This window comes from Myodes glareolus, chromosome 9 (assembly GCF_982192425.1).
Source record: "Myodes glareolus chromosome 9, mMyoGla1.1, whole genome shotgun sequence".
Lineage (NCBI taxonomy): Eukaryota > Metazoa > Chordata > Mammalia > Rodentia > Cricetidae > Myodes > Myodes glareolus.
In genome coordinates this window covers 62,699,140-62,821,035 of record NC_142034.1, presented here as the reverse complement: position 1 = coordinate 62,821,035, position 121,896 = coordinate 62,699,140, and the positions used below count along the sequence as shown (strand labels likewise).

The 121,896-nt window shown below is 47.0% G+C and overlaps 4 protein-coding genes across 14 annotated transcripts; 2 read left to right on the top strand and 2 right to left on the bottom strand.

Moving 5' to 3' along the window:
- Positions 1-5,109: 5,109 nt before the first annotated feature.
- On the top strand, positions 5,110-8,181 carry Mfap4 (microfibril associated protein 4). 3 transcript variants are annotated; one of them, XM_087910536.1, is made up of 6 exons: positions 5,111-5,242; positions 5,483-5,564; positions 5,742-5,917; positions 6,501-6,597; positions 6,670-6,852; positions 7,226-8,181. In XM_087910536.1, the coding sequence occupies exons 1-6, from the start codon at positions 5,237-5,239 to the stop codon at positions 7,471-7,473; spliced, it is 792 nt and encodes a 263-aa protein (XP_087766662.1). In that variant the 5' UTR covers positions 5,111-5,236; the 3' UTR covers positions 7,474-8,181. The 3 variants fall into 3 exon arrangements, with proteins under 3 accessions (XP_048304122.1, XP_087766662.1, XP_048304124.1); XM_048448167.3 differs by having other exon boundaries at positions 5,115-5,242; positions 5,763-5,917; XM_048448165.3 differs by having other exon boundaries at positions 5,110-5,242; positions 5,763-5,917; positions 6,501-6,852.
- A 114-nt stretch (positions 8,182-8,295) lies between these two features.
- Positions 8,296-13,587, bottom strand: Mapk7 (mitogen-activated protein kinase 7). Of its 5 annotated transcripts, none has more exons than XM_048448162.3 (7): positions 13,487-13,587; positions 12,954-13,260; positions 12,215-12,380; positions 10,081-11,159; positions 9,304-9,977; positions 8,855-8,988; positions 8,296-8,746 (listed from the first exon to the last, which is right to left on the bottom strand). In XM_048448162.3, exons 2-7 carry the CDS (start codon positions 13,183-13,185, stop codon positions 8,593-8,595), a joined length of 2,439 nt encoding a protein of 812 aa, XP_048304119.2. In that variant the 5' UTR covers positions 13,186-13,260; positions 13,487-13,587; the 3' UTR covers positions 8,296-8,592. The 5 variants fall into 5 exon arrangements, with proteins under 5 accessions (XP_048304119.2, XP_048304117.2, XP_048304115.2 ...); XM_048448160.3 differs by having other exon boundaries at positions 13,411-13,567; XM_048448158.3 differs by having other exon boundaries at positions 13,392-13,564.
- A 14,398-nt stretch (positions 13,588-27,985) lies between these two features.
- B9d1 (B9 domain containing 1) lies at positions 27,986-35,939 on the top strand. Its single transcript, XM_048448168.2, has 7 exons — positions 27,986-28,128; positions 29,203-29,271; positions 31,050-31,161; positions 32,524-32,620; positions 32,945-33,007; positions 35,392-35,459; positions 35,658-35,939. The coding sequence occupies exons 1-7, from the start codon at positions 28,066-28,068 to the stop codon at positions 35,798-35,800; spliced, it is 615 nt and encodes a 204-aa protein (XP_048304125.1). The 5' UTR covers positions 27,986-28,065; the 3' UTR covers positions 35,801-35,939.
- Positions 35,940-41,491: 5,552 nt separating this feature from the next.
- Epn2 (epsin 2) lies at positions 41,492-109,723 on the bottom strand. Of its 5 annotated transcripts, none has more exons than XM_048448169.3 (11): positions 109,580-109,723; positions 72,212-72,972; positions 70,263-70,433; positions 60,840-60,952; positions 60,146-60,181; positions 59,122-59,232; positions 58,148-58,322; positions 47,175-47,339; positions 46,631-46,717; positions 45,825-46,040; positions 41,492-43,977 (listed from the first exon to the last, which is right to left on the bottom strand). In XM_048448169.3, the coding sequence occupies exons 2-11, from the start codon at positions 72,804-72,806 to the stop codon at positions 43,688-43,690; spliced, it is 1,959 nt and encodes a 652-aa protein (XP_048304126.3). In that variant the 5' UTR covers positions 72,807-72,972; positions 109,580-109,723; the 3' UTR covers positions 41,492-43,687. The 5 variants fall into 5 exon arrangements, with proteins under 5 accessions (XP_048304126.3, XP_048304127.3, XP_048304128.3 ...); XM_048448170.3 differs by lacking the exon at positions 109,580-109,723 and adding an exon at positions 108,424-108,701; XM_048448171.3 differs by lacking the exon at positions 60,146-60,181.
- Between the last annotated feature and the right edge of the window lie 12,173 nt (positions 109,724-121,896).

The window sequence follows — 121,896 nt, the reverse complement described above, 5'->3', positions numbered from 1 at the left end:
GTTTGGTTCCAAGTTGGTGGACTGTTTAGGAGGATTAGGAAGTGTGGCCTTGTTGGAGCAGGTGTGCTATTAGGGTGGGTTTTGAGGTTTCAAAAGCCCATGCCAGCCCCCTCCTCACTTTCTCTGTCTGTCTGCTGCCTGAAGATCTGGATGTAAGCTCCCAGCCACTACTTCATTGCCATGCCTGCCTGCTGTCACAGTCTCCATCATGATGGACATGGACTAACCTTCGTACTGGCTGGTTTTGTGTGTCAACTTGACTTGAGCTAGAGTCATCCGAAAGGAAGGACCCTCATGAGGTTCAGAAAAGGCTTCCATGAGATCCAGCTATAAAGCATTTTCTCAATTAGTGATCAATGTGGGAGGGCCCAGCCCACTGTGGGTGGTGCCATCCCTGGGCTGGTGGTCCTGAGTTTTATAAGAAAGCAAACTGAGCAAGCCAATAATCAGCTCTCCTCCATGACCTCTGCACCAGCTCCTGCCTCCAGGTTCCAGCCTTGCTTGAGTTCCTGCTCTGACATCCTCCAAGAGTGGACTATGATCTGGAAATATAAAGCAAATAAGCTGGTTTTGGTCGTGGTGTTTTGGTGCAGCAGTGGAAATCCTAAAACAAATTGGTGCAAGCGTAGTAGGGGTATTACCAACATGGTGACAGACCTGGACATGTTTTGGGGAGGGTTGTGGAAGAACTCTCGAACTTCGTGGGCTAGAATAACCACTGAGTGTGGAGAGCGCTTTGGAATGTCTTATGGGAACTGGGAAGACAATGATGTTGAGAGCAGTGTGGAAGATGGAGCCTGGCTTGTGACGTTTCAGAAGGAAGTTTAAAGATTTCCAGGGCCATTTGCTATTTTGAATTAAGATCCTGTGGTTCTGGTCAGCTGAAGAACCAGCTGTGATTAACAAGACACTAGAACTGCCAAAGTGAAACTTTGCTTTGCTGGGACGCTTGATGGTCGGCTGGAGCTAAGAAATCAGCGGTGATTAAGAGCCCACCAGCATCACTGAGGTGAAACCTTATGGGACATGTTTCCTGAGAGCACAGAGAAGCTGTGTTCCAGAGGTGGCTGAGGTTGTGCCTTGTGCCAGCAATTGGATCTGGTAATGTGCGAGAGTCACCCAAGTGGTACTGGTTTTGAAGGCATGAGGCTTGGCACTGTGAGAGGTCAGGCGAGGCCATTGGTGAAGGTGCAGCTTCAGTGGCAGTTGAAGGCCCAGGACTGAATGGGTCATGCAAAGGAGTTGAGGCTTGGCACTACGAAGAGATCATATGAGAGGCTATTGGTGAAAGTGTAGCCCAGTTGCAGCAGAAGAACCCAGCATTTTGGAGATGCCAGTACCGTACTAAGATACCTTCTGAAACTGTAAACAAGTTCCCAATTAAATGTTTTCTGTTATAATTTTGTGTTGGTCAGGGCGTTTCATCATGCAATAGTAACCTAACTAGAATATACACTAAGCAGGCAACACAGTGATGTCCAAATTACACAGCCTTTGATGAGCTGGAGTAATTTTTTTTTCCGAGACAGGGTTTCTATGTAGTTTTGGATCCTGTCCTGGAACTAGCTCTTGTAGACCAGGCTGGTCTCGAACTCACAAAGTTGCCTCTACCTCCTGAATGCTGGGATTAAAAGCATGCACCACCACCACCCAGCTGGAATAATTTTTTGGACATTTCTTTTTTGATTTGTTTCTAATTGAGAGGTGTAGTGGTTAACTCCTTTATTCTTATTATTTTGATATATGTAGGTGTTTTGCCTGCATGTTTATCTGTGCTCCATTGTGTGTGCCTGGTGCCCACGGAGGCCAGAGAGAGAGCATCAGAATCCCTGGAACAGGAGTTACAGTCGGGAGCTGCCATATGGGTGCAGGGAATTGAACCTGGGTCCTCTGGAAGAGCAGCTAGTGCTCTTAATCGCTGAGTTAGCTCTCCAGTTCCATTTCATGTTTTGTTTGTTTTTCTTTTTTTCTTTTTTGTTTTGTTTTTTGAGACCGGGTTTCTCTGTGTAGCCCTAGCTGTCCTGGAACTCACCTTGTAGACCAGGCTAACCTCAAACTCACAAAGATCTGTGTGCCTCTGCCTCCCGAGTTCTGGGATTAAAGGCCTGGACCATCATCACACCCAGTTCCATTTCATGTTTTTATTTCAAAGATTTTACTAGTTGAAAGTTTTATACATTCATACAATATGTATTGACCATGCCTACCCACTGCATCCTCGCTTCCGCTCTCCTCTGTGTGCCCCGACCGTCTCCCAACTTCATGTCATCTTTGTTTTTTAAGCTGTCGTTAGTAATCACTGAGTCCAGTTAGTGCTGCACATGTGGGCATGGACTTGGGACATCTCCTGCGGCATGTGTAGCCTGCCAGTGGCTGGTAGCTCTTCAGGCAGTATCTTCAGAGGAAGGGTACCGACTCCTCGTATGTGCTTTCAAACTTCTTTCCGAGGCACTAAACTAATGCCTAGAGCTAATGCTTAGCATCTGTGTGGAAGGACACCTGCCAGCGGAGAGCCTGCCTGGACACCACGAGTGCACATCATCTTCAGAAAAAATCTACAGATTTCTTAAAAAGATGAAATTGTGGTGACTCGTTTCCTTGTTTCTGATCCTACGTTATAATCTCAAAAGTCACTCTCAACTTCGGACATGCTTTTTTTTTTGTTATGATGACTTTCCCCCCTCCCCCCATTATTTTATTCCTGTAGCTTTGTGCTAATATTGCTAGATATTAGGATTAGATACAGCTGTCTTACAGGAACAACCCAGAGTCTTAAACCAGATGAAAGTTTCTCTTCCACATAAGGATTAGGGTAGGGCAGTGCAGGCCTGGCCTCCACCCACTCCACAATAGACTATGCTTCTATTGCCCACCCCCACCCTGGCCATGAGGCCCCAGTCCCATGTCCGAGGCAGCAGTCATTGTCTTCAGAGAAGCAGAAAGAAAAATGGACAGCCACTTATCTTCCTTTTGCATCTTATTGGCCAAAATTCAGGCATGTGACCTCACCCAGCCACAAGGGAGACTGGACAGGGAGCCAGCTAAGAATCTGGACTAACATAAGAATGACTAGCGCGGAGTGGCCAACTCTGTCTTCCACAGACAAGGGTGAAAACTGTTGAATACGACCCACTCATCTGAGAACAATCATGATGTTTATGATGATGATGAGCTAATCTGGGCTAAATCATTACTACAGTGCACCAGATAGTGTTCCTGGGAGGCCACCGGTTCAGCTTCAGCTCCTGCACTGAACCTGACTTCAGTTAACTGCAGGCGGCTCAGAAACCAATTACCCAACTAAGCTGTAACCAATTAAGCAGTCTGCACACACTTGTTTCCTATAAGGGCTGTCAGAGCCTATTGTTCCTGGGAGTTGTCTGAGTCTGCCTTGGACTGCCCAGTTCACAAATCACTTTCATGTTGCTTTGTTCTGTTTTGTTTACAATCACTCAAATAAACTTGAGTGTAATTGGGTTAAGACGTCTTCACTTGACAAGTAGGTGTGGGCACTGTTCCTGGAATTTGCTTTGTGGTACTTGAACCCTTACGCCTCCACGGAGTAGATATGATCGTCTTCATTCCATGGAGGAAGAAACTGAGGCACAGAGGAATCTGCCCAAGTCATCCCAACTTCCCAGATGGTGGCACATGGGTTTCAACACTTGGCAGCTAGCTCTGGAAGCCCCAGGGCTCAACACAACCACATAGAGAGAGGTCTCCAGCTAGCAGCCACACACCTTGTCAAGCAGGCCCCACGGAACTCTTTCTGGGTCCAGGAGAGGACCTAAGTCAGAGCTATCTGTTTGCTCTGGACGTCTCACATGCTTGCCTGTCTAATTTGTGTCCTTTTGAGGCATCAGTTTCGTTTCTGGTTCATTGTCCAAAACATGTTGGCCACTCCAGGGGCTGATTTTGCATCCCTGACAGCCAACAAATTGTATAACACAAATGCTCAAAAAACACGTCCTTTGTAAATACACATGTATGGGCTTTGTGGTGGGTGCTGAGTGTGCAAAAATGGGAGACATGGATGTCACCCACTAGCACTCATGGTGAGAAGAAAGACTGGTGGGCGCCAAAGGGAGCAACCCAGGCAAAGGGCCAGGAACCTGCTAGCCAGAAGTCTGGGTAGCTAGACATAGCTTGAGTCTCAAGCAGCAAGATCTTGAAGGGAGGCTGAGACAGACTGAAAGCTCCTTTCATGTCCCAGGGGGGAATGTTGGCCTCAGCCTTGAAGCAATGGAGGGCTAAACAGGAATGCAGACCAGGCACCTGGGACAACAGCATGCAGGGGATGGAAGAAAAGACAGACCAACAGGAGAGGCTGCGTGGTAAGGATGGCAGGAGGAACACAGAAACCAGGCATGCTGGGGGCATGGGCTCAGGCAGGACAGAAAAGAAGAAACTGGCTGAGCGGGCAGCCCCAAGAACAGATGGTCTTGGAAGAGAGGAGGGGCAGAGCTGGAAGAAACAAAAGCAATCCAGATGGGCCAGGGAACTGTGGGAGAGGGGAGGGTGGGAGTATAGACACCCAGCAGGGGAGGGGGCCAGAAAGGAGTTGGAGAGGGCCCTGGCTCCAGTTGAGGCAGACAGAACTGCTGGCCGCCTGCAGCTTTGTGCTCATGGCTCAGAAATGTCCCAGGCTTGCCAAAAGACTGCCTGGCCCCTGTTGGCCCCTGCTGGCCCCTGTTGGCCCCTGTTGGTCCTGTCTCCTACCAGGCCAGGCAGCTCCCACATCAGGAACTTTGGAGCTGCCTACCCTACCTAGCCTTCCCAAGTAGGGACCCCTCTCTCTTGGGCCCAAGGACACCTTGACCCCTACCCACCCCCAAATGACTGCTTAAACAGACTAGACAGGAATGGGGGAGAAGCAGACATCTGCAGAGGGCCTATCAGGAAGCAGGGGGTGGGCAGAGGCTAGCTGGGCTTGCCAAGGGGCCCACAAGTCCAGCAGGGAGGGAGGCAGAATGGGGTCTAGAGAGCAATCGCAGCTGTTAAGGAGTTAATGTCTGGTCCACACTGCTTCCCTGACAGCCCTAATGAGACCCAGGTGGTCCCCTGGCCCCTGACAGTGTAAGTTGATGCTGGGGGCTGGCTATTGGGGTTGGGGAGGGGAGGCATTCTGCAGTTCCAGGGGCGGAGCTGGGTCTGTGGGCTCAGACCCAACACATAACTGTGGGCGGTTGCAGTCTGGGGCCCCAGACAGCCTGCCTCTCTGAACTGAGCTGACAGCATGAAGGTACTGGTCTGAGGGATCAGGACCATTGTGGAGACAAGCCACTTGCCAGAGAGTAGGCCGAAGAGCATAGCAGGGATCTCTCGGAACTTAAGCTCTGGGGATACCGAGCATTTCCCAGACAGCAGAGAAGGAAAAAGTAGACAAGAGGGCACGGTGTCAGCAGGGCGGGGGAAGCGTGGGGGGAGCTGGAAGGTGTCTGACCCGTGCTGGGGGCTACACTCAGTCGTCTCCCTCCACCAGGCTCTCCCAGCTCTGCCATTGCTGCTGCTGCTGCTCTCTACGCCTCCCTGTGCCCCCCAGGCCTCCGGGATCCGGGGAGATGGTGAGTAGACCCATTCATGTGAGCCATTGTAAGCCAGGCTCTGCAGGACTGTTCCCTCCTCTACAAATTGGCAGTGGCCCCTAGAGAAATCTTGATTTCTCATGACAAGGTCCCTTAGCCCTGGAGAAAAACAGGGGCCCTGAGGTGTCCTTTATGTCTTAGTCTTTCTCCTTGCTGTCCCCACACTGTCCCTCTCAGCTCTGGAGAAGGCCTGCCTTCCGCAACCCCTGGACTGTGATGATATCTACGCTCAGGGCTACCAGACAGATGGTGTGTACCTCATCTACCCATCTGGCCCCAGTGTGCCAGTGCCTGTCTTTTGTGACATGACAACTGAGGGTGGCAAGTGGACGGTAAGTAGGCAAAGGGGCCTCCGCCAGGCGTGGTTCAGGCAGCGGCATGATCCTGAGCGTCACCTCTGCAAACTGGGCTCCTCATCTTTATGGGGACTGGAAGCAGGGCTGCTAACACTTCCGTGCTTGAGGGTTAATGCATGCTGTCCTCACAGTGGTCCTGTTAGGTGGGTACCTTTCCCAAATGAGGAGCTGCGGACCTAGAGAAGTGGCGTTGTTTGGCTTGGGCCATACAGTGCCAGAGCTCACAGCCATGTATTCTAGATCCCCCTACTCCCTTTTTACCATGCCATGCTAGTTTGGTGTTTTGCCACTAAGCTGTCCCTGGCCCCCAACTCCCCCTTATATCTTTTCCCCTTCCTGTCTCTCAGTGGACAAGAGACCAGACAGGGACCCCTTTTCAGCAGATGGTCAGGGAGAGGCCAGGAGTCAGTGTGTTTTGCTCCAGCAGCTCCCCAATACTCACTCAAGTCCTTACTAAACTGGCAATGCCAGGCCTGGTGGGCAGGGCAGGGCAGGACAGGGCAGAGTCCGTGGGGGTACTGAATCTCCATCATCCAGTCCCTTGTCCTCTTGCCTCTAGGTTTTCCAGAAAAGATTCAACGGCTCAGTGAGTTTCTTTCGGGGCTGGAACGACTACAAGCTGGGCTTTGGCCGCGCTGACGGGGAGTACTGGCTGGGTAAGGTGGGGCCACGGGGTAGGGGCTGCCCCTCAGCCAAGTCTTTGCTGACCAGCCGCTCCCCTTCCCTAGGGCTGCAGAACCTGCACCTCCTGACACTGAAGCAGAAGTACGAGCTGCGAGTGGACTTGGAAGATTTTGAGAACAACACAGCCTATGCCAAGTATATTGACTTCTCCATCTCCCCCAACGCAGTCAGTGCTGAGGAGGACGGCTATACCCTCTACGTGGCTGGCTTTGAGGATGGCGGGGCAGGTACCTCTATCAGCTTCTTCAGGGGCAGGGGCAGTGGCAGCGGGAGAGGGAGCAAATAACATAGGAATCGCCCTGCCCCATTGGTTCCTTAATGCCCCTCCTTCAACCCTTCTGGGCTCTCTCCAGACCAACTCCAGTCACCTGAACCAGAGCCCTAGGGAACGCTGGCCGCCCTGGCCCTGCTCCAGGTGGCCCTGCTCCAGGCAGCTCTGCAGAACAGCTGTTTCTCTTTGTGGCTCAGGGAGGGTGCCTCCATCCCAGCAGGATGCCACATGATGCTGTCCCTCAGTGTCATTCATCAACTGCTGTCACTCACAGTCTGCCAGCACAGGCTCTGCTCCTGGCCTCAGCAGCTCTTTCTCCCTCCTGCCAGGTGACTCCCTGTCCTACCACAGTGGCCAGAAGTTCTCCACCTTCGACAGAGACCAGGACCTCTTCGTGCAGAACTGTGCAGCCCTCTCCTCAGGAGCCTTCTGGTTCAGAAGCTGCCATTTTGCCAATCTCAATGGCTTCTACTTGGGTGGCTCCCACCTCTCTTATGCCAACGGTATCAACTGGGCCCAGTGGAAAGGCTTCTACTACTCCCTCAAGCGCACTGAGATGAAAATTCGTCGGGCCTGAGGGGCTGGCCCAGGCAGGCCCTATCTCTCCCCTGGAAGTCCCAAGTCTCCACGCTGCACCCATAAGACACTGCTTCTGCTGCTTTCTGAGCACCAGCAATGCCCTGACAAATCCCTGTCCCATGTCTGGGGTAGCCATTCCTAAGCCAGGCCCTGCTGCCTTCCTGAGGCTAGGCTGTCAGCAGCCCAGCAGGCCTTTCTGTGGCCCAGCCATTCCAGCCTCGTCTAGCAGAACTCTACAAAAACTCCAAGTTGCTCCTACTCCTTCCAGACAGCTGAAAGCCATAAGCTACCTGCTGGCTGCCAGTGTTCACACTCCTTCGCACTCCACCTCAGGCCGTCTCCTTATCGCAGACCCACCTGTTAGAGGCTACTCTAGACAGAGTAATGCAGCACATATGGCACTCGCCAGCCAGCGCTCCCACTACCCCACTTCCTGCTCTCGGTCTCCCCCTCTCCAACTTACTCCCTTATAGTGAGCACCATGGAGCCCAAACCTACTTGCTTCCTAGTTCTTCAAAGTTCGATGCCAAATCAATATTCACCACAGCAACAACTCACCGACCCTGAAGTAGCCACTGGCAAGATGGCATGTTAACTAGGTCCCCTGCTTGCCCAGCGATTGTCATGAAAGGTGGCAAAGAACAATCTGTGGGACTGGGAGTGGGTGGGAAGTGGAGGTCTCAATAAACCTTCAGGAGCTGATGGACTCGCTTTGTGGACAAACATTTACTTGACCCCAAATAATACGGGCACCTGGCTCTTCTTTATATACCTACTGCTGGTATTCTTATCCCAACTCCAGAAATGACACACAGTCAGGTTAAAGGAAACCTTGTATTTCACAGACCTTATTTTGATGGCAAAACAAATGCATATTACAACAATAAAAATACAATACTGAAGAAGACTGCTCAGGGGGGAGTAGAGTCTCCCAATCCTGTTATGGCTCGGTGGTGGCTCAGATGGCTGCTTAAGGCTGAAAGGTGGGTCTGAGATGAACCTGCAGAGTAACTCAAGCTGAGCCTCACCTGCCAGTGCCAAGGCTGCAGGTCTCTGGATTGCATCCCTGGACCTTGAAGCTGGGTCTCTCCTGGCAGCAAGGCACAAGCTGTGGGTGTCAGGGCTCCTGGAGGTCAGGCAGGTCGGCCAGCAGCATTGGGGAATCCATCTGGATCTCTCGCTGTAGAGACTCGATGTCAGCGGGGTTCATGCCGTGGCCCTCAAGCCAGTCAGCAAGGAGGGAGGCTGAGAGTGAAGCTGAGTCTGCCTGGCTGCAAGGAAAAGGAATTAAGATGGGTGCTCTCAGCCAGAGCCAGCTGGGCAGCCATCCAAGGACCCTGCCATAGCCCCGTTCCAGGAGCTCAGTCCAACCATCTTACCCATCCTGTGGCCCATCAGCCACACCCATATCGAACGATTGGTTTAAAAATTCCTCCAGGTCAAAGCCAACACCATAGCCAGCCCCACTGCCCTTTGGAGTGCCTGAGAACACAGGAGGCAGGGGGTCCTCCACCTGCAGGGACAATAACAGATTATAACACAGGTGCCAGGAAGGACAAATTAAGGTCAGCAGGGCACAGTTTGCTATTACTAACCACTCTAACCAGATATTCTAGAACATGAATGCTATCTCGAAATAAAGTACTAGTGCAAGGGAATGGAGCCGTCTCCAAGCCAGACACTTTCCAAGCAAAGTCTGTATCTCCCACACTCTCTTCATGAGCAATGGGCAGGCTGCCTTTGTTACATCATTTCACCCAAAATGGACAACCCAAACCCACCTGCCAGGACCCAGATCAAGGTATCCTGGGCCTTTGTCTCTCCTCACCTGAGACTTGGACAGTTGCTGGGTCACCAGGTTGACATCAGGTGACTCTGATGTAGAAGGCTGAGGGGCTCCCCCAGGATCTGGAGGTGGTGGGCCAGATGGGAAGTAAGGCATAACTTCTGGGGCATTGGAGCCAGGCAACCCACCAGTTGGCACAAGTGACTGAGAGGCCAGAAGGCTTGTGGAAGGGGCAGTTTGGAGTGGGGCAGGGACAGGTCCAGGAGGGCCAGAAGGCTGGGGAGCGTGGCCAGGGGGTGGGCAAACGGGCTGGGAGGCAGGACCAGGAATAGAGCCTGCAGGCTGTAGAGGAGGACCAGTGGACTGGGATACAGGGCCAGTGGGAGGATTCGTGGATTGGGCAGGGGATGGCACTGGGACTGGGGCTGGGGCTGGGGCTGGGGCTGGGGTTGGGGCAGGAGGCCGAGCCATGCGAGTCCACCGCTCTAGAAGACTCCGGTCATTGTCACTAAGCACCAGTCCAGCCAGAGGGTCAGTAGAGGGGCCCCCCAAGGCACCAGCTCCCCTTTCCTTGCGCTCCCGCTCTTGTCGTCGCTTCTCCCGCTCCTTGGCTCTCTCTTGCCGCCTTCTACGCTTCTCTTCTCGCTCTCGCTGGCGTTCCTGAGCTGTCACAGGCTTTCGAGGTTCAGGTGCCTCCAAGGGTGCACTGGGGCCATCTGCAGGGCAGTTGGACAAGGGAAAGGTAAGGGCTTACAATCCCGTCCAAGGGTCTTTGTCTACCACTCCACTCCCCAGCCAGCTGCTAGCCCCACGAAGTACCTCTGAGCCGGCTCCTCAGGGACTTGAGCAGGGCAGCTTTGAGGGCTGCTTTGGTATTGTCAGAGATGGCACCCTCTTTTTTTGGTGGGGCAAGCTCACTGGCTGGGGGTGCAGGCTGCAGAGTCAGATCAACAGTGTCAGGCGCAGGGCCAGAGCATGGTGGTGGTGCTGGAGGAGGTGACTCCATGGCACAGTCTCCACTGGGAGCCCAGGGACTGGGCATCTCAACATCTGGACACACAGGTTCACTAGCCACAGGCTGCAGAGAAGGCTGGAAGCGGATCTGTTGGCGGATGCCCTCCCGTCGGGCATGGAAGTCCTCAATCTCAGCCACAATGGCCTCCTTAATGCGTTCCCTGGTAAGGGCTTCACGGTCAAAAGCAAAGTCAAAAGGTGGGGCACAATCAGGCTCATCATCAGGGTCGTGGTACTTAGCCAGGAAGGGGTGACGAAGGGCAGCAGCAGCTGAGATCCGGGCACTGGGTTCAAATCGCAACATGCGGCCCAGCAATGAGAGGGCCTGGCGGTCAGCACCTGGGTATACCGTTTCCCAGGGCACAGGCTGCCGTGGTGGCAGGCTCTGGATATAGGCCCGCACCCTTTCAGCCCCCACAGCCTGAATCACAGCTGGCGATGGGGTTCCCAACACCATCATGATCAGCTGTAACTGGTGCACATAGTTTTTGCCGGGGAAGAGCTGTCGCCGAGCCAGCATCTCCCCAAAGATGCAGCCCACAGACCAGAGGTCAATAGCCTGTGTGTACTCATGCAGGGAAAGCATGAGTTCAGGGGCACGGTACCAGCGAGTGGCCACGTACTCAGTCATGAAGTACTGGTGTTCGGCAGGGGAGGTACACAGGCCACGGGCCATTCCGAAGTCACCAATCTTGAGCTCGCAGTTCTCATTCACCAGAAGGTTGGAGGGTTTAAGGTCACGGTGGATGACTTGGGCAGAGTGCATGTACTTGAGGCCCCGAAGCAGCTGGTACAAGAAGTAGCGCACGTGCTCCAGTGTGAGTGGCTGTGAGGAGTGGATGATCTGGTGAAGGTCGCTCTCCATGAGGTCCAGTACCACATAGCTGGAAATGGCGAGACAGGTGTGAACTGGCCTCTTCACACTACAAACAAGCCCCATCCTCACCTGCCCTCCCAGTTCTAGAGATTATGACCTTACGTTGAAACCCCAAAGGATTAGCAGCATGGTATGAAAGAATGGCATCAGGTTCCAGACTTTTCTACAGCTTTTTAGAAAAGATTTTTAAAATTTCATGTATGTTTCTCTGCATGTATACATGTATACTAGATAAGCAATTGATGCCCGCAGAGGCCAAAAGAGGGAGTCTGAGTCCCTGGAACTGGAGTTACAAATGTCTGTGAGCCTCCATGCAGACACTGGGAACTGAACCCAGGTCTTCTGCAAGAGAAGCAACTGCTCTTAACCACTGAGCCAATGCTCCAGCCTCAACTTATCCACTACTTTTTGCCAGATCATTTTCTCCATGGACCTAATTTCCCTGTTAGGTTTCTTTTAAGAAGGTGTTTAATTATACCAGGCTTGGCCAGCACAGTTAGTTTCGGAGTTATTGTTTGCCAGCAGTTACTGGGAGCTGTGGATGAAATCGTGAAAGTCTGTCAATTTTCTATTTTTAAGAAAGTATTTTGTGATCAATTAGTTATGTCTGCCATCAGAACAGGAAGGTGTCATGACACTACAAGGTCCTGTGTCGGCTACCTTATAAAATTTGGACCTGTTCTGTTTCTCTCACTCTCCTGTTGTTTGGCTTTGCTTTGTCATTTGAGATAGGGTCTCATTTAGTCCAGGCTAGCCTTGAACTTACAATACAGCCAAAGCTGGCATGCACAAATAAAGAACTATAGATCCTCTCTCTTTTTTTCCCCAGTACAGAAGAGTCAACCTAAAACCTCAAAGATGCTCATCAGTCTCATACTGCGCTAAATCCCCAGCCCTTGCACTCTTCTTGAGAAACAAGAATTGTCCCTACTAATGTCATACAGGAAGACTGGCCCTGGAATCATGGGACTTCTCCCAGCCTGTCTCACATTAGGTTCAGCGGCCCTTCCAGACTTCTAACCTGGTCCCGACAGTGTCTCACTACCCCATCCCACTCCTTACACAGATTTGAACTCTCCATAGGGCACAGTTGGCCTCAGGATGTCCTTGATGGCGATGATATTGTCGTGCTTGAAGTGTTTGAGGATCTTCAGTTCCCTGAGGGTCCGTTTGGCATTGGTCACCACGTCAAAAGCATTGGGTATCTTCTTGATGGCCACCTGCTGGCCTGAAGAGCAGGGAAAAGGCACATATATACCAGGAGGTACCCTGCAGCAGCTGCAGGCCCCTTCCGGCACTGCCCTTCTAGAACTCAAAGAACAACAGGTACATCTCTACTATGTGCAAGACCCTGTGTGTAACATCAAATTTTAACATCACAACTACACAGGAGGCAGGTACTAACAGCTCACACACGAAGGAGGCACTGCTAGTTAGTGTGGTCTTGACTGTACCACCTGAGCTCCCTTTCCCGCCTCACCATATTCTCTCCATCCCAGATCTTCCCCGTTCCTCAACCAAGCCACTGTGCCAATCTCTGGCTCTCAAAGATAGTTTTCTGGACACCAAGGGGCACCTCTCTATTCTGGCTTACAGGGATCTCATTTTCCTAAGGAGAACGATGCTGACTGGGAGATGCTGGGTTCTTGGGAAGGGTACCTAACGGGGAGCTGGCACCTAGTCAGTAAGTGGTGAGTGGAACCAGAATCCCCGGCGCAGCTGATCCTCCCGGGACCGTGCGGGTTCCTCACCGCCTCTGGAAAGCAGTCCACACATGCTGGGCCTCAGGAAGCCAGCTCACCCGTGAGGCGGCGGCGCGCCGAGGACACCACCCCATAGGCCCCATTGCCTATGGTCTCGATGATCTCGTACTCGTCCCCCACGTCAAAGGTCACGTCGAAGGAGCGGGCTTTGAGCAGGGCCAGGTTCTTGGCCACGACAGAAGCCGTGGTGTGGACGGGCTCTGTCTTCACCCGCCCAGGGGGCTCCCCAGAGCCGTCTTCGCCGTCCTCTTCCTTCAGCGGTTCAGCCATGGTGTGAGTGGAGTCGCGGGTGAGAAGACCGCCCCGAGGGCCTCAGTTTCCCCTCTGTGGGCTAGGAGGCAGGACCTGCGCAGCAGGCGAGAGGGGTCGGCTGGCGCGGCGAACCCAGTGGCCGGGAGTAGGGGCTCAAGGGGGCGCGGCGCGGCCCCGGAAGAAAGGGAGGGGCGGGGCCCTGGGGCTCCCGGGACCGCACTCACCGACCCACCGGCACCTCACCGCCACGCCTCTACGGGGACTGAGGGTTCCCGGGTCTTGCCAACCCAGCGACGAGTGTTCCTCTGGACTCGCTTACTTATCAAGGACCGCAGCCATCACCTCAGCCTCGCGCGCGCCGGGCCAGACCACCCCGCCGGCCGCCCCAGGACCACGCTCCTCCAGTCGCTGGCCAATCGTTGAGCGGTCCCCACGGAGATCCCACCCCTTCATTTTATTCTATCCAATCAGGATCCACCGGACGAGGAAGCCGCGCCCTTGTCTTGCACGCACGCGCGCGCGCGCGTTCTCAGCTGTCCAGCTCGCGGCGGGAGACGCCCAAGGGGTGATGCGCGCACCTCGGCGGTGCGTGCGCAGCCCCGCAACGCTCTGACGCATGCGTGCCAGCAGCCTCAGGCGCTGGGAGAAGGGAGGGCAAAGCCCCACCAGGTTCGTCTGTACGTCAGGGCGTACTGTCTCCACACGCCCGAAGGGGCGGAGATATGATGAAGGGGTGCTGTTACCTAGGCAACAGGCTCCGCACACCCCCATCTTTCCTTTGGGCTCCTCTTCCTTCTTAGACTCATCTTCTAGAGGATTTGCATTGTACTCTTCTGGCGCCGGAAGTTCTGGTCATCTGGTCTCTAAGTAGTGACCACAGAGACCCAAATCCTCGATATTCTAGAGCGCCGCTGACCCAGGCTCCAGTCCGTGGCCTGGATGCACACGCCCCCTGGACCGCGACAGAACCAGCACCGTATTGTTTATTTCCACGCCATCCCACGTCTCCATTAGGAGACGGCCAAAGTGAACGCTGTTAACCGAGAGTTGGAAACGTTCTCGGTAGGCAGTTCTAGTGGGGCCCACTCCAGAGAGGTCAGGGTTTCCCAAAGAGACCAGAAAAATGTGGAGGGAGAAACTGGGATGAAATTCAGTAAAGTGTGAGTGCCCGCTTGACATTTATTACGCAGTCTCAACTGAAAGCTGAAGGTTGGGTCCCGGCCAGAAATGAATTTTGGTAAGCATACGCAGGTGTTTATGTTGTCCTGCCTTTTGTACTTTGTATCAAAATACATGCAGAAAGTTTCAGTACATTTTCATTAACTTAATACACCCATGTGTTCCATTTATTTTATTTTATTTTTAAAGCTAAGCTTTGTGGCTCACGCCCTTAGTCCCAGCCCTGGAGAGGTAGAGGCTGGCGAAATCTCGAGTTCAGGACTAGCCTGGTCTATAACTGAGTTTTCCAGGTCAGCCATGGCTTACATGGTGAACCTCTGTCTCAAAACAGTTAATAAGCCCCTTTCGTTTCTAGGACAGATTTGGGGGGTTTATGACTGTTGTTAACTCATTGTCCATACTTAGGGGTTCAAGAGCTTCATTACGACATGTACCTCAAAATATAAAAGTAGTGATTATATTTTGTTTTACAACTCCCATTCATGTTGAGGAGGGAGCTGGAGAGACAGTTCCGTCGGTAAGGTGCTGTGTTCTGATCCTCAGCACCCATATAACAAGCCCAGCATAGCTGCCCTAGCATAACGCTCAGTTCTAGGGGGACTACCAGAGGCTCTCTACACAGTGTAGCCAAACTGGTGAGCTCCGGGTTCAGGAAGAGACCCTATTTCAGAAATTAGGTGGCAGGCGATAGAGGAATGCACCCAGTGTCAACCTCTGGCCTCTGCATATACATGCATTGGTATGCACACACATATGAGAAAAATAAATAGCAATAGAAAAAAACTATTAGGTATGTTGGGTAAGCTCCAGGACAAATACACATCTAGGAGGTGTATAGACATGTAATCATAGACGCTAGCTATAGATTTACTTCTAATTTTCTTGACAGGCCAAATGCTTTTAAAAGATTTTCATAGATCATTAATTAGTAAATTGTATTTGTAAAAAATGGGCATGCTGTCCCTGAGGTTCTTTGGTGGCCTTTTCCCAGGTAATGAGGCAGACAACCTTTCTGCCTCTGAAGCATGCGCAATACAAGTCAGACAGAGCCCTAAGCAGAATCCCAGCAGTTCTGCTCTCTATATACCTAGAACTGAAGGCCTATGTCTGTGCAGAAACCAGCACACAGGCCTTATGAATATTCATTCACAATACCAAAATATTAGAAACTCAAATGCCAATCAACTGATGAGCAGACAAAAAGGAAAAAGAAGAAGAAAAATTATGTAGAAATATTTTTTAAAGCTGAATATAGTGGCACACGCCTTTAATCCCAACTTGGGGAGCAGAGGCAGATATGGATCTCTGTGAGTTTGAGGTCAGTCTGATCAACAGAGTGAGTTCCAAGCTAGGTGAAACCCTGCCTCAAAAATACTAAAGTAACTAAAATAATTGGCGTATTAATACATAATACACTGCGGACAGACCTTTAAAACATGGTGCTAAGTGAAAAAGAGCAGGTACATGACTTTTTTTTTTCCTATGCAAGACTTCTCTATGTAGCCCTGGCTGTCCTGGAACTCACTCGAGACCAGGCTGATCTTGAACTCTGGGATTAAAGGCGTGCGCCACCACGACTTGGCTACGTGTCTCCATTTTCACAGCATCTCCAGAGTAGGCAAATCCACAGAATCACCGTTCAGGGTTGCCCAGGGCCTGGGAAAGAAGGTGGAGAGTATGCAGATGGGTTACTTTAGGGAGCTGATGTACCTTTTATCTTAAATTCAGCATGTTCAGCGGAGACCCTACAGTTTGACTTTGGTTGAAACGTCCTTCTGTTCAAGCAGTGCTGCAGTGATTAGATGAGCAGGTCGTCCCTGTGCACCCCACACAGATCTGCAGGAGAGATGCCCTGAAGCGGCAGTGCTGAGAGAGGACTGGAGCTCTTGTTTTACTGGAGAGCGCCAGATTCTTAGCCTCAGGAGCCATCCTGGTACAGACATCACTGGGAGTGTGGGAGAGTAACTCAGGCAGTGGTTTTCCGGTTGAAAATGATTTGCCTGTGTTTCGGATGGGGAGTTTCCCTTCCTACAGTCTGATCTGTCACTGCCTGCCCAGCATTCCACACAGCAGCGATGGGCTGCAACCCCACCACTGATGGATGCGGTTTCTTCAGTTCACCACTGCCTCCACCACCCGCACCTCCAAGCCCAGGCTCAGTGAATACTGTCACTTTGGTGCTTGAACCTCCGTGTTCTGCATCTTATAAAAGCCAGGAAAAGGAACTGGCTGAGAGGATTATGGTTTTTAAAACCATAATTTTTAAAACAAAAGTCAGCCCAAGCATATTGGGAGTGGGTAATGAAGATTATAAATGTAGCAATATACAAAGCTCACCTCTCTTGGCTTCCGTTTCCTGGTTGGCCAGTGGGGCATTTAGTTCAGAATTCCCAGCTTAGGCTGCAGGAAGTCACTGGGAAGTCTGTGTAGGAAAATGGCCCTTTTGAGCTGTGGTTCTGAAATATGCTTCTGGCCGGCAAACAGCTTGGGGGCGTGTGGTAAGGAGAGGCTGGAGGCAATGGAGAAGGAGGAGGAGGGCTTAATGACAGGCCCTCCCCAGTGGGGTGTGGACGGGGTAGGTAGGAAAGTGCAAGTTCAGAGAATGGCACCATGGAAAACGTACCTGGGGAGTGAAGTTCCTACTTAGGTGACTGACACGGAAATGTTCCCCGAGACACATTCTCAGCAAGAGGAACCCACTGGGGTGCCAATGAGCAATAAACTTCATAGTAGAGGTTCAAGGTTGCTTGCCATCTCTCTGGTAGTGAATCCAATTTACTCCCAGCCTTGCCCTGCCAGCTTTTCTGATACTTGAGACCAGGGTGCTTCCTGACTGGACACTTAGCTGCAGCGGCTCCCAGTGGGAGATAGCCTGCAACCCTGGAGATTGCTGTTCTTCCAATGCTCTGCCCTTCTGTCAGTGTGTCACATCTAGAACATGCCCTGACACAGGAATGAAAGTGTTTCTCAAACAGAATTAATGTAAAGTCTCAAAATCAAGAATAGACACTGTGGACAGAAACACGGTGTATGAATTTTGAGAGAGGGCAGTGGAGGGAATATGAATCACTACCCCCGCCCCCAGGGAGAAATGGGACCTTTTAGAGTTAAAGTTGGAATTATGATGGTTTAATGAGAATAACCCTTACAGGCTCATAAATTTGAATTCTTGGTCCCTAAGTTGGTGGACTGTTTAGGAGGAATCTGGAGGTGTGGCCTTGTTAGAGGAGGTGTGTCACAGCGTGGGCTTTGAAGTTTTAAAGTCCATGCCATTCCCAGTTCTGTCTGTCTGTCTGTCCGTCTCTCTCTCTGCCTTTGTTTGTGGCTCGAGATGTGAGCTCTCAGCTGCTGCTCCCAGCACCATGCCTACATCCTGCACCATGCTACCCACCGGGATTCCCGATTGTGGACTCTAACTCTGCAATCATGATCTACAAATTAATGCTTTCTTTTATAACTTGTGTTGGCCATGGTGTTTTTATCACAACAGTAGAAAGGGAACCAGACACTTGTCTTCTGGGCCATTGTGAGGAGTCTCTTGAGTAGAGTTCAAGGAGATAGCTCCAATCTTAAGGATAGGATTGACAACACTGTTTGTCCTTCCTGAGACTGAGCATTTAAGACAAGGCTCCAGGGGCCATTGATCTCTATTTTCATAAGACAGTACAAGTCATGGGAGACATCTTTTTCTTATCCACAAATCTGAACCACTTGTTAAAGATTTAAGTCTTACTGTAACACGCATTTAGAAATGTTGTTTCCACCTGGGCCTACCAAATGCCAGGATACAGGGTTGGCATGTGTGTCTTCAGTTTGTATCTGTCTCCCTTTCTTTGAGCTCGCTTGCCTGCTTACCTTTACAGAAAAGCTGAAACCTCAGAGATAAATGGTTGTTCCAAATGTATTGTCAAAGAGGAACTAAATCTAAATTATATTTATAATTAAATAAATACACAGGGATCATCTGTAAGCTGTAAGTTGGCTCTGTAGGCGTTTAAGCAGATCAAACAGATTTTTTTTTTTTTTTCAAGACAGGGTTTCTCTGTGGCTTTGGAGCCTGTCCTGGAACTAGCTCTTGTAGACCAGGCTGGCCGATCAAACAGATTTTAAAATGATTTTTTCTTCTAGTCCCAAACCTTTAGAGTTAAATCTTACCTAGGATTGGCTAAGAAAATAACTTTTAAAAAACCTGTTTTTCAAAAAAAAGACGGACTAGCAGTCAAAATCATCTTTAAGACGTTTATACTTACACACATACACCTTAAGTTGGCATGCTAAGTGTGATGGGTAATGTTGATTGTCAACTGACAGGACCTACCATCGCTTAAGAGACAGCCTCCAGTTGCAATAAGGGATTATCTAGATTAAATTAGCCTCTGACCATCTATGAAGGATTGTCTAGGTTAGATTCATTGAAAAGGAAAAATTCACCCCCAAAAAGGCAACAGCATTTCCTGGGCTTGGGTCCCAGCTGGGCTGCACATAAAGGAGAACGTTTGCTGATTCTGCATGTTCATCATTCCCTGCTTCCTGCCTATGGATACAGTGTGACTAACTGCTTCCTGCCTGTGGGTACAGTGTGACTAACTGCTTCCTGCCTATGGATACAGTGTGACTAACTGCTTCCTGCCTGTGGATACAGTGTGACTAACTGCTTCCTGCCTGTGGGTACAGTGTGACTAACTGCTTCCTGCCTGTGGGTACAGTGTGACTAACTGCTTCCTGCCTGTGGGTACAGTGTGACTAACTGCTTCCTGCCTGTGGGTACAGTGTGACTAACTGCTTCCTGCCTGTGGGTACAGTGTGACTAACTGCTTCCTGCCTGTGGGTACAGTGTGACTAACTGCTTCCTGCCTGTGGGTACAGTGTGACTAACTGCTTCCTGCCTGTGGGTACAGTGTGACTAACTGCTTCCTGCCTGTGGGTACAGTGTGACTAACTGCTTCCTGCCTTTGGGTACAGTGTGACTAACTGCTTCCTGCCTGTGGGTACAGTGTGACTAACTGCTTCCTGCCTGTGGGTACAGTGTGACTAACTGCTTCCTGCCTGTGGGTACAGTGTGACTAACTGCTTCCTGCCTTTGGGTACAGTGTGACTAACTGCTTCCTGCCTGTGGGTACAGTGTGACTAACTGCTTCCAGCCCCTGCCAGGGACCTGCTACTATGATGGCATAAGTCCTTGAGGTTGCTTTGCTTCAGGACTTTTGTTGCAGCAACAAGGAAAGTAGCTAAAACAAGTAACTACACAATAAGTCAAAAATGAAACTAACAAACCAAATACCAGAAAACAAAACAAAAACGTAAATAGAATGACTGAAATAAAAGTGGATACCTTAAAACCAAATGCTCAGAAACCAAAACAGTATCAAAATAAGATCTTCAGTCAGATAAAAAGGAACCAGGGGGATCCAAGAGATGATGTAGCAGTTAAGAGCATTGGCTGCTCTTCCAGAGGACTGGAGTTCTGTTCCCAGCTCACAGATGCCTGTAACTCCAGCTTCAGGGGATCTGACATCCTCTTCTTGCTTCCATGAGTGTTCAAACATACACTAACCCCTCTACATGCATACACACACACACACACACACACACACACACACACACACACACCATTTAGTAGTGGCACACACCTTTAATCTCAGCACTAGGGAGACAGAGGCAGGCAGATCTCTATGAGTTCGAGGCCAGCCTGGTCTACAGAGCGGGTTCCAGGACAGCCAAAGGTACAGAGAAACCTTGTCTCAACCAATATATATATCATCAAGCCACCAACCAAACCCTGGAGGTGTCTGAGCCCCAAAAAGAATTCACCACCACTACCACTCAAGAAGACAGTAACCAATGCTTGGGCACAGGGGTTCTGTGCTTGCACCTGGTGCTGATCCAGCTGACTTTTCCAGTGATCCAGGGATCCTTTGGTATGAAACACAGCTCTTACCTCAGAATAAGAGTTTATTCTAGAACCAAATGTGAGTGAGCACGGCCCAGGCCCAGATGTAGGTTACCCAAATACTGTGTTCTAATGTAACACTTCGCTGAAGTTTTTATAGCAATGTAAATATCTGATATGCGACCCCCGTTAAAGGGCTGTTTGACTCCCCAAAAGGGATCAAATCCCACAGGTTGAGCAGAGAAGTCTCTGCTGTCGACTTCCGGAGTCTTCTAATAATACTCTTAACCTTTGGGTCAGTGGACCGTGAATGGTTGTTAAGTTTCAAGGCTAGCCTGAGATAATGGCTCAGGACCTACCTCCCAGCTCTCCATAAGCACAGACATTCTAACCCATCACCCAGCCTGTAGAATCTTTATACAGTGCACTTTAGTTCACAACAGGTTAGGGAGAAGAGTTTAGGACCAAAAGAACCACCACCCACTATGACCCAGCCATAAAGGCAAGGCCTGAACTGTAAACCTCTTAGCTGTGCTTTGGCCAGTCCCCACCCTATCAGCCTCTCTCTTAACTGGCTACATAAATGTCCTGTTGCCTGTCATGTGGGAAAGAACCAGTCAAGACTGAAAATGGGACCTTGGTCTAAATTCTGACTCCAGCTGCAATTCAAACAATGCGAATGATGGAGAGCAGCGTCTCAGGCCTTAGAGGTGGTGTGAGGGAGGGGCTATCCAGGACTGCGGTTCTCCCACCCTGCACCTGAGAGGGTCAGCTGGGACTGCATCTGGCTGCAAACAGAACCCACCAACCATGACTTACACAGTAGATTGGAAGATTGTCATAAGACTGGGCCCAAAATGATGTTGCATGCCTTCCAATACTCAGGAGGCAGAGGCAGGAGGATCTCGTAAGTTTGAGGCCAGTCTGGTCTATACAGCAAGTCTGACTACATAGTAATATCTCTAAATAAAAATAAAGTACAAACAGAAAGAGAGCAGAAGAGAGAAGAGAAGTCCACGGCTGATCACAAAACGGCTCGGCAATAGAGGCGTTTGCCCACAGGCCTGGATTCTAGCCTCAGATCCCATAAGGTGGCAAGGGAGAACCAATTTCCAAGTTGTTCTCTGATTTCCACATGTGAAATGCATATGTCTGTACTCATATACACATAACATTCATTAAAAAATAAATAACTTTGATGGAACTATATAAAGATAAGAAAAAGGTGAAGGACTTTGCTGGCCCAGCTGCTCTGGTAGAGTGCCCCAGTTGTCAAATGGGGTCCTGTGAGATTACAATGGCCTTGCTCAGGTGTTATCAGTCAGCCCAGAAAGGAATGTCTGTGGGACAGTCTGTCTCCCCTTGGACAAACAATTTTGGGAAAAGACACTGCAGACTCAAAGGTAGCCCCACACGGCTGCAGCAATCTCCTCATTTCCAAGTCCTTCCCCTAGCCCTATAAAGGGTCCCACCCCGCTTTCTTCCTATGCAGGCATCCCTTTTCCTTCGGGAGAGTGTCCAGTGATATTTGAAATCAACAGTTCTGTCTGTTGAGATAAGAATCAGGCCTCCGGTACTCAACTTCATATGGAAAAGCAAAAAACTCAGGATAGTCCAAACAATCCTGTACAATAAAAGAACTTCTGGAGGCATCACAATCCCTGACTTCAAACTCTACTACAGAGCTACAGTACTGAAAACAGTTTGGTACTGGCATAAGAAAAGACAGGAAGACCAATGGAACCGAATAGAAGACCCGGATATCAATCAATCCACACTCCACACATTTTCGAACACCTGATCTTTGATAAAGAAGCAAAATATACATATATATATATATATATATATATTCAAATGGAAAAAGAGCGAGCATATTTAACAAGCAGTGCTGGCATAACTGGATATCAACATGTAGAAGAATGAAAATAGACCCATATCTATCACCATGCACAAAACTCAAGTCCAAATGGATCAAAGACCTCAACATAAAGTCAGCCACACTGAACCTCATAGAAGAGAAAGTGGGAAGTACACTTGAACGCATTGGCACAGGGAACCACTTCCTAAATAGAACCCCAGCAGCACAGACACTGAGAGAAACAATTAATAAATGGGACCTCCTGAAACTGAAAAGCTTCTGTAAAGCAAAGGACACAGTCAACAAGATAAACAACAGCCTACAGAATGGGAAAAGATCTTCACTAACTCCACATCAGACAGAGGTCTGATCTCCAAAATATACAAAGAACTCAAGAAATTGGACACCAAAAGAACACATAATCCAATTAAAAAAATAGAGTACAGACCTAAACAGAGAATTCTCAACAGAGAAATCTAAAATGGCTGAAAGACACTTAAGGAAATGTTCAACATCCTTAGTCATCAGAAAAATCCAAATCAAAACAACTCTGAGATTTCATCTTACACCTGTAAGAATGGTCAAGATCAAAAACACTGATGACAACTTATGCTGGAGAGGTTGTGGGGAAAAGGGAACACTTCTGCATTGCTGGTGAGAATGCAAGCTGGTACAACCCTTTGGATGTCAGTGTGGCGATTTCTCAGAAAATTAGGAAACAACCTTCCTCAAGACCCAGTAATACCACTTTTGGGTATATATCCAAAGGATGTTCAATTGTGCCACAAGGACATGTGTTCAACTATGTTCTTAGCAGCTTTGTTTGTCATAGCCAGAACCTGGAAACAACCTAAATGCCCCTTGACTGAAGAATGAATAAGGAAAATGTGGTACATTTACACAATAAAGTACTACACAGCAGAAAAAAATAATGACATCTTGAATTTTGAATTTTGCAGGAAAATGGATGGAGCTAGAAAACATTATTTTGAGTGAGATAACCCAGACACAGAAAGACAATTATCACATGTACTCAGTCATAGATGGTTTTTAAACATAAAGCAAAGAAAGCCAGCCTACAGACCACAATCCCAGAGAATTTAGACAACAATGAGGACACTAAGAGAGACGTACATAGATCTAATCTACATGGGAAGTAGAAAGTATAAAAAGACAAGATCTCCTGAGTAAATTGAGAACATGGAGACCTTGGGGGAGGATTGAAGGGGTGAGGGGAGAGGCAGGGAGGGGAGCAGAGAAAAATGTAGAGCTCAATAAATATCAATTAAAAAATGTATTAAAAAAATAAAGCCACGTAAAGATGGAAAAAAAAAAGAATCAGATCTCCCCAGGCGGTGGTGGCACACATCTTTAATCCCAGCACTCAGGAGGCAGAGGCAGGTGGATCTCTGTGAGTTCGAGGCCAGCCTGGTCTACAAGAACTAGTTCCAGGACAGGCTCCAAAGCTACAGAGAAACCTTGTCTCGAACCTCCCCCAACAAAAAGAATCTGGTCTCTCTCCTCCTGTCTCTTTACCCTGCCTCAGAAATCTAACACAATTAATAGAGCTTGTCAGGGACTAAGGCTCTCTTCCCACTTTGCTGTCACCCCCCCCCCCCCAATTTTGCCTATCTGAACACATGGCTGCTGCATTCTTGACACCATGTTCACACTCCTGCCGAATGCAGGCGCAAGGAGAGGAGAACCACCTCTGTTGTCACACAAGCAAATGCCTCCTGGGGCGCTCTGAGCAGATCTCAGAATTGTGCCGCTGGCCTGCTGTAGTGTGGCTCCTTTCTCCTGTACTATAACATGGCCACCCCATCCTCGCCCGGAGTTGAGATAACCTTGGCCCAGTAGTCAGGACGTCGAGGTAACAACAGTAGCGGTAGCAGTAATGGAGTTGTTGAAAGTCCCAATAGAAGGTGTAGGGGAAGAGAATCACTGTGTACACCTGCGATTCCAGCTTTCCCTTTCTCCTGCCCCACCCTTCACAGCAAGTTATCTTGAAGGATGTGGGAGTATATAAGAAGTTGAAGATTAGTTAAAATGAAACTCTCTAATTCATTTTCCTCAAGGTTTATGATGGGCTGGGCCGTTACAGTGGCCCAGCTGCTTTTGGGTCACCCACACTCCTGTAGGTACCCATCGCCTGCCCTCCCCCCCCCCCCCCGTAAGCCCAAGAAACTCAGTTATTTGCCAAGGTCGGCCTGGGAAGAACTGCTGCTTTGTCTGGGTGGACAGATGTTTATGCTCATCTCACCAAGGAGAGTACCACAACAAGGTCTCCTTCCTCTGTAGACAGAAAGCCAATCAGGACCTATCAGGAAGCAGCCAAGAACAGACACTGAGTGGATGACTCACAAACAAAAGAGTGGAATTCCGTGGTGGACCCCGTGGCCAACTTGGTGGGAAGGTGATGGGTGGAGGCTCTGGGGCTGCTGCTCAGGGCCTGCACCAAGGCAGTGTGGCTTGATGGGGGCTTTATTCTTAGAGTCACCTTCAGTCTTCCTGCAGGACAGGAGTTAGCCCTGAGACCAGCAGGGGAGAATATTGTGGCTCAAGAACAGCACATAGAAAGTGACTGCCTCCAGCTTCCAGTTGCCTGTGTGGATGGGGGTAATCTCAAGGCCAGATGGATGAAGACGCAGCTGGAGGATTCATCTTGTGTCTAGCATTGTACACAGTGAGACCCACTGAAGACTTGGTGGTAGCTATGTACATGTATCATCACCTTGCCTGGTGTTCTACATGTAGGGCTTGTATCAGTCTCAAGACTGGCACTTTATTATTTTAATGATTTATCCATTTATTTTATAAACATTGATTGTTGATTTGCATTCATGTATGTCTGTGGGAGGGTGTCAGATCCCCTGGAACTGGAGTTGCAGTTGGAAGCTGCCATATGGGTGCTGGGAATTCAACACAGGTCCTCTGGAAGAGCAGCCAATGCTCTTAACCACTGAGCCATCTCTCTAGCTCCAAGACAAGCAGTTTATAAAGATCAGAATTTAATGCAGTCACAGCATTGGGACTGGAAGTTACCAATGGGTGGCCCTATCAGTGGAGGCCTCCAGCTTCATCATGTCATGAGGATGGCATCAGGGCTTTTCTGTGTAGCTCTGGCTGTCCTGGAACTCACTCTGTAGACCAGGCTGGCCTCCAGCTCAGAGATTCACCTGCCTCTGCCTCCTAAATGCTGGGACTAAATGCATGCACTACCACTGCCCAGTGCTCTCAACATTCTTATCTACCACCAAATTCCTACAGAACAGCTCACTGACCTCTCGACACTCAATGGCTTTTCTAGTCCAAAGTTTCAAAATCCTTCCACAATCCTCCCCCAAAACATGGTCATGTCTGTTAGAGTAATACCCCATTATCCTGGAACTAACATGTCTTAGTTAAGATTTCTATTGCTGTGACGAAACACCATGACCAAACAAGTTAAGGAAGAAAGGGTTTATTTGGCTTCATACCATGACTCATCATCAAAGACATCAGGACAGGAACTCAGAATCTGGAAGCAGGAGCTGCTGCAGAGTCCATAGAGGAGTGCTGCTTTCTGGCTTGCTCCCCATGGGTCGCTCCACCTGGTTTCTTATAGAACCCAGGACCACCAACCCAGGTGGCCACACCCAACATGGGCTGGGCTCTCCCTGGAGGTGTCACAGCTCAGAAGGAAAGGAATCTTGGCAGTTTGGAGCCAAGAAAGAGTGAGTGTTCCAGCTTGAGGGGAAGTGTTCTGGCAGTCGGGAGCCAGGGCATAGCACAGACCACAGTAAGCAGCTTAGAGTCTGGCTCTAGGGAAGGCTTCCCCAAAATGACAGCTCTGCTCTGACAGGAGGGGCCTTTCCAGCGAAGTTGTTACAACTTGGTGCTGGCTCTTCAGAGTGTAACAACTCTGCTCTGCTAGGGGAAGGCTTCCCAGCAAAAGTGTTACAGTCCTGTTCCACTCCATTCTGCTTCTGACTTCCCCAGCAAAGTTGTAACAACTCAGCCCTGCTATGGGAAAGTTTCCCTAGCAAAAGTGTTACAGTTTAGCTCTGCTCCAGCAAAAGAAGGTCTTCATGCAAACCTCACTCAAGAGATTTATTTGGAGGGAAGATTCCAGGAGAGTGACTGCCCCTACCAGGGTGGAAGAAAAGCAGCCCCAAACTGAAAAGGAGCAGGGCTTATATAGGGCTTCTTAGCTAAGGGGTGGAGTTTTACCAGGGGGACGAGGGATTGGTAGTTTTTACCCACTCAGGGATTGGTTAGTTTCGTTGGTCAGGGGCAGAGATGTCTGATTTCAGAGCCAAACTGTGTTTCTTTTACTGACCTTTTTGACTCTAGTTTGGGCGCCAGGGCATGTTTCTTTCACTGACTCTGATTCTGGGGACAAAGTGTTTCCTTAGCACTGGTTTTAGAGTCAGGACATGTTTCTTTGGTTCTGGGTTCACGGCTAAAGTATGTATTTCACTGGCTCAGGTCAGGTCTCAGGTATGTTTCTTTCACTGGCTCTGATTTCAGAGCCAGGGTGGATTTTTTGGGCTGGCTCTGCTGTCAGAGCCTGTGTGGCTTTCTTTGGCTGGCCCTTTTAGCCTCCTAATTAAGAAAAGGGAATAAAGAAAAAGGCTTGCACACAGTCAGATCTTAAGGAGGCATTTTCTCAGTCCGGGTTCACTCCACAGAGACGACTATAACTTGTGCAAAGTTGACATGAAACTAGCCAGCACAGCCCCTTCTCAAATTTCTCACCCATTGGTTTAGGACGCAAAAGCCTTATCTAATGAATAATTTGGGGTTTGAGAGTGCCCGCTTCTCTGATCATGGCTCAATCAAAAGCCTGTGACTGTCCAACTCTTCCAGTTGAGACCAGCAGGTGGCAGCCACCAGCAAGGGGAAAGCCACTTAGAGGCTCTGCTTATGTGACTTGACGCTATTCTAAAGATTTTTCTACACTAGCCCATGGGGAAATCTGTGAGCACACACCTTCCCTCTTCTGTGGCTGTGGAAACCCCCGAGAGCCTCCCAAGCTAGCAGCTGGTGTCATGGCCTGGACCCCACACTTCAGACTGGGTTCCCTGAAGTGTGCACCTCTTTGTATTCATTTTTCCAGGCTCTCCAATACTTGATGTGGTCTCTAATCGTTACTTATAAAGTTCTGCATGTAACGCCTAAACTACTGCAATGAATGTGGCCAAATTACCCTCTCCCACCAGAAAACGGAGATGTACTCAATTATTCATTCAAAAAGTAGTTCCCAAGTGTTTACAATGGGCTTGGCGTCGAGGACACACGGAATCTAGAGGCAAAGTCTAGGCTAGCATTAAGCCTCCTTGGATTAGACAATGATGAGAATAAGTACGGTTGGAGCCAAGTGATGATAGCTGTGTCTACTAGTGGCCTGGGACGGAGCTCTAACACCCCTGAGCTGCTAGTGATTCTAAAAACGGGTGACTGGTACGTGGACTGCTGACTTTCCGTGGACCCCAGCTTCACATGCAGGAGCGGGGGCTTGGACAGGAGGATTCTCAGGGTTTCGAAGACAAGAGCTGCAAAGGCCTGAAGGGCACACCCTTCACCTGGGGCGGGGCGCTAGGCTATGCCTGCTGGGCCACTCTGGGTGCGGCCACAGCGCCACCTTCTGGCCAGAGGTAACTCTAGCACGTGACTTTCCGCGGGTCAGAGTCCCGCAGCTGCTTCTCATCACCCAGCTCTCCAGCCTGCGAGCTTCAAGCATGACCAAGCTAGTGGAGTCACAGTCCCCACGGGTCCCAGGACCCGGCCTTGGAGATTAGTTTCACGCAGCGCAAAGGAGATGATCCCCACGGCCGTCAATTTCACTGCGCCTGCGCACTCTAATTCTTGAACAAACGCCGCCGCTGAGAAATTTGTCCCAGATGGCTTACCATCTGTTTCCAAGGCAACCCAGGAGCCTCCTGGCAACGGCGCGCGGCCTACGCAGGTCTCCCGGCCCAGCGGTGCGATGGCTGCTGCGAGTCCCAGCGTCTTCCTGCTCATGGTCAACGGGCAGGTGGAGAGTGCCCAGGTGAGCTGCCGTGCACCCCGCCCGGGGCCGGCCCGTTCCCCTCCCCGGATTCTTCCCTCATTTTCTAGAGAGCCAAGTCATTGCTCTCATCCTCTCAATTAGCTGGAAGGAGAACCAGCGTTTGAAAACATTGGCGCCAGATTTCTGGGTCCAACCCTCGAGACCTTGAGCTGGTACCAAAATCACTCTATGACCTCCAGCTTGGATCCTGTCTACTTGGTTGAGTGATGGGCTGGGACTAATGAGAGTGAGGGCTCCGTTGACGCTCCTAACAGCTAGGAAAACTTACCAGAAGGCAGTGACCAAGTGGGATTCCAATCTGCATCTGACTCTCAGCACTTGAGTACATTATTCTTATGGGTTGCTTGTTGAAAATGCTCATTATTCCCACTTATTCTGAGGTTTGACTAAGTGACATTCTGCCAGGCCCGAGGTTCAGTAGGTTTACCTGCCTTCCTGATTGATCAGTACTGGCTGCGTCCTCCCGTTTTATTCTATCCAATGGAAGGCTGCCCAACTGGACTGAGTACTCTAGCCTCGTCTCTCCGTCTTTTGCTCTGGGTCCTCCCTTCTCCCAGGCCTTCAGTTCTCCCCATAGAACTGTAGCTTCCTGGTTTCCACATCAGCATGGTTCCTGTAGATCTAATTTGTGCCCTGCACTGGGGACACACAAAGGCATAAAACCTGTTCTTTCCTCAGTCAGAGAGGGTTAGCAGACACAGGCATTGGGTACCTGGATGCAGAAATGCAGAAGGCAAAGGGAGCCAAGCAATGATCCTTAACCAGATAAGGAGTGAAGAACGGGCTCCCTGAGCGTGAATTCTGAAGGATGGGCAAGGGGCCTGCCAGACAGTGGACTGGGAAACACAGACAGAAAGACACACAAAACAGCCTACGAGGTGGGCAGTCTGGGACTAACCCTTACTTCCTCATTTCTGTCCCCTGCCCTGCTGAAATCCACACCTTCCATCCCAGGTGCCTCATGCGCCTAATTCCTACCCACTGCATCTGCCTGGCTAATGTGTGGGCTCAATTTGCATTCCCTAAACAGAATCCTGCGTGCTTTTCTCTCAGTTTCCAGAGTACGATGACCTCTACTGCAAGTACTGCTTTGTGTACGGCCAGGACTGGGCCCCCACAGCGGTAAGTTGAACTCATGGGCTTCCCCTGCTTGGAGCTTTAGTGATTCCTGAAGTATCTGTCATGCCCTTCTATCCCAGACCCAAGAGGTGGACAAGACACTAAGGTCAGAGAGGACCCAAACATGAGTTTGTTCCTGGCAAAGCTAGTTTACAGAATACAGCCACTACTAGGTTCACTGATAAAATTCTTGGAGTCTGCTGGTGGCAGCCAAGAGGGACAAATGGCAGCATAAGCTACCAGACCCTGGAACACTGCCTACCAGTGGCTGTGAACACCATCAGCCAATAACCCCTCCTCCCCAAAGCTGGCCCCTCCTCAGACAGCAGAGATTGAAGAATCGCCTCAGGGGTTTGAGGGCAGTCTTTCACCGCAGGAAGGGGCTGTGCAGACCACTGCCCCGCCATGCCTTTCTGCTCTCACAGCGCTCACTGAACCCTCATGGTAGTTTCAAAAGCGGAAGCTAGCCAAACATGGTTTGTGTGCCTGCAGTCCAGCACAGAGGCTGAGGCAGGAGCATCTCTGAGAGTTCAAGGTTAACCTGGGCTACATATACAAACAAATGGGAAAATAAAAAATGTGGAATCCCAACTTCTTTGAGCCTGGGCTTCTTCATTTGTACCACAGACATGTTAATACTTTTCTGTTTGTTTTCTTTTTCTCTAATGGGACTAATATTTTTAAAAAGATGCTTCAGTATTTATTAGAGATTTATTTGATTTTAAATGTATATGTGTATGGGTGTGAATGCAGGTGGCTGGGGAGGTCAGAGGTCAGATCCCCTGGAGCTGGAGAGATGACTGAGCAGTTGAGTGCATATTCTTGCAGAGCACCCACATGACTCACAATAATCTTTAACTCTAATCCCAGGGGATCTGATGCATTCTTCTGGCCTCCATAGACACCGGGCACATAGACACAGACTTGCAAACAAGCAAAACTCAGTAAAGTGAAAATTTGGGGCAAGGGTTTTTGAAACAGGGTTTCATTGTATAGCCCTGACTGTCCTGGAACTCGCTAGTAGACCAGGCTGGCCTCAAACTCACAGAGATCCTTCTGCCTCTGCCTCCTGAGTGCTGGGATTAAAGGTGTGTGCCACCACCTCCTGGCTATAAAATGAATTTTAAAAACAATTTTATTTTGTGTGTACAGCACATGCACACACACGCTATAGCACACACGTTGGGGACAGAGGACAACTTTTCTGGAACTGGTTCTCATCTCCCACCTTGTTTTAAGGCAGAGACTCTTGTTTCTTGCTGCTGTGTTTTGTACTCCAAGAGCATCACCTGCCATTCCCCCGTCTCCAGCTGCTTTGATACCGCCACACCAGGGCTGTTTATCTGTTTGTTCTCCGTGGTTCTGGGATGGAACTCTCTCAGGCTGTCAGGCTTGCGCAGTACGTGCTTTTACCCACCGAGTCATCTCACAGACCCAACAGTTTTTAATAACTATTACTGAGTCCTCTGGGAGTGACCAGTGCCTGCCAGATGCCCCCATCTTTGTGGAGCAGATGATCTTGTAGAGGAAACCAATACAATAAGTAGGACACACTCTAGTCTGTTAGTCAGGGATGAAGAGGAGGAAGAGGACAGTGCATCAGGAGTAGAGTATACAGGTAACAGGGAGGACAGACTCTAGACCAAGGCACTTTGGGGTAACTATCTTAAAGAAAAGTGAGAACAAGCCATGCAGAAAGAACTGAAATGGTCTTCCTACATAAGTGGAAGGGGCATGATACCTGGAACTGAGACCAGCTGTCTCTGTCAATGTTTATACAGGGCCTGGAGGAGGGGATCTCACAGATAGCATCCAAGAGCCAAGATGTACGGCAAGCGCTGGTGTGGAACTTCCCTATCGATGTCACCTTTAAAAGTACCAACCCCTATGGCTGTGAGTCTGGGCCCTGATGGGAGGGGCGGGGCCTCTGCTGCACCTCCCACCACTCTCCTCCTTCAGGTGGCCACTGCCAGCGTCTTGGTTTTGATGTACTCAGCATCTGCCTGTTTTGTTGACTGCCATTTGCACACAGAGTCTGGTGTACAGTGCTGTGGCCACCTAGCTGGAGGGTCTGACCCCAGGTTGCTCAACCCCCCATTGCCTAGTGCTCCAGTCAGCTCCAGTACCTGCTCGTCCTGTGCTGGTGGCATGGGACACTCTTCTGAGCCCTTGTTTGTTCCGGCCAAAGGCTCCTCCTCATCCTACAGCCAAGCCCTCGCCAAGCTAGCAAAGCCACGGAGACTGAGCAGGCCAGGTTAATGCTGATCTGCTAAGGCTGCCAAGTGTGTAGTGTGGCGGCAGCGCAGAGAACACCGCTGGGGGAAGCTCCCATGGAGAGGAGTGTAATGTGAACCTGTGAAAGTGAACAGGACCCGCCTGTCTGCGCGAGTCCCTTCCTGAGCGCACACCCAGCAGTGTTCAGGGATGGTACACGAGTCTGTATGTGAGTGATCTGACTCACTGCAGCAGTTCTCCAAGGAGGAGCAGCCCGTGGGCCCTCACTCCTCACAGCTGACTGCGGTACAGCTGTGGTGATCAGTATTTGGTGTTGAGAATGGGCAAATCACTAAATACGAACCGAGTAACTCCCAGGTTACTTTTGGTAGCAGAGTAGTAGTGGGAAGGACACAGATTTCGTTACCCTTTACTGAGCTCCTCATGTTTGGTACTATTCCAAAGCTTTTAGACACAAGAAAGCTGAGGGCAAAAAAGTTGGGAAACTTGTCTGAGGCGATTCAGCAGTAACCACAGAGCCAGCTTCCAGGCCTCCCCCGTCATCTGGAGTTGCAGCAATCTGCTCTGCCCAGAGGTCAGACACCTAGGAGGTGGAGGCCTGGCTGCCCTGGCTGCACGTGATGAGGAAGCATATGTAAACATCAGTATGTTAGGGAGAAATACTTGGAAGGCTCTCAGAACCCTAGGAACAAGCCCCTCCCACATAGTGTCGTAGCTTGGGAAGACTCTATCCATCAGAAAGGAAGAAAGCAGGGGCCCAGGATTGGCACGGAGCCTCCAAAGGACTTCCTGTGTCTACCCAATGTCTTGGCTCTCCCCAGCTGTGAGCAGAGGTATGGAGAGTGCTTCCAGGACACCAGCAGAGGCCCAGAAAGGAGCAGGAGGACAGAAGCCCTGGGTGTGGACAGGTTTCCCAGGGCCTTGGCCAGCATCCTGAGTCCCTGCTCCAGACCTCAGCCAGGCCCATTATGTGCTGAGCCCCCACCCATTTTCCCACATGCCAACCTTGTCCTTCCCAAGGGCCACAGATCGTGCTCAGTGTATATGGACCAGATGTATTTGGGAACGATGTGGTTCGAGGCTACGGAGTGGTGCATGTACCCTTCTCTCCTGGACGGTAGGTGCCCAGTCTGCCCCTTACTGGGCAGGCAAACCTTGGGGACAGCATGTTTAGACAGCAGGCTTTCTGGCCACTGTCCCTTCCTTGGACTTGGGCAAGATATTCAGGGGCCCAAGCAGCCTGGGTGTAGTCTGCACCTGGGAAGAGACACACGTAGGTAGGATGCCTGTGCTACTGGAGAGGAATGGAAGTGGGTTTAAAAAGAGCAGGTCCTGTGTGCAGCCGCACACCTTCATCCGTACAGGCTTGCACCCTGGCCTGGGAAGGTTTCCACAGGGCCAGGACCCTTCCTCAGCACATCTGTGTGAAAACATGTTTCAGGCACAAGAGGACCATCCCCATGTTTGTGCCGGAGTCTACGTCTACTCTGCAGAAGTTCACAAGGTGGGTCTTCCGCTTGCAGCCTTGCTGCCCTTGAGCTAATGGGTAACCAACTGGCCAGCACCTGGAAACCTCCCAGGTCTTCACAGGCAGCACTTAAAGACAGGTGGAAACAGGAATGTAGGCAGGGGCACTGCCAAATCCTTGGGCTTCCCTGACCACTTTCTGGAAGCTTAAGGCTATGAGGTTCTCTTCTGTGCTCTGTCCGTCTTTGTCACGTGGACATGTTTATCAGGCTGCAGCAGCATGAGGCAAACTTGTCATGGGTACCCCTGGGGAGCGACTTTAGGTAGGAACAAGAGCAGAGTCAAGTAGCAGCCATGAAGAATCCGGGAACCATGTTCCACACACATGGCCCTGAGAGCTCTTGAAGTCCCTTAGGAAAACTGAAGAGTTAGGAGCAGCCAGAAAGTTGCTGCTGCCAGCAAGTGTGAGGGATTGGGGGTGGGGAGTAGGGGTGCAAGGAGGAGCGAGGATACAGCATCAAAAAGGTCCCAGAGAACAGAATAAGAGCCTTGGAGATGGCCCAGAGGAAAGGCCTTTGCCACATCCAAGTAGGGGTTTGAAGGGCCTGCTAGCCCAGATGGCTGCCTGTCACCTCTGTTTCCCATTAGGTTGACGAGGATGAAAGGCAAGTGATGGGTCACCCTGTTCCCAGGCAGCAGCCAGTGAGCAGCCTCTTGTCAGCTAGTATCAGGCAGAGAGAGGGACCTGGCCAGAGTCTTATAGCCCTGGAGAAGAGGCCTGGACCCATTTTTGAAAGGGCTGAAAAAAGGGTTCTGAGCTGTAGGACAGACTGGAGCACCTTGCCTATGCCTGCCTGGATAACCCAGGATAATTCCTACCTGGCAGCAACCTTAGTAACTCCCACATAGACCCTCCTCACAAACAAGGCCACCTTCCCAATGTCCCTGCCCAGTATCCTTAGAGCTGTTAGTCAGCCACTGCAGCCCCTCCCTCCACCCCAGTCTTTGCAAAGCCCGTAGGGTGGTGTCGCTGCTGGAAACTGCCTTGGCACACCCTCTTCATTGAGGAGTCACTTGAGCCAGAATGCCAGCAGCCTCTTTCTTGCTTCCCATTTGCCTGGCCTTGGATTTTTTGGGCCCACTAGGTTCTGCTCTGCCGCCGCAGTCCTTGCCTGGAATATTCTCCCCGAACAGTCTGTCTCAGACGAGAAAACCAAATGTAGATTTAGAAGAAAACTGGGACCCAGCGAGGGTGGGATGTGCCTTTATTGCCAGAGATTCTCTCTGGGACTCCTCAGTACTGAGGTGAATAGTTAGAGCTTTGCTCTGATGGGAAAGCAGGAAGAGGTGTATATATATACACACGCACACGGCCAGTGTCTTCTGGAATGTATAACTTCAGGGACCCTGCTCCCCCTTAGGTTATCTGAAAAGCACTGCGTACTGTTGTTTCCTCAGGACCCCCTGCCCTGCCTAGCAGTCCAGTAAGGCTGCTGAGGTCTAGCCTGGGAGCCCAGGGATCCAGCCATGCCCTCAGCATAGTTACGGGTGGTGGATGTGTAGTCACGGTTACCTTTCAAACCTGCTGCAAAGTGCCCAGGGAAAAGACAGAACCCTACCTCCACAGGCAAACAGGAATGCTGGTGGAGTGGTCCCACAAAGTCTGAGTTGGTCCTGGTTGCTGTGCTTCGGCTAATCCTGGGCCTGTACATGCTGTCGATGTGTCTCAGAGGCCTGAGTGCCCAAGCTCTGAAGTCAGGGTGCATTGGAATTGTGGCCTATGTGGGTTACTGGACATTTGTAAAAAGTGCTTCTGAGTTTCCAGTCAGAGCCTGGGGGCCTGAATGACACCCCTAGCTAGCTGAGACTTTAAACATCAGGTGACTTGTTACCTAGAGCCTTCCAAGACCAGATTCTCCCAAAGGTAACGTTCTGTGGTAGCCTTCACTTCTTTTGTCCTATGAGGTAGGTGCGATTATCTCTTACTGTAGACAAACAGGTTCAGTGACAGGGTGGGACTTGTTCTGAATCCCATACGAGGCAGTTTGGGGAGCTGAGTCTGGCACTTCTTGAGATTGGGTTCTCTCCCGAGGAGGCTAAGGGTCACACTGTTGTCCTGCTTCTCCTCTCCTGACCCATCTGCTTTTTTTGTGGGGTGCCCATGGGGTCAGGTTGTGCTTGGTGATGCAAACCCACAAGACTTGCCTGGGCGGGCTGGGCACTTCCTGGAGCACCTGGCAAAAGCATTGCCAGGACTGTTGGCCATAGACCCAAACAGGGGACATCTCCTGGCACCCCACCTGGCCTCCAGATAGGCAAAAGGTTGTCCTACACTTAAGAGGATGCCAGAAGCACTCCTGTTCAGTGTCTGAGGCCAGCAAGTTCCAGGTGTTCCTCACTGGTGTTTTCCTATGTCCTCAGCTGGTTCATGGGACGGCGGCCAGAGTACACAGACCCCAAGGTGGTGGCCCAGGGTGAAGGCCGAGAAGGTAAAACTGATGTTCCCAATCCTAGCTGAAGGGATGAGGTGATGGGTAAAGGCCAGGGAGCTGTCAGACAACTGGAACCTGGTAATATACAAGCCACCCAGAGAATTTTCTACAATACCTCCTACACAAGGGCTTCAGCAGATAGTTTGCTGTGTCCATCCCTGACAAACCCAGCTAATGCTCACCTCATGTCTCCAGTGACCCGTGTCCGCTCTCAGGGATTTGTCACCCTCCTCTTCAATGTGGTAACCAAAGACATGAAGAAGCTCGGCTATGACACTGGGCCTATGGACACACAAGGAGTCCTTGGTCCCAGCCTGCCACAGGGCAACCCACAATAAAAGCATCAGCCTTTCTGTCCACCACTGTGGCTCGGAGACCCCATAGCCCACAGATAATCAAGGACTCAAGCAGCCTGACTGGGAAGTTGGAGAGCTGAAGATAGTTTTCTATAATAAAGTTTCACATTTTTTTCAGAAATTCTGGGGCCTGGATTTCTTGCTTTCTTCATTAGCACCTCCCCTACAGGAACAGGCGTGGGGCTCAACCTCCCAGGACATGCCCCAGAAGGATGTGATGCCATGCTGGAGTGAGGAGTTAGCCTCCCCAGGATTGCTAACTGACTTGTTCAGAGCTGAGACCCTTCCGAGGTCCTCAATACTCATCTCTAAAACATGTCTTCTTTCACATCAGGAGGTTAAGTCTCTTGTTTCATGGCTGACACTATGGCTGTCCACCATATTGTTAGCATAATCTACAAGAAGTGTCCTGGGGAGGGAGCACTTGCCTTCCATCTTCCCTTCCTATCTCCCACGTCCACCCGACCTCTAGTGCACTGCTAGGAGCCTGAGGAAACATCCTGCTAGGGCAAGAAACATCCCAGGCAGGAGGCTGTGCCAATCAGCGCAACTTTCTGGCAGGCCCCACAGCCCAGCACCCTGGTATCTGTGGGAGGGCAAGTGGGCCTCCAGTTTCCCCATGCATGCAGGTTGGAGACCTAGCATGTTACTGAGGCTGCTGCATCTGGCCTTTGCTGTCCAACAGACATGCTGAACAAGGCCTTCACCATGTCTTCAAACCACCAGCCACACTCCTACACGTATGAGTTACACACTCTGAGCGCCCACCTGGTCCAAACTGCCTTTTACACACATGCACCCCCCCCCCTCCACACACACACCTTAGCTGGGCTTTTGCAACTTGATCTGTCAGCAAAATTCCCTGAATGGCATGCTCCTCCTGCCTTCTGAAGCAGCCCTGTCTTTGTAGCTCCATCCTCTCAACCAGGTCCACTTCAGCTTTCCAGATAGTGTTTGTTTCTTTGCACATCACCACTTCCAGACGGCGTCCCAAGGTCTAAGCCATCAACCCACACCAAAAGAGCTTGTTCTGGATACTCGGTTTCCTCCAGCTGTTCTTGTGGGTAGCCTTTTCCATACATAACCTCCATAGTTGTAGGGATGTTGACATCTGCATCACCCAAGCATCTCTCTCAGTACTTCCCTCATGTGGCCGCCTTTTTGCCATCCAGGACCTCCTGCAGCCCCAGTGTCCTGTCTGCTCATTAGCACTCATGGGTGTCCTTTGTACATACTCCACCTTCTGGTTCCTTCCTTTATACTAGCTCAGCAGAATCTCACCTGCCACAGTGATCTCTTAATTCACCATCATACCCTGGGGAACCTCACTCTGCCCAAAGTTCCTGAGTGTTCCTCAGGCCATTCCCACATGCCCACCTATCTTTAGACCATCAGCACACCTATACTCCCCATCTCAAGTGCCTCCTCTTACCCTGGAGATGTTTGTTACCTTGTAAACGCCATATCACAAAAACCCTGCACTGCCTTTTCCCCAATGTCACATTCACAATGAGCAGTCCCTTCCTCAAGCTCACTTGTTTCAGCCGTCACTAAGCTCTTGGTTCGGGAGCCCCTAATATGTCCTTCTGCATCTAAACCTATTTCATTTGCAGGTCTCTTGCCCGACACCTATGCCACTTAGCCTTTTTCCACCTCAGATACCATGGGTTCATCTGCCAAAAGCTTTAACTTTAGCCTGCCCTCTTGTGTGCACCTGCCCCTTTCTTCGACACTATCAAGCTATTTAACCACAGAAAAGTTGAAATGACTTTACAACTTTTCTGTAAAAAGTAACAAACCCACCATCTAAAAATTGTAGACATTTTCCTGCGGTCAGGATTTAGTGTCTGCAGGTTCCACAAACTAAGGCTCCAGGGCCACAAACCAAACATTTACAGAAATGTGCAGACTCTTGTCCCCACCCCTTGATCATAACAATAGAGTATCATTTTCATTGTGTTTGGTATTACCAGTCATCTAGAGATGACTTCAAGTACAGAAGTCACCACGTCTTCATGGAGTAAGCACTATGCAAACATTACACCATTTTTTCAGGGCATTCGAGTGTCCTCACATTCTGGTGCCCTGGTAGGGTTCTAGCCACCCAGGACACCAAAGAACAGAGACTGTACTTGCATTTTCCATTGGTCCATCCGTCCTCTCCAGTCCACCTGTGCTTAGCAGATCACAGGCTGTGGAGTGCAGCATGCATATTATTAGCCAGAGTTCTGTACTAGTTATTCATCTTTCAAGTGAACGTTTATATCCAACAAAATACACACAAATCTGTGCTGTATGATCAGTTTCAATGAATGCACACCCCCAATCCCAATTAAGGCACAGAAAGGTACCTTCACCTCAGAGCCTCTGGTGTGCCTGCCAGTCAAGATGAGAGACCATGCAGTGGAAGACTTTGGAGGTTAATGGCTAGAGTGTGTCTGAAATGTAGGAGGCACCAGCCATGAGACCTTTTTGTATTTTTTTCTGTTGTTTTTGTTTTGTTTTCCCTGTGACAGTGTTTCTCTGTATAGCTTTGGCTGACCTGGAACTTGCTCTGTAGATTACGCTGGCCTTGAACTCAAGAGATGTGCCTTTCTCTGCCTCCCATATGCTAAAATTCAGTGTGCACCATCACCACCCAGTGACATGTGACTCTTAAGATACGTGAAACCCAGGTTTACCCTCCACTGTCACACAGCTGTGTTTACAGACTGTTCACTTTTCATGGTCAAACTAGTAGACTACATCTAGAATTCTTGTGTCCCACTGGGAAGCTTACAAAATGCTGCATGGTTGTTCACCATATAGGAACCCCCAGAGTGGCCCTTGCTCTTGTCCATGAAGCCCTTAGAGGCCCACGCTGAAGGAAGCGTGATGAGGGAACCATCTGGTGTTAGATCCTAGTCAGAAGGGGTGCTGCAAGGACATCCCTGCTGGGTATTTGGGGGGGGGGTTATTATGGATGCAGGGAACTTATTCCTGCATACACACTTGACCCAGAAACTATTACAAGGACTGAGTTTATGCTGTGATTACAAACCAGAAATGACTGTCTATGGTACAGACTATACCGCCAGGGCGGCAGGAGAGTGCAGAACACACAGCAAAGAGCCACTGACGGAGCTCAAGGGAGGGTCTGTGGCTGGACCGACAGCTCTGTGGGAGGAGGGGAGGATGTCCCAGAAAAGCAACCTTTAGGGAAGCACAGGCCAGTGTGCAAACACAGAAATGAACGGGAACAAAGAAAGCTAAAAAATTAGCATCATAAAATCAGGAAAGGACTGGGGAGACAGCTCAGCAGAGAGCACTGGCTGCTCTTCTAGAGGACCAGGATTTGATTCCTGGTGGCTCATAGCTGTAACTGCAGTCTGCGGAGATCCAACACCAGATCTTCTGGCCTCCAAGGGTAGCAGACATGCACATAGCGTAGACACACATTCAAAAATACTCATACACAATTAAAGAAAAAAGATTAGTAAGAGAACTCTAAACTCAAAAAACTGAGTTAAATTTAACCATAAAGGCCTAGTCATGTAGCAAAGAACAAATGAAAAGCTAGCTGTGATGGCACTCACCTTTAATCCCAGTACTTGAGAGGTAGAGGCAGGAGGATCTGTCTACAGATTGAGCTCAGGACTGTCAGGGCTGTCACACAGAGAAGCCCTGCTTCAGAGGTGGGGGTGGCCGTGGGGTGAGAAGCAGTATGTGTTCATGGAACTGACAAAAGCAAAGAGCTTAGAATTCTACATCACAGTCCATCACTGAAAGAAGTCTGGGCAGGAACCTGGGAGCAGAGGTCATAGAGGGGTGCTGCTTACTGGCTTGCTCAGCCTTTCTTACAGCACCCAGGACCAACAACCCAGTGATGGTACTACCCAAAGGTGGCCCTCACCTACCGATTACCAAGTAAGAAAATGCCCCTACAGGCCTGCCTAACGCCCAATCCTATGGGGCATTTTTCTCAGTTGAAGCTCCCTGCTCTTCCAATGACTCTCAAGCTTGCGTCAAGTTGACAGAAAACCAGCCAGTATACCACCACAGGACCCAGAACAAGTCCCAGCTGGCAGTAGAAAGCTGGCTCCCATCTGCTCAGAAGAGAGGCCACCTGCAGAGCAGAGCTTGAGGCCATCCTAGGCCCCTCCTGTGCTGGACAGTTTCCTGGGGCCCTAGTGCTGTCTTCAGCTCCTCCCACACTACTTATTAACAGTAGCATCCCTCACCCTGTGCAGGAAGTCTGCCTTAATGGAGAAGACTCTGGCCCCAGAAACCCTAGATTCTTGGCTGAACACACAAAGGGCCTACACAACCTCTTGTTCTAAGAGGTAAGACAGGCCTTGGTGCCCACAGGACTAGCTCTAACAATAACTAGTAACCCGCTAACCAAGCCTGTTTTCTACTATGCAGACACTGACAGACGGAACCTCCTATGACACAGCATTTCTGGGGAGAGATGTGAAATAAAGTATGCTGGCTGATTTTGTGTGGATCTGACATGAGATTCTTGTGAGGAGGCCTCAACGGGGGGTGGGGGTGGCGGGGAGGTGTCTTCATAAGTTCAGGCTGTGGGCGGGGCTGTAGGACATTTTCTTAATTAGTGACAGATGAGGGAGAGCCCAGCTCACTATGGGCGGCACTATCCTTGGGTTGCTAGTCCTGAGCTCTATGAGAACAGGCTAAGCAAACGGGTAAACAGTGCTCCTCTATGACCTCTGCAGTAGCTCCTGCCTCCAGGTTCCTACTAGGGCTTCCTTTAATAATGAACTGTGAATGCCAGGCCCAACACTTGGAAGGCAGAGGCAAGCAGGTCTGATTTCTTTTGAGGTCTACAGAGTTGCAGGATGACCAGGGCTACAAAGAGAAACCCTGGCAGTGGGGGTGAGATTGATCAACAGTAAGTGATGTGTGCTAAATTTCAAACCCAGGAGAAAAGGCAGAAGTGCCTATTTAACATATTAAAGCAGACCTGGCTGCCAGGTTCTCCCAGCATCCCTCAGTCTCTACCAGTTACAGGGTATGGATTATAGAATACCCCACCCTCTACCCTGAAGTCTCCAGCCCAGGGGTGGGCTGCCTTTCCCCCCAGAGACCCTTGCCCAAATAATCCAGACGTTTTGGTTACCCTCCTCCTCTTGTACCTTTGGCCTCCTGACTCTCCTCTCTCCCATTCCTTCCCTCTCCCCACACATGGCCCAGCACAGCCTGGCCATGTCCACTCTGGACTCTCCCAGATGTCCCTGCCTCTGCCCATGCTCTCCCACATGGCTATAATAAACTTAGGAGTAATCATGTCCTTTCCTTTGTATTTCTTTTTTTTAATTTAATGCGGAAGCATAAACCAAATAAACCCTTCAAACCCTGAGTTGCTTTTTGGTCATGGTGTTTCATCAGAGCAAAAATAACCTAAGACAGGAGTGATTGGGAAACCACTGAAGCACACTGAAAGCTGGTCTCAGAACTGAAAGCCACCTGGGCAATGGACTTGGGCCAATGTTTGCCCAGCACAGCCTTCAGACAGGCCATAGCAATGTCCACCAATAGCTGACCTGAGGCTCAGGCACTAGGTAAGGGTGGTAGCCTGACTGCAGACCAAGCTGCGTCCCTAGCCAGTTCTGCCATCTTGTCACATTCGATGGGTAAAGACAGCATAGGAAAAGGACACAGCCAGAAACCACATCATGATACAAATGATAAATTATATTTATACAGTAAATAAGTATCAACAGTCAACACAAATCCAAAACCAACCACCAGCCCCGGGACTGAGGAACAGCTGGATAACTTCCCTAGGGTGTCCGTCAGGAAGGGCATGGTGGCACGTGTGCAACACACATGGCAGTGGCCAGTGGCTTCATGATCAGTGCAGTGGGTAACAGGGGCATGCGCTGGATATCCTGTGGGAGGAGGGAACCCAGTGGCTATTGAGGTGGGGCCTCAGTCAGAAGGACTCTCATCTTCTGCAGCAGAATCACCGGCCCTCAGTAGGCAGATCTGGACCTGGCATATCCAATCCGAAGGAAGTGCCATCTGAAACATTGCCCTGTCTCCCCTGTCCCATAAAGCCTCCACCTCTCCCAAGCAGGAGCCCAGTCATCAGCCTTCCTGAACAGCAGAGCCCAAGCCCACCCGTAGACATCTAGTCCTGGGAGGAGCATGTAATTAGGAAGGGACTTTAGTTTGTGGGGCCTAGGAGCAGCATGTGGGCTCTCAGACTCAGGAGGAGCTTGAGTGCAGTCCTCCTCAAGTAGGAACCACTCAGTCAACCATGTAGATGCTGAGGACCAAAACTTTCCCTGGATGCAGAGAGGGGCTAGTTTGGGCGCCCTTGAAGTAAGAAGTTCATATAGTGAGACAGGGCAGAAAGACCAGCCACACAAACTGCCAGGACCAAGAAGGGGCAATCCTTTCTCTGAGGAAAAGCAAGTCTGTGGTCTCTAATACAGGATTTAATACTTTCCTTAGCAGTGAGTAGAGTGAGGATTCAGGAGGTCGGCAGAGAATATAGCATCAGTGCGCGTCTGTTAAAAATGGACGCCATGTGAACATTCTTTTTCATCTCCAACATAAGATATGATTACTTCCTGGTCAACAGTCTGAGTGGAGCTGGCAGCACACATCAGAGTCAGTCCCTGTCCTAACTCAGCTTGGGGACCATCCCTGGTGACCTATGGGCCCAGAAGTGCACAGCCACCCCCATTTTCACACAATCTCATTAACCTGAGCATGATGATGGGGCAGCCAGTCACACTTCTGGTGTGCAGTAAACAGAAGTTCCTGGCAATCCCTGTGCGCCAGGTACAAAGAAAGGAAGTAGTCAATAAAAACTGGCAAGTCACAATCATGCGTGTTTGTTTTTCCTTAAGATGTCAATAAACTAGTAGCAAAAAAGCCTCTCAGGATCTAGGCAAAAGGCTGAAGGATCAACTGATTTGGTAATTCATCAAAAGAGCTGAAGAAAGGAAAAAGGCAACTGGAGGCTGCAGGTTTTTGTTACTGTTGGAAGTTTTTGTTTTGTTTTAATAAAATTCTTTCTGTGTAATCAAATTCTGGAATTTTTTTTCCTATAAAGAATTTGCTTAGTTTTCCATAAGGCATGTTTTTGTCATCCAAATATCTCTTCTTTTAAAGTTTTCTTACAGTTAAAACCATAAATAAGAGAAATTAGACCACTAAAATAATACGTGCCAAGACCTTAATTCAGCCAGACTTGGTCAATTCTATCAAAACTAGACAGTTAAATAAGAACCACATTATAAAAATATTAGCCAAAAAAAGACTATTAGATAATTCTGCAAACTCAAATATGAAACTGTACTCAACAAAATGTGCAAACGTGCACAAGCACAGAGCCACGGGGCAGGGCTGTGCTCTGGTCAGCTTAAAGCCCCACACTAGTGTTTATCTTAGACTCCTACGAGTCTAAGGAAAGTAAAATATGCAGAACCACTTTCCAACAGTCAGTGTGGAGTGGGGCCAGAGCTTCACCTTGTCCACACCCTGAGGACTGCTGGGAGGTGGGGCACACAATGTAACTGTCCCAAGTCCTGGGCTAGACAGCATCCCAGAATCTTGGGCAACACTGATAACACCTCTTTGTGACCTCTTTGTTCAAGACCTCAGTGGAGCACAGTCAGAGCTGAGCACTTAGGAAGAGACACAGGGGCCCGGCTAGAACAGGGAGGCCATCCCACCCATACTCTAGCCTGAAAGTCTGGACTATAACAACCACCCTTTCACCAGGAAGCTGGACCTGAAGCTCTAACACCCCTACCACCATATTCTCAGCCATTACACAAATCAGAGTGAGTTCCCACTTGACCTCCTTGGGCTCAGCACTCTGGGTGTTCACTCAGGCAAGTACCAGCTTGGGCACTAGAGAAGGAAAGGGTTGGTTGTGCCCGTGGCCTGAGCTGCTGATGGGGGAATGCCCACACTGCCTACCATGTTCATTGCTGTAGGGCCTAGTGGTGTTAATGAAGAGCCACTGGCTCCCAATGTTGAGTGTGGGGCTACTGAGGTCACAGGGGCCACAGGCTCTATCCCTGGACCAGACCCAAAGGATGCACTGCTCCCAAGGACAGGGCTCCCCCGAAGCTGATTCAGTGTCAGCGGCTGGGGCTGGTTGACCTGGAAGGGGTTGACAGGGGTTGGGGTGGCAGCACCTGATAAAAGAGCAAGGAGAACACAAGGTGAGTCATTGGAAGGCACCATCCCCTCGGGACAGGTCGGTCTGTCGGTCTCTCTCTCTCTCTCTCTCTCTCTCTCACACACACACACACACACACACAGCACTTCAACACTGATCTGGAGGGCAGACTCCACAGGAGACACCAGCATTGGCAAACATCTCCAGACTGCTGAGGCCAAGAAGACTATAGCTCTGAGGAGTATGGGACCTGTCCAGGGCCACAGAGATAAACAAGGCAGAGCCAGGAGCACACAGGCTTGAGTATTCCAGTTCCTCTGAAGGGTGAGTACCCAGGCTGTGGTCAGCTGCCCAGCTCCCTCATTCTGTCTGCCAGTTGTGACTACAGGTGCCTGAGAAAGGCCATGCAGCGTCCTGGGATGTACACTTCGGCACCATGAAGGCTTGAGAAGGGCCTGCTACTGAGTCTTACCCAGCTTCTCTAAACTTCCCTCAACCAAAAGGCTCTTCTGTAAGTGAAATAACTGGTGGGTATTTCCAGGACACATGATGCTGTTGTCAGTAAGTCTCTGAGCTTGTTAAGCTCCACTCACCAACATGGCCTGCTCAAGAAGGGGCGGCATGAGTCACCATGACAAGAGAAAGTTGCCGTCCTCTGACCCACTCTGACGAGTGTACTTCTACCAGGGTCACAAAAGACAAGGGTGATCTGCAGCCCCTGCTCAGGAGTGGCAGAGTCAAGTCTACCCACATAGCCCGGAATGACCTGAGTCCACTATGTCTGCAAAAATTCCTCAATTTGGCCATGGCTATCACAGGTTTGTAGGCAAGGTCCACTGCATTGGGGACAAGAGTCTCTGGGGCAGGAACGGGCCCAGATGAGCTGAGGGCTCTGGTCCTGTTCAGCTCCACCCACAGGACAACTTTTCTCTAGATACCATGCCTTCATCCATTAGGACCCTCAAGGTAGGGGTGGAACCTAGAAATTCCACAGATCCTGTATCTTCTCCCAGGCCCCAAACTTCAACTTCTAGATTCTAAAGATCATACTCCTTTGCTGGGGGCTGTTTAGAGAACTAAAATTCTCTAATCCCTGAGACACAGAGCCAGGTCAGCGCTGACACTATTGGGATGTCGAAGAGGTGAAGGCTATGCAGAGCAAGGGCAGGAGGACAGGCTAGATGAAGAGTTCAGATGAGGGGATGTGGAAAGGGGGGATGTACAAGCAGGGTTGAGTGGGAAATGTCACAGTCTGGAGGTAAGGGAGGGGACTGCTGAAACCTTGAGGATTGTTATTTGGCTCCATATAGCTGGGAGTGCAATGCACATGGGAATCGAAGAGGGTAGAAATGGGCTTGGAGGTCAGAGTGCAGAGCCAGGCCATGGGGACCACAAGTACTGGGTCAAGTGGCTGGGTCTGTCCTCTGGCAGTGCAGAACCTGGAACATGCTGTGCAGAATGCTATGCTAGGCACTATGGCAAAAGCCCTTCTGCCTTGAGGAGCAGCACATGCTAAATTGCTAAGGTGCTGCTTTTCCTATACATGGGATAGACACAGCACAGAAACCAGCTTCTGCTAGACCTCAAGCTAGCACTAATAAGAGTATCCCTGCAGACGCAGTTTTCAGACAGCTTCTACATAGTGCTCTCCTACAGGAAGAGGACGATTCATTTCCTAACTTACCCCGCTTTAAACAGCATCTACACCCACCCCACCAGGTTTGTGGGAACTTCACAGCAGTGTGAAGTTCCTGAGGGCTCCAACCCTTCCCAACCACAGGTCATCAGTCCCTGAGAGGGAAAAAAGAGGCAGAGGCCAATCTTAGACAGTACAGCAGTTGATGAAGCCCAGCACATGCTTACCTGGTGCCAGAAAGGGATTGAGGGACTGGGCTGGTGGAGCAGGTTTGGTCACCAGGGAGTCCAGGTTCACCAAGGCTGCATTGGGGCCCAGGAAGGACTCAGGTGTTTTCCGGGCACTGCTAGGCTTGCTTGAGGCAGAAGTCAGGGGTTGAGACTCAAAGAGGTCAGGACTTGTGGTTCTGCTGTCCTGGGGTGGTACCGAGGCCCCTGATTCAGCTGCAAGACAAGGATAAAGCAAGCTATCTTCTCACCCCCACAGGCATACTATTGTAAACAGTGTGTACACACATAAAACTACTAAATAAATGAATAAATAAATGTAACTTAAAAATGGTAAGTGGAAAAGCAAGATTCATACAAGTATACATAGTATAATCCTCAAAAAAAATTAGGCTGATGGCAAAGCATAGACATACACTTGTTTACATTCATTTTCTAAATTTCCTTTCTGAATTCTTGATAATAAGGTGCAAGCAAACTATAGAGCCGGTGAGATATCTCCACAGGTAAAAGCATTTGCTGCATAAGCCTGAAGCTCTGAGTTCAATCCTAAGAACCCACATAAAAAAGTCAGATGAGGGCTCACATCTATAATCCCAGCATTCCAAAAGCAGACAAGAGGCAGAAAGAGCAGAATTTGTTGGAAGCTCATACTGAGATGACAGGAAAGAACCACCTCCCAAAAGACAGAAGGACAGACAGACAGACACAGACATAGGCACACAAAGTTAAAAAGCTTGTTCCTTTTCAAATCAGACAGGTGGTCAAATGCACAAAATGCTATATAGAAACCATCTTTAACCTACCTGGCTTTTTTGAAGTTCGAAGGTTGTCAAATTCAGAAAAGTCATCTTTAGCTGTACCATTGAAATTATTGAAGAGTTCAAAGGACCCTGAGGGGACATATAAGCTGGTGATTGAGGGCATCTCTTTCCACTCCCCAGCACAACAGGTACTAAATTTGCATGGGGATAGTGAGTCAACACAGGCCATGGCGGCTCCTCCCAAGAACCCACCCCAACTCATAGTGTAAACTCAGGGCCAAGCCATCAGTCACTTGGACTGGGAAGCAACAGGTGGGATCAGGGAACATGAGTACCTACCACTGCTTCCACCCCACCATCCTATGACAAATGTAATAAGGGTCAGAGTGTGGTAGGTCCTGGACACTGGGATAAAGTCTGTGGGAAGTACCCCAAGGGAGATGCAAGACCAGCCTCCAGCCCAAGGAGAAGTCCTTGCTTGGGACCCAATGGGAATAGAAATGGTCAGTCAGCTAGCTACTGCCAGTGTACCAGGGAGAGGGAGAAGTGGTGGAGTTGCAGGGACCAGGCTGAACAAAGTGATCACCTGAGGCAGAGCCAGGCTTGGCAGGTCCCCAGGCATCTGCTGTTTTCCCAGCACTGGAGGCAGGCTGCTGTGAGGCTGCCCAGGGGTCTGGGTTCTTAGGGGCAGACTGTGTGCTGACTGTGGTAGGCACTCCCCATGGGTCCACAGAGGCAGCTGGCTTAGTACCTGCAGAAGTCAGAGTCAAAATTCAAACAGCAGCTAGAGAGTGTTAAGGAGTTTCCACTGCTTATGCTGAGAACCAGGGTTTGGTTCTCAGCACTCACAACAGCATGCTCACATTAGTCTATAAGTCCAGTTCCAGAGAATTTGACATCCTCTTGCCTCCTCAGGCATAGACACAAAAATGGTACAAACATTGCAATAATAAAAACAAATAAAAACTCACAAGTAAGTTCAGAAAGTTCTAGACAAATGGGGTGAGGACAGAACATACAGTGGCATACAAGTCTGTGCCCTGACAACTGAGGCAGCTACCCAGAGGGTGCGACACCATGCCAACAAGACTGGGATTTTTTTTGGGGGGGGGGTATCGAGACAGGGTTTCTTGGTGTAGCTCTGGCTGCCCTGGAATTCACTCCTGAAGACCAGGCTAGCCTGGAACTCAGAGGTCCACCCGCCTCTGTCTCCCAGTGCTGGGATTAAAGTCATGCACCACCACCCTGATTGGCCTATAATTTCTGTTCCTTTAGTTTCTACTCTAAGTACTGGGAATGATGATTCTTTCTAACTGGTACGGCAAATCCCAGCATGAGTCTGGCTGTCCCTGGCTCTTGCTTTTCCATATTGATCATAAATTATTTAGCTATGTTAATAGAGAGATCAGGGAAACTGTGTACACATTCTTCAACTCTCAGAGCTGGGTAGAGGCAGGAAGACCTCAAGTTTGAAGTCAACCTGGGATATAACAAACCCCTGCCCCACAGCAAACAAAAACAAAGTGTGGTAGAACTTTGACCAAACCTGCACTGAATTCCTGAATAATTTGGGAAGAATCATCACAGTAATAGGGAGTTTTTCAAATCAAAATGAAAATTCAATCATTCTTATTTAGAATTTATATAACACTGTATGGTTTACTCTAAGGAATTTAGTATCAATGCTGGGAGTGTTTTTTTTTTTAAAAAAAAAAAACTGTGTACATGCCTGTATCTAGCAATCTTTTTGAACTCTAAATTGTAGTAAATACAAGGTGTTGAAAGTATTGATTCTTTGCTAGCACATTGATACACATCTTTAATCCCAACGCATGGGAGGCAGATGAATATCTGTGAGTTCAAGGAGGAGCCTGGTCTACACAATGAGTTGTAGGAAAAGCAGGACTACGTAGGGAGAGACCATGCCTCAAAGAACAAAAAGAAAGAAAAAGAATGAAAGGAAAAAAAACGGATTCTGATAGTTCTATTAATTCTTAATCCAATTTATCTGTAAAAGTTTTAAGTATCTGTAAAATGCTAATGTCTTCGGCATTTTTCTGTCAACCCATGGCACTGGCTAGAACCACTTACAATGTAGTGGGACAGGTCACTGGCATCTTGTCTTGCCCTTGACCTCACAAAAACAAACTTCTGACATCTAAGTATTTAGTTAGCTTACAGGCTTCCCTCCATTTAAAGTTATTTGCTTGTTTATTTAATTTATTTGAGTCTGACATTTGCTTTCTTCTTCAATTGCTCTTTACCTTATTTTTTGAGACAGGGTCTCTCACTGAAGAGTGGAGCTCACCAATTCAGATAGGCTGAATAATCAGCTCCAAGAAGGACCTCTACCTCCCTGCTCCGCTGAGGCTGGATTACAGGCGTGAACCACTATGCCTGGCTTTAAGTAAGCATGTGTGGGAGGCTTGTCCCAAAACTGACCAGCAAATACTTTACCAAGGCATCTATTTCCCCAGCCCCAGACTGCCTCCATTTAGAAGAAGACACAAGCGTTGTGGGCATTTCCCCATTATTCTAAGACTGCAAAACAAAACAAAACAAAACTCCGAAGAAAAGCCGTCTCTGCTTCTATCGAAGTGATTGTACATTTGCTTTACACTTCAGTAGGGCCAGTTTCTAAGGATTTGGTTCTCACCGAGGAATTTCCGTAATATACTCTATCTTTTAAAACACTTTCCTGGTTTACATTTCTTTCCAATACATCCATATTCATAAGCGGCCCTGGCCTAAAATAGTTGAACCCACACTGTACTCTCTCTGTCTAATTTGGTGTCAAGGTTGCCCAGTCTCTGGAAACCGAGTAGAAATTCTTATTTTCTGTTCCTTGAAGGACTCTGGATAAAAAAAAACTGTTTCTGAGTGCTACTAGAATTTACCTATAAACCCTGGCAGTTCTCACTGTGTTCTACCACAAGATGTAGCCCCCCTCCCCCTTTGAAGTGTACGCCACTGAATATAAAGCTCTAGACTTCTGTGGACTTGGGAGTTGCTTCTGAATTTCAAACATCTTGTTTCCACAATTATCCTCAGGAAACTTTCTAGCAATGCCGTTAGGTCTAACAGGGTTTCTCATGCTCACTGAAGCTTGTTCTACTGTGCTCACCACCATCACTGGCCAGCTCTTCGCCTGGACAGTCTTCCTTTGCTCACACGGGCTACTTGGACAAGGTGCGCTAGCAATCCTCTGCTTCTTAGACCTCAGCACCGACTTTCTCTTGGCCATTATCTTCAGACACGAACTCTTCATAAGCCCCAAAGAAATGTAAGTGACAGCCTCCATGCCTAGCCTGGCCACATTGATTCCTAGGTTCCTCAGACACAGAGAAACTTCCCGCCTTCTGTCTCAGGCCCCACTGAACCTGTCTTCTGCCCTTCCTGTTCTATGCCCTAGTCACTCTGGAATCCTCCATTTACCTTTTTTTAGACCATTTACCAAAACTACCCATCTAACCAGGATTGGTTTTTTGTTTTGTTTTGTTTTCCTGGACTGAATTTCCTATCATAGAAGGGTGAACAACTCTAGCCCCAACTCTAGTCAATGGGAGTGGGGTGGAATGGGGTGGAGTGGGGAGATAGTTAACAAGGCTGTGACAACGAGGATGTGTCAGGTATCAGAGAAGAACAGCAAGGATTTGTCAATCTTAGAAAGCCATAAACTGTTCTGAGCTCTGAAAAGGACTCCATTCCCCCGGACCACCATGCCCCCTTGTGCCCTTCTCCTCAGGTCTATCCCACCACTCCTGTGAGGTAGTATAATCCACAGGTATTAAAGATGACCCCACCATTAGTCTTTCTACCACATGGCTTTATGCCTGCAAAGGTCTAAAATAAAGGGTTTGATAACTTAGGGCCTACTATGATATTAGAGGTACTAACCCCATGGCTCTCTAACTTCTGGTCTGACTAGGCTACGGGCTAGTATAGTGCCCCAGGATAGAGAGGTAGGAGTGAATGTAGCCTTTACTTCTCCCCAGGCTTGCTGCAGTGATATACCCAAACACTGGGAGCTAACTGACACCCATTATCAAGAAGCACTCCCAAGCTAGTCGGTGGTGGCACGCACCTTTAATCCCAACACTCAGGAGGCAGAGGCATGCGGATGGATCTCTGTGAGTTCCAGGACAGTCAAGACTACACAGAGAAACCATGCTTCAAAACCAAACCCACCCCCCTCCCCAAAAATATGACATTTTTCCTGTCCTTATAGCCTGCCAACTCCTATTTGGACTTTTCCACTTTTGCTGCTGCTACCCCAGAATCATCAGGCTTCCAAAACCTCTGTCCTTTCCCTATGGGTCTGGAACTACACTTCCAGGTCCTCTTCTGTCTGTATGATGCTTGCCAGGATTGCGAACCTGGCCTCAGTTGGACTCACACTGCAGGGACTAAGCCCTTAGATCAGGTTATGGCTCTGTCCTGACTGGAGAGTGACATGGCAAAAATGGTTTGCCGGGGAGAAGGCTGGGCAGAAAGCCAGAAAAGCTGTGGTGTGATGACACACAGATCCCAGGACCAATGTCATGGAAGCCCTAGGGACATTACATGCTTTCCTGTTCCCTCCCTGCTTACAGGACCATACAAGGAATGCCCATTGCAAGGCCCACACCTCTCAGCTAGCTGTAACTGAGGGACACAGGCCGAGGAGACTTCACGGTCCTGTAGTCCCTGACCATGCTGAGTATCTGAGTCTCTCAGAAGACTGCTGCTCTATTTGCCTACATACGGAGACACACCCTATCATTTCCAACTCCCACTGCCCTTTTCTCCCACAAGGAAAGCCTTAATGATCCATGGAAGTTTTCCCCTCACCCACTCCCTTAGTCAGATACTGCCTGACCATCAGGGAGAATCCTCATGGGCTAAGTAAGTCATGCAGGAGCTGCAGAGTGAGCTTATTCATGTCCAGACTGTAGGACAGAACACACAGTGAGCCTTCTAGGGAGCCTCTGGACTTGCAAGAGAACACAGCCTTGAGCTCCTGGCGATGGAGGTAGGCCACAGGTAGACAACGTATCAAAACAGGTCTGAGTATGCATGATTATGACACTTCTTGAGCCAGCATGTCACACCGGCGTAAAGGCAGCCATCAAGTTCTCACTTTCTGAAGCCACCTGCTAAATCAAATCCTAACTGCCTCAGACAATACCGCACAGTCCCCATCCTGTCGCTTTAATACCATCCCCCACCAAACCTGCTGAAAGTCCATTACCGGGCGCTCATACACTGGCCTCGCTTATAACTGAAGGTGAATGCCTCTGGTAAGTGCGTGTGCTCTGTCTCCACATGCAGGGCTGGAGCTGCTTCCCATTATAGACCATCCTGACACTGTGGCTAATCCAGGACTAGAGGGAACAACAAGACCAAGGGCTACAAGTACAGCCATGAAGAGCCACTCTCATTGCTGCATTGAGTCCACACAAGGAGCATCCCAAGTGGGGCGCTTGGGAGGCAGGGTATGTGACCATGGCTGTCCACCACACCTATCTCTAGAAAGGCCTTGGGGAACTTTGTCACACTATCTCCCTAAGCACACAGATTCTGGGGAAGATCTAGTACAGACATCTAATAGGTCCCTTGTGAGACAAATAAGGAGTCAGGATGCGTGCAAATCTGAGCTCCTGATACACTCAGAGCCCTGTCCAAGCCCCTCTCATACAAGAGTCACCTAGCTTGGGCACACAGCCAAGGCATCCTGCATAGTGCATTCCTCTACCCTAACAATTTGCTCAGCATTCCTCCAGTCAAGTCCCAGGATGGTTCCTGTCTGTAAGAAGAAACAAGTGATTGTAACAACTTGACAACAATAGGCAGTCAAGAGTCAGAACAGGGGGCAAGGGGGGTACTGAGAACAACACCACACCTCTGTAGGTAGAGACACCCAAGCTATGTCTTTAAGAAGAAGCAGGAGTGGGGCTGGAGTGCTAGCTCAGTGATTAGGGGTGCTTGATGTTCTCTCAGACGATGGAGTTTAGTTCCCAGAACCCACATCAGGTGGCTCACAACAATCTGTACTTCCAGCTTTAGGGGAGCCAATGCTTTCTTCTGGCTTCTATCAGCACAAGTGTATGCTACACTTGTAGCATACACAAACAAAAATGAAATATATTTTTGGAAGAGGAGTTTCTCAGGCAGAATAAGACACAATACAAAGACAATCAGGTGTGTGCAGGGTCAGGCTGCCTACACCTCCATCTAAGCCAAGCTTTCCCTAGCTACCCCTGCACCAGCCTGGACATCCTGGATTTTGCAACCCTAAAACACTGCTATGCTCTCCTGAGCCAGCAGCATGAACATGCACAGCCAGTAATCAAACTCAGGGCTCTGGACAGGGAATAAAAAGCATGCTCAGTTCAAACCTGTGCCAATCCCAGATGACATAGACCAACAGGGACAGACTGTTGAGCCCAAATGAGCAGTTGAGTTTCCATTCTGCAAGTGACACTGGGGTCCTAGGTATATGTATCTGGGACTCTTGCAAGCTGAAGGGCTGAATTTAGTGCCAAAGGAATAGGCACCACAGACACAAGTAGGCAGTCCTGTAGTCAGTACAGATTGCTTCAATCGCTGTGCAATTATAGTGCCCCACTCACCCACAGGAAAACAGATATGGTCTAGCCCAACTGCCCCCAGGGAGGCTAGGGCTCCTCTGGGGATAGATAGGGCAGTGAGGCCATTACAAGGCCCTTCTATACCATCAGGGCCTGGCATCAGTAGATCCTGCCATGTCACACACTCATAAATAAAGGCTCATTTAAAGCTCAAATGAGTAAGAAAGGAGAATAGAACCAAGTTCAGAAAGACAGCAGTTTCCGCTTCCTCTGTAGATCCATTCACGGGAGTTCAGTGGCTAGATGAATATTCATGTGTACAGCCGGCAGTCACAGGCATACAGGGGTCATCAAGAAGCCAGAGCACACCTGCTACCGCCAGGCGGAAGTTAGGCTCAGTCCTGGCCTTGGCTCGGGTGGGTGGGTAGACAGTAAGGGGGACAAGTCAGCCAAGGACTTCTGAATTGCCAGGCTGTGAGGCCTCTTCAGACCAGGTGGCAGCTTTGTGTGTCTAAAAGAGAGGAGGAAGTGCCCCCGCTGACCTGGCAGGCTCCAACTTCCCTCCTCTGGGCTCTTAGCATTTCCTCCCAAGGCCACTTGGCTCAGCAGTCCCCAGTGCTGTTTGGAAAGAACTGGTAATAACGGAACCACTACAAATGGTGGCTTTCAGAAAAGCATTCCTTTCATGCAGAGCTGCTCTGTGCTGGGAAGAGGCTGTAATAATTATGAGTACCCTGGGACTGAGAGTGGCTCTGCACTTGGGTTTTAGCAGAGGCTAAGCAGTAAACCCCTATGCGCCACACGCCTGTTCTGGAGTCAGTTCAAGGAACAAGAAGGAAAGCACCTGACTGGGTCAGATAGCTGGGGAAAGGTTCTAAACAGTACTTTTCTTTCTTTTTATCTTTTTTGTTTCTTTGTTTGTTTGTTTTTTGAAGACAGGGTTTCTCTGTGAAACTTTTGGCACCTGTCCTGGAACTCACCTGTAGACCAGGCTGGCCTTGAACTCATAGAGGTCTGTCTGCCTCTGCCTCTCAAGAGCTGGTGTTGAAGCTGGTGTGACTACCACCCTGTCACATAATTTTTCAAAAGCACCTTCACAGGACACAAAGCTGCTGAGGTAGTATAGCAGCCCAGCCACACAGGGTCAATGAGTACCATGTGAGCTGATTTCCAATAGTACCCAGGCACATACACAGCACAGGTTGGAAAATTGTGTGTGCCTGTGTGTAACTATATACAATGTGACCTCACTTAGGTTAAACAATGTCAGTGAAGAAAAAAAGTGGATAGCTAAGATTTTATCAACAACTGGAAAGACACACTTTCTGGAACTTACCAGGCTGTACAACTTTCCAGAAATCCGGAATGTACCTTCTCTAACTAGCTCTGTGACCCTGGAGAGAGGAATAACCTTTCTGGGCTTTTTTTTTTGGGGGGGGGGCTGTGTATTCCTCCAGTTCAAGAAACTGCATGTGTCAGGAATGTCACCCAGAGTAAACCAAGTCTGCCATGCTCACGTTTCAAATGTGACTAAAATTTCTCTCACGTTTACCAATAAGCAAAACTCAGAAATAAAGTTCATGAAATACTATTATGAAGAGAGTGAACAAGCACACAGAGGGACATCACAAGGTTCAGCCCTTAGACAGCTATCTGTGAGCACCACCTATGTTCAGAATTGTTTTAACCCTCACCAATATTTAAACATTAGTAGAAAAATTAAAGTCATAATGGCCAGAAACTAAACACAATGCAAATGTACATCAGGAAGGGTCCTGTGTGAATGACTACCACACACACAGGGGAGATTTCTGTCCAGAAAAGGACTAAATAAACTGCTGCCACATTGTAGACAAACTTCTAACAAATGAAGGCTACAGCAATGTGACTTTGTTCACGTGATCTTTCTACAACAAAGTCTTTACAGGAACAAAAGGCAGAATAGTAGGTCGGCGGCTAGGAGTTGAGTACAGGTTCTTTCTGGATAATGGAAATGTCCTACCTCGTAACAACAATTACATAGTTCTATGAATGTGTGGTTTTTATTGTTTTGTTTTTTTTTTAAAATACTCCAGTTTAAAACCGTCAGAATGGTGATTTCGTCTCCATTTAAAGAGTAGGCACATCCCAAGAGAGTATATGGTACTTGGTACCTGTCCCCAAAAGGCCATGTCCTACTTCATGCTTCCTGGTGCAGCTCCCAGAAGTGACCCTGATCCCACCCACCAGGAATTCTTTAGCTGGACTTCAAGAATTGTCATTTGACGAAGAGACTGTGTTTCTGATTTGGGGGAAGGGCTATTATCCCTTGGGGCCCAGCCGACACTCTATTCTTCAAGAGTACAACCACAAGTTTCCTGATCTCCAGAGAATGAGAACTCAGATAATCATTACCTGGCCCCAGAAAGGGGGCAGGTTCCATGTGATCACTATGGCCAGCAGTATGTCAAAGGGCACCTGAGGCTGACACACCTTTTGGACCAATGCAAAAAGGGGAGGGGGCTGGATGATGGGATAATAGATTGGTATTTGTGACTTATTGTTTATAGACAATTACATTGGTGTAGATTCTTGTATATGGATACAAAGTTAAATTATATTAAATAGTATATGCATGCATGCTTCTCTGTCTAAAACATTTTTATGTATTGATATATTTTTACCTTATAGCAATGTACATTTCCATTTATGACTAAGATACTTATAAACTGCTTATGTATTAATATATATTTTCCATATCGCAGTGTACATTTCTACCTCTGATTAAGATACTTATATATTGTTTATGTATTGATATATAGATATTTACCATATTGCAGTGTACATTTCTACCTCTGATCAAGATATTTATACATTGTTTACATTTGGAGGTTACTGTCCTCATTTATTGCACAGTTGTTTATTGTCTTAGTCTTTAAGTTAGATAGGTATTAAGAATTGTAGATCAATAGTCATCTATGTTTGTCATATTTATAGTTAGACTTATCAGATTCTTTAGATACATAGAAATTATATTCTGTATAATCTTCAACCTTTTCAAAGAGCTGTAGAAAATGGCACTTAATTTAACATAGAGTTCTGTAGTAGTGAGACACAATCGCTCCTGGCAACACCAATCTATTCCAGAGAGAATGCTGAGCACCAAAGACACTCCACTGGGAGCTTGTTTTCTTCTTGGCTAAACCAGCATTTGGACAAGAAACGACCCATACCTCAACCACTGACAAAATACATAGCAACCAAAAATGGATAAGCAGGACTGTCAAATCTTGCCAAGACAGGGTTAAACGATTTTGAAAATTTTCTTGCTTTTAAAAATAATCTGTCACTTATTCTAGGCCTTAGCCAAAGTTGGTTGCTTCAACGTTGTAAATGTGACTTTGGGTGATTGCCCAGGTAGCCAGTTGTCTCTGTGATTTGTTGCATGTTTTGGAAGTTGTTTGATTGCACTTCCTAATTATTCAGGTAACATTATTTCCCTTCTCGGATCTTCGATGGGGTTAAAGACTAGATAAATGTAGTTACTTTCCTCTCATGACTTGGCCAAGACTTAAGCTAGTTAAAATAGGATATTTGTTCTTATTGTATATGATTTTGTAGTAGGTTTAGAACTCTCTTATTTAAATAAAGGGGGGAGGTGCTACGGGATGATTTACAACTAGTAACTACCCGCCTTCTGGGGCATGGCCTGATAGACTATTTACCAGAATGCGTCCGGGGGGGCCCCCCTCTCTCTCTCTGCGCCTGCTGGGGACCATTTCTTGGGTTTGGTTTGGTTTTGGATTCCTTCATCATTCAAGCAGAGAATCCTGATTTGTAAGTTTTTACAAATAATAAATTTGTAATAAATGCCTGTCTTTGTAATAAATGCCTGTCTATTTCTTAGTTCTGAGCTAGTGTGGGATTCCTTTTTTAAGCATCAGATCAGATCTCTCCACCATCAGACCAAATACAAACACTCCTGCCCTTTCACCTTCTTTTCTTACCAACTGCCCATATCACAATGTACAAACCTGTGTCTGGATTCATTCCCACTGCAGGACTCCTATGCCTTCTGACATAGGACACTTTCTTCTACAAAACACTGTGCTCTTGCTGGCAACCACTTAAGGTGCTCACCTCATGTTGTGACCTCACAGGCCCTCACCAAAGCCTGGGTCACACAGCACTGCTACCAGCTATCTCTATCCTGCCAAGGACAGAAACCATTTATTAATTGTGTGTCCCATGATCTTCACATGGCAGGACAAAGTCTGGCACTTGGTATACTTCAACAAACATCCTGAAAACTGAGCTGAGTACAAAAGAAGGTCCAGTTTACGGAAACAAAAACTACAAGAGAACAGACAAGATGCCACAAAATACATACATCACAGGCATGTCCAACAGGGCTCAGAGAACCAGGCCAGAAGCATAAAAACTAAAAGGCCATGCTCCCTACCAGCAATTAAGAAGTTTCATATGCCAGGAATGTCACCATACTAAATCAATTCTGCCATGCTTTTGTTTCTAATCTGACTACAAATTCTCTCACATTTCCTAATAAGCAAAACTTTGTTAGTGGTGATGGGGTAAGCATATCTCATTTCCAGCTCACTTTAGGTTTCTCTCTATGTGTATATTATATCTACTTGAGCTTGAGCTCGGTGCAATTCTAAGAACTGAAGTATGCCCTAGAGCAGGGACAAGTCATTTCTGGTGCCAGGATGAGGCAGTAAGGAAGCCAGCTTTCCTTCTCCCAAAGCAGAAAATCAGTCAAAACAGCAAATGAACACTGCTTCTCTGTGCCCCAGGAGGATGAGCTCCTGCTCAGTATCACTGTTGAGAGTCAGATCAACCTGAACTCCCACAGGAACCCAGCCAGAGGAGCGGGAGGGAGGAAGAGAGGGAAGGAGGGAAGGAAGGAAGGAGAGAGGGAAAGAGCGAGCGCAACTGAGAGCGCCTCTCCATCAAGCAGGCAAGCCTAGGAAAGCAACAACAAGCTATTTACCAAATGATGGCCAGGGGTCAGAAATGTTCGCAGGAGCTGCTGTTCCACCCCAGGGGTTGGTTTGGTTAGCAGAGGCCCCTGGGCCCCAGGGTTCAGTTTTCTGGGTAACAGGGCATGAGCTGGGGAGGGCATCCATTAAATCCAACAAAGTAGTCTGCTGTGAGTGGGAGCCCGGCTGTTAAGACAAACAGAAGGAATGGTTTTACTTGGTTACAGTCATAGCAAATATTCACATACTAAGCATAAATATTAGTTCTTACCACAACACAGGCCTTCTGGGCGGAAGTCCTGAAGGACTTGGAAACTGAGCTGCTCCAACCCTAAGGCTCCACTAGAGTTCCTGCTTCCCAGGGAAGCCAGGGATCCAAACACCAAAGTACTTATTGCTCGCCATATGCCCACAAGTTTTAAGGCTCTCAGAGCTCCCAAACTCTCTCAGGATAATGCTGATGATGGCCCAGACTGTGATCACCCATAATCATCCCTTTTCACCTGCCTTGGTTTCCTGACCACTAGCACTCAGTATCCATCCTGAGGGAGGGCACTCGCTCCCCACCCCAGCTTCCTACCCTTCCTGTTTCCACAACATTGTCATTAGGAATCATGGTCTGAGGACAATCTCTCTGACTGGACAGTAGCAAGTTTGTCAAAAGAGAGCCACATTCTGGTGTCACAGCCTAGCAAAGTAGAGGAGTTGGAGGACGGGGGGGGGGGGTGACACTTGTACAACCAGTGGCTTCTCTGGGCAAAGGATTGTCCCCAGTGCCACTGTGAGACACACACTGCTACTGCCATTCTCATTTAACAGGTGCATCGAGTGTCCTCTCTTGGCTGCTGTGTGTTTAAACTGTGTTCTCCCTGGTGTTCAGCACACCACGGGTTCACGGTCAAGGCTGGCATCCTACCACATGTCCCACCTACTGTATGTCCAGGGGTACCTGAAACATCACCCTAGAACAACTTCATATATTTACCTTGCAGCAAGCTTTCATCTCTTTCTTTTTTGGAACTTTAACTGTGTCTCTCCGGCTTTCTTCCAGAGCCATCTGCAATCTGAGGTCATCACCCCGCCTGAGGCGTTCTTCCTGGAGTGGGACAATGGAGCTTGAGGCTGAGGGTAATGTTGACAGCAACACAGCAGGGCACAGGGCCACACTGGCCAGCAACAGGAAAGGCCCTGCATCATGTGGCATTTCAAGGGAGAATATAGTTCAGCTGGAAACAATGGCTTTCCATTCCCAGAGGGTCCTCCTTCAGAGGCTGCCTGAGGTCATACCAGCAACACTCAGGCACCATCAAAATGGGGAAACAAAATACTTTATCTAAAATAGTTTCTAGGGGCTGCAGAGATGGCTCAACAATTAAGAGTACTTGCTCCTGCAGAGGACCCAGGATCAATATTCAGCACCCACATGGTGGCTCACAACCATCTGTAACTCCAGTTCCAAGGGACCCAACAGGCACGTATGTGGTGCACATACATGCATGCAGGCAAACCATTCATCCACAAAAGTAAAAGCAGCGAATCCTTACAAAACACAAATCTGACAACCAGGAAAGAATTAGGAATGATAAAAATCACACATCATTCCAATCCCCACAGTGGACACTCCCTGAACAACTGACCAGCTGTATGGTTTCTAGTAGAAACAATTCATCCTAATTATTTAAGGCAGAGTCACTTGCAAAAAGACGGACCTGCCCTAACATTTAAGTGATTAAAACACACTCTTAGGTTTTAGCTTAAAAGGCTAACGCCATCCACCCATCCCAAAAACTTGCAGTGAGACCTCCTAGGCACCTTGATCCCCTGGAGCCATGAGCTTCCACGCAGGCAGAGGGCAGATTTAATTAAGGGCTACAAGTTCTCTACAGGGGGCAGAGGCCATGACCAAAGCTGCCCATTGTTGCTGTTACAGACATACCAACTATGCCGGCCAAACCTCTCTGTGTTCACATTTAACACCCAACATTCTTCTCTCCATACGAGGGGTGTACCTTGCTGCCTCTGGCTGTCTGCACGCTTTCTGATGACTGAAAGCAAAGGGACACTGTCTAAAGGTGTTTGAATTGCCCCTTTCGCTACTCCATTTTAAAATAATGCATGCTTATTATAAACAAGGTATAGAGGGGAACAAAAGCACACACAGGCTCAATATCAGAGCACTTCCTTACAAAGAGTTTGGGTTCCATCTGACACCACACACTATTTAAAAAAAAAAAAAATCTATGCTGTTTTTACCATGCCCACATGCACTCTTTCCTGGAGCTTCCCTTCAAGCCTTCTAGCCTTCTCCACACATCTGCCACAGGGTATCCTGCCTTGGCAGGGACCAGGTCCACCCCACCTACCCACTGCCCCCAACCCAGGCCTGTCCTGCCCATTGTATGCTGGCACCTCAAGGAAGCACAGAGCTCCCTCAGGAGAAACTGGATGCTAAGCCTCCACTGGAACTTCTAGGAGGCACTAAGGGTTAGATGTTTCTCTGGACACTGACCTCCATGAAAACCTTTCCTAGATATAGCTCTGCCTGGTCTAGGAGATGAGAATACACTGTGGCAACAAGACCGAACTCATCAAGTAAGTGCCTTAAAGACAGGGCTGTGTGTGTCATCCTCTCTGGGAGCCATACTCCTCCCCCCAGGAGCACCAGGGTGAGGACCCCATGGGCATGACCAAACAAGCACTGACCTGTTCTGCCACCTCTCTGCTCATGGCAAGTGCCAGCTGCAGTTGCAGCTCCTCTTCTCCACTCGTCTGTGGTCGAGCCTGCTCCAGCTCTGAAGACACTCGTGGGGAAGTAGCTGTTGGGTAGGGGGGCAAGACACCACATGAAAAGACAGGTCTGTCCACCTCATCCTAACACAAAACAATTATTCCATTCGAATCTCAAACCCACGTGGCCCAGGAAGAGCTACAGGCATTTCAGATAGAATCTAGCTACAGGTATTTCAGAATTAAAATCAAGTGCCAGTCAAACATGGCTGCATGCCCACAGAAGACACATGAAACCTTGGTTGCAGGTCATGCCTCAGGAGGATCAAATCTCAGTCTTCACAGTAGATCTCTGCTCCAGAGAAATGAACCACATAAAACAGAGACCTGAGACAAGAGTTCTGGAACAGCCTTCAATCGTGTAAAAGAGCCCAGGGACCAATGGCTCCAATCAAAACACCATATGGAAAACATGTTTAAGAAAATGGAGCCCACACAGTTCTGTATAGACCTTGAGTGCTTGTGTAATACTGTTCACAGGTGTGTTTTATTCAAGTAGCTAGCTAGTTAACACTGACAAGGGACTCCTGTAAAGACTATTTTTATTGAAGGGGTGAGGTGGCGGAGTCTAGATGAGATAACAAACCCCAAACCACGAAGTCTACATTCATACTAACTCAAGGATTTTCACATCAGCAGTTGAAATGCAACAGGATTAGATTTACCTGAGTATGAGAGAGCATGAGCCTAAATGCGTACCCTCTGCACACTGCAAGCCCTCTTACGCACACTGCGCACCCTCCTCTGCAGAGTATACTGCTCTGCACACTGTGCTCCCTCCTCTGCACACTCTCGGCTTCCATAAAATCTGCAGACGGAGGTCTACCTACTGATGGAGACACTACATCTGATGGTTCCTGGCTTAGCTTTTCTCTGGGTTTCTGTGTAGCTGAGCACACTCTCCTCCTCTGCTTGCCAACTACATAGCTTCTGCACTGAGACCCACAGAGTAGTCTGTCCTCACCCTCAGGCCAATAAACATTTATTCAGTGAATGGCTACATGCATAGATGGATAGGTGGGTTGGTACACAGAAAGATGGACAAGTCAATTTCATAGTTTGGGACAACTGTTTTTAAACGTTCTAATCTGTACTAATAACTTCCTTCTTCCAGGGCAGTGATGGCACACGCCTTTAATCCCAGTACTTGGGAGGCAGAGGCAAGCGGATCTCTGTGAGTTTGAGGCCGCAACATTGCTTCTGCATCTTTAGTCTAAACTTGGTTCCTAGGAGTTGCCTTTTGGCAGAAGTTAAGAGGTCAGAAATAACACCTGACAAAGGTGGTTTCTAGATGGTCAGCCAGATCCAGGCCACAGCACATAGAAGACTTAATTTGGAATCATTTATTGTGGTGGTGGTGTTGCTGGTGTTGTAAGCAAACAATTGGCTCACGTCTCCTGTCTTGAGTAGGTAAAACAAAAGCTGTAATGACAAAGTCCTTCCTAATCCCATCCTAACACATTACCCCAATTATACTTTTCACAGGAGCTCTTTAGAATACAAGTGTACAGTAATGAAACAACTCCAAATCTATTTTCATGATTAGATTTAATAATATACTTTTTAAAAGTACACTTTTGGTTGATTTGTTTCCAACCTCACTAATATCAACCAATCAGAACACTCAGGTCTCTACTGCCCAAACCAGACTGGAGGGAATAAAGGCAGTGAGACAGAGAGGAGAGTTCTCTACAGGGCAGACCTGGGGGGATTCCTGCCTACTTGGTGTGGCTTCTTTGTACAAACTGCTAGAATAGGAGCCTACTGTGAAGTGGGAGGGGGGGGGGTCACAAACCCTGCTGAGATCAGAGACAGCACTGACATCCTGTTTACAATCAAATGGGAATCCGGAAGGAATAAACACGAAGGACACATTGGCATGGAGTGCTCAGAAAATGAGCCTTATCCTGCACCATCAAGTCACAGGAGATCCACTGGGTCAGGAAAAAAATGGTTGAGGTTCCAGGCAGACTTGCTGCACGCAGCAAAGAGGCATCTCAGGTTTTCAGGACTGTAGGACACAACTCTGAGGCCAGACTGGCTTCAAATGCAAACAGAACATACTACTGTGACCACCACCAAGGCAGTGAGAATGATTCAAAGCCTGCACTACAGATACGCCTTTCGACATCAGTGTGGAACGCCAAGACAGGGGGTATTAAAGGATACTGTGGTTTCATAAATGAACGCACTGCTCTCAGTTCCACAGGTGGCAGAAATCACAGCCACCATCCATCTGCACAATCAGCTGAGTATGCACAGCAAGCCTTGGCTTACTTAGAGAAACGATTCGAGCAGAGACACTCTGGCCTCGTGATGGCATCTCATCCCCACAAAGAGACTTTTGTGCCAGGCGCATGACAGGGAACACAGATGTTCCTGTGAGCCAGGCCTGAATGAACCCTTCTGACCAACTAACCTGGCCCTACTCTGAGCATCTGAAGGCTCACAACTTACAGAGACCCAAGGAAAAGTAGACACTTCTCTCAAAGTCTCTCCCTGAGAATTAAACAATGCTTGCCGAGCACACACGAGGATCTGAGTTCAAGTCCTCATTATTCACATACAGAGATGGTATAGCTGTACTCTCAGGTAAACCCAACACTGAAGGTGGGGAGGCAAAGGAGATAGGATCACTGACTTGCTGGCTGCCAGCATAGTTTCAGACTCAATGAGACACCTGTCTCGAGAGGATAAAGTGAAGAGTGATAGACAGCAGAACACTCAAAGGTTCTTTTCTGGCCCCTGAAAGTTGGCCCCCACAGGAAGCCATGGAGTTCTTCCTAACTTGAGCAGACCAGGGTGCCCCAACTTGAGCTCCAGATGAAGCCAGCTATGGTGATATACCTGTACTCTAAGCCCTGGGAATCCAAGATCTGCAATGGCTACATCTTAAGTTAGACACCAGTCTGGGCTACTAAGAGCCCCGTCTCAACAAAAACAAAAATGAGTAGATGAAGCGCTGCACAGTATCACATGCCTAAATCTCAACACTGAGGGTAGGGTGGTAGGGGAAGGTTAAGGTGATGGCCAGGAAGAGCTGCTGAAGGACAGCCTTGACTGCACTTCAGTTACGGGTCAGTATGGCCTGTTCTGTTTCAACACAATAAAAACAGAACAGACGAGCAAACGCTCTAAACGAGGCATGTGCTCATGAACAGTTAGTCCATAATTCTCTATTATCCGCATAGTACACAATGTGGTGATGGAATTCAGGTCTGTTCACATGGTCAGGCTGGCTGTCCTTGGTGGATGTGGACCCTGATTTTCAGTTCTATTCAAAGACCTGTTTGCTGCCAGTCATGGTAAGAGTTTCACAACCTGGAGGCTCCCAAAATGCCCTCAGGTACAGCCTCCTGTCACAGAAAATGGCTGAATTAGCCTGGTGGGAACAGTGACTAAGATAGGAGGAATCTTTTCTTGTTTTGTTTTGAGACAGGCCTCTCTATGTAGTCTTGGCTGTCCCAGAACTCAGAGAGATCCACCTGTGCCTGCTTCTGCCTCCCAAGTACTAGAATCAAAGGTGTATACTACCATACCAGCTTAAAATAGGAATCCTTAGGCAGACAAAGTCAGTCTTGTGTCTCCAGCCTTTACATCTGCGAATACCAACCTTATATTGAAAATCCTCTGAGGGGAAAGATGTACAAACTTTCTTGTCATTGTTCCCTGATGGATACACTAAAACAATGCTTTCCCGGCATTCTCATTGACACGAGTATCACAAACAATACCGGGCTGTCTTGCAGCAGCATGACTGTCAATTGATACACAACTACTGCAAGCAAATCTTTCAAGTGATTCTGGATCCAATCCTAAGGGCAACCAGGCACAGCCAGGTGGTGTCGATGCACACCTTTAATCCCAGCAGAGACAGGCAGATCTCTGTGAGTTTGAGGCCAGCCACAAGAGCTAGTTCCAGGACAGGCTCCAAAGCTACAGAGAAACCCTGTATTGAAAAACCAGAAAAAAATTAAAAATTAAAAAAAGAATAACCAGGCACAACTATGATGTGTACAGCTGTTAAAATACTCACAGGCTTGTGTGAGAACCCAGAGAAATGCTTCTGTTAAGATATCATGAGATGGAAGCTGCCATGAAGTTGCATATATAGAATGATTTGAAAAGACTGAAATATTCGGGAAAAAATTCAGGAAGAGTATATGAACAAAGCAACAGCTACCTACCAGCAGCAGGGCTGCAGACACTCTTGTCTTCATTCTGAAACTATCAGAAAAAGACACACACCACTTGTATAATGAAAACTGAGCAGAATGACTTACTTGGGCCCACATCACACCCACTAGTTACTTACTACAGGAGAGGTCATGGGAAAAAGATGGCCTGAAAGGAGGAGAGTGACCACCTACTGTCTCTAACTCTCTAAATGGCCTTGACACAGGCCATCAGAGGAAGAAATACACAGTCAAGTGAAGTGAGACACGAAATCCAATCCAGAGCTGCTTTGCAGCCTGGCAGCATGCTCACACACCACTGACAGGATTTCTGTCTTGAGGTGTAGTCAATCATGGGTCAGGCTTTGGGACAATTGGGGCCATTTAAAAGTTCCTGGACATGGGTTTGGTTTGGTAGGGAGCTTACCTGGTGTGAAGTAAACCCACAATTTGAACCCTGGCACCACAAAAACTAGGCGCATGACTGTAACTCTACAACTTGAGAAGTAGAGGCAGGAGGATCAGAAGTTCAAGGTTATCCTTGGCTACACACTGAGTTTGAGGCCAGTCTGAGCTACATGGGTCTCTGTTTATAAAGGGGTAAGGGATAGGGGCTAAAGAAATAGTGCAGCAGTTAAAAACACAGGCAGCTCTTCCAGGATCCAGGTTTGATTCCCAGAACCCATGTGACGACTCACAACCAACTATAACTGCATTTCTAGGGGATCTGATGCCTCTTCTAACCTATGCTGACACCAGCCATGAATGTGGTGCATATACATGTACTCAGATATACACATACATGTATAAAATATTTAAAGCACACGTTTTTGTTTTTTTTTTTAAAAAAAATCATGCTCATTCAGACAGCTCTAGCTAAAAATCACCCAATGTGTCATGTCCCACCTCCAAGAAGTAGGACCTGTAGAGTTGGGAGGAAGAGGGGACTTGGTAGAAGGGAACGTAGAGGATATGGGGGAACTTTGACCGAAAGAGAGTGGGTGTGATTACACAATAGATGGAGAATGACTGTGGAAGTGGGTGTGGACAGCGCAGGTTAGCTAACACTTGGGAGCTTGGCCCAGGCACCAATTACTGCTTTCACTGTACACATGAGGGTTGTAGAGACCACAAGTCTGCCCTTCCTGAGACTCAGAGGAAGAAGCTGCTGAGACCCTGCTGTGTCTGTCCAGAGGCCACAATACCTGCAGCACTGAAAAAGAAGAAGACTGTGGGCTTTTGAGGCCCACAAGAAGTACAAGAGAGCACTGGGATTTAAGGTATGACATGGTGACCTACCCTGTTCATGAATAATCCCTGAAGAATGAAGATGAAATATTTTGGAAGTTTTTTGATGAACTTTGAAAAGTAGAATAAGTATTTATAACTTACTACTGAAACAAAAAGGAAAGGGAAAAGTATGTTAAAAATTGCACAGCCATTTTAAAAGCTGGGAAAAGCCATTTTAAAAAACAGGGAGAAGAGAAAAAGTAACACAAGTCACACCGCTCCATAACTCAACCTTTGTGAGTTTGAGTTTTATTTGAGACAGGGTCTCATGTAGCTCAGGATAACCTCTACCTAGCTATGTGGCCAAAAATGGCCTTGAACCCCTGATCTTCCTGCCCCTTATATCCCAATTAAAACCAAAAAACAACTAAGGTTTACTTACATTCATGAAGTATCTGACTGAATGTATCTGACCAGTCTCCTTAGTCATCTGACTTACATATACCCACACCCAAAATCTACTGTGGGGAAAACTCAATGACCATACTGGCCTCAAAAGACTGTGGACTCCCTTTGCACTCCTGCTAGGCCACTGAGAGTGAAAAGACAGTCTGCAATTTGCCAGGGTTGGCAACTGTGTGGTGACAGCCATAGGTAGCTACAGGGTGTCATTCTTACTGGGTGGTGCAGCGTCTGGGGCAGCTACTCCCAAGCCCTGCCCTCCTACCCGCACAGGCACAGTAAGCACCTGGCTTTCTTTTTACCTCCTTTGGATCCTTGATTCTTGTTCAGAAACCAAAAAGAAATTGCCCAATTTGGTGTCAGTGGCTAGGCTGTTCAAAGGGAAATTTGGATCCATCTCTAGAACTGTGTATGTCTCACTCTTGCTTTCCCTTTGTCCCACTGCCTTCTAGAATCCAGCTAATCCTGTGGCACTGCATGTGTTTTGTAAGCCAACTCAAATCCTCTGTGAAACAAGCCCAGCAAAGACATGAAAAGGACATAATCACCTGGTAAGCCTGCCATGGTATAGGAGGGCAGTCTGCACAGATCGCTGACGCTCAAGAATCCCTGACATTTCCTTGGAACTTCCCTAGGGAGTCACAATTGGGGTGCTAAAGGCCTCTTCTAGACAGGAGGTATATCTTGTCATTCTGAGATGAGGTGAGTAACAGCACCCAGCCAGGACAAAGCCCAACATCAACACTTTGGTTTCTCTGAGGCAGCAACCTCCTCATCTGCTTTCCTCTCCTTCCTCCCTTCCTTCCTTTTAAAGAACAGGAACTCTGGTAGTTCAACTTTCCTCAAGAAACCAAGCACCAAGGAACTGCTTCCTGGCTTTTATTAGGATACAGCAGAAGCTCTGGCTCCAGAAGCTGATTCAGGTGATCAGCAAAGTAACCCATGACACCAGTGGACTGGGCACCAGAACAAGCAGGAGAGACTGGAGGCAAGAGGAACGTTGGCTAACCTTAAGCTGACACTATCAGACCAGACAACAGTCATCTTCCTTCTCCAGGCCTTGGCCTTCAATAAAGGATTCATTCTTTCTTCTGTGCCCCTTGGCCACCCCATTGATGCAGATTCTCACCACGCCCCAACAACCTGCTCAATCTCTTCACAGCTGTAGCTTGGCAAGTCCCACAATACACAGTGATCAGGGCCTCAGGTAGGCCAACAAGAGGATTCCTCACATCTGCACTCCAATCCAAGATGGCTGTCACCTCCATGATCTGGAGCAAATTCCAACCTTCTGAGCCTGAGAGACTCCTCTGGACTACTCGGCTTCTGTTGACATCAGAGCAGTCTCAAGCACAAACTGCATACCTAGGCAGGTGAAGGTGGTCAACAGAGACAGGCAGAGGCCCAGCCTTAGTTGAGGAACAGTGTTTTTATGAATATGAGCATCAAGGAATGCTAATAGTGCACAGCTAGAAGCACTGAGACAGAACCAACTGCCTCTCCATCCAGTACTCCACCCCTCTTGCACTGCACTTTGACAAGCAATTCCTAGACTGCTATACCCATAATCCTAGTCCCTGATTCCTAGATACTGAGTTCTGAGGCCTCAAAGCTGCCCTTGTCTCCTTTCCACCTCAGTGAGATTCAGGCCTCCAATTAGTCTTCTTGGCTCATCTCTACCAGTCCCAGCATCTCCAGCCTAGTGAGGCAGAAATGCTCCTGAAAGGATCTGCCTACCTCCAGCCAGCGGAATTCTCCCAACCCTTTTCAAGTGTCTCAGGTTAGGGGCCTGACCACTGATCCCTTCCTCATTGTGCAAAAGCTAAAAGTCTTTTTTTTTAATACAGACGGCAGTTCTACAACAAGGTCAGCACAGTGACCGTATTAAGAATTTCTATCTGGAGTTAGGAAGGCCCTGTCCTACAATCCCTCCAGGTCAACTCATTTTTGCTCTATCCAGACTCTCCCAGGACCTCTCAAGAATGTCAAAAGGTCAGGGATAATCAGAAAAGATCCTACAAGGGGACCAGAACCAGAGTTTACAAATATGAAGGGTGGGTGGAAATAAAGAGGTTGAGGTCAAGAAAATCAAACAGAAGCTAGCACTGAACACAAGTCATGGATGAGGTAAAGGACAGAACTTGAGAGATTTCCAAGGTCTTATCTACAAATTTGATAAGTGAGCAGAAAAGGGGAAAAGACAATAGGCTTGTGAAAGAAAGCTAACCTCAAGCACTATCGTGCTACCTACCATGAATCAGGACAGCTGTGCAGGGCAGGGTCTAGGGCCCTACGTGCAACCCCTCACAAACACTCACCTGAGTCACAGCCTAGGGCAGAGGAAAAGGAGAGGAAGCTCCATGGAGCTCTAGGAGGACCTGCCAGAATAGATCCTAAGTGAGTGATGGCAAAGAAATGAGTATGCAATTCCATGTCACTGGGAAGCCCCTCCAGACAAGTTTCTGACCTTGGCATCAGTTACTGTGCAAAGCTGGTCCTCCTTACTTTTTCAAATGTCAGAAAAAACTAGCACCCCATACAAATTCTTGGAAGACAGGACACAATGGAAAATATTCCAGAACTAAATATAGTGATCACACAAATACCCAAGTTAAACAAGCTGTAATATTAATGAGGCATGAATGAACAGGAACTGTCTCCAGGGCTGAATAGAGGCTAGCCACCTTATCAGGAACATTGTACAAAGGCTTGCTGTTGGTGTCCCTTGGGCAAGAATAGAAGAGAAAGCTTTCTTCTCAAGTGGGGAACCCATTTATGACCAAAGGGAGATTAGACTGAGAGCATTTTCTTGTGAGCAACAGTGAAAATCTGTTTCAGTTTAACCTGCAACAGTGTAGTTCTGACCAAGATGCATTATTAATTAGGCAAAAGAGAAGCCCCATTTTTAGTTACCCATTGAATACAGTCTCTTCAAACACAGTGACCTAGAATTGACAGTACAGCTAACTCTCTGTTTATTGTGGCAATGGGGATTTCAGCAACAATAACAGTCCACTGGAAAGCAAAAATAATCCCACTGGATGCTCTACAAGGTGTCTACTTCTACACTGGGAATGATGGCTTCCAGTGGTCACCGAGGGTCAGCTACTAGCTTTCAGAAACTGAAAGCACACATTTCTATCTCAAAAAGCCAAGCACCTGGGTCTACTGCCACCAGTGGCCTGGCAGGCAGCAGATCACCCTCTGTAGAAAAGGGATATAGGGAAGATAGGGACATTGCCCATGCCTACCCACTAAGTAGCTCCCCTTCAAACAAGTGGAATATGACTGTGAGCAGGGGAGAACAGGGCAGCAAGCTCCAGGAAAGAGAGGCAGAAAGGAGTCCAGGACTAGAAGCTAGACAGGAGGTCCAGCAGGAGACAGGTAGAGAGTTGGCTGTACTGGTATGACAAGTCCCACCCTCAGCAAGCTGCATGGCATTTCTAGGAAGAAAAGCAAACCGCTGTCCCACCTCGGGCTGCGCGGTCACAAGTGAGGCAGGGCTGGGCCCAGTCGCCATTTGGACGGGAGGCTAGCCCCAGGTGCGGCAGGCAGGGGTGGCGCTGGCTCAGTGGCTGCAGCTCCTCACTCTGACCCAGCATGGCCCCTGTGCGGTGCTGGGGGCACAGCGAGGCCTCTGGTGCTGTTGGGCAGGGACACACACACACATACACAAAAAGAGACACACCATTAGAGGCTGTGCAGCAGCACACAGGGGACACAGGCCAAGGCCACGCAGGGTCCTGCCTTATCCAGGCAGTCAGTCCCCTGTGCTTAGAAGTAATGAAGAGCCTGTTGCCACCTTCTATCCCTGGATTGCAGCTCAGGAGCAAAGTCGAGAAAACAGGAGCATTCAGAGCTAGAGCATTAGAATCTTAGAAGCCAGGCAGGGTCTATGGCTAAAGAACTCAGGCATGGCTTAAGAACCTGATGAAGCAACCAGGTTCCCACACTCCCATCTTGTTCCTATATCTTGTTCTACCCTGTTCAACAACTATGGTGGTTCTAGCCACTTTGTTTCCTCCACAGGAAGGTTCTTGAGGAAAATAAAACAATTCTCCTCTAATAGTGTAGAACTTAATCTAGGGAGATTTCAGGAGATTTAAGGTTATCTTTGGGTATAAGTGATCTCATAAGTCATCATTACTTAGGGAAAGCAACTCAAACTCAAAAAAAAAATACAATAACCATAAATACAACAAGAAAATGCTAACCTGCTCCAATGCTAATAACTTAGAATTCCTAGAGGCAGGAAGCTTGACTTTGATATGCAAATTGCTCAAATAATACATTTTTCAAAATTCTAACAGTGGTTCAAAATCAGACTGAAACCTAACATACAAAAGCAGAAAGTGCTGGCAAGTAGCAAAACTATTAAGAACGAAACGTGTTCTGCCATAGAAGTCATGCATATAACACATACCTGTCACCCAGCACTCTGGAGGTTGCAGAAGACAGCAAGTTTGCAGCCAGCCTGACTACATAGGGAAACCCACTCTCAGAAAACAAAAACAAAAAAGGTTCTGTTATGCTGACATTATTATATACTAATTCCAAAGGTATTGTTTTGGAAACCTGTTTTTGCTGCCAGAAGATAAAGCTTATGCATACAAGGACTACCTGAGCCACCATTCTCGAGTTCAGGGTCCTCAGTGGCTGCCCAGCCCTAAGAACAGAGAATGAACATTGTGCCTTGGATCACTTCCTGGCAGAGCCCAGGAGTCCAGTTGGATCAGGAACCAAATACCATTTCCTCTCCCTGAAATCTCTTCTCAATGTAGGACAAAGATCCAAAGTGATCCATCACATACAATACAATCAGAACATACATCAGTCCTGTGCAGTGCAGACCCAGCCATGCAACCAAATCCAATTCCAGAGACTCTTTTCCACATGTGACGATGTCTTGCTGATGCTGAGCTATGGAGTGTTCCTCTATAGGTGAAACAGAGACATCCATCCTCAACACTCTGAATAATGAACCATAATGGTAAATATCAAGCCATTTCAGAGACCTGCAGCTCAGTGGAAAGACACTGAGTCTAAGATTCAGAAGCGCAAGTTTGTTTCCTCCTGGCTACAAGGTATTTGGCTCCCTACAGGTCAGGACAATTGCTTTGCTGACAGACATTCTTGGACCCAAAAAAAAAAAAAAAAAAGTCTGGTGAGGCTGGCCATAAAGCCCACTTTCTCCCAAGAACCTAAGAAGCATGGGCACAACGTTGCCTAAGACCCACAGAGCAGCCTGGGGACCAAAAGCCCCTTTGTGACTAACTCAATCTAGATCAAAGAAACTGTCACCTGAGTTGTCAGAAGCTGAGAACTGAGGACAGAGTGGAACCTTGTGACAGCCACTGCTTTCTCAACCCCAGCATCTACCACTCAAAGCTTGAGCAAAGGTGGGGTACTTTAGCTACTCACAGCCATGGTAGGAGGCCGGTGAACCCCCAGCCTTGCCATACTCTTGCTCCGAGTAGCTAGTAGAAAGGTTGGGCTGGCTTGAGCCACGGCCGAAGGTAATCTGGTTGCTGCCCACACCAGTGGCCACCTGAGCCATGCGCTCTTTGGTTTTGAGAGCCTGGACCCTCTCAGTCTTTAATCGCTCCTCATCTTTGAGGAGAGCAACCAGCTGCTTTGATTTCTCTCGTACATTGATACCCTGATCTTTGCCATCACGGTCAATGTACTGGAAGTCCTTTAGAGTCTGAATGGCAAAGATGTTCTCACGGCACTGCTGGGCTACCCGCTCCGAACCAGTTTTGATAAGGTAGTCCAGTAGTGTCAGGGCCTTGTACACATGCCGCCAGTTCTTGCCATGGTCATTAAGCCGCTTCCAAACCATGCTCATGATCTCCGAAAAGGCCACTACATTGTAGGTCAGGTCAGCAATCTCGGTCATCAGAGAGCTAGATGGGCCCCACGGGTCATTGGAGGTGGCTTCCCGAACTTTGATTTCAGCCTCTGAATAATTGTTCACAATGTTTTTCATCTGCCGTCTGATAGATGAAGTTGTCATTTTTATCTTTTGTCAGAAATGTAAAGCCCTTCAAGAGAAACTTTTCTTTCCCCTGAGTCTGCACTCTAGGAAGAGCTTCAGTGTCGTAATGCAGCGGGAACAGAAAGATGTTCAACAGTCATTTCCTCCTCCAAATCCTCAGGTCCCAGAAGCTGCAAGCCATGCCCTAGAAAGAAAAAGAAAACACGTTGCTTTGATAAGAACTGGCGATGAGAGTCCAACACAAACTGTGTGAGAAAACACACCCCAGTTCCACGGATGCAATGCATCCATCCTGCTTTCAAAGCTAAATGACACATGCTAAATAAACCTTAAACTCAAGTTTAAACCTTAAGCAAGCATGATGACATTGTTCCATCTCTTAAGGCTTTAAGTGGAGTGGTTACTTTGCAGACTATATGTTTCACTACCAACCAAAAGTCAAATGTAGAAAAGTCAAGGTATTGAGGAAGATGTTCTTTGGTGCTGGATACTGAACTCTGGGCTACATGCACCTCACCACTGAGATGCACTGTCATCCAGTCCTGAGAGTTTTTTACATGTGGGGCAAGAAAGTTTCGTTTCAAGAATACCTTAAGACTAAAGTGCTTGTCCATGCCTTTGAAATTGGGTTTTGGCTCACAAGCCCCTAACTGCCTGAAAAATTCTCCTTAAGAACCATCTCTCTGTGACCCTAAGTGTGAATTAGTGAAGCGCTGACTGCTCTTCTAGAGCAAAGCTAACAACCTACAACACCTCTACCTCCCATTACCCACCTACCCCAGCTTTCAGGAGCCAAGCATGTGAACCCCTGTTTCAAGCATAACCCCTCATCTCAGAGAAGAAGCAGAGATCCAGAGCTAAAGTCACAGGCTCCAACCACACTCATCTCCTTTCCTCCTCCAGACCGGAAAGAGCTAGAGCAAGGTCCACAACTCCATCATGAGGCACTGGTCCTAGAATACAGTGACCACCAGCTACCCCATTCCCAGTGACCACCCAGCATCTAGCACTGTACCCAACATGGAATAAACAATGAATGAAACCACTTAGAAACAGTATTCCTGTCCTCAAGGTCACAACTAAGCAGGAGATAGTTTCCTCATTGGTGAGATTAAAAAAATAAAAATAAAAAAACCTAAACCCCCTTTAATCCCAGCATTCAGGAGGCAAAGGCAGGTGGATCTCTGAGTCTGAGGTCAGTCTGGTCTATAGGAGCTAGTTCCAGGACAGCTAAGGCTGTTAGAAACCTAAACCCAGAAGAGTCCCGGGACAACTGAAAACTGAAGGGGAGCAAAGGCTCTGACTAGTCCTGCTACAGTCGCTCAGTCCCCGTGGCCTGTTGTCTAAGAGATGGTTCTTGCCATGACAGATGTCAAACACGCGTTATAGAGTCTTATGGTTGGCTGGCTACTGCAACAGACTAGGACCCTCCTCCCTACACATCCTCATGCAGCCCAGAACCTGGCATCTGCATGGACCTTCCACTCTCTGAAAGCACCAGACATTCCTAGCTTCCTTCTCCAAGACGCAAACAGGCAATGGGCACATCAAAAACAGGCAAACGAAAAGGAGACACAGAGCATGCAGCAACAGGGAGTAAGAAGAAAACATCTCAAAGCTCCAGGTGCTTTCTATGCTCATTCAAATATGCTGAGGAGTCTGTCTCTGCCTGAGGCCACAGCACAGGCTTTTTCTGACAGCCGGCATGTTCTGCCTCTCTACCATCTGGTCAACTCTCATGAATCACTAAAACTTATCAGAAGACAATCTCTGTGACTATAAAATCAGAGTGACTGTACATCTGATTTAATTAGGTTTCTCACTCACAATGTGAAAAACTGCAGGAGAAGGGATAGTCCTCACAAAAGAAAAAAAAGAAACCTCTGATTTTCAATGAGCATTTCTCAGCTTAACCAGCTGTGTCAAAGTCAGTAGTACTGTTCAGATACACTTAATGTCTGGAACTCTGAGGTGTGTCACTTGATTTGGGACCCAGCAAACATGCCTAGCCTATACTTAAGAGGACCCAGGTTTAATAGGACCCAGGTCTAATTTCCAGGATCCACATGGCAACCCAGGGAACCTGAAGGCCTCTTCTAGTCTCTGTAGGTACCAGACATGTCATGTGTGTGTATGGGGGGGGGTATGCGCGCATACACACATATACATACACCATACATACACACACACATGGGCAAAACAATAAAAAAATAAATCTTTAAGTTAGATGGCAGCAGCTTACACCTTCAATACCAGCACTTGGGGAGGCAGAGGCAGGGAGATTTCTGAGCTAGAGGCCAGTCTGGTCCACAGACTGACTCCCAGGACAGTCAAGAGTTGCACAGTGAGCCCCTATTTCAAAAAACATTAAATAACAAATAAATAAATCTTTAAAGAAGTTTCTCAAGCATGTGAAATAACCAATTATAACCAAACCAAATGGATAAAATTCCAACCCACAGCAAAGCTGAACTCACCAGCTGTTCTGGAGAGTCATACCATGAGCAATACGAACTTCAGGCCTGAGGCTAAAGTTCAGTGGCACAGGTTACTTAACCCACCCTGGGTTCTAGCTCTCATTCAATACAAAGAAAGAAATGGGGGCATGGGGAGAAATGGGACTGAAGTTACTAAGGAAGCTAAGAAGCAGAGATTTGAGTGTCTGAGACCAGCCTAGGCTACATAATAAGATTTAAACTAATTGAGGAAAGAAAGCAAAAAGGGCAAAAAAAAAAAAAAAGTGTTTAGACTATGGGAGTTTTAAAGGCTCCAGCACTATCTTGTAAGTAACGGAAGGATATGCATACCCTTTTCTACACAGACAGGCAATCTTGTTAAGTCCAAATTGTTCTCAAGATCACAATTCCCCTGCCTCAGCCTCCCAAATTACGTATGCTATCACACTTGGCTGATTACTACTTACTTTCTACCCTGGAACTGAACTATGTAAGCTTTACATGTGAAGCAAGCATCCCCAACTACTTTGGAAAGTTATCAGTATTTTTTGGAAAGTGGACAAAAGGAGGACAGAGACAGAAGTGGGGACAATCAGGGCACTGGAAACCAGAATGAACTATCTGGAGATCTCTGAATAGGACTTCAAACTAGCAGAAAACCAAGAATGGTACTAAACTTCTGGAAGCCATGACAAGGCCAGGACCAGAGGCAATCAAAGACAGAAGACACAAGAGTAAACAAGGAGGCATTGATGTTCTTTATTTTTTAAATACTGAGTCAGTATCTAAGAAATTTGCAAAAAGCACTTTTGTTTGTTTCTTGTACTATGTCAAATCAAAGGAAAGAAAATTTTAGAGGCTGAAACAAAAGTCATTATCCTTTAAGTAAAGGTGGGCACAAGTCAAGACGTCATGTGAATCCCTGGGTCTGCCGTGCCGACTGCTCAGCTGCATCAGAAGTACTTTGTACTCTACAGTGGGGCACATTGTTGTAAGCAACACCTGAGAACACACAAAGGGAAAGCCTGAGCGGGGCCTCAAATAGAAGCCTAGCTTAGAGCCACACTAGACTCTCAGCCCATAACCCCAGGCTGACATCAAGAGAACTCAGTATTCCCCAAGAATGCAGCACAGTCAACAAAAGTGGGGGCTACCTACTTTTGCAAATGGCCTGACAGGAAACAAAATAACCACTATATCACTACATCTGTGGAGACTGGGAAGGTGGAGTCTGACATGTTTGAAAACTAGTCAGAATTAAAGTGACAGTGGGAGTTTAAAAAAAAAAAAAAAACCCTGAATAAAAACTCCAAGGTTAGAATGATGTATCTGGAAGCAAAAATAATCCCATAAAAACGTGTGTATTTGTGCGGCTGGGTAAGGAAATGCCTTCCAACCTAGAACTGCTTAACTCTAAGCAGTCCAGCAAGGGACCTGTCAAAAATAGGGGCTGGGGTGACGGCTGAGCAGTTAGGAGCGCTAGCTGTTCCAGAGGCCCCAGCACACACGGTGACCCAAAACCACCTGTGTGCAACTCCAGTTCCAGGGGCTTAGATATCCCTTCTGGCCTCCATGGACACCATACATGTTACACATACATACATGCAGGCAAAATACCCATAACATTAAATAAATAAATAAATAAATAAATAAATAAATAAATAAATAAATAAATAAATAAAAACAGTCAGAAGACCCTCTACCATCAGTTGACACCAAAATAGCTCTGTGGGTTACTATCATCAAGAACCCATACCTACTGAGGGACACACCTAACACCTATCTGTCAACACTCCCTCCCCACTCCCTCCCCAAACCTAGCAGGCACAGGTCATTCCACAATGACCCTGGCAATCCAGGCACAATCTAATTTCTAGATTGAGAAGCCTTGCCTCAGATGAAAATTCAAACCGGGGCCTAGCAGCCTTCTGTGACTTTACACATACTTCATCTCTCTAAAGCATCTGACAGCCTGTGAAGTGGGTGTGCCTACATTTCCACCAGTATCATGACAATGTGGTCCATATAGCCTATCTTCCAGAAGTTCCTGGAAACCTATTCAAAATCTTAAAGTAGAAACTGGGGAGCAGAAGATACACTGAAGGGAAGACAGTGTAGCAATGGCCATGTGAGGTACAGAAACAGGAAAGAGGTGTAACTGGTGATCCTTAATTAACTGGCTATCTCCTGTATAGGGAGTCCATAAGAGGAAAAAAACCTATGTCTTCTTCAGAGACAAGTACCATGGTGTCCCTACAAGGAGGGTGCTGAGACCACACAGTTCATGTGACGGAGCCAAGCAGGCCCTCCAGAGGACAACAGCCCAGTCAGAACAATATGGACAGTGCCATATTCTTTTCAACAGTGATCATTTTAGTCTGAAGAGAAAGGGCTATTGTGGCTCTGCCTCAGTCAGGCTAGCTTTAACTTAAAGTCTCATAAACTGCTGCTGCACAGAGGAAACAAGTAAAAAGGGAAAGTTCTTTATTCCTCTCACAACACACACACACACAAAAGTGAAATTTAGCCACAAAGAAATATCCTCTTCCCTAAAAGAACCTACCAACCTTCATTCTAGTAATTTCCTTGCTAAAAAGGCCAAATGTTACATCCATGGTATGAAGGTGGGCTTCAGGAAACCTTTACATTCCTAACTTTAAATGGTCCAGGGGGAGGACAGATATGTCTGGGCTGGTTGATGGTGGGGCAGCATTCTAAATTTCCCTTCATAAAACCAAAGGTTATCAGTCCACCTATACCAGCATGGAGAACTGACTGAGCAGGAAGAACCAAGCCCCATGTGGCTCAGCATCATACTTCAGGCAGGCAGGAGGTCCTCCCACAAGAAACAGACAGCATCCCTGAGGATCTAACAAAAAGAGCAGACAGGCACCACACTGCCTCCTGTGACTTCCATGTCCATAACTCTTCAAAAAGCAGAAACCCAAAACAAACATATACATGAAGCCTTTTTATCCCCCTCTTCAATAGCAGGCTCTGCTTAGCCTTTAGGAAGAGAGCTTAGTGGACAGAACTTACACAATCATGAACTGGGTCCAGAGACCTGGCTGGAGCTGTTGCTGTTGATCCAGCGGATGAATATGATGAGCTGTGCCTCCCACTGGAGTAAAGGATAAAACACCCTGACCCCTGCAAAAAATGGCCCCATAAACAAGCCTCAACAAGAAACAAATTCTTTTATATCTCAGGCCTATCTACCTCCCTAGATTCAAGAGTAGTTTTGCAAATAACCAAATCATGGGCAGTGTTATTAAAATCATGTAAAAAGGCACGCCAGATGGCGTGATGGAGAGCCAAGAGAAGAAGCAGGGAAATAAGAGACCAAGGCTGAAGGCTGCACTGGCCCAACAGCTCCAAGAAGGCTAAAGACCAATAGTTCTTGACCCTAACACAATGGGATTAAACCAGATGCTCTCTGCTAAACCTTTGGCTAAGCAATATATCTTTCTGTTAGTCCAGAGGCTCCCTGTGGGGCAAACAGCGGATTTCTGCCTTCTATAAGCACAAAGAGTAGCACTCAAAACCTCACTCCTCCAGGCCAGCCCAGTATACCAAGTAGATTCCGGGACAGGCAAGGCTACACAGAGAAACCCTATACGGGGAGGAGGAGGAGGGACAGAGAGGCAGGATGGAATTCCTCCAAGAATATAATCACAAACTCTCCATTTGTAGCATGCTATGGGCCAGGGACAACTGCCCAAACCATACACACTTGGACCAGCCTCTTCACCTACGGGTAAGGCTGTACATGACCAATATTCATACTTCCACAATCGCCAAGTCAAGACGCTTGAGGAAATGCAGACCAGCCTGGGAAAGTCTTAAGTTCCCATGCTTTTGTGCTTAATTTAGACCTTGTTGGTGACTGGTTGGTGCTAGTCTTTAGCTGCGGGCATCTCCTGAGGAGCCAGAATGAGGAAGCAATATGGGTAAGAAGTAGAACTCTCAGCCACATGTCACAGTGGCTTCTAGCCCTTCAGTGATTTCATACCTTTCCCAAAGGTAGTGGGTGTCTGCCCAATTAAGAAAAATGAGTGCTTAGCTCCCTGCAACCCTGAAACTAGTACTTCTTGGGGTCAGCTTAGCCTCTGCCCAGAATGCTGTGAGGAAGGAATAAATTCCTGTGGGTGCCTAGGGAGTTACTTCTACAGGCTGCTGGCACTGGTGGCTGGCATCCCAAGCCCGCAGTTGGCTATGTGCCCCACTTCAGCAGCACTTAGAGCAAGAGGCAGAGACAGGGCGGGGACTCTCCTCACCGAGCTTAAATGACCTGAAGAAACCATTCAAAACGAAGCGCTCTGGGGAACTTCAGGTCTGCAGGTGGCTATTCTGGTGCTACCTGTGTGTAATACTCCCTCTTCTTCCAGCCCTTTCCTCAATCACTAAACAATACCTTGTCATCCAGAGAAACCTCCCTGCTAGGCAGGCTCCATTAACTGTTTCCTCAACCATCTTCATCCTTCTCAGTTCCCACTGGACTCGCTCCCTATCATTTAAATGTTAGCTGAATAGGGCTCCCTCAAAAAACCAAAAGGCATTCTGGTAGGCCCCTCTTCAACTTGACATCCCCCCGCCCTGCCACACTAACCCTCTCTTTGGTTTTGAGACAGGGTTTCGCTGTAACCCTGGTTGTCCTGGAATTCAATTTGTAGGCCAGGTTGGCCTCGAACTCGAGATCTCGAGATCTGCCTGACTCAATGTATGCACCACATGCTCAGCATCATTTGCCAATGTCTTGTTCCCAGACTGCTGACCCCATCCCCTCCTCTACCCACAGTGATGACAGAGCCCCACCTGTCTCTACAACACTGTCTCTCAGTGCCTTCTAGTACAGCACCTGGTACCTCAATCTCAGTTAGTGACCAACAAAGACATCAAAAGAAAGTCTAGAATGTTTACAGTACTCTGCAGACTCAGGCACCCCAAGCTGGCACTGACACAGTGCTCCCACCTTCTGCTTCTCCCTCACTCTGTTTGGTCCCTCTGAACTGCTGCAATGCCCAAAGTCAAACACCAGCTACACCCTGTCTCAGGGTCTGGACCTGCAGTCACTCTGTACATTCCTAGCCTACACTTGGCTGTACTGCTGGCTGCTCAGTCTGGGCAACATGCACTGGTTCAGCCAGACAGTTTTTCCTCCCACAATAGAATCTACTTCTTGATATGTGGCCTAAAGGCAATGAAGTTCTAGCTTCTCTAGCTAACAAAAGCAATGCCAGTTGCTGCTGAATGCAGCTAGCAAATGACAAGTATCCAAAGAACTCTTCCCTCCCTTGGGCCATAGACATGTGTGTCACAAGGAGCATATCCTTAGAACACTCGGCAGGAGACCTGGAAATTTCTCCTCAAAGGAAGAGAGAGGCAATCTGGAAATATTTCTTCCCAGACACAGTCTGGAACACTCTTCATCCTGACTGCTCTCTAAAGGGGCAGTCAACAAAACTAGCAGTGTTCTAGAAAGCAGAAGGACTAAGCAGAAGATATGAGCACTTACTACCCACCAGGAGCTGTTCCAAGGCACTGTAGGTATCTACCCTTTAATCTTCATAATCCTGTATGAGGGAATTATCTCACCTCCATGAAAAATGGAGAGGAAGCCAACTCATAAAAAGAGTAAATAGGGACTGGAGAGATGGCTCGGAGGTTAAGAGCACTGGCTGCTCTTCCAAAGGTCCTGAGTTCAATTCCCAGCAACCACAAGGTGGCTCACAAACATCTATGAGATCTGGTGCCCTCTTCTGGTGGGCATGCATACATGCAGACAGAACATTGTATACATAATAAATTTAAAAAGGGAAAAAAGGGTAAATAATTAGCCACAAACTATACTACCACCAGTAGTATAAAATCTCAGGTTTCTTGTCCTCCCACACACACACACCCTCTTCTAAGACAGCATTCCTCTGTGTAGCCCTGGCTGTCCTAGAACTCTGTAGACCAAATTCTGTAGATCAGGCTGACTTCAAACTCAAGAGATCCACCTGCCTCTGCCTCCCCCCTCTCCCCATGCCTGGCTTTCTGGTCTCATCTTTCTTTATGGCTTAAGACAAATCTACCACTCAAGAGTCTTAGAACTTTCTCCTGTTGAATATGAACTGTAGGACAGGAAAGACAGTCCTCCTGTCTAGGTGTTTTGGAGGCTGTGGCTGGTAAGCAACTGTTTCCTGCCTAGACAGGATGAGGACCAGGAATTCCCAGATCCACCCAGTGCATTTAGCACTGGAAAAACTCTGCCCCTCTTCAGAAAACACCTTCCTCTGAAGCACATCAGGTCAGACTACAACACAGCTGGGTCTCAGACCACCACACACTCTAAACACAACCAAGAATGTGTTTTCTTTTTTTCCAAGACAGCCATGGCAGCACCAACCTGCAAGAACATCCTGAGTCTGAGATCGGGATGCTATCCACTGAGATCATAGTTTTAAAATACACAGATATTTCCCCCTACACTTACATCCTTAGGAAACAATTCTTTGGCTGTTGTGATTATCTTCCACTAAAGCACTCACATGGATGGTGAGGACCTGAGACATACACATGGCTCCTATAAAGTGGCCTTTGTTGTCACGCCACCTCCTGCAGAGTCTGCATGATCTCTCACGTAGGCTATGGCACAAGCTTCAAGGAAGATGCTGTGCTTCCTACTTTGGAGCTCTTGCATTTTTGGCATTACCTATTTATGTTCTAAGGAATATAGTCTGGTTTCTTCTGGAAGGGAAGATAGTATGTTTAAGTTTCCAGAGTCTACTGATGAGACATTGCCACATACAGGAGGATATGATGCTAATGGAAGAAGATGGGTTAATATTCAAGGCCAAAAGGTTTCCAGGTTTAATCTGGTGCTTAGTAAATGAAGAACAAAAGGCAAGCTTAATTAAGCAATTAAGATAGATTTAACAAAAATGGGATAAGGACAGAAGAGAGAGAGAAATGCCTGTAACATCTTGAGATTGGTTTTGGGGAAGGTTTGAAAAGGAGTCAGAATTATGGAGAAGGAAAGAAGAAGTTCTTCTGTATAGATTGCAGAAATATAAAAAAGACTGGAGACTGTGTGACTGTTAACCACAACTGTTTGCCCTTATAGCCTAGATAAAGATATATCAAAACTAATGCCAAGCCATGTCTAGCATGACCAACTGCAGACTCACACCAGCGACATCTGTCTGATAAAAATATCTTTTCTCATGTATCTGATGTAATGATTCTAATAATCTGTATCACATGAAAAAACAATACATGCTGTTAAGCAATCATTTCTGTATAAAGGATGAGCCTCATGCCTAATAAAGACGCATTCAGATGCAATTCCTTTGAGTTTTGTGTATGTCATTTGCTGACTCCTTACCCACTTATTCCTGAGACCCTGTTCCGTCAGTTCCAGTGCCTCAGCTGAGTTGGTCTGTAGTCATCTAAACATCACAGAAAAACAGGAAGCTTCCAGATACTGGAAGGTAAACTTCCCGTCCTGGTAGTCCATTACTGTTCAGCACATGACTGATACGCTGGCGTGCGTGCGTATGCATCTGTGTCTGTGTCTAGTTCAAAGGACAATTTTAAGTGTCAGTTCTCTCTCCTTCCACCAACTAGTTCCAAGATTTCAGACTGTCAGAGCTGGGGACAAATGCATCTTACTTGCTTAGCCATCACATGGACCCTTAATTTTTTTTTTTTTATTCTTCTAGAGACAGGGTCTTACTATGTAGAACAGACTGGCCTCAAACAGAAGAGATCTGCCTCTGCCTTCTGAGTGCTGGCATTAGAGATTTATGACATCATACACGGTCTGTCTTCCTTACTCTCAAATAACAGCACTGGTAGGCCCAGAAAAGGAGAGAACAAGCACCCATGTCTTCTGGCTGCTTTTTTTTTTTTTGATTACATAATGTTCTATTAGGTATGCTGGGTATGAACAAGAGATTATAGGCAAACCAGGTGTACAACACAAAGCAAGTGAGCCCTGGAGCACCACGGCCCACAAGGGCTGAAGGATAGATCAAAGGAGGACCCGCTTCCCTACTCACTTCTCCACCTTAAAGCAAACAGCTTGGGGTCTGCGTCTTCAGCCTCTTGCTATTTACTTACTTATTTGTATGCATGAGTGTATAGGCACACACGCAAGGCACATATGGAGGTCAAAGGACAACTTTTTGGAGTTGTTTCTCTCCTTCTACCATTACATGGCCTCCAGATTATCAGGCTTGTTGTGTAGCCTTTAACAGCTGAACTATCTTGATAAATATACTTAAAAAAGAAAAAAAAGAGCCCAGTGGTGGTGGCCCATGCCTTTAATCTCTGTATATTTGAGGTCAGCCTGACCTACAGAGTAAGTTCCAGGACAGCCAGGCTATATAGAAAAACCCTATCTTGGGAGGGAAAGGGTAGGGTGTACTTTGTCACTGAGACTAATCTCAAATGTCTGTGCTCAAGCTAGATTCTTCAGTAGTTTAGACTATACATGTGAGCGGCCCCCACCGTGAATGTGTCTAGTCCCTCTTTGACTTTCTTATAACAGCATTTGAAAGCCTAAACAACCACTTATTTGTGTCCGAATTTCATCCCTATCATTCCATACAAGGTACAGCTCAACCACCTTCAAGCAATTTGTGAGTCTAACATCATGCAGCAGCGGGTGTACACACTCCACTTCTGTCTCTGCATAGCACTGTAGCATACATGTGTCTCAAGGCACATCTATGCTGAACCTTATAGAGGCACGTTCCCAGAACTGTTCATTCCTAAGGTAAAAGTGCTTTTTACACTGTATTTTAAACTACTTTCAGTTAATAGTAAATGACAGACACCTTCTACAGGCCACTAAATACAAGGGATTTCTGAACATGTAAGATACGCCTTTTTTTCTGGGTTGAGGGCAGCATCCCCACACAAGACAACACACAACAACAACAAGTAAGTGGGTACTCCAGACAACTGGTGAGCAGACAAGCAGGCAGGGCTTCAAGTACCCCATTGTGGCCCTGCCCAGGAGAAAGGAGACTGAGCCAAGTCTCATGGAAAAAGAAGGGAGCGTTGGCAAGGCATGGAGACGGTGGTGGAGGAAGCAGGCTGGCCAGCCAGCATACTAGCATGCCACAAAACAGGCCCCCAGCGCCCCCACCAAGCAGGCTAGCCAGCACAGGTTTACCAGCCTGATATTCACCTTCAAGACACTTGTCATTTCCCCCCCAATAGTGCCAATTGCTAACAATGAGTCTTACCTACATTGGGCCCTCTTAGGAATGAAAACCTATTACTACTTAATATTTGATATTTTAAAAGGTTTTTTTATATGTAGACATGTTTGCCTACATGTACATATCTGTACCACACACATACCTACTGTTCTCAGAGGTTAGAAAGGATATCAGGTAACTTGAAACTAAAGTTACAGACAGTTCTGGGCTGCCATGTGGATGCTAGGAACTGAAGTCACGTCCTCTGCAGCAAGTACTCTTAACCACCGAGCCATCTCTCTAGCTGTGATTTTCTTTACTAAATAACTTGCTTTAAGATGTTCATTTTAAGTAACAACATAAATGAAATCAGTTATCACTATGGTATGGAAAGGTAGTGTTTTTATTGATATGACTCACACAGGAGAAAACTTACCACCCTAAAACACAAAATTCAGTTTTGTTTCTAGATTCTTTATAATTAGTGCAGGCAAAACTACATAATTTCAGATCAATTTTCTCTTCCTCAAATCTCCTGGATTCATTACTTGTCATTGCTCTCTGCTCCCTCCAGAGTACCTAGCAACTACGATTCTCTTTCCTGTCTCTATGTATTTGCTTATTTCTGGTTCTTTATTTCATAGATATAAATGAAATTAGACAACATATGGCCTTTTGTGTCTGTTTTTTTTTCATTCAGCATTCTATTTTCAAGACTAGTGCAGTCAGGTGTAGTAACACACACCTTTAATCTCAGCACTTGGGAGACAGAGGCAGAAGGATCTCTGTGAATTTAAGTCCAGCCTGGTCTATACCACAAGTTTTACAACAGCCAAGACTACAGATACCTCATCTCCCCAAAAAGTAAAGACTCATCCATGTTGCATCAGTTAACCATTCTATTTTATGATTCAGTGACTCGCTGTTACATGGACGTACCACGTTTTGTTATCTATTCACCAGCTGATCAACATTTGAGGCTACTATGAATAATGCTGCTATGAACATCTATCTATGTTTTCTCCCTTCTGGTAGCACTGCTTGGTCCCTATATTGACTATTTACCTCTGAGGAACCCAAGTACAAGTGCATTTTTAAGATAAAGAACTATTAAAACTACCACTGAATTGCGTAACACTGAAAGTATTTTAGGAAATACTGCCAAAGACAACGGTACTAAAGCTGGGTTTGTTTGGTTTAGTCAGAATGGTATTTCTGAAATTTTCATCAGGGAATATAGACAGAGGCCAAGTGGGAAGAATGAAGACAGGACACCACTTGAATGCCACAATGAGAAGAGCTGGGTGGGGCAAGAAGTGAGAAAAGGCAGGGAAACCATCAAAATGGTGGGGAAAGACTTCCAATAAACCATATGTGGTAAGGTCCAAGGCCCCTAACAGCAAATAAACAAGGAGAGGCCTCAGAGGAAGCAGAAGCATAGTTTCTACATCATTCACTAGGAATGACAGGCCTGAAAACAGAGGTAGCAAGCGGCAATTGGCACTGGGAGAGGCAAGGGAGGAGCCTGGGGGTCAACATGTTCACCTGGGAGGAACAAGGCAGGACAAAGAGAGAGTAAGGCACCTGGATACAGAGTGCAGAGGGACACACTTTGTTTACACACAGCAAGACATGGAGATCTGCCTTCTACTAAGGACCCTCAAGAACAGTGTAGGTGCTCTGTACACATGCAACTGCACATCCATCCCACAGCAGAACTGACAGCCCCAATGCTGCCAGGGATTCCCTGCCTGGCATCTACCACCTGCCGAAGCCAAGGCCTCAGCCAAGGATCCAGGAACTTGCCTAGACTTCCAGTACTGTCGCACCCTCCCTTTTTCCTCCTGCAATTCCAGAACTGAGATTGTTAGGGAACAATCTCCACATTGATTCAAACCAACCCTGGCCAACTGCCTGGTACACATCTACTACAAGAATGGGTGACACCTCAAGGTCATGGATCCAGTCTGCGTACTCAAACTCTTCCCATCCTCCCTACTATGAACTCACAACCCTTCAGACCCTCACCATTTCCAAAGCAAGGCCCATTAAAAGCTCACCCTGAGTATAAAGTGTGTCTATCAAAAACAAAACCAAAAAACTGGGTGTCTGTACACATCTATAATCCCATCACTCAAGAGGTCTATGTAGTAATGTTGTGAGTGCAAGGCCAATCTGCTCTACATATTGAACTCCAGGCCAATCTAGTCTCAGATATACAGATCTTGTCTCAAAAACAAAACAAAAAAGCCTACCATGATATAAAGATATTGTTTCAGCTTTAAAACAACTCAAGATTACTATCTACCCACCACTAGTCACCACCAGGAAATTAATTTATAAAATGGGACCAGTCCTCAAGCATCAGTAAAATTAGGGCTTGGGAGTTATGGCGAGAAAGGCTAACAGCACTTGCTTCTGCTATAGGAATCCCCAGCACCCTGAAGGATTCTGATTGGCCTCTTCTGTCCCTTCACCATACCCCTCCAGAAGAAAAGCAAAACAGCAGGCTAACATGGAACAGGAGAATTTTTTTAGTCTATTTCACACTAAATTTAACAAGCATAAACAAACAGAAGTTTGCATACCATAATTTTTTTAATTCTTAAAAGATTAGAAGTATGCTGCCAAATGTCAAAACAAAGTATCAAAAGGAAATCAAAGTTGTTATTTTCCTTTTGGTTTTATATTCACTGGCCAAATGTTTCTATTCAGTGTTTAGACTGCGATTGTCCCACTTTGCTTGGAAAAATAATAATCTAGGGGTGCATTTCCAGCACTGACAACTGCAAGTTATGCAGATCTACATGCCCAATGGCTTCTTCCTGTGCCCAGATATAACCCACTCTGCTTTAGAAACTTCAGCAGTGAGGCCAACAAAGAACAGCTGACTTGTCCACAAAATGTGGATGGCTGCACATTGGCCTCTCTCACTCCAGCTGCCTCTCTCCTTTGAGTCATGCTGGGGAGAACAAGACTATGAGAACTGGTTGTCCTGAAATGTCTTCATATGCCTCCCAAGAGAACCCAAGACCTCAACAGTCTACAGCAAAGCCACAGCTCCTCTCCTGCTGTTCACATGTACTTAGGTCAGTGTCTACTACCTACCTGAGTGCTAAGCACTATGTGCCCAGAGCTGACTCAAGAAGACCCAAGCACTGGGTCTGAGACTCTGCTGGGGAAGCACTTAATGAACTAAATGGAGTCAGAGCTGATGAGGGAGGCACTGTGCTCACTAATAAGCCACATATGGGACCACCAGACCTCAACTCCAGTTCAGTTCTGATCAAGTTCTACAACTCATAATACAACCAGCCTATGACCCACAAATAGAGAAACTAAAGGGCTAGAGAAATGGCTTAATTGGTAGTATCTACCTAGCATGCACGAAGCATAAAACTGGGTATGGTGGAAGTGTTAGGATCAGAAATCCAAGAGTCTGGAGAGATGATTCAGCGGTAAGAACACTGGCTTTTCTTCCAAAGGACCAAGAGTCAATTCCCTACACTCATATCAGGTGACCCACAACCACGTTTAACTCCAGCTCCAAGGAACTCCAATGCCTAACGGCCTCTTCTGGACTCCAGACACACATATGTACACAATAAAAAAAATAAATCTTAGCCACACATAGCAGCTCACTCCTTTAATCCCAGCACTTTGGAAACAGAGGCAAACAAACCTTTGTTGAGTTTGAGCCAGTCTGGTTTATATACAGTGAGTTCCAGGGCAGCTAGTATAGTGAGACCCTGCCTCCAAAAACAACAAAAAGAAAAAATAAATCTTTAAAAATTAAAAATATATACACACAGTCCTTAACATGTGATAGTATGATAAGCTCAATTTCATAAAAATGCAAATTAAACTATATTGGGATAATGTTTACACTTATTAGGTTGGCAGGAATCGAAACATGCGACTACACCTGAGGCTGGCAAGGCTGTGGGGGAAATAACAGCTACACTGCTGGTGGAAAGGCAATGTGGACACTCGGGAGAAAAACTGGGTGATCTGTCGAAAGTCTCAGTAGGTAAAGATGCCTACCACCATGCTTGATTTTCTAGTTAAATCCCTAGAACCTACACAGGACAAAAAGAGAAGTAACTCCTAAGTTGTCTTCTGACCTCCACAGATACAATCAATAAATGTAATAATAATAATAATTAAATAAATAAGGTAGAAAGTGAAAGACACAAGGTGCTGACCTCTAGTCTCCCTAAACACATGAGCAAGCACATCAGCAAATCCCCAGGAGTGTGCGAATGTGCAAGCATGCACACACACACACACACACACACACACACACACACACACACCTGATCCTATCTCATCTCTGTGAGTTCCAGGCTATCCAAGGACTACATAGTGAGACACTGTCCCCCAAAAAAATAGCAAGCAAAAAAAAAAAAAATTCAAAAAGGAGAGAGAGAAAATTACAATGTTGAGGTTTATAGACAATATGCTATCTTTATCAAATAAGAAGGGGGAAAAGAGCTGGGTTTAGTGAAACATATTTTTAATCCCAACATTCAGGAGGCAGAGACAAGCGACAAGCGAAGGCAACCAGGGCTATTCAGTGAGCTCTGTCTCAAAAAAAAAAAAAAAAGGAAGAAAAAACCCACACAACCATGCTATATTTACATGGACACTACTGGAAGGGTACTATACTACCAAGTAGTTACCAAGAAAAATGGCAGGCAGAACACAGGTGATCAGGAGTAAAAGGAAATTCTCCCACTTCCCCCTTGGTTTATCAAGACAGGGTTTCACTGTTTAGCTCTGGCTGTCCTGAAACTTGCTTTGTAGACCAGACAGGCCTCAAACTCTGAGACCCACCTACCTCTGTCTCCCGGGTGCTAGGATTAAAGGTGTGCACTACCATCACCCGGCTTTTTTAAATATTTATTTATTATGTATACAAGGTTTCTCCTTCATGTGCCTGCACACCAGAAGACACCAGATCTCACTATAGATGGTTGTGAACCACCATGTGGTTGCTGGGAATTGAACTCAGGACCTCTGGAAGAGCAGCCATGGTTCTTAACTTCTGAGCTGTCTCTCCAGCCCCAGGGAAATACTTTCTAAAGTATACTTTTTTAATGACATTTATTTACTTATTTGGCGGGCACACACGGCACAGTGCATATATAGAAGTCAGAGGACAACTTATGTGCTATCTCACCAGCCTCCTGATGTATTTTAATAACCTTTCATTTTAGAACTGAACATTTCATTAAAAAAATTAAAACTCCTATCCTTTGTTTGTTTGTTTTCAAGACAGAGTTTCTCTGTGTAGCCCTGGCTGTCCTGGAACTTGCTCTGTAGATGAGGCTGGCCGTGAACTCAGATCTACCTGCCCCTGCCTCCTGAGTGCTGGGACTAAAGGCCTGCACCACCACCACCTGACTCTATTTTTTTTAATTAAAAAAAGAAAGGCCAAGTCATATCAAAATCTTTAACCAACAAACCTAGATGCCAGCCCAGACCCCATTGTGATCTGTGCACCCTGCAGTGAGGAGGGAGCTAGGCACCAACAATAACCATCTAGGGCAAGGAACCCAGGCCTTCCTAAGTCTGTCCCTCTCTTGGTGAGGCTCCCCTCCAAGTCCTCCCAGCTTCACATTCAGTGGCTTCCCCACAGTCCACAATAGCCTAGGTCTTCCCTCTGGTAGACCCACCTGTAGCCCTATGTACAAACTCTACCCAGTGTACATTCTAAGCAGGTCTGTGCACCAGTACAAGGTTACATCAGACTTCTATTCCTATTACCTCTATCAGACCTGGGCACTAAACTGAGGATGAAGACCAAACACTGCCTCCCTCTCCAAACCTCCGCAGACACAACACACAAGGAACAGATAAGAGAGCAAGGACAACCAGCTTATCCTTCCTTTGAGCAGACGGGGAGGGGCTGCTACACCAAGTGCTGATCTACAGATGCAAAGTCATCCCCACCTCAGGCACTCCTTAGCTTTCCCCTAGATTACTACACACAACTAAGTGGCCTAAGGCTCACAGGATAGCACATCATCAAGCCACTGTTCTCAGCCACCACAAGCCACATCAAAATCATACTTCCAACAGAAAGAGAAAATCTCAGCCAAACTATTCCAAACTGTTTCCGAGGGCCTCAGCGGTCAGAGGGTCATCACAGACTTAGCTTTCCAGCTAAGGGGGATATTTAGTTCCTCTTTTTGAGCTCTAAACTGATTTTTTTTCTAAATAAACGTCTATAAATCTTTTGTTATAGCTTTTGTATTCTAACAAAATAGTCCAAATGTACTTTTTGCTGGACACATGGTCCACAGGCGCCTGCCACCTTCCTTGTGGTCAGTCTTGGGGAAGATCAGCATCTCTACACTGGGGGTGGCTCTGTGACTAACCCGGTGATCTAGCACCACTGCATTAGATAAATCCAGAATTTTCCCACCACAAAGGCTATTCACAGGAATTCACGCAACTCTGATCTATCCACGTGCAGAATGAAAGCCAAGGTCCCCAGAAGGAAATGACTAGGCACAGCACAGAATGTCATGAAGTAGCCTGGTTGGCCCAGAGCCTGCTCCAGCTCCCTGCTTGCACCACAGTTGGCCTCAGGCAAACACATTTCCTAAGCAACAGGCCTGTTTTCTTCTGGGGACTCGGGTTTGAAAAAAAAAATGTAGTAGACTGAGTAGAAAGGATCAACCTCTGTCATCAAGCCAATCCCACCTACCAAAGGGAGAGCACATACCCAGAGAAGATATTTCTGATCCAATGCTGCTCTTACTTGGGACTGGAAAGTCTCTGGATGCACTAGGTAGTATGTGGCAAGTAACCTTTTCCTTTATACCATGGAGACAGAAAAAAACGAGGCCCAGTGACTATTCAGTAAGTAACCTTGCCCAAAGAGCCAGTGTACCACATTCTGAAAGCCTCCAACAAGCTTGCAGCAATGCCAACAGTTTGCTTCTGCAATCCTGCCTTACTCTTCCCACCCTGCTGCTCTTCCTCTACACCTACAGTTAGCAACAGTACCACAACACCCCAAACTGCTGCTCATTCCTCCTACCACAATACTTCAAGGTGGCTGCCAAGTCCTCTGTGTCTCACAAAGACTTTCTCCTGTCTGCCCCAAGCCTCTCAGGGCTTGCTAACCCCACAACAAGGGAGTGATGGAGCATTCATCAGCTCTCCTAGAAAAAGGGAAAGCAATGCAGGTCTCCTCACAGACAGTGAGCCACCAGGACCCCAAGGGTAGGAGAGTGGGAGGGTGGTGGTAATAAACTGACTGACAGAATAAGCCGGAAAGAACTCAGTTAACAGTAGTCACAGTTGACAGACCTTCAGCCTTCCTTACAGTATGTACTTCCAAATTTCTCTGATGATCACTGTTGGGGGCATGCTTTGCACTTTGAACTGAAGGGCAGTGGACAACCACAGAAGAGCCATCTGACTTTCTCCTAACTGCCTGTCTGCTGTCCCTTTCCCAGGGCAAGTCATGGAAACCAGGATCCTCTTTCCCAAGTCAGGTCACAAACACAAAACTTCCTCCCCATCAGCCACACACCAACCAGGAGGCCACAACTGCTCTGACACCGTCCCTACTACTCACCACTATGTCAAAGAGCTAGCCATACAGACAATCTGACTAACCTTATCCAACTGAGGGTTCTAAGACACGCAAAATCAGAGTCCTGTCCCAAACCTTGGACCAAGAAATGCTATGACTGAGAGACCAGGGAAAAGCTGAAACAAGTCTTGCTTGTTTCACTTAGGTTTTTATTACAAAGACCATCCTCTTTTTATCTGACCCAGGTTTGCTAAAAAACAGACACGCCCAGTCATCCTGAAAGCTCTTTGGCACTTAAAATGATGACTGCAGATGTTAGATACACTTTTCTCTTGTATGTTTCATTATGGGAATGTCAGGTATGTCCCTATATAGGAAGATCCAGCCCCTACCTCCTTAAAAATCTTAGGTGACTTTGTACAGAAAACAATACCTTGAGCTAGGTGCATAGCTCAGTTATGAAGAAGAGTGGTTATCTGCTATGCACAAGGCCCTGGGTTCAATCTCTAGTATAGTAACGGAAGGGGTAGGGTGGGTAGGGATAGAGGGAGAGAAAAGAGGCAGAGAGAGGTGAGGGAAAGGGGACTGGGAAAAAAATACACTGAGTACAGAATGAATGAAGTCTCTTTCAGTCTGCTGACTTTGGTCTTCGAAAACTGATCAGATTGTAGAGAGACCCTAACTTAGAGATAAGAAAAAAAAGAACGATTTCTGACAAGCAGGGGCCCTGACTTCTAGCAGAGGGCCATCGGAGGGGTGAGTTTGCTTCGGGCCATGGCAGGGTCCCGGTGAGGAGGAGCTTGGGCGTTCCCCGACCCCATAGACGCCCAGGTCGCCCTGCAATGCTGGCTACCCTCTCCCGCCTGCCATCCCAGCTCCCATCCAGATCCTTCATCTGGCGAAGGACGGCGATACAGACGGAGACCCACATTGGAGCACCGGACTGAGTCCCCCAAGGTCCAAATGAGGAGCAGAAGGAGGAAGAACATGAAAAAGGAAATCAGGACTGCGAGGGATGCTATCACCCACTGATACAAGGGGACTGATCTAATGAGAGTTTACCAAGGCCAGTTGGACTGGGACTGAACGAGGACGTGATCTAACCAGATTCTCGGAATTTGGCCGGATTCTCTGAATGTGGCTGGCCCGAAGTCTTTCTGAAAAGCCATTGACTATGACACTGGGACTTGTTTCCTCTGCATATACTGGATTTTGGGGATCCAGTCTGTTTGGATACTCACCTTCCTGGACCTGGAGGGAGGGGGGAGGAACTTGAACTTCCCACAGGGCAGGAAACCCTGACTGCCCTAAGGGACGAAGAGGGAGGAGGAGAGGGAGTGGGGGGAGTGGGAGGGCGTTGGGAAGAGGGGCGGAAATGGAAACTTTTATAATTTAATAAAATTACTTTCAAAAAAAAGAGCCTATATTACTAAAAACATCTTAAATGCCGTATTCTGTAGATCTCTGAAGTATTCAAAGATAACCTGTCTATCTAAAATTAAAAAAAAGAAAAGAAAAAAAAGAACTAAATAAAAACAATAACCTGGGGTTTTGGTAGAAAGGAAAAGAATTGGGAGGTTGTTTAAACATATATATACACTTTTCTTTCTTCCAAGTTTATCATCTACTTAATTGTCAGGTTACAGTTAATTATACTCCTTGCTTTCTCTTATACCAATATAGTTTTTTTTTTTTAGTTCAACAAAGTGTTTTCTTTGATAATTTATTTCTCTTTAAAGAAAAGAGAATGGGTCTGGAGAGATGATGGCTCAAAGATTAAGAGCACTAACTGCTCTTCTGGAGGTCCTGAGTTCAATTCCCAGCAACCACATAATGGCTCACACTTATCTGTAATGACATCTGGTGTACTCTTCTGGCACACAGGCATACATCCAGGCAGAATACTGTATACATAATAAATAAAATCTTTAAAAAAAAAAAGAAAGGGGGGCTGGAGAGATGGTTCACACCCATCTGTAATGAGATTTGGTGTCCCCTTTTATCTGCAGGCAGAACACTATATATACAATAAATCTTGAGAAGGAAGGAAGGAGAGGGGGAGGGAGGGAGACAGGGAGGGCGGGAGGGAGAGACAGAGACAGACAGAGAGAGAGAGAGAGAGAGAGAGAGAAAGGAAAGGGCTCAGGCAGTGGGGGCATGCGCCTTTAATCCCAGAACTTGGGAGGCAGAGGGAGGTGGATCTCAGTGAGTTCAAGGTCAGTCTGCTCTACAAATCTACAAAGTGATTCCTGGGATGGGGGTGGAGCTCAGTGATGCCAACTTGGAGGTAACAACATACAGCCCTGGGTCAGTCCTCCACCACAAGAAAAAAGAAAGCTGTCAGGTGGTAGTGGTGCACAGAGTGAGTTCCAGGACAACCAGGGCTACACAGAGAAACCCTGTGTCAAAAATAGATAGATAGCTACATAGACAGACAGACAGACAGACAGACAGACAGACAAGCAAACAAGAGAGAGAAACTAAAATAAAACCAAAACACCCACACTGAGTGGTCTGCAGACTAGTTGCTTCAGCCTCACCAGGGAAGATAACAGCAATGCAGACATCAGTTTCTCTCCCAGCCTGCCAAACCAGACTCTGGGGTGCTGTCCTCCTCGTGCACTTGGCTTGTGGCGTGTGTATTCCTGTGTGTTGTGCACGTGGGACTCTTCATACATGTGTGCCCGTGTGGAGTCCAAAGGTTGATGTAAGGTGTCTTCCATCACCTTTTTTGTTTTTTGAAATGGTCTCTCAGTGAACCCAGAACTCACTGTTTTGGCTAGATGGGCTGGCCAGGGAGCCCCCAGGATCCACTTGTCTCTATGTACCCAGTACCAGGTTATGGGCACCTGTTGTCACACTCAGCCTTTCCCTAGATGCTGGTGATCTGAATTCATGTCTTTGTTTTCTGTTTTTTTGAGGCAGGATTTATCTATAGCTGTGGAACCTGTCCTGGAACTAGCTCTTGTAGACCAGGCTGGCCCCAAACTCACAGAAATCTGCCTGCCTCTGCCTCCTGTGTGCTGGGATTAAAGGCATGTGCCACCACCACCCCTGCCTGAATTCAAATTTTTGTGATTGCACCACCTTGGTACCTAAGAATGCAAACCTTTCCATCAAGGGGTCTCATGAAAACACAAGCCTGTCCCCCAAAAAATGCAAGAGCAAAGCAAAGTCTCAGACTACATGTCCTCCACCCCAGGACTAAGGTCCTGTACTCATCCCAACCCCACAGCTGTGGCTTGAGCAAAAAGGGGAGGCTTTCCACAGAGGAACAGCATCCTCAGCAGTTCCTAGCTAACAAACAGCCCAAAGAGGCCTGAATCATGCACTGCCATGCATTTGTATTAGGCATGCTGCACTTCAGACATAAGTTCCCTCAAAATGTGTGTGTTGAAAACAAACAGAAACAAACCACTCCTACCCTCTCAAGTAACACTTTCTTCTTGATCCATGTATCCTATCACCACATTTCAAATTAAGCAACATGTAGTTAAATTAAAATAGCAACTATTTACAATAGCCAAAATTAAAATCTTAAATGAAGGTAAACAAGTTGTCATCTACCCATAGATTACTCAATAACAATAAGGAATAAAGTGCTGATCCATACTACAACATAAAAAAAAAAACCTGGAAAGAAGCCAACCAGAAGACCACATGGTAAAAGATGGTAGGCACAGGGAATGTCTGAATCAGGCAAACCAGAGTTAAAAAACAGATCAGTGATTACACAAGCAAGCATCTACCCCAGTCTAACATGGTTATAATGGTAAATTTGATAAATTTTATCAATACTTTTTAGTAGCAAAATTAAAATAGCAACTCTTATTAATGTTTTGCCTTAATAGAAGTGATAACAAAATTCAACCCAAATCAGTATTTTTGTATAGTCATTATTTCACAACTGGAAAAGTCAGCTTTGAACATGGAGCATATAAAACTCTGCATTAGAGCAAGGTATGGTGGCATACACCTTTCATCATTGCAAGGATCTCTGAGTTTTATAAAACTCTGCATTAGAGCAAGGTATGGTGGCATACACCTTTCATCATTGCAAGGATCTCTGAGTTTGAGGCCAGCCTAGTCTAAGAAGTAAGCACCAGAAATTCCAGAGCTACACAAAGAAACCCTGTCTCAAAAAAAGATTTTTAAAAAAGATTAAAAAATAAATGCAGCATTAGCTAGGCATGGTGGCATATAACTTACAAAAAAATTTATTTTTATGGCTATTTTGAGATAGGGTCTCTCTATAGAGTCTAGGCTCTCTAGGCCTGGACTCACTATGTACACCAGGCTATCCCTGAACTCTCAGATCCTGCCTACCTCTCATTCCTGGGTGCTGGAATTAAAGCCATTTGCCAACAAGACACAGAGGAAGGTCAATGAATGTTTTGAGTTCTGGGCCAGCCAGAGCTACCATTGTAAGACCCTGTCTCAAAATTAATTTTTTTTAAAAAAAAAAGTGGCTAGAATAATGGCTTAGTGGCTAAGAGCACTAGATTTTCTTCCATAGGACCCAGATTCAGCCAGCTCACAACTGTCTGGGACTGAAGTGACACCCTCTTCTGGCTTCCAGGGGCACTGTGATGCAGACATATATTCAAGCAAAATACCCATACACACAATAAAATAAAATAAAATCTATAATAGTAATAATAAACAGAGCTGGCCATGAGCATATGCCTTTAATCTCAGGACTACCGACACCAAAAAAGGTCAATCTCTATGAATTCGAGGCCAATCTGATATATACATATTGAGTTATAAGACAGCCAGGACTACATAGAGAAACAAAGCAAAACAAAATAAATAGATAAATAAGAATTCGCAGCCCAGAATTGAAGGCGCAGCACTTGGGAGGCCGAGGTAGGTGGATCTCTGAGTTCAAGATCAGCCTGGTCTACAGGACAGCCAGGGTTACACAGGACAGACACCCTGGGAAAGGGATAAGAATTAAATGAGCCCATAATGGAAGCTGGGTATGGTTGTTCACATTTATAAGTCCAAGCTGAGAGTTTGGAGAATCACTGAGTCACAGGCAAGCCTGGGTTACAGAATAAGACCTGTCTCAAATAAAAAGGACAGTGGTCAGTCTTCACCTTTTTGTGGAAAGTCCAATTCCATTAAAAATATAAATCTAAGCCATTACCAATAAAGTTTGGGGTTTGCTTTAGAGTAATTCACTGGAAAAATCTAGATTTAAAATGCTGAAGCTGATGAGTTTCACTAAATTATGCTGTTTTCATTTAACTGAATCCTCCATAATGAAACCAAGTTTGTAACGAAGTTTCTGGATTATATTCTAAATAGATAAAAGCACCAAGTGCCCTTAGCTGTCAAATGCCAAGGGCTCTTGCCAAATGTCCCCACCCTGAGCCAGGAGTTACTTAACGCATGTCCCTCTATAGGAGGCCCTTCAGAAGAAAATCAGGGTTCCAGTTCACACTGCCAAGCAGGAGTACAAGGAAGTAGCTAGAGGCCTGTTGAAATTTCAGTTATCAACTAGGTTCAGGCAATGTGTGGACACGAGGGGATCTTTGCCGGAAATGCTTTTAACAAGAGCTCCAGAAACAGCCCTTCAAAAACAATGTAAGCAGATGGGACCTCCAGCCTGGAGACTAAAGGAAGCAGGCTCCACCCCCACAGGCAGGAGCACCCTGATACTGTCATTGTCCATTCTCTTGGTTCTCTGCCTTCCTCTTTAGAGCTAGTCTTTACAACGAAGGCAGTCTACTAGTTTCCTGTCACATTCCCTGTATCTAGGAGAGTGCTTGGCACCAAGATGTCTGACCACAGGCTTGTGTATTTTTTGACTTCTGATGGAAACAGCTCCAGAAGTACCTTATAAGGACTCGCTTTTCATGAACTCCAAGAATGACACCCAGAGAAAGGTACCAGAATATACTACAGACTACAGTTAGGTGCCAAAAGGGGGAGTGGGGGGTGGGAAACAAAGAGTCACAGCACAAACAATATCACCTAAAATGTAGTATCAGAGATAGTACAGAACACAGGGCTTTGGGTCAGGAGGACGTGGAACAATGGGTGCCAGGTAGAAACAGGAGGAGAGACTTTGGGACAAGCGCCGAAGGACAGGAAATGAGGTAAAGTGCGAAATGAGCTAAAACAAGGAGGTGGTGACAAGCTCAGCCACCCCAGAGAACACTGTCAAAACTGGACCTGATAAGTCTTCGTGTTCCCAGAGTGGGAGAACAAGCAGAGAAAGAAAATGAGTGGGCACCATGGGAGAGCTGGGGCCTATAGAGAACTGGCACTCACAAGCCCCATCTAGAGATGGCGCCCACACTGGCTCTGACCCATTGTTGCCAAGCAACAGTGCAGCCTCCAACTGCTAAGTGTTCTGATTTGTCCATGAAGCTGCAAGTGCGGAAAGCTGCACAGGATCTGATTTTGATGTTGGCAACTATAATGGACAGCTAATGGCCTCCCAAAGGCCAATCCCAAAGGTATCCACAGCCTAGTCCAAGAACCTGTGAACGTGCTAGATTACAGTGTAAAGAGGCAGCATTCTCCCCTAACTCTAGATAGGGAAGACACTGAAGCACCCAGTGGGTCAAAGGTCCTTGAGTGGAGATAGGAAGCAGGTGAGGCAGTGCCACACTGATGCTGGGAGATGCTCAGAACAATCACAGCTGGCTGAGACAGAGCCATGAGCAAAGAAATACGGAAGGTCTAAAAGCCAGTAAAGATAAGGAAGTGGGTTCTCCTCCTTGGCTTCCTCAATCCACATCAGGACCAACACTGTGGCCTGAACCCCCAGGACAAGCAGCAAACTGAGACAGCACCCAAAAGAAACACCACACATAGAACCATGCCAGATGAAGCTGCGGTTCAATCCTACCCAACAGCTTTCCTCTTGTTCATACCAAGAACTTCAGGCCAGGATCATCTCATCTCCCTGATACCCTGCACCCAGTCAGGGACAATGTGTCTCTAGGGGGGACACTTATCTCAAGCTTACCAGAAAGTTCCTTATCTTCACCACATAGCCATAAAATTCTCCAGGGATTTCTAGAAAACACAACTGTTCTAAGTGTGGGCATTCTGGTTCCACTATTCATGTCATGTCAGCACCTGCGCATGAGAAACTATCGATAATTTTGGCCCTGGGAAACTGGCCTGGAAAACAGGGTAGGGCAAGAACTCTTTTAGCCCCACCCTCCCCACTGTCACTAAACAGAGTGCCCCTGTCAGGTGTTCTAGGAGAAGCCTCAGGCCCTGGAGCCCTGTTGCCACTGGGCAACCCAGCACCTGTAGCAAGATGGCCCTTTGGCTGATCTTAATACAGCAACCCATTTCAAGTAAGTTCTGTTGCTTTTGGCAGAGAGAGCTGTTCAGGTAAGGAAGGGTTGGAGGACCTACAGTGCTGACCACTCATCACAACACCAGAAGACTGAAACACCAGTCCAATCTTATCCAGTTTCTGCCAGGCCTGCCTAGGTCTTCCTTTTCCTCTCCAGCCCGTGCACAACACAACACCATTGGCTCTGTTCATTTCCCCTATCCCCATTAACTCCATACCAAGATTCAACTTCCAGAGGGCTTGTTTCCTATGACGCTTTCTCTGACCCTGGATTCCACCAATGTCTAACAATACTTTTTCACTTTTCTACCTACCTGCTGACATACCCAGGGTCAACATTATTTCTCACTCTATCAAGAATCAACATCTACAGACTCAAAGACATGCAGGCAGGGACTTAAATTTTATTCACTCACGCATGAATCCCAGACCAGGAAACATAGCACATGTGTGTAATAAGCATCAAATAGGGCAAAAATTTAACTATTTTTTTGTTCAAACACCGTAAGATATGACATGCATTAAATACATTAGGTAAAAACCTCACTTGTTATTTGTGACTAGTAACATTAAATATCAAAGTTATAAACTCTTTAGTACAACTGTCTTGAATAAACTTACTTTTAAAAATATATGATTTGATGGCTGGAGAGGTAGCACTGGCCACTCTTCCAGAGAACTTGGGTTCAGTTCCCAGCACCCACACGGCAGCTCACAACTGTCTGTAACTCCAGTTCTAGGATACTTGGCACTCTCATACAGACATACATGCAGGTAAACACACCAATGAACACAAATTTTTAAAAATATATATGATTTAGCTGAGCATGATAGCACACACCTTTAAACCCTGCACTTTCAAGGCTGAGGCAAGAGGATCACAAGTTCACAAGTTTTAGGTCAATCTAAGTTATATATAATAAGACTTTACTTAAAAATGCAAATATTGGGCCTGGAGAGGTGGTTCAGTGGTTAAGAGAACTGGTTGCCCTTCCAGGGTACCCAAGTTCAAGTCCCACCACCCAGATGACAGCTCCAGGGATCTGACGCCCTCTTCTGGCCTCCAACAGCACCAGGCAAGCACAAGGCATATAAATATAGAAGCAGGCAAAACATCCCTAATACAAAATAAATAAATTTTGCAAATACTGCCTGCTGAAATCATTAAAACAATCTGGAGTATGAGAAGGAACCCCTGATGAAGAGATAAGAACCAGCTCTACCTGCTCCTTGCCTGGGGCTCAGGTGGAAAGGATTACCCAACAGATCACAACCTCTCCCTCCACCAGCTCTTACTTTCTTTACCCTTACTAAACTACCCACTTCTTTCTCCATTTGCCCCACCATTTCTCTGTAGCCCATTCCCAGTGACTAAGAGAGTTCAGGGCTTGCTACTCACACCTCCTTTAACCTAGGCTTGCTCTTCTCTCAAACTCCCATTTCCTGGAATCTTCCAGGGCCTGATACGCTCTATCAGCAGAATTAGAATTGTCTGAGCACTTGTAAAAATCATTGGTCCCTCCCTGACTAGCCTGGGAAAAAGTCCCCATCAAATACATTAAAAACAAAAAATACCTTTCCAGATTTCATGATTTGTAGGTGTACCAGGAATAAGAGCTCCCGGGACATCAAATCCAAACTCTTCAGTCACAAAGTGCCCTCCCCAGCAACACAGATGCAACAAAGCACACATCAAAGATGTATACACTGGGCACCACACCCAAGCCTACCTGAGGAATCCAACCCTGTTGCCCCCGTGTGAAATGCCTTCCCGTTTACTTTATAATGTTCCTTGTTCTCCAAGGCCCAGCAACCCTACCTTCTCTCTGATTCTTCTATGTTTTTTTATTCTACTTGTTGTTTTGTTTTGTGAGACAGGGTTTCTCAAGACAGGGTTTCTCTGTGTAACAGCCCTAGCTGTCCTGAAACTTGCTCTGTAGACCAGGCTGGACTTGTACTGACAGAGATTCGCCTGCCTCTGCCTCCCGGGTGCTGGGATTAAAAGCATGGGATTAAAGACCACCACCACCTGGTTTAGAATCTTTGTTTTAATAATTTATTTTTATTTTAAGTGCACTGGTGTTTTGCCTGCATGTAAAAGAATGCATGTGTGAGAATGTCAGATTCCCCTAGAAAAGGAGTTACAGACAGTTGTAAGCTGCCATGTGGGTGCTGGGAATTGAACCTGGGCCCTCTGGTAACCACTGAGATATCGTTCCAGACCCTTATTCTATATTCTTAGCCTCCTGACAAAAATAAAAATCACAGTTCACACACTGTTGACTTCTAATTTTCTCACAAATGTTTACTTTGTCCACTTGGTCAGACTAAGTGTGCCAGCAAAAAACACTTCATTTTCACCCATCAATCTGACCCCAAACTTCAAATATCCTGCCTACTGACACAAACTGTCTTTCAAATGTTCATACCTCCGTCCCTCTTGGCTGCTCTTCAGAGGGTAGTATAGTTTTCCTGAGTGGTGTGGGAAGGTGAGCTATTGTTACAGAAATGACTTCATAAAATTTCGAAATCAGACCAGTGTCAGACTGAATTCAAGCACACCGCCAAGCTCACTCTCCCAAACTGAGGGCACAAAATCAGTGAAATGCCACTCTTAGGACCGTTATGAGGGAATAGCAAGGTCAAAGAAACACACAGCACAACTCAGGGTGAGGGAAAGAAAACAATATGGTTCTGAGTTTTACACAGCGGCTGTAAAATATCAGGTGGAGAGATGGCTCAGAGGATAAGAACGCATACTCTATGAGCATGAGAACTTAAATCCCATATAAAAAGGTGAGCATGTGGGGTTAGAGAGATGGCTCAGTGGTTAAGAGCACTGACTGCTCTTCCAGAGGACCCAGTTTCAATTTCCAGCACCCACATGGCAGCTCACAACTGTCTGAAGATCCAGTTGAAGGGGATCTGACACCTTCACACCAATGCACATAAAAAAAGAAAGTTAAATAAACCATAAAAAATATTTTTAAAAAAAGGTGAGCATGTCAGGTGGTGGTGATGGTACACACCTTTAATCCCAGCACTTGGGAGGCAGAGGCAGGTGGATCTGGATCTCTGTGAGTTCAAGGCCAATCTGGTCAATGGGAGCTAGAGCTAGTTCCAGGACAGGATCCAAAACTACAAAGAAGCCCTGCCTCAAAAAAACAAGAAAAAAAAAGCTGAGCATAGCACATGCCTGCAACCCAGCATTGGTGGGAGAAGAAAGGAAGACTTCAAGAATTCACTGGCCAGCCAGCCCAGTCAAAATGACAAGTTGCCTGTTCAGTTAAAAGATCCCTTCCCAAGACAAGGCATAGCACAACAGACACCTGAAAAGGCCTCCATATGCACTCCCAACAGACACCACATGCATTCACCCCAGCACCCCTCAAAACATATCATAGACAACACACACTCCACATACCACTCACTGAGAAGCCTGGTACAGGTTGCCAAACCCTTCTGAGTGTTAGGTTTTTTTAAAAAACCAAGAGAAATGGCGGTAAGAGGAAAAAATTTTTTTTCTCAAACTCTAAACACCAATCTGAACTCTAAACACCAATCTGAATAACACCTCGACTGATGGCTAATGACCCTGAGGGGTTCTGCCCAGAAGACCAACAACAACCTCTCAAGCTGCATTCCTGTAAGGCCTAAACAGCACCATGCCAGCCATGTAGGGATGATGAACCTGCTTTTCCAACAGGATCAAGAATTTACTGCCATCCTGTAGGTCACTGCCGTCTCACATAACCGTCTTTTTAAAGAAAATGATCCAACTAACTCACATATGGAAAATGCCTGTGGCCATAGTCTAAATCATGACCAGAAAAAAAACAAAAAACAGAGCTCAGAGAACCCAAATTCCTTTCCAAATACCACGCCGCCATCTTCATAGCAATATTTAGAAACATTTTGTGTTTCTTCTGCATAATCAATTGGTGCTAGACACCTCACAGGCCTTCTCTCTCCGTCCTCAGGCCAGGATTCCAAAGACTAGTTCCCATACGGACATCAGTAGCATACAGACACTGGTTAAAAATGAATATTCTCTCAGCTGACTCAGGAGGTAAAACCACTTACCACCAAGCCTGACAACCTGAGTTGTAGCCCTGGATCCCACATGGTAAAAGAAAACTGACTCCCACAAGTTGTCCTCTGATCTACACACATACACACACACACACACTACTGTGTGTGCACACAGACAGACAGACAGACAGACAGACAGATAGACAGAGACTGCAGAGACGGCTTAGCAGGTTACCACCTGATGCTCTCCCCAAAGGATCTGAGAGTTTGGATCCCATATTTGATAGCTCATAACTGTAGCACGAATAATAAAATCCAGAGACAGGAATTGGGGTTCAACCCGAAAATCAGAAAAGCAAAACAGCCAAGTCTCTAGAGAAGTCTTAACTCTACCAAGACTGGGCGACTGTAAACTAAACAGACAGCCTCTCTCTACTCCCATTTATATTTCATCTAGTGCTGGGATTAAAGTTGTGTGACTCCCTAGTACTGGGATTAAAGGTGTAGGCCACCACCACCTGGATTTGTTTCTGCACTGATCAGTATAGCCTAGCGTGTCCTTTAACTCACAGAGATCCATCTACCTGTCACCCAAATCCTGGGATTAAAGGTGTGTGTCACCATTACCTGACCTCTACTGGCTTTAGCTTTGCCTCTGGTCTTCAGGCAAGATTTATTAAAATACAAATACTATACCACTACACATAACCACCTATAACTCCAGTTCCATGGGATTCAATGGCCTATTCTGGCTACTGTGGTCACCTACATAGCACACACACAAACACAAGACAGAAAACAATTATAAATTAAAATGTATATATATACATAGCACACACACACACTTGCTTTTAAGAAAATAGTAATAGCTGAGCATGGTAACCCACTCAGGAGGCAGAGGCCAGCCTAGTTCCAAGCCAGTCATGACTACACGATGAAACCCTGTCTCAAAAAGCACAACAAAATTAATAATAAAACTTACTTTTAAAAAAACTTGAATGTACATTTCTCAAGGCTATGTATAATGCAGTTCAGTGATAGTGTTTCATCTAGCATACTCAAAGCCTGCTGGGTTCCATTCCTAGCACCACATGAAATGGAGCATGGTGGCACATGCCTATAATTCCAGCATTTAGAGAGTAGGAGTAATAAATTCAAAATAATTTTTAATTACATAGCAAATTTAAGTCACCCTAGGCTACACAAGACCCTATCACAAAGAGGGAAGAAAAAAAAACACAAAAAGTGTTGTCAGGATTTATCTACTAAATTGGAAACTCTGGGGTGGAGCCTGGCAACCAGCTGAAACCAATCCTCTAGGGAATCCTGATGCACAGCAAATTAGAGAGCTGATGTCTTTTCCATGAAGTAGTCCTTGTTGGTCTCATTTTAGGGGTAGAGCAAATCAAAGCTCAATGATGGACAGGCCTGGACGGGCCCCACCCCACCCAGCCAGAAGGCTCTTTAGACCCCATGCCCAACTCCAAAGCAATCTGCCACGAGGCTGCGGCACCCACAGTATGCCATTAGGTTCTCTGAGGCACTATGAGAGCAATGTGACAATGACATTACCAAAGAAGGGTGAGAGCAGAAGAAGGATGCTGCCTGAATTCAGAAGTGATTAATTATAAATGCTTTTAAATTCACATCATGCATTAGCCCTAGATGGCCAGTCATCCCTCAGGAAGAGCTTGTTTCTCCCAATTCCATTTGTCAGCTGAGTTACAAGACCAAAAGCCAGAGTCCCTAAGGACCAACTAACTCCTTGTACTACTTTGAACAGAGAGAGAACTAGAGTTACCCGTTCTTTCTCTAGAACACCCTTAGATGCACACTTAAATGCACACTGCCTGGGCTAGGCTCATAGGAGAGGAACCAGGAAAAGGCCTTTCTTTTCTGAACCCAGGACCCAACAGTGCTGAGAGAGTCACCAGAAGAATCCAGTGCACTCTAGAGAAGTACAGACCTGGCTCAAAGAAGCATGCTTTAAAAATAAAATAAAATAAAACAACTAAATAAAACACCTACCATATAAAGATATATAGCCCATTCAAATACTGACATTCAAATCACAGTACTTCCACAGATCCCAAGGTTGGGAGAAGGAAAGCCAGGAACTTTAACTCATCCACAATTCCCAGCCTTTCAAGGAATTCCTCCTCTATGGGACTTTTTACTAGAATAGCTAGAGTACAGGGAACCCAGGAATGGGACTCACAAACCAGCATGAATACCAGCTACCTGAGTCCTAAGCTTAACCTACTAGATCAAACAAGCGAAATACCAGCTGAGCCCTGAGCTTAACCTAGTAGATCTCAGTATTTCCACTGACACAGGGTTGTTAATCCCAGTCCTACACTCTGATGAAAGTGGTTCTGTTTTAAAGGCTGCTGAAAGAGCTTTGAGTTGTTAGGTTTGGGGTTTTTTTTTGGGGGGGGTTGGTTTTTTGAGACAGGGTTTCTCTGTGTAACAGTCATGACTGTCCTGGAACTCACTCTGTAGACCAGGTAACCCTCCAACTCAGAGATCCACCTGCTTCTGCCTCCCAAGTGCTGGGATTAAAGGCGTGTGCAACCAATGCCAGGCTGAGCTTCCAAGATTCAGGACCTGAACTTTCTCAATCATCAGACTGAGAACAGGTATGATAAACACACCTCTAGATAAAGTGGTTGAATACACACAGATTTTGGTTTTTTATACTTGTTTTTCTAAGTTTCGACTTTTAGGCACTATAAACAAATTAAGAAAATTCCAGGCCAGGCATGGTGCACACACCTTCAATCTCAGTACTTGGGAGGTAGAGGCAGGTGGATCTGTGAGTTCAAGACCAGCCTGATCTACAGGACAGTAAGGACTACAGAGAAATCAAGCCCACTCCCCCCTAAAAAAGAATCTTGGGGTTGAAGAGATGACTAAATTAAGAGCATGCGCTGTTTTTTCAGAGGATCCAAGATCAGTACCCATGTCAGAAGCTCACAGCTGCCCCAACTCCAGGTCCTGAGTATCCCACACCCCTCTAGTCTCTGAGAGCGCTGCACCCACATACACACAGAAACACACGCAAGTAATAAAATGATAAACAATAATATAAATCTCTTTTTTAACTAAGAAAGCTAGCTGGTCATGGTGCAAATGCCTTTAATCCCAGTATCAAGCCAACTGGTCTATATACTGCATTCCAGGCCAGCCAAAGCTACATATCCACTGCCTGACTTCAAGTGAAGGGTTGGGAATATAACTCCGTGGTAGACTGCTTTGCCTAGCATGTGTGAGGCTGTAAGTTCAATTTCCAACACTGCAGGAAAAAAAAAGAAAAAGAAAAAAAGAAACCAGCTGAACAGTAATTTCACGATACAGCTGGGCCAACAGTAGTGGTTTATGCCAGAGCAAAGTTAAACAGTGGAGCCTATGGTACAGAATCAAAAGACTTTGTCCTGGCCTGGCCAAAGGACTACTTATTACAGACCTTTACTGAACACTGTTGTAAGCCACAGGCTGAACTGGGCCTTGGAAAAGTAAAGAAAGACAGGGCAACCACTGGCCTCAAAGATGTCACAGTCTCAAAATGGCCAGAGTAACAGACTGTGTGTGGTGGGGAGGCTGGGAAAGTAGAGGAAGAAGGGCCCAGACACTGGTAGCTGGCCAAGGCTTGACATTAAGTTTGCTTAAATACAAATATACATTTAAATTCAAAGACCAGCAGAACAAAGGCTATGCATGGTACTACAGTCCTGGAGCGGGTGAGGCAGGAGAATCAAATTCCATGCCAACCTAGATAACACAGTGAGGCTCTCTGGGGAAAAAAAAATGCTCTGAATTCAGCACTCAGGGTCACTAGGGGCTCAAACCAGTCAATCACACCCTGTCAACAAGAAAGGAAGCTCTACAATCAGTGCAATTGAATGAAATTCATTCTTCCCATGTTTTAGTCCACAACAAATTGAAATTACCACTACTAATGAAATTAAAAACGAAGTTCCTCTCATTTCCAGAAAAACAAGCCATTGAAAGTTTCTCCAAAACTTTTCAGCTACTTTCACAGGACTCTTATCAGAATCTCCACTCTTGGGAAATCCACTCCTGATTATGAAAGATTACATAACAGGCAGCCATATTTCAACAGCGGGTTTCTGTAAAGGATGGGCCGCTTTTCAAGACTGTAAACACCACGCCAGGTATAGTCACTTCGAAGTTTCAAATATATGGGCTGGAGAGAATGCTCAATGTTTAAGAGCACATACAGTTCTTTCAAAGAACCACAGATGCAGCTCACAACCAAATATAACTCCAGCTCCAGGAGATCAGACACCCTCTTCTGCACTCAGGGGGTACCTACAGGCACAGGTGCACAGCCCTCCCCCCCCCCCCCGACACACACACACAATTTTTTTTTTAAAGTTTCACATTTCTTTGTAACTCAGATGTCTGGCACCACACACCCTTCAAGGAAGAGCGATCTCAACAGAGCCCCCAATCCTTCCAACTCAGAGTTCGGAAATCCAAACACCCCACAAAGTTGCTCCTGATACAGCAGCCCACGTGGTACAGGACTTTGCAACTAATGTTTACAAAACAAGAGCCCAGGCAGACAAACACAGATAATTAGCCTAACTTTAAAACTAGAAAAACAAACTTTAAAAACACAAAAAGCATCCTGAATCCGTGGCCCACCCCTTTAATCCCTCCACCCACGAGACAGAGGCAGGCAGGTCACTGTGCACTCAAGGCCAAACTGGACCACCACAGACAGGACTAGAACCTGTCACAAAACAGAACAAAAGCAAACACACGTAAAAATCAAAGATGAGACCTACAGGTGCTTCCAACACAATCATTAGTAACACCCTTCAGAAGCAAACTGCAGTTCCTCCCATGCTCATTTAAATACAGATGAGAGCTTCATTACCAACGAAAAATAGATGGAAAGCTTAATTACAACGCACAGCGATCACTGCGGTGTGGCGCCAGTATCTACCGCTATCGCTGTCTATCTGGAGTTACAGGACCGCAAAGTTCCCGCTAAGTCTTCATTATATTACGTAATGTAAGGGGGACGTCGATCATAGAAATTCACCTTATTCAATCATTTCGGTCCCTTCTTTCACAGGTTATTTTCTGAGGTGTGCAAATGAAGGATTCACGTGTCTTTTTCACCTTTCCCTGCCCATTTTCTTGTGTCAATGTTAAAAATAACAGGCAAGCAATTTGGAGGAATCCTCAGCACACCTTTAAAGAAATCCTTAAGAGCTGTGGAGTGCCCTGGAGATGGGGCTTCCAGCTGTGACACTGACACCCTCTGACTGGATGACCTTGGGCAAACTAACGCATCTTTGGGCCTCAGTTCCCCTTGTCAAAATCACAAGAATGGCTAAATCCCATCGTTTCTGAAACACAAGACTTCAAACGCATCCCAAGGCAGTACTAAAGTGAAGAGGCCGCTGGAGGGACTGAGGCCCGAGACCGAGGAACGGCCTGAAACCGGCCGGGGTTTCTGGGGAGCTCTGGCGGCCGGCTCCCCTGCAAAGCCATTGGGCCAACTTCAGGTTGCAAACAAAAAACCTGTTGGCCGGGACTCCTCCAGGAATGGCCTGCCTCTCCCAACGCGCTCGGCTCGCGCTCCGAGGGAGCCGGCACACCGGAGAACGGGGGTCTCCCGGAAGAGGCCGGCCCCACGCGCGGTTCGCCCACCCTGACTCGCCCAACAGGGCCGCCGGGTCTCTGCCATCCCACGCGGAACAAAAGGCAGCTGGAGCCTGGCTCCGCCGCCCCCGTCCCCGCTGTGCTGTGGAGTGGGGGCCGGGTAGGGGAACCTAGTTCCCCGAGGCGAGAAGGACGTGGGTAAGGGGGACCCCTCCCCGGACCCCCTGAAGGAGGCCAGCCGGCTCTGATCCGGGACGAGGGGGGAGAGCCGGGGAAGCGCACACTCCGGGGAGGGGCGGGGTTGCTCCAAACTGAAGGCTACGGAGCTGAGGTGTGAAGCAAGGACAGGCGCCCCAGCCGGGAGGGAGGCGGGCGTCCTCCCAGCCCAGAGCGGGCTCAGGTGGGGCGGAGCCTGGGCGAGCCGTCCAGCCGGGTGGGGTCCGGCTGGCCGCACGGTGCACGCCCCGGCCAGCGACGGGGAAGCCGGTGTTCTAGGGGCGTCCACGCACTGGAGAGAAGGAAGGTCCGCGCCCCGCCCCACCCCGGCTCCCGAGCTACCCCCGCCCCAAGTCCCGCGCGTCTCGGCTCACCTCCGTTCCCGGCCCGCGCGAGTGCAAGGCTGCAGCCGCCGGCAACGCTGGAGAGGCGGGAGCGACCCGAGCCCGTGCAGCGTTTGACACCCACACGCCAGCCAACATGGCGGCCGAGAGGGGGCGCGCCGGCGGCGAGCGCGCGCGCGCAAGCCCCTCCCCTCCGAGCCCCTAAGCCCCGCCCCGTAGCCACTGGCTCCGCCCTTCCTAGTCTCTAGGCCCCGCCTCCGATCCTGTCCGCCCCGCCCACAATATGCCCCTAAGGCCTCCTCTTAAATAGCTCCTGCTATCACACAAACCCAAGCAAATTTATGCAGCCCTAAATCAGAACCCTCCGCATCCCCCAACCTCAACAATTCCCGAAGGCATACACACTATAACCCTCAATCCACACTCCTCCCTTGAACCAGGCAAGCCCACAGCCTTCTCAGAACCACAACTTAGTCTTTCCACTTGGTCGTGAAAAATATTGTGTGAAGCAATGACCGGAAGGAGGCCTGACAGGGTTGATTTATTTAGCTGCAAATGTGTTCACTTCATGAGGATCCACTTATGCATACTTCAGATTTGTGTGTTTTTCCATGTGTGCATTATATTTCAATAAAAATATTGAGTCCAGAACTTCTAGTAGGCGGCCCAAGTAACTGAACAAACTAAACAAGTGGAATCTACAACCCCAGTCTCCCGCGCCTCACCAGAACCCTGCGATTTGGCAAACCCCAATTGCAGGCCTGCAGTCCGGCTCTTACGCACCCAACAAAGCCATGTGAAGCGCTTCTTCCACTTGGTAAGGAAAGTTGCCTGCCAAACTATGAGCTGCATACAAAGACAGGCGGGAGAACAGAGCCGAGTCCCTCACACAAGGAGGCAAACGGGGCCCTGCCTTCCCTGAGGGAGGTTCTCAGAAGAGCCAGAACTGGAGGCTAGAACTCAAAGATAGCAGAGAGCCCTCACAACAGGGGCTAGGACATGAATCAGGCCTCAAGAGGAGGGCAGAGAGGACTACTTTTTTGTTTTACTTTTTGAGACAGGGCTTCTCTGTGTAGCCCCAGTTGTCCTGGAACTTGCTCTGTAGACCAGGTTGGCCTCCAACACTGGGATTAAGGGTGTGTGCCACCACTGCCCAACTAGGGCACTCCTTCTGTTGCCAGTCTGTGCCCAGAAATCTCATTCTGCCTTTGATCGCTGAAGGGCAATTCACAGGTCCTTGTACTCCTCTGATCAATAAATTCATCTTCGCGATTAAAGACTCCGCATGGAAATTAAAAAGAAAAAGAATTCACATGTCAAAAGCAGGGAATCACCAGGCAGTAGTGACACATACTTTTAATCCCAGTACTTGGGAGGGAGGCAGAGGCAGAATGATCCCTAAATTTGAGGTCAGCCTGGTCTATGGAATAAGTTCCAGGACAGCTGGACAGCTGGGGATACACAGAGAAACCCTGTCTCAAAAAGAAGAAGAAGAAGAAGAAGAAGAAGAAGAAGAAGAAGAAGAAGAAGAAGAAGAAGAAGAAGAAGAAGAAGAAGAAGAAGAAAAAGGGGGAAAAAGGAAAAGAAAAAAGGGTAGAGAATATAGAGTCCTTTTCTCTGCCCAAAATATAATAAAGTTGGGGCTACCCCAACATGTTTGCAAGCTCACATGGTCACTTTTCTCTCCTCTTGAAAGTCCAACTTGAGAAAGCTCTGGATACTGGAAGCCCCTCCCCATAATCTACTACTATGTGTCTCCCTGGATTGATTGATAAATGAATCATATATTATGTACCTGCTTTGCCATGAGAACTAGTTCCACTTTGAACTGGTCCATCCGGTAGGGAAAGATGTGTTTGTGATCCCTCTCCTCCCTATCACAAGGTAACCGCAAAGTGTCCTATAACAAAAGACCAGTTAAGGGGGGGGGGTGGATAAAGCTTGTTTGATCGTTTATGTGGCAGGCTCCCTTCAACAGAGAAGACGCGAAGAACCCAGAGAAAACGGTCTACCTGTATGCTTTATAAGCTTCCATTTGATGAAGAACGAGCAGCCGTGAAGAGCTATAATTAGATATAAGGGGGTGGCCCTAAGAAGAAAGCCCAGAGAGGCTTGCTGTTCAAATTTATTTTTTTTTGTTTTGTTTTTTGTTTTTTGTTTTGTAGAGACAAGGTTTCTCTGTGTAGTTTTGGAGCCTCTCCTGGAACTCGCTCTGTAGACCAGTCTGGCCTCGAACTCACAGAGATCCGCCTGCCTCTGCCTCCTGAATGCTAGGATTAAAGGCTTGCACCACCACTCCCCGGCTCTGTTCAAATTCTGAACCTCTCGTTCACACACCTTTCTAGATAACTTGCAGAGCCTCTTTCGAAGATCTAGTGACCTACAGGCTAGGTCAGAGACATTCTCTCTGGTCAACTCGTCGGAGGAGGTTTGTCTAGGATTTATGGCTGGCTTTAGTGGAGAGGAATTCTAGTTTCTATGACTTGCCTGGGAGGATGACAGAAAGTAGGAGAAAGAAGGCCAGGAAAGGATCAGAAAGATACCTTGCCATGACACCTTTCTAATATCCTTCAGTTCAAAGTATTGGGCATGTCAAATGTCACACTTCGGGGTGTCACTTACCAAATACCAACAACATTATGGAGAATGGAACTTAGAGGACAAAAAAAGTCTGCATTAAAATGATGACATTCTGCCCTTTTACAACTCCAGACTGACAGGGACAGCGGGGCAAGGGTGGAGACAGCCCACACTCAGTCTGAAACAACCTTAAGATTCTCTTCAGGGGTTCCCACAGAGGTGAAGCTGAGACTTGAGAGAAAAAGGGAAAATCCTGAGAATACGGGGGAAAGAGCCTCACTCCAGAGTGTGGATGAAACCTTTCGCCAACTGAAAACGAAGATTTCCACCACAATTAAGAAAAATAACATTTGCTGTGAAGGGTCACTATATAGGGTAAAGTACTTATTTTATAAAAAAAATATTTTCAATACAAATGTCAAATAAGACTGGGTGGTGGTGGCTCATGCCTTTAATCCCAGCACTTGGGAAGCAAAAGCAGGTGAATCTCTGTGAGTCTGATGTCAGCCTAGTCTAGGTAATGAGATCCAGGCCATCAGGGCTACTTCACAAGACCTTGTCTCATAAGATTGGAAGACAGGAAAGCAGGCAGGCAGGAAAGAAGGAAGGATGAGAGCAGGGAGGAAAGAATTCAAAAGCTTGGGTGTACATGACCTTGAGTAAGGTCCTACTTCTCCCAAACGTAGGAAGATAACCTAACTTCCTGCCTCACAGTGATCTAGAATTTACCTTATCAATTATAATCCTATCTGATACTCCTCAGGAACCACCGTAAGATTTCATTCATATTCCTTAGCTACTTTTGTTTTATTTTGTTTTGTTTTTGTTTCTTGAGACAGAAATTCTCTGTGTGACAGCTTTGGCTGTCTTGGAACTCACTTTGTAGACCAGGCTGGCCTCAAACTCACAGAGATCTACCTGCTTCTGCCTCCCAAGGACTGAAATTAAAGGTGTGTGTCACCACCATGTCCTTAGCAACTTTTGAAGACAAATGCTTCAAAACAGACGAAAAGGGAACATAAGACTATTGTAAAAAACAATCTACTTACATCTTACAGATGCCCAAATCTAAGCTGTCAGGCATGTCTTGTGTCCTCACTAAGTGTCTTTTTCTTTTAACCTCATATTTAAAAACTGAATTAAAATCTCTTTCAGAGGGTAGAAAGCTGTATTAGTGGTTAAGAATGCACATCAGACACAAACGACCACCTCTGTGGGGTCCTACACCTCTGGCCTTTGCAGACACCTTCATTCACATGCACACATATAGCACAATTAATAAAAAACCCAGAAATAGAAATTGGGGTTCAAATGGCAATACTGCCTCCAGGAATCTCAGAATGAGACTGTGAGAGCTGTGTTCTCCCATTTTATATTCCTCTCTAGGGCTGAGATTAAAAGCATGCACCACTACCAACTGGTTTCTATGACAAACTAGTGTGTATACTGGGATTAAAGGTGTGTGTCACCACTGCCTGGTCTATAAGACTGATTAGTGCAGCTGTTTTACTCTCTGACCTTCAGGCAAGCTTAATTTATTAAAATACAAATGAAATTTGTATTTATTTATACAAATTTTATTTTATTTATTTATACTTTATACACACACACACGTAATTAAAAATAAATCTTTTTAAAATCGCTTTTAAGAAGCTAGGTGGTAGCTCATACCTTTGATCCCAGCACTCAGGAGGCAGAGACAGTGGATCTCTGTGAGTTCAAGGTCAGCCTGGACTACAGAGCTAATTCTAAGACAACCAAGGTTATATATACATGTGTGTGTACGTATACACACATAAATGTATATATGTGTGTGTATGATATATATATTAAAGATAGATATAGATATCGATCGATATCAATATAGATATAGATAGATATCTTGTTTAATAAATTCCAACTGGCTGGGCAGTCGTGGAATACCCCTTTGATCCAGCCTGGTCTACAGAATAAGTTCCAGGACAGCCAAGGCTACACAGAGAAACCCTGTCTTGAAAAAAAATCAAAACAAGTCAGGCAGTAGTGATGCAGCCTTTAATCCCAGCACTCAGGAGGCAGAGACAAAAGGATCTCTGTATATTTGATACCAGCCTGGTCTACAGAGTTCCAGGATAGTCAGGGCTTACACACGGCTACACAGAGTTGCAGGGGGTGGGGGGGAGTAGGGGATGAAGGAATGTCTCCGATTGCTCTAGTTGCCAGAACAGAGCCCCTCCATCACTGTTAACTCTGAACCCAGAAAAATAACTTGAAGGGGTGGGGGGGTCAATGTGAAGCAGAGTTGGAGTTTGTTAAGAAGTGTCTTGTTTTGAGAAGGTTCTCATTACATCATCCTTGGCTGGCCTGGAACTCACTAGTATTGGGTCTCAAAAACCCAAGATAAATGGCTGAGTTGCCTATTAATATATCAGATCTGATGTTGGCCAGTTTCCCCAGCATCACTCGGGATCTGTGGCTCCTTCAAGCACTTCTCACCCCACCCCCTACCCTAAGCCTCTCCCTCCCAGGGGCTGGGCTTCTGCTCCTACCCCTTCCCTACTAGCTTGATTCCTATATCATGCGGCCATTTTTACTATGGTCTCTTGGCCTTTTGGCCTTGGCCACCTCCATTGGTCCACAGCCCTCTCTTGCTCCCCCTCTCCATCTCTCCTCTCATGGTCTGGTTAAGTCTGCCAACCATGTTCAGACTGTACTCTCCCCTCTGCCTGCTTTCTTCCTTATATCTACAATAAAAATCTCCACACTTCAGGAGTACTTACGTCCTCCTCCTTTTATTTCATTTTTTCATTCAACTATATGGACCAGACTGACCTCAAACCTGGAGATCTGCCTGCTTTTGCCTCTGCATCCCAAGTACTGAGATTAAAAGCCTTATCACCATGCTTAGCAACTAGCCTGTACTGGGGATGGGTATCTACCAGATTTTTGAATGAGGGGCTCATTTCTTCTGCCTTTCTATCCTGTCTCACAGCGAACTATAAAATCTCTACTGATGCATACCCAGGCATAGAGGACATTACTGTCTAAATCATTGTCTGATTTTTGGACGTTGGGGAATGCTGGTGATTGAGTCCAGACTCTTGTAGATCTAGACAAGTGCTCCCAGCCATTATCCTAGTTTTTTGGGGTTTTTTTTTATTTTGCTTTGTTTTGAGACAGGGTTTCTCCATAGTTTTGGTGACTGTCCTAGAACTCTGTAGACCAAGCTGGCCTTGAACTCACAGAGATCCACCTGTCTCTGCCTCCTGCGTGCGAAGATTTTAAAGTCGTGCATCACCACTGCATAAATTTTTTTCAGTGAGGGGAATGTTCCCTATCTGTGTTTTGTTTTTGTATCTGTGTCTTTGTTTTGTTTTGCTTTGTTTTTATTTCTCTGTCTAACACTCCAATTTCTCTTTTAAAAGAGGAATGTGACAAACCAAACCAGGCTTTAGTTTCTCATTCAATATTACTGTTACTTTCCCCCCATTGGCTGGTGCCTAATATCACAGTGTTTCAGACTGACAAATTTTAAAAGAACAAAGGGAAGGCAGGAAGGAGGAAAGGGGTCATCAAGCTCCTGGAATGGAGGTGGGAGTTTTGCATACAAATTTTACAAGATAAGGGATGCTAATAGACTTACATACCTTTGCATAAAAGTTTAATAAGGTAGGGGAGATTTATGGAATTCTGGTTCTTGGTAGGCTACTTACCTTTGAATTTAAAATATAATAATATCACCTGTTATGGTAAAACTAAAACACCGCAGGTCCCCAAGTGGTGGCAGTGGGCAGCAGGCATGAAATTACCACGGACCTCAAAGGCAGCTGATCCTAGGCAGGGAGCCACACAGTGGGTGAGAGACAGAAACCTATTAGGCATGCCATGCAGAGAAAGTGGGTATTTATTTAGTGGGTTATGGAGGGGAAAGGGAAAGGGGAGAAGGGAAAAGAGAGAGGAGGGGGGAGAAGTAGGGAGAACGGAGAGAGAGAGAGACCCCAAAGGAAGGAGCTCAGGCTGGAAGTGGAAGGCAGATCAGCTTTCCTCAGTAGAAGTGGGAGAGAGTGGGTGGGGCTTGTCTTTTAAAGGGACAGGACAGACCTTTACATTCCCATCTCTTTTTTTATAATAAAAAGGCTTGAGGTTAAACACAACAGGTTAAAGGAATTGGGACAGCATATTCTCAAGACTGCTTCCTGCTTATTTGAGGGCACCGTCTTGGGGAAAACCTAAGAAGGCTGGGTGCTGGTCACATCCTGGGTAGCTGGTCTCTTTGTTCCTGTCCAGTGTTTGTGGTATGAAAATGTCTGGTGTCTCTTACACCTGCTTAAGGTATTGGCAGAGCAGAGGGCAAAGTTAAGCTCAGGAAAAAAAAAAATTAGAACCGGGAAATTGAGAAGGGTTAATCTGACCTGTTTAAGGTGAATCCTTCAATTCGGCTTCCTGAAACTCACAAGAATTTTTTGGGTTTGTGAAAATATAAGTTTTTATTTTGTTTTGTTTTGTTTTTTTTGGGGGGGGGGTTGAGACAAGATTTCTCTGTAGCTTTGGTGGCTGACCTGGAACTAGTTCTTGTAGACCAGGCTGTCCTCGAACACACAGAGATCCTCCTGCCTCTGCCTCCCAAGTGCTGGGATTAAAAGCCTGTGCCACCGCTGCACAGCTGAAAATATACTTAAGTTTTAAACAATAGCATATTTATATCAGAATAAAAGTATTTTTAAGACTATGAAAGCAACATGAGAGAGAAATTTGATAACTTGTATTTGTCCTCACACATACACATACATAATTTGCAGGTATACACCTTAATAACTTGCATTTGTGTTTTACTGAAATTTGTTTGATGAGGTTGTTCTTTTAAACTGACAAAACCTCTCAACTGTCAAACTGTATCAGAGATCTTGGAGAAGGATTTTACTTGAGTTATTGATTAGAAAACGACAGAAAACTTACTTGGTTGACACCTAGAGCTACTACTCAGGGTCTTCCACAACCACTGAGGGTCGTATTTTTCTTTTGCTGTTTAAAGCAGGGCCTGCCAGGCTCCAGAAGATCCTGTGGGCTAAGAAATCTGTAGGAAGACAAGCCTGCCTTGACCTGAGCAGGTAGGCTATCGATTCTAGCAATTCTGTTCACTGTCTGAAGATCTTTAGTTCAGATGAAAGGCAGTTTCTCCCAGTGGTCAGCGCTTAGCAGTTGAAACAAATTGTGGATGGAGGTTGTTTTTGTGTCCATTTGTCTTCTATCTTCTTTGGAGGAAATAGTTCTGCTGCTAGGAGCCAACCTGCCTCTTTTTGTTATGAAAAGTCTTTTAATAATTAGATATTTAAATGCCATATTTCCCAGATTTCTGAGCAGTTGAGGTATAACTACAGTATAGAATCTGCCTGGAGACCAAAAAAAAAAAAAGTAAAAAAGAGCCAGGCGGTGGTGGCACATGCCTTTAATCCCAGCACTCGGGAGGCAGAGGGAGGTGGACCTCTGTGAGTTCAAAGCCAGCCTGGGTGACAAGAGCTAGTTTCAGGACAGGCTCCAAAGTTACAGAGAAACCCTGTCTTGAAAACCCAAAAAAAAAAAAAAAAAAAGAATATGCCTGGAAAGCTGGAATCCTAGCTTGGCTGTGCTGGCTTTCAATTTAAGGAGTACGATTTACACTCGTAAAAAGACAGAAAGAAGAAAAAACTGCTTGCAATAGAAGGTTAACGGCAGAACTGACAATAGTAGAGAACAGGTTAATATATTTTAAATGAGGGTTGGATTAAGAGACTTAAAAGTACAGACCAATTTAAAACATGAGATTTCTTTTTTCATAGTATGGAATGAGATGCAATGAACAGACAATTATAAGATTTAACAGTAAACATAGGTGCAGGGCTTGTCTCTTAAAGGGTCAGGACAGATGATTATACCATCACTTTTTTTTTTTTTTGAAAAGCCCAAGAGTCTTTAGGACACACCTGATATGCATCAATAACTAAGAAGGTGAATTTAAATATATATATTTATATTTATGAGATTTTGGCTGCATGTATGTGTGTGCCATGTGCACTGCTGGCAACTACAGAGGCCGGAAGAAGGCATCAGATCACATGGAACTGGAGTTATAGACTGCTGTGAGTTATCATGTAGGTGCTGGGAATCAGATCCAGGTCCACTGCAGGAACAAGTGCCCTTAGCCATGTCTCAAGCCACTAGATTTACATGAATGAAAGATAAATAGAGTTTTTAAAGTTTACCTTTCTTGGGAGGAAGAGAGGGCTCAGCAGTTAAGACCACTTGCTGCTTCAGCAAAGGACCCAGGTTCAGTTCCCAGTACCCACTTGTTGACTAACAACCATCTGTAACTCCAGTTCCAGGGAATCAGGCACTTTCTTCTAAACCATGTGTACATTTGGTACATTTTGCTTACATACATACAAATAAATGCTTTTCGGTGTTTTGGTTTCTCATGACAGTATTTCTCTGTGTAATAGCCCTGGCTATCCTGGAACTTTTTTGTAGACCAGCCTGGCCTTGAATTCATAGAGATCCACCTGCCTCTGCCTCCCAAGGGCTGGGATTAAAGGCTTGTACCACCACCACCTGGCTCAAATAAATAGATATTTTTAATTAAATTAGAAAGCCAGGCATGATGGCCCAGGGCTTTAATCCTACACTGGGAAGCTGAGCCGGAAAGATCTTGAATTCATGGCCAGCCTGAGAACCTCTCTAAACAAACAAAAACAAAGGTTAACAAATAAATTGAATTAGCTGTGGCCAGATGCCACAGCACTGAGCAGCCGTGACCTGACACCTGATAACAACTTGACATTTTCCAAATAAATTACATTTATTTGTTTGTGTGGTGGTGGTGGGGTCTACACTTGGAGGTCAGAGGACAATGTGTGGGAGTCAGTTCTCTCCCTTCTGCTGTGTGGGACCAGGGCGGGAACTGAGTCGTAGGTCACCCTTGGCAGGAAGCACCATATTCCCTGCGGAGAAGTCCTGCTAGCCTGCGGCAGGCTTTGGGAAGAGAACTGGACACAGATAAAGGTGTGACTTGCTACCCTCAGGGATAGGAAGTGATTGGAAGCACAAGATTGGGCAATGCTGAGGAGGTGGGGGAGGCCCTCCCTATTAGGTGCCAGGTCAGAGGTGACATTCCTTTGTGAGCCCAAGCCAGTCCTCATTTCCCAACCCCATTTGGAAGCACACTACCCCCCCCCCCCCAGTTCCTTCTCTTAAAGTCATCTTCTCTTAAGTCATCTTCGTGACAATACTTTGGGGTCAGTAGTGACATTTCTGTTTTACAGAACAGGAAAATCACGATCACGACCCCCTGCACCCCGGATTTCTCTGCGAGCATGGGAAAGAGTGAGAGTCTGAGGACAGGGAATGCTGTAAACCCAGTGACTTCACCAAAGGGTTCGTTGTTACTATTTTTGGTGAAGGGCCTCACTTTATAGCCCACACTAAACTCACGGTATAGATCGGGCTTAGCTCAAACTTGTGGCAGGACTCCTCTCTTAGGTGCTGGGATTACAAGTGAAAGCCACCATTCCCAGTTTCCAAAGATTTGAACACTAGGCTCAAGGTCATGGTTCCAGGTCTAGTGGGCCAAGCTCAGCCCTGGAGGACCCGCCTAAAGCACTGAGTGCCCCGAGCTCTACCCAGAGCACTGAGATAACTGAAGAGAGGGTTGGAGAAAAGGCTCAGCAGTTCAGAGCACTTGCTGTTCTTCCAGAGGACCAGGGTTTGGTTCCCAGCACCCACTCTGACAGCACACAGCAGCCTCTAATTCCAGATCCAGGGATCCAATGCCCTCCAAGGGCAAACATGGGGTATGGACGGACACACACACACACACGTAAAAAATAAAAAAAAAATCTTTCTGGAAATAACAATAAAAAAAATCTTTCTGGAAATAATAGGAAATTAAAAAAAAAAAGAATTGAGAATTGTTCCCTAAAAAGAACCCCAGGTGGGTTGGAGAGATAGCTCAATGGTTAAAAGCACTGCCTGCTGTTCCAAAGGTCCTGAGTTCAATTCCCAGCAACCACATGGTGGCTCACAACCATCTGTAGTAAGATCTGGTACCCTCTTCTGGCCTGAAGAACAATGTATATTTAATGAATAAAAAAAAAAAAAAAGAACCCCAACCTGGGGAATCCAGAAATATAACCTCTTGTTCGCCAACTTTCTCTGGGCCTTATCTTCCCTATCTGTGACAAGGAAATAAAATTCTTCCTATCATAGAGATTGCATTCTACCTCAGGGGCAGAAGCAGAGGAGGAAATGCTTTAGAAACTTGAAGTCTGAGAGGTTATCTGTGGCTAGACCCTCCAGGGGTCCAGGGAGCTTCCCAAGTGCAGGGATTACAGGCCTGAGACTCTGACAGCTTGGGCCCAAGTCTTCAACCTGTCAAGGTCTCCAGTGTGGTGGTACGTGCCTACAGTGGCAACACTGGGACAAGAAGGCAGAAGAATCCCAAATTCAAAGTCAGTCTGAGCTAAACATCAAAACCTTTGACTCAAAAACATAGCCAGGAGTGGTGGCACACAACTTTAATCCCATCACTCAGAAGGCAGAAGAAATTCTCTGTGAATTTGAGGTCAGCCTGGTCTACATAGTGAATTCCAGGACAGTCAGGGCTACTGAGACCCTATCATAAACAAGCAAACAAAACAAAAACTATCTAGATCACAAAACATAAGACTAAGAAAGTACCACAGAGGGGAGGAGTCTAAGAAACAGAGTGACACTCTACTGTGTGCTATGGTGGTCAGATCCCAGCACAGAAAACGAGGACACCAACAATGCAGATGATTTCTATGTTTTGGGCAGTGGTATCCCCCCAAAGTTGACAATAGTAGGTGGGGTTGGGGCTCAGTGGTAGAACACTTACCTCACATGGGTTGAGGCACAGGTTTGGTCTCTTATACTGCACAGCAAGAGGACAATGGCAATATAAGGTCATTATGGGGAAGAGGAGGGTAACAAAGGGTTCCCTGTGCTGGGTATAAAATCATTCCAAGCTAAAGTTTTTCTTTTAAACATATACACACAAAGCTGGACACCGTGGCATGCCCCTGTGGCCTTAACTACTGTGGAGATTATGAGGAATCCTAAGCCTAGGAGTTTCAGGCCATCTTGGGCCAGGTAACGAGAACTTGTCTCAAAAAGAAGACAACAGAAAACAAAATAAACAAAACACCTGCACAGAAAAAGTTGCCAACAACGCATCAGAATGTAATTGAGAAACCCCAGCAACTCTAGGAGAGCCTCTCTCTCTCTTTCCCTGTGTGTGTGTGTGGTGTGTGTGTATGTGTGGTGTGTGCCTTCATGTAGTTACAAGTCCCATGGGACAAAAACCAGTTCCCCTTGCATTCTCCTTCCAGAAGCAGTGCTGCACGGAGCATGTGTCTTGATCCAGTTTGTCTTCACTCTCCTTACAGATGTGTCTGTAAGGCAAGTTTTTCAGGGAATAGTTCCAATCTAGCCTTATGGTACTGGCCTGGGATCCCAGCATTTGAAAGGCCAGCTCAAGATCTGTCTGGCTACTTTGGTAAATCCTTGTCTCAAAATAAAAGACAGATGAAGAAAACATAGCTGAGTTGTTGGGTGGGCCCTGGGCACTGACTGAGGCAGGAGAGCCAGGGAACAGGGAACAGGGTTGCAATCTGGAGTTCTGCTCAGTTCGGATTTATACAATCCCAGGTCCCAGTTCCTTGTGGAAAGCATTTGACAGCCCAGCTCTTTTGCCTGCATGTACTATGCACACACACACACACACACACACACACACA

What these genes read in the sequence shown, in the direction of transcription:
- Mfap4 (XM_048448165.3), top strand. An exon ending in CTCCGGGATCCGGGGAGATG is followed by an intron (nt 5,565 to 5,762) that starts GTGAGTAGACCC and finishes TGTCCCTCTCAG; the next exon opens with CTCTGGAGAAGGCCTGCCTT. An exon ending in CTTTGAGGATGGCGGGGCAG is followed by an intron (nt 6,853 to 7,225) that starts GTACCTCTATCA and finishes CCCTCCTGCCAG; the next exon opens with GTGACTCCCTGTCCTACCAC.
- Mapk7 (XM_048448162.3), bottom strand. Translation starts at nt 13,185, where the DNA reads ATGGCTGAACCGCTGAAGGAAGAGGACGGCGAAGACGGCTCTGGGGAG. An exon ending in GGCGCGCCGCCGCCTCACGG is followed by an intron (nt 12,381 to 12,953) that starts GTGAGCTGGCTT and finishes CCTGCTCTTCAG; the next exon opens with GCCAGCAGGTGGCCATCAAG. An exon ending in GCTGATGGGCCACAGGATGG is followed by an intron (nt 8,747 to 8,854) that starts GTAAGATGGTTG and finishes TTTTCCTTGCAG; the next exon opens with CCAGGCAGACTCAGCTTCAC.
- B9d1 (XM_048448168.2), top strand. Translation starts at nt 28,066, where the DNA reads ATGGCTGCTGCGAGTCCCAGCGTCTTCCTGCTCATGGTCAACGGGCAG. An exon ending in AGGACTGGGCCCCCACAGCG is followed by an intron (nt 29,272 to 31,049) that starts GTAAGTTGAACT and finishes ATGTTTATACAG; the next exon opens with GGCCTGGAGGAGGGGATCTC. An exon ending in CCAGGGTGAAGGCCGAGAAG is followed by an intron (nt 35,460 to 35,657) that starts GTAAAACTGATG and finishes TCATGTCTCCAG; the next exon opens with TGACCCGTGTCCGCTCTCAG.
- Epn2 (XM_048448169.3), bottom strand. Translation starts at nt 72,806, where the DNA reads ATGACAACTTCATCTATCAGACGGCAGATGAAAAACATTGTGAACAAT. An exon ending in AGATGAAAGCTTGCTGCAAG is followed by an intron (nt 58,323 to 59,121) that starts GTAAATATATGA and finishes TTGTCTTAACAG; the next exon opens with CCGGGCTCCCACTCACAGCA. An exon ending in TCGAACTTCAAAAAAGCCAG is followed by an intron (nt 46,041 to 46,630) that starts GTAGGTTAAAGA and finishes CTTGTCTTGCAG; the next exon opens with CTGAATCAGGGGCCTCGGTA.